Source organism: Poecilia reticulata, chromosome 22, assembly GCF_904066995.2.
Source record: "Poecilia reticulata chromosome 22, P_reticulata-male-v2, whole genome shotgun sequence".
NCBI lineage: Eukaryota > Metazoa > Chordata > Actinopteri > Cyprinodontiformes > Poeciliidae > Poecilia > Poecilia reticulata.
The window spans coordinates 19,593,321-19,699,484 of NC_088851.1; the positions used below are offsets into that span (position 1 = coordinate 19,593,321).

General features: G+C 38.9%; 4 protein-coding genes across 7 annotated transcripts; 1 reads left to right on the forward strand and 3 right to left on the reverse strand.

The window, feature by feature from the left end:
* Positions 1 to 1,696: 1,696 nt before the first annotated feature.
* On the reverse strand, positions 1,697 to 37,170 carry tmem63c (transmembrane protein 63C). Of its 3 annotated transcripts, none has more exons than XM_008400208.3 (23): positions 37,031 to 37,170; positions 24,576 to 24,801; positions 20,120 to 20,199; positions 19,271 to 19,358; positions 17,591 to 17,628; positions 16,317 to 16,459; positions 15,082 to 15,133; positions 14,873 to 14,981; positions 11,201 to 11,274; positions 11,011 to 11,091; positions 10,819 to 10,939; positions 10,548 to 10,681; positions 10,313 to 10,435; positions 8,466 to 8,619; positions 8,279 to 8,385; positions 7,610 to 7,696; positions 7,420 to 7,485; positions 6,583 to 6,745; positions 6,383 to 6,488; positions 5,326 to 5,493; positions 5,127 to 5,239; positions 4,965 to 5,039; positions 1,697 to 4,501 (listed from the first exon to the last, which is right to left on the reverse strand). In XM_008400208.3, the coding sequence occupies exons 2-23, from the start codon at positions 24,783 to 24,785 to the stop codon at positions 4,271 to 4,273; spliced, it is 2,523 nt and encodes an 840-aa protein (XP_008398430.1). In that variant the 5' UTR covers positions 24,786 to 24,801; positions 37,031 to 37,170; the 3' UTR covers positions 1,697 to 4,270. The 3 variants fall into 3 exon arrangements, with proteins under 3 accessions (XP_008398430.1, XP_008398432.1, XP_008398429.1); XM_008400210.3 differs by lacking the exon at positions 37,031 to 37,170 and adding an exon at positions 36,873 to 36,896; XM_008400207.3 differs by lacking the exon at positions 37,031 to 37,170 and adding an exon at positions 36,466 to 36,838.
* A 2,627-nt stretch (positions 37,171 to 39,797) lies between these two features.
* zdhhc22 (zDHHC palmitoyltransferase 22) lies at positions 39,798 to 43,712 on the forward strand. Its single transcript, XM_008400204.3, has 3 exons — positions 39,798 to 39,905; positions 41,134 to 41,691; positions 41,773 to 43,712. Exons 2-3 carry the CDS (start codon positions 41,136 to 41,138, stop codon positions 42,048 to 42,050), a joined length of 834 nt encoding a protein of 277 aa, XP_008398426.1. The 5' UTR covers positions 39,798 to 39,905; positions 41,134 to 41,135; the 3' UTR covers positions 42,051 to 43,712.
* Positions 43,713 to 43,717: 5 nt separating this feature from the next.
* On the reverse strand, positions 43,718 to 52,680 carry cipca (CLOCK-interacting pacemaker a). The gene is made up of 4 exons (XM_081603088.1): positions 52,289 to 52,680; positions 50,278 to 50,394; positions 49,314 to 49,483; positions 43,718 to 48,388 (listed from the first exon to the last, which is right to left on the reverse strand). Exons 2-4 carry the CDS (start codon positions 50,381 to 50,383, stop codon positions 47,588 to 47,590), a joined length of 1,077 nt encoding a protein of 358 aa, XP_081459214.1. The 5' UTR covers positions 50,384 to 50,394; positions 52,289 to 52,680; the 3' UTR covers positions 43,718 to 47,587.
* A 1,142-nt stretch (positions 52,681 to 53,822) lies between these two features.
* Positions 53,823 to 75,043, reverse strand: pgfb (placental growth factor b). Of its 2 annotated transcripts, none has more exons than XM_081603090.1 (7): positions 74,205 to 75,043; positions 58,805 to 58,841; positions 57,401 to 57,597; positions 56,741 to 56,820; positions 55,309 to 55,363; positions 55,150 to 55,212; positions 53,823 to 55,049 (listed from the first exon to the last, which is right to left on the reverse strand). In XM_081603090.1, exons 1-6 carry the CDS (start codon positions 74,259 to 74,261, stop codon positions 55,153 to 55,155), a joined length of 486 nt encoding a protein of 161 aa, XP_081459216.1. In that variant the 5' UTR covers positions 74,262 to 75,043; the 3' UTR covers positions 53,823 to 55,049; positions 55,150 to 55,152. The 2 variants fall into 2 exon arrangements, with proteins under 2 accessions (XP_081459216.1, XP_081459215.1); XM_081603089.1 differs by having other exon boundaries at positions 55,309 to 55,338; positions 74,205 to 75,003.
* Between the last annotated feature and the right edge of the window lie 31,121 nt (positions 75,044 to 106,164).

Sequence of the window (106,164 nt, forward strand, 5' to 3'; positions counted from 1 at the left end):
CTGTTATTTTTAAACATGTTTCAGAACCAATTAAGACAACCAAATGAGGTTAGATTGTAAAATACAATCTGATGATTTAAACCTATTTCTTGCAGACATGGTCAGGTTTTTCCAGCTCTTCGATGTTAAAGTTATTTAATGCTTAGCTGCTGGTCATTTAAGTCTCTGCAGTGAGTTGAGATTTTCTCCAAATGTCAGATGAGTCTTTTAAACACTTTTTAAAAGAGTATTGCGCCGCAAAATAACCATTTACCCTATACACTTTTATTTACCACATGGCTGCCTCGCCCTTTACCCACAAACCACACTAAAGGTCAGTAGCAGGAATCCATGGAACCATATCATAAATTAATTGAAGTAAATCATTTTTTATTTTAGATACAGCACTATCAATCCATCAACCTGGCAGAGATCTTTTAATGCTGGCTTACACAAATTTTAGATAATGTACTCTTGACATATGTAATGCTAAAACAGAGCAGGATTGTCTGGAAAACTAATAAACCTTGAAGAGTATAGCTCACATAAGCTGGCATTTAAGAATGAAGCTAGTTAAGCATTAAAATAGTCAGCACAAGAGCTAAGAATATCCTGATTTATATGATTTAGTTTTTGCCGATGGAGAGGAAGTTTAATGATCGGTGAAACTGGCTTTTACATGAAAACCCACAAAACTTTGGAGACAAAAATTTTAAAGATGTGCCTTTTGATGTTTTCTCCAGACAGCTTCAGCTTCATCACTCTCAGCACTGATTCCATAAGTAGCCATAAGTAGACTACTCATAAACTAGAATAGATTTTATTTTATGGTAATAATACGTTATCGTTTTACTGTAGTTTTCATCCAAAATTGTCTTATGTTGTCATGCAAACTGAGCAGATGGCAAAATGAATTTTGAACTAAATTACTCGGCAACAAGAGCTAAATTGATAAACAATAGTTCTGCTAAATCAATCAAATATGTAGGAAGTTTCCAACATTTTGCTAGACCTTTTGGTTTTTACATTACATCACTTTATAGTCAAATTTTTTGACAAAGTGGGATTTTATGTGATAGATCAGCACAAAAATCTTGACATTTTTCACAAACAAAATGTAAAATGAAAGTAAAGTAAAATATACAGCAACGGCTAGAAAGGAGTAGTTTACATCCCATGGCAAGACTTGGAAAGTGGATGTCCACAGACGCTCTCCATCCCATCTGACTGGGTTGGTAGAGAAATCCCAAGACTTGCTGCTGCGCCAAAAAGTTATTTGACATAATATTAGGCACTGATACAAAAGCTTGACAGAGTTTTAAAGTTTTTAACTCCCATAAAGGTTTGAAAACCAGAGCTATGCACAACCTTGAGTTGCTCTATCCAAGTCTCACTGAAAGATGTTGACTTTTATGGGTGTAATGTGACAAAACATGAAAACCGTACTTAAGTATAAATACTTTGAGGGTACTTCATCTGAAAAAGACTTTGACTTAAGATGTTAGGATCTCTAAGATAAAAATAAACAAGTATTTATCTGTAAAGATAAATAAAATCAAGAAGACACCATGAAAACATTTCAATAAGTAGTCACTTATTGAAATGGGATTAAGACTGTGCCATCTATCCCAATCTGCATTTTACTGCAGGAATCTGCAATAAAATGTAGATGTTTGCCAGAAAGCCTGTGCAAATGAAACCATAGGACATGGATGGGTTGAAATTTTACTGCTTGTATTTGGAGCATGACACAAAGTAAGTTGTACCACAGGAGTATTGAAGAAACAGGTGTACACAAACAAACTGATCTGAGAGCTTCAGAGGTGGTGAAATCCATTTCTTCTGAAAACCTTTGCATCTGGCATGTGTAAACACAATTTGTAGAAATGGGTAGAATTCAGACATTTCACATGAATAAATTCTCATGGAAATTATTGAGTTTAGCAGTTTTTGCATGAGCATATTCATACAGCATAAAGCAGTTAGGAGCAGAACAGATTGATTTTGTTTTTAAATGTTTCTGTGAAATTCAGCACCATCCACATTTACTGTCGCCCCAGGTTAAAAAGGTGGAAAACAACCTCAAACAAAATAAAGCATGCAGTAGTATGATCTCAGAAGTTTTAGAAAAAATGTAATTTATTTATAATTGGTATTGGTAATATTTCACCACCTGCACTCAAAGCTCCACAAATTTATGCTTGTGATGGTAGACAGAATTGATTATTTTTCCTGGAATGCCTTGCAAACATGTTTTGGACATAATTCTTGATGTGTATGTTGGTAGAATAAAAAATCCTCTGAATAAAATGTTTCAGTTTCATTTAATTTGGATGGATTCTTAGGGGAGATAAGTCTGGGTACTACTGATTTTATTTACAAACAAATGAAGAAAAAAACCTTAAGGTATATATTTTTTCACCAGAATAAGTTTTTTTTGTAATTTCTCAGCGTTTGACTTCAGTAAAAGGCTTTACCTGGGGTGACAATGAATGCAGAAGTTACTGTACGTTTGCTCATTTTGCCTCCAGGAAATAGTCTTGTGCAGAACAACGGCTCTTTTGTGGATAAGAGTTGGTCTAGTTTTCTTGATTGTCAATCGTACAAGGCTGCGTAAAATATGCCAAACCACCTTACTCACTCATAATGAATTAAAGCAATGCAAGGGGCAACAAAAACAAGCAAAAATATATTAACATTTGGATTAAGCTCACCCAAATGCAATTTGTATTTATCCCTTTAAATGCCAGGTGCATCCCTTTAAATTAGAACATTGAAAATTTTAGCTTTAAGTTATTGGTACCAAAAAGTGAAACTCATTCGTTCTATACGCACAAATTCACATAGGGTGAAAAACAAAATGATATCAGTGGAAAGTGTTGTGGTAGGATAAACTGTCGCAAGCAGAAACCTGGACATTGATTGAAATCTGCAGCTCATAAAGTTTGTACTTTATGAGTCACTACACAAAGATGTCTTAAATATTAAATTTTATTCATCAAATTAGATCTAAACCCTTGAAACGTAAAAAGTTTTGGATAATGTATCGATATACTAGTGTTACTGAAATATTAATAACACTTTACTGGAAAAGGTGTGCATAAGACCGACAAGACTGTCAAACATGATACAACACCCGTCAACATGAACGACTCTTCATAAATGTTTATGACTGTTGTCATGAAGCGTCATTCAGTAAATAATGACACTTTTAATGCAAAGCTGACACTTTTAAATGACTTTTAATGCAAATTTTAATGGAGCTTTGCATTAAAAGTGTCATTGTTTATTTATGTAAACATTTACGAAGAGTCATTTTTGTTCATGACAGGTGCTTTGTCATGTTTATGACAGTCTGATGTCAGTTTTATGGTAAGCAAAGTTTTACCAAATAATTTTTTTCATGATATTCAAATTTATTGGGAGGTCACAAAATAAGCAAAAATATATAAATAAACAAACTCTCCCCAAACTCTCTGCGAGAACGTGAAAGCATAAAAAACTACTAGAGTAAGTACACAGTTTAAGCAGAAGAAGTTTTTTTTTTAATTAAGAAGGGAAAGCCAGGTACCCACCACCTTTCAGGATGAAGCTTTTACATGAACAGCACCAAAAATACAGTAGCAAAAATAGCAACCTCATGTTGAGATAAATTACAATAAGCCTTAGGCTGTTTCTGCCTCTACGGCGAGACTGTACATATACTACAGTCCATCTGAGAGCGCCACTCTGCCCTCCGTCTGTCTGCGCTCTCACGGCAGATGGCTTCACAACTCGCTGCCCTCACACTCAGCCTCACAGAGGAAGCACATATCACCCATGGCCGGACCGCTCTGTCAGTCTGCCGGGGCAAGCCTGCTCACACCACCCACTGCGGTGGGAACTTTCAACTCCACTCGTGTTCCAGTTGCACAGCATGGAGCGTGTCTGTCTGATATCATCTCCAAGCCTGCTTCTTTCAACCTTCTTAACATGCAAATGAAACCGTAAGAGACGGAATCATTTATTTATTAATTTTTTTTTAAAGTTATTTGTACATTAGCTTGATCTTAACGTGTGTACAAAGCAGGTTCGGACAAAGTTTTGGCTAGCTGCTTTCTTTTTGAATGCTCCGTTTTAAATAGTTCTGCTTTTGTTTTAGATTCTTTATACCCTCACATAATATCTATCTCGTCTCAGTGTCTGACGCGGTTAAATTAGAGTCCGAGGTCAGTGGTGAAGATGCAGCGTTGAGTAATCTGCGCTCCACCACTACAGGACACATGGGAATTAGTTTAAGTGGGAGCTGCAGTCACTGGTAGCCTGTGGGGCTCTCCATGAGTGGGCTGGAGCAGTAGAGCTCTGCAGGGTCTCTGAGCTCAGTCTCATGACTTTGGGCGTGTTCCTCTTCGGCCTCTGCTCCCGCCACCGGTCCGTGACCTGAACTCTGGGAGCTGGCCATGGCGCCGTAGCCGTGGTGAGCCGGAGAAGGCATCGGAGTTAAAGCCAGCTCCGGTTCCAGCAACACGGATGCAACAAACAGCTGAGGGAGAAAAAAAGATTATGAATATGTGCACAAATTAATTGGTGATTCAAAGGTTGATCTTGGCCTTCATTTCATTTGCAGTGCATCTACATTTTCAGCACACAAAATTAACACATGGCTAAAGTTGAAAATGTCTCATATAGTCAATTTTGCAAAGCGGAATGGCAGATGTAGTTGTAGTAAAAGGTGGTTTTACAAATTTTAAGCACCAAGGGTCAAATATACACACTTAGACTTTCAGCTGTTAAAAAAAAAAGTTTAAACTTTACAACTGTGCCATATTAGTGCCACTAGTGCCATAAAACACACTGATGCTTGTTGTAGTAAATTGTGAAAATGTTTATGGACCATGACTAATTTTTGCAGGGTGTTGACATCTAATGTCTAACATCTGTTGCTGTAATAATTATTTTAAAACATCACATGTCATGTAACATTAAAAACAAATGAAGTGCTCTACACTGGAGGTGGTGGTTGACGTCACTGTGCTTCGGTCTGCATCAGGGAACGTCTCAGCAGCTGGCTGATCAGACATCTGAAAAAAAAAATATAGATATATAAATAAAGGGCTCAAAATACTTCTTATGCAGAAGTTCATAGCTGTCACTAAATCAAGGCAGACCTGGTAGCTTGTTGACTTGTCTGGAGTTTTCCGAAGCCATATACGGAAAAGACAGCAGGCAATACAGCAGATGAGGGATGCTAATGTGAACAAGGTGATGGGATGTATTGGACCTGTCACAGTCCAGAACAAAAACAGGAATTACTTCAATGTACATTAATTATTTGACAGAGAAGTTTAAACTTAAAAAAGAAAGCACCTAATCTGAGAACGGAGAAGAAGAGCAGCCAGAACATGCCGAGGATTGGAGCCACGATGACCTGGCTGGTCGCCGCTCTGTGGATCTTCTGGTTGAGCTTGGTGGGAACGTAAGCGTAGTAGATGTTGTATCGATCGACCATGTGCTTCAAAATGACGTAGAGCAGACCTGGAGGGACAAGTGAAGTGGAATTACACCAGGTTATCTCGTTTTGCAAAAAAACAAAGTGGATGTGGTGCTTCCGTCTTGTTGAAAAAGGAGAATTACGAAATGAACAACTAGCTAAAATTTTACAAGATTCACATTAATTCATATGAGCAAATTTTGACAAAATAAAAAAGAGGCCTGCATGAAGAAAGAAGCATGCACATTGAACTTGAATGTTGCTTAAATAAGGACGTAAATTAGTTTGAACAATTTGTTACATTATATGTTCAACATCCCAACAAAATACAGTAAAATCAGTACATTTTTAGATGAAAAAAAAAAACCCAACAAGGGCTATAAACACTTCAACAAAGTACCATACACTGCAACTTAAATGTTTCTGTGAAGAAAACTTATTCAGTTAGTTTGGGAACCTTTCTAACTCTAGATTTGTCCACATTTCTGTGTCAAATGGCTCATCAAACAATTGAATTTTCCAGATGAGTTTAGAAAGACATCTAGAAAGCCAAGACCAGCGCAAAAGGTAGCCAAAAATGTCTGGTTCCTGGAAAACCAATATTTCTGCACAACCGCTCGGTCTGTGCATTTAACAGTTTTTTAAAAACGGCATGTAAACTTCTGTAACAGCAAAGTTTAGTCTAAAAAAGTAGCTGGAGCGGACAGCAGAAGTAAATAGAGGCTTGGTGAGTTCTGGGCTGACGCAGGAGTGTAGTGGGTGTCTGGCTTGCAGCTCACTGTGTCTGAGTGTCTGGGACTACAGCAGCATATTCACACAGTGTGTGTTGGGGGAGGCCTGCATATACACACTAAGAGGGAGGACGGAGGAACTGAAACTGCTGAGAAAAGAAGGTTAGATGATGATACAAGAGGGTAATTGCATGTCACTCACCAAAGGGCGTAATGATGGGACACGTGATGCTGTAGGTCATGCTGACAGCAAAGATACACATGGTCCAGGCATACTCCAGGCCAAACTGGAACTCGTACGCTTGACTCTGCAGATATAAAAAAGTTGAACTCTGTAGGTTTTATTTGATATCTTTACAATTAAAAGTTCACACTAAAACTTAAAGGAATACTTCTGCTAACCCTCTTCAGGTGTATCCGCTCGGCCTGGGATTTGGCAAAGCAGAGGCGCAGTGCGTACACTGTCAGCGCCGGGATTCGAAGCAACTCCATCGACGTTCCGATAAGACTCGATGTGATGACGTAATTTACAAAGAATGCACCGTTGTCAGGAAGAAACACACACCTATTAAAAAAAAAGATAAATGCTGTTTTAAGACAAAGCCTCACATCACACTGGTTTTACTGGGTTTTTATGTGATAAACCAACAAGGGAGTGTGTAATAATAAAATAGGTAGGAGTCTAAATATTTCCAGGGTCTCTTCACCTTCTAGCATGCTGTCAACCTTAACCATACAACCAGAACTGCACTGGGATGATTCAGATATGAATATGCTCATTCATGTTTTAAAACGGTCAAGTCAAAGTTCAGAGCTAAATTAAATTAAGCATTTATGGCTGGGATTAAAAATTGATGTTCAGAGATGCTGTCCATTCAATCGCACTGATAGCTCAAACTGATTTGGGACTTTTTTTTTTTTAAAGAACCGTCAACTTTAAATGTGTAAAGCTGACATAGTCATACCCCAAAACACTTAAAGGTAACGATGACTCTACAAAGTATCAACTCAGGGAACTGATTATGAATGTAGTTCATAACATTGAAAACCGAGAATCTTTACCCACCATTTCACAATTATTCACTGCCTTGTGCCAGTCAGTCAGACAAAATCCCATGAATGTACTCTCAGGTTTATGGATACAATGTGACAAAATGTAAAAAAATTCAGTGACTGTTGATGCTTTTTGAAGGCACTTCAGTTTATTCTTTAAATTTGAATTTAAAAAAGGAACCTTACTGGAATTTGATCTCCTTCTCATCCATAAAGTTGATGTCAAACAGCCAAGTGAAGAAGAGGTCAAGACTGCAACAAATGCATAAAATCAGGATATCTAGCAGACATGGAAACATCTGATAATAGTGAAAAGATTACTTTCAAGAATATTAATAACTATAAGATAAATTTGTGCCTTTTGTTCCAATTTTACCTGGACAGACCAAGTGAGGGGAGAATGATCACCATGAAGACCAGCAGCAAAAAACACTTGTGCATCGTCACTTGGTTCTCAACCGACCTGAGACATCACACCAGAGTACAGTGAGTCAAAAAAAAAAAATGTATATATATATTTAGAAACGTACATTCAGCTCAATCTATATGTTATAATTCTGTTAGATTCATTCTGCATTTTTTTCCCTCCAGTAAAGAGTTGATTTGCATTCGCTCCTTCACATGTCACGCCTGCACACAAACGTTTGTGTGGGCGGTTATGTAAAGAAATGGTGCTCATAGGTGCAGCATGAAGGTTTTCTCCAGACACGCGGTTGTTCTGCTCTTCTTTCAGCGAGTCCCCGTGCACGGAAAAATAAATGAAAAAAAAAATAAAAAAATGGCGCATGGCGACTACAGTGAATCTCATTGCTCCCTCATGAAGATCTCTATGACAACCTGCCCAGAATAACAGTGCAGGCAAAGTGACAGTGAAAAGGAGGGACAGAGATGGAAAAAAACCAAGAGGGTAAAAGAAAGATAAATAATAAATGAAGGGAGTTGAAAGGACAAGTAGATACAGATGAAGGGCCTATTGGAAGAAGACAAGGAGCAGAATGTCCAATTTAGAAAAGGAGAAAAAGAAAGTTGAGAGCAAGGCAAGTACCTGGTCCAGTGGGACTCGAAGAAGGCAGAGTAATAGACGATGAACGGCAGGAGTACAGAGAACACCCAGAGCAGGAAGGTCGGAAAGAACTGGGTGATGATCGGGCTCTGTGAAGGAGACAAGTGTGGTTATTCAACATGATCCAAGAAGTCTGAAATAAAGCTCTTAAGTACTTTAAAACACGGACCCTCAAACTTTCCACGGGCCGCGTGACGTTGAACTTGTCCATGGTGTTCACAATGATGGCAGGAGTGGTGAAGAAGAAGAGCAGCAGGAAGAGGAGGATGTTGAGGAGGACGCATCGCAGCCACCAGCGAGAGCCGCAGACAGCCAGGTTTTCCCTGGAGATGTAAAGATGTAGAGCGTTTTTTTGAGAGAAAGAGCAGAAATGGTGACTCCGTTCCTAAATAACCAGCATAACTTCAAAGATGTTTTGGAAACACAGCTCAGCACTGGTCCCGTCACATTCACAGACATTATATTTACCACCTCCTTAGATCATCTTCACAACTGTGCATCAAAAAAGACATTTTTCCAAATCCAAAGACTGGCAGTGGAGATGATCGCATTTCAGATGATTCACTTTCCTTTCCCAGAGTCCCAAATATGCCAAAAATGTCAGGCCTGATTATGGGGTAATGTCTCCAAATTGCGTGAGAGAGACACTGAAAATTAGGTGTTAGACTTAAGAACTGTGTTGTTGTGGTTTTCCTTTGAGTGCTCCACTTTCTTCCCACAGTGAGAAGACATGCAGGTTGGATTACTACATCTGCTGTGCTGCGACTGAGTTTATGTCGTGAAGGGTTTATATGGTTTATACTGGGTCAGTCAGAGGATGTTGAGGAGGACGCATCGCATAGGAGATTAAGAAAGATAGGTAGCATAGTTTGATATTAAAAGCAGATTATGCATAAGAATTTACAGAAAAACTCCTAAAATTACATTTTTTTTGTTTGTAATCAAAATCATTTTCTTTTTGGCTTTGTAAGAGCAACAGTGACAAAGCCACACAAAGTGACCTCTGTCATAAAATGGCACGAATTTGTGCAAAATAGAAAAATGGAAGTAATATGATATACATTTTTCAAATTAAAAAAAGTGGGAATGTATCAACTATGTAAAGACTGCAGTTTTTGGAAAATACGACTCAGTTGGATTGAATTTCAACGTTTCAAGTTGTCTTTGTGGAAAGTGAGCCTCCAACCTCCACTCTCAAGTCTCTTGCAGCCTCCAACAGGTTTTCTTACAGGATTGCCCTACATTTAGCTCCATCTATCTACTGAATCATCCTGACCAAGTGGCCTAGGTTTGCTGAAGAAATCTATTAAACCACATTATCATGGTGCCACCAACATCTTTTATGATGGTAATAGTAAAAGATGTTGGTTGAGGTACTGACTTAGTTTTTTGCATGGAGTCTACAGAGTGTAAGTGGGATTTCTTATAGCTTTCTTTCTACTGTGGCTTTTAAATTCAAAGTCAGTTTTATAGAGTTGTCAGGAGATTATCCCACCCGAGTTGTGGATCACTGAAGCATTCTTGGTTACTTCATCTAAAATGGCTAAATTGAGCAGTAAATGGAGGATATCCATGTGGTAAGGTTGCAACTTTCAGATAATGGGTTGAACAGCGTTCTCTAACAGATGTTTAAAGCTTCAGATTTAGCTTTATAACCCAACTCTGCTTTAATTTTCTACACAGCTTTCTCTGTGATTTGTCTGTGGTGTTCCTTTATTCTCGTGAGCCGCGTCTTCACTAAAACACATCTGAGCTCTTTTCTAAAGAGCTGTATTTATAATAACATTGATTTACACACACAGGTGGACTATACCAACCAGTGGAAGGTTGTTTTTTTTATATACAAAAACTCTTCAAGGTTTTTATAAAAAAAACTTCCTCTGATTGAAGTTTTTAAATAAAAACTTCAAGGAAAAGTTTTGTTGGGCCGTCACATAAAATCTCCATAGAATACAAGGAGTTTGTGGTTGCAGCTTGAGGCTTTGTGAAAAACTGTTTTGCATTTCTGATACAGACCAGATGATGTCACTTGGAGCAGGTGCGTAGCTGACGCCCCATCTCTGCGACTGCACCACAGTGGTGATGCTTGACTGCTGGGGTCTGCTGCGGCAACGCACGCGACTGTAGTCCTTCACAATGCTGGAAAACAATTCAAGACTTCATGCTTTACAGCAACGGTAAGGAGAGCCTGAACATCGCAATCTCTCCCCGGTGATGAGAGGAGCTCTGGGTCGTACTGCTGATTACTCACACAGCCGTCATCCTCTCATCTCTGAGAGTCACAAAGGCGATGCCCAGCCTCTTCATGGTGATCCGCTGCTTCTCCGCATTAAACTCATCTGTGCACTTCTCCTCCAATTCGCTGTAGTACTGTTCTGCATCCACCTGCAGAAAATAATACTGCAAACTTCAGAAAGCTTTTTACCACGTTTAGCAGTGCTACTTTTGCATTGCAGTGCCATCCAGTGGTAAAACTCTTCATACGCAATAGTGACTGTACAGTTAATGTTCACCCAACCTACCTTTTCAAAACCACATATGTCGCAACATAATATCTGAGCACAAGGATGTGTCGTGATCATGACCTTCCCATCTTTTTGGGCCTTTGTTGCAAAATACAGCCTGCCTTTCATTGCTTTGCGCCTGCAGGACACACAGAATGTGTTACTCCACTTTCAAGTGATGCCATCTGAGTCGAGGACAGTTGACCGTACCTTTCTAAGTCCAGCTTCATCAGTTTGTGAACATCAAAGCAGAAGCGGATGTCGGTGACTGTGCAGCTGGGGTAGGCCTCGCTGGTGGGTGAAGGTTTAAAATTGATTATTCCTCCTGGAGAGCTAACTGATAAACATAATAAAGGATTTAAGTTGACCTAACAAGAAACTAGAGAAGAAAAATGAGTACTGGAAGTGCTTGGTGATGAGTCCTGGGTCTGAGATCTCTCTGGGAATGGAGGTGATCATCAGCGTCCTGGAACCCTGCAACATAAAACACAAAAACACCCAGTTTAGGTGTTTTGGCGTAAATGTACCATAAATATTATGTTTGGTACAGAGAATTAAAATCCTCCTGCCATACATAAAATCTTCTAAGAGTGTACATTTTTAGATTTAAAGAAAACTATACAAATAGAGCTGTACTGCCAAATAGCATTCATAAACTTATATATTCTTTTCTAATTGAAATTCAAACATTTTTATGACCTTGCTTCATCAACTGTTTAGTTTATGACATGTAATATTAAGGTCTTTGAAAATAATTGTTTCTGAGGAAAAGTTGCCCCTCTCAGCTACCAACTCAAGACTGTTTAAGTTGTGGGTGGATTTTGGGTCATTGTCATTGTGCATGGTCCTGTTCTGCTTCATGCTGGTTTTATTGTTTAGAGATGATCTTGAGTTTTCCTCAAGCACTCTCTGATACCGTGTAGAGATCAAGGCGGAGTATGTGATGGTGAGCTGGTCAGATTCCGCTTCATGCTTCACAGCAGGATCTTAGCTGGTTGCATTTATATGCATCACAGTCAGCTGCGAGATCATCAGGTTTTAGACAGAAAAAACATTTATTCTCAGACTTTGTCAAAGGGAAAACAGAAAAAAACAGAGCCATTAGAAATCATCACTTCTAGCTTTATCTGGATGAAATCACAGCTACTCTTGATGATTTAATGAGTCAAGGAAAACCCATCTGCAAAAATCACCGCTTCTTTTAAAGTGGTTACTTTTTGCTCGTTTAGATAAAACCACTATTTGATCAGTCTATCTGAACATCAACTGCTGGAGAGAATCAACATCTTTCACTTGACATTTCAACCATCGGTGGAAAAACTGGTGAAAACGCTTCCTGAAAGCCTCTGGCACCAACTCATACGCTCTCAAAATGGCAACTTTCATTTTGCTGTATGACAAACTATCCTTAGCAAATAATACAGCACAAGTTTATTGAGCCTGTTAGTTTAGATCATGTGTCAAACTCAAGGCCCGCGGGCCAAATCCGGTCACATACATAGAACTTCAAGACAGCATGTATGTGCTTAAATATTAAATGTTATTTTGCATAAAATCAAATAAGTTTTTATTTGCATACTAATCACATGAATGTGAAAATATTGAAATTATTTAAGTTTAAGATGCACTCATTGAATACCAGAGAAAGCCAAAAATATTTTAACAGTTTGCCAAGTAGTTTTATCCACACAACTGGCAGAAAGCATTTAAGGACATTCATGATCCAGATGTGGAAATGAAAATGAATGCGACACCCCCTGTTTAGATTGAAGTACAGCCTTCACATCCTGTGGCTAGTTTAATGCCATTCCAATTCATTCAAAAACTCCAAAATAACTTTCAACTTCTATCTCACGGAACACTGGAACTAACGAGACGTGTTTACCGACGTCAAACATTCCCTCTAAGGTTGCCAAACCTTCATTTAAGGAAGAGGAACTGAAGATTTTATTACTTCTGGTTCACAAAGTTTTATAGTTGTTTTAGCTTCAAGCTGCTTGAACTCCAACTTTCTTCAGAACTGGAATTCCCGTTCTTTTTCTTCTGTCTCCAAGTGAAATCGGTCTAATCTTAGCTTTAACCGAGAACCCAATGATGACTCCACAGAGAACGGATCGTAACGTGACAGAGTGACCGGTTAACCCTCCTCTTTCACACTCCAGGCTGGAGTTTTACTCTCAACCACAGGTTCATCTGCCCTCCCCGAGGCAGGCACAGAGGGATCTCCATCCTCTGCATGAATCCAAGATCTTTCCTCAATATCAGGGTAAATAAAGACCACCTTGTGACAACAAATGTTCAGCAACAATAGTTCATGCTCAAATCCGTTTTCCTGCATTCATCCAGCTTGCCACAAACTCATTTAGGTCAAAGGATGCTTTGTTTACTTGAACCAGAAAACAATGGTTTTACAGAGCCACAATAACCAACGTGCATTGTGATGAGTCAGCCAAAATTAAAAAAAAGAAAGGAGACCACACGGACCAATCTGAACATAGGACTGTTGGATCCAGTGAGCCCCCTGTATCCTACCACACCAACAACCACCTTACCTCAGAAAACAAAAAAGGACACAAAGCAAACTGGATTACTCATCCCACCACAACACTTTTCATTCAAAAGATCCCGGACGAGCCCCCACTTGTAACTTCTTCAGATGCTGTCCAGCAGATGAGGGAATGTAACAATAAGCAATGTTTTGGGATGAATAAAAAGGCAGAAGGAATGTAGCAAGGAATGTAGTTTAGTAATAAAAATAAATGACTTGAGCTTCTTGAAATGAGAAACAGGTCAACACCCTTACTCCTCAAACTAGAGTAAAATCAGTTTCAACAATATTCATAGAACATAAGTGAAACCACTAAACCAAACAAAGGCTGCCTCTGAACAAAAAAGGAGCAATCATCTCAGCACGAACAGAAATGCAACTTTCCTATCAAAAGGAGAAGATAGAAACATCTTCTTAAAAAGAGTAGACAAGCACAATACACACTCCTTCCTGGTCACCAACAAGATCTCCCCACCATGGAGCAACATAAAAAAACAAAAAAAAAAACAAACAGGAGGTGCTTGGTAAAATCAAACCCTGAAAGGGTTTAGAAATCTATGAAGCAGGCTCATGTTGGAGCTGGATCTGACCCCCTCTGCAGTTTTCTCGCAGCTTAAAGGTGACCCATCCTGCTTTATTGAACAGGTTTGGACAAAATCATTCCTCGATAATGAGATTTTAGTCGGAACAGTTCCGCTGATTTTGATCTCATTTCACAATGGGCTGTTTTGGGCCCTCTTGTCACTTTATATCCAAATCAGATGCTGGTCATGACCGCCAAGTCAATGTCTACACTCGCACATGAAAATGGCTGCAAACAGATGCACAATAACACATGTACAACTAGATGTCTCTACCTGCAACATGCAAACTTCAGACAGAAAATTTCACCCTGTAAGAAGCAGTGACCGCCTTTTTGTGATGACACCAACAGCTGTTTGCATGCCATCATTCGATAAAGGGCAAGATGGACCACTTATTAGTGCAGTGGTGCCCAAAGTCAGTCCTGGAGGGCCGGCATCCTGCATGTTTTAGTTCCCTCCCTGGTTTATCGCAGCTGGATCAAATGATGGCTCATTAGAAGAACATTGACAAGCTGAAAAGGTTGTTACTACCACCAGGGAGAGAACTAAAACATGCAGGGTGCCGGCCCTCGAGGATCGACTTTGGGCACCACTGAATTAGTGAATGAAGGGGAGAGTGAGAAAAGAAAATTTGAAGTAAAAAAAATAACTAATTCTTGATTTTGTTTTTTCTTGACATCGATTGTTCCTGTAATCTCTATTTTGAGTGTAAATTTTATTCCAAATATATCCTGAGAAATATACATAATAACTACGTTAGGCTAATTTTAAAACAATATAAAACTAAATGTTTTATGAAGGTACATAACATAAGTTAACATCTCAGATTACATTGAAAACAATCTAAGGCTATGTTTTCCATTTAATTAGGTGCAAAATACAAATGAATGCACAGAAGGAAAGTGTTTTTCTTGTAGGGATTGATGTGATGCTGACAGACCTTTTCATCCTCTCCGTGTTCCAGCCTGGCAGAGTGGTGAGCCATGGACAGCAGAGTGATGATAAAGTACACCAGAGCAAAGACGCTGTGCAGCCAAAGAAAGCTGTCCCTTTGAAGCACACAAATAACACAACAGTTACAGACACACTTTTCAATACCTCTGGTTTGTTTCATGAGTTGTGATGTCATCCATGTTGTCTCGCACTTACTTTGCGCTAACATTAGCAAGTGTTGTTCTTCCAAAATCTTCGGGACCGTCTCCTGTAGACATAATGCCACATGACATACATTTCAATTTTGTCATAGCTTAAAAGGAAAATCCCACCACTCTTGTCTGGAGGGCGAGGCGCAATTAAAGCAAACTCATGTTCAGTTATATGAATTTTACACAATGTCCTCACATGTCAGCCATGTCTGGTTTAATTTGGGCCAGCCTTTGTTTGCCATTGCTATGGCAGCCTGCATTAGGTTTATTTAACAGAGGGTGACGCATCAGTCCATAAGATGACAGCTAGGAGAAACCAGCTCAGTTCCCCACAGAACCCATAAAAAGGTCCCTGCCTTCATCCTGTTGTGCATCCTACAAAATAAACACACAGCTGCCAGAAAGGATTTCTGTTGCCATTTAGCAGCTGGTTATACGCTTCAGCCTGCTCCTAACACCTGCCTGTGTGGACCAGTAGGAAATTAAGCCGTTTCTATTCTGGCCTTGGTTGCCTTCTCACCAGTATGTCAACAACCTTCTATTATATATAGAGGAGGATCTTTATTTTAAGTTTTAATCCTCACTTTAACTTTTACACATTTTGTCCTGTTACAACCACAAGCTTACATGTATTTTACTGGGATTTTATGTGATAAGACACAAAATAGCCTCCCAATTCTGAAGAGGAAAGAAGTAGATACATGGTTATCAAATTTTTACAAATACAAATCTGAGAAGTGTGACCTGCATTTTCATTCAATCTTCTGAGTCAGCCATGTCACTGCAATTATGTCTTAGGGGTAAGTTACATGTAGAAACTGAAATTTATGCTAATAAAATGATAACATTAGTCAAGTTTGATTGAGAGAAGCTTTCAGCAACAATTTTGCCAAAGAAAGTTGAATTTAGGTTTGAACTTCGACTAGGTCATTCTAATACATGAATATACTCATGTATTAGAATCAATCAGAATCTGCCCATTGCTGCTCTAGCTATACGTTTAGAGTACTTTTGCAGTTAAAAAGTAACCTCTCCACCCTTTGTTTCAAGTCTTTTTTTCCATCCTCTTTCAGGTTTTTCTCTAGGGTTACCCTGCATTTAACTTGATCCACCTTCCCATTAATTCTGACCAGCTGTTGAAGAATTTCCCACTGCTGCTAGGTCAATGTTTTATGGTGGGAATGGTGCGTTTAGGGTGATGTACAGCGTTCCTTGCATAATTGCCTAAAAGCATTGTACCCTGGAGGTTCCCGGAGAAGTTGACCGGCAGGATTACAGCCAAGGAGAGCAGGGAAACCACCGTCATGAGCAGTATTATGTGGCGCTGGAAGGACAGGTATGTGACTGCGTCGATGCCGCATTTGCTGCGGATCTCCTCATCCCTGCACACACAAAATATATGGATGAAACTCCTATCCAAAATATACACTCTTCAGAACTGAAAGTAAGTTCTTGAAACCGTTTCTGAGTTAACAAATATGAAGTTCTCACATGGCCAAATTCATGACTTAAGGATAAAAACAAACAAACAAAAAAAAACATAATTCGTTTGCAGTCCAGGTTTGACAAGTGAGATTTGCTTTTCAGCTCAATCTAAGGTTTTGGTCTGATAGGCAAACATGACCTGTAAGCACAGGTGAAGAATATTTGTTTTATTTCTTTAAGATTGACACATTTCACAGACAAATAAAATACAAACGTTTCTTAGTCATCGTCCAGATATTTGCATTTGTCGTAATTCGGTATTATTATAAGACCACAAACATCCAACAACTCAGAAAACAATCAACCTGCATTAAAAACAAAAAAATAAAAATAATCAAGAAACAACCTGTTTTATGGTTTGCATTTAAAAATATCCAGCTATTTTGTTTGCTTCAATAAAATCTTGGATGTTGTAGTCTTATTATTTGAGCAGATACAATAAATGTCACACAATGTTTTACATTTAACAAGAAAAAAGGGCCTGCAAGTGCTTTTTATTTGACTATCTCTGACCTCCGGACAAAAACAACAACAGTTGAATCTAAATTTAGTGCTCGACAAACATGAAATCTGCAGCTTCAAAGTCAATATGAGTGAAACATTGGTTGTAATGTTAAAGCTAAAAGATGGAGATTCCTGGGCAGGAAGTTCAGGAAGATGAGGTAAGCAGTGTGTTCTGGTTTGAATGCAGCCCACACATTGTGAACTTTCAGGGTGGGTTTGCTTTTCCCTGGAGATCCCTGGGTGAGCCGCTGACATGCGAGCTAAAAACAGCAGCACCCAAACGCCACCACAATACTATGGAAACCATGGATACCATTAAAAGAACCATTTTACAGGCTAAAACAGCCATGTGCAGTCAGCCTTGAGTTAATGCAAACATCCAGCAGAAAGCCACATAAACCCAGCCAGGGTTACTGAGCTGCTAAAAGAGCTGCAACCTAGACTTTACGTTGGATGGTGACACCAGCTGAGATTAGAGGGGGATGAAAAAATATTTCACAGCAAACTTCAGTGCGTTGACTTACTTCATATGGTAAAGAGATGAAAGCCATGAGCAGAAGCCCTGGAATGAGAAGAGAATAACAAAACAGATGATAAAAAAAACACGCTACATGTGGCAACATGCGGGGACTGCATGAGGTCTGCAGGGTGACACGGAGATTTAATGGGTCTAGGCTGGCGCTGTAATCAGTTTACTGCCGCCTCGGCTCTGTGTGGGCACAGGCCTCTGACTCCTGTCTGATTCTTCGACTTACAGTGTTATAAACAGGCAGGGAGTGACTTCAGTCTGTCACACAGGTGTCACGGGGAGTCATAGACAGTTCGGCTGAGTCACGATCCAAACAGTTGGGGCCGCGCCATCTTGGGCAAACCGGGCCTCATTATGAAAAACTCAGCATGCAGCAGTTTTCAGGCTTGAAAATAGATTCAGCAAATTAACAGTGACACATTGGTTTACTGTAAATAAACCTGTGTGAGACTGGTTGTCTGTGCAGTATCTTTAGTATTGGTAATGATAGTATTTCTTAAAAATATTGTGCAGGGTGATGATGGCTGGACTCCACCAGTCTCCCCCTCATTCTATCACTTTTGTTTACCCTAATTATAGTTTTACTGACTCAAAGATAATGGTGCAGTAGGAAAACAGGCCTTTACTACCTTATAAGCATCAACTTGCTGCTATACTTTTGCCCTCGTGATGGTCTGATAGGGTTCAATTTGTCATTGGATGGTGTCCATGACCTTCTGCCAACTAACACAAGTTCATGGAAAAGTGAGAACATATATTTTTTTTAACCTGCATTTTGTACAATTCAAAATTTAAAACACTAAATAGATGATCAAATGTGCAATGATTCAAAGATGGAAACTGTCCAGAATTGTGGTTTCATGTTTTCAAACACTATGCATGCTGGGTAAAACGCAATTAGAAGATTATTTGAGCAACTTGAAATCTCTAGAACTTATATTTAATAAAAAAAAATAAATAAATAACAGTTTTTTTTCTTGACTTCCCAGTTCGTTGTAGCAGGTGGCTGCTCACACTGAGCCAGGTTCTGGTTCTGCTGGAGATTCTTCCTGTTAAATGCTTTTTAAATCCAGATTAAACCAGTTCTTTTTATTCATTAGTGAACAAAAAGAATCATAAAGATCAAGGAACAGACAGAACAGGAAGAAAGTTGTGGAGAAGTTTAAAGCCGGGTTAGGTTAAAAATGTCACCCGCATCTCTACACTGGAATGTGTGATCATGGAGTTTTTCTGATTTTAACAAGCAACACACTTTGGAAAACATTAATGTTCTTATTGCTTCAAAATGATGCACTTCTTATTGTTGGCGTCTCTCATAAAATCTACATAAAAACATTTAAGTTTAGGGTTTTTGCCATAAAAAAAATTTAAATAGCAACACTTTCGACATGCACACGCACACTTTTTGTTGTGCTGCTGAACTAAATCTGTTTATATTGTTTTATATTGTTCCCGTTATTAATGAAACGAAGAAAAGTGTAAAACAAACAAAATAAAGCCTTCATTTAGCCATCCAGCAATAACAATTTAGATGGCAATTATGGCCTCTCGTGTTAGCTTTCCAATAATCTTTAATAAATTAAGTAACTTCTGAAGTTATGTTTTCTCAAATAAAATGGGTCATTTGGTTTTAGCTTCATCATGGTTCATCATGGTCAATGGCTCCAAAACTCACCATGTCCTTTGTCTCAGAGTCGGAGGGGCTGGACTCTGAGGGAGATTTTTCTTTTTCACTCGGTTCGCCATAAAACAGGGATGTAAGACTAAGGAGGACAAGAAGGAACAAAATAACATTTTTAACTGTCACTTATGGTCCATCATTGCCCCAAATAAACAAATATTAGGTGCCAGGGGCTTTGGAGTCAGGAGGACCTCAAAAACAAGCATGTGACAAAGTAAGTGGATATCAATCCTTAGGCTTCACCACTGTCTATTCAGCTGAATGTCAAATTAGGCAGCATAATTCAATTACATAAAGGGAGGGCCGTTTGGGAAAATGCACAGATGCTGCCTGGCTGCTCGAGCTGTGAAGCGTCCACCGGACAGGCAGGATTAATCAAGCCCACAATGTAGGGTGCTGAGTGAGCAAGAAAACCCACAGAACAGACTCATTTAACAACTTTAAATCATCCTCCAAATACTGACTGAACAGTGGGAAACCTGTGCATATGTCGATCTGCTCATTCTAGTAAAAATAATCCTGGGCATGTTTAATATTACCAATTAAAAAAGGAGAAATAAAACATAATAATGAATTTAATTTCCATTTACAGTGAATAAACACAAAAGATGAATATACAGTTAAAAGATATTACTTCAGTACACCCATAATTGGAAAACTCCAAAGCAACTTATTCTAAAATTAGGTTATTCAGTAGTAAAGGACTGCATGTGCCATCTTTGTCCACCAGCAGAGGGAGCTGTTCCACTGAGCATAATTTCTCCCATCTTGAACATTTGGATGAGCCTCGGAGGCTGCAGAGTATAAGATTTTTCTGATTAGGGTGGCGAATGAGGGATTTACCTGTCATTCTCCATAACCAGAGCCAAACGACCGTAGTCCCAGGCAGCCTTCCTCAGACAAGAAAAGATGAGCAATAACAACTGCAACACAAAAAACGGAAATGATTTCAGAGCTTCTGGGAAATAAGATATCCTCAGTCAAACACTTTGTTCTTATAAGCTCCGGCTCAAGTGTCTCCTTAATGTTTGATCAAGGAGCTGCCTCCAAAATCTCCGTCTTGCATTCAGGAAATTCAAACATTTTGTTGCAGCAACAAGGAGCCATCCTCCTTTTTTCCCCTGTACTTTCTCGTGTGTGGTTGTCTTGGAAACTATCAGAACCGGGTCAGCGTGAACGCATGAACACATGCCATGCAGCTATGTCAGATCAGAGTGGTCAGCTGCAAAAAATAAACCTGAATAACCTCAAATGGATGTCAAGCAGTTTGTCTCAAGCAGGTTTAAAAAACAACAACAAAAAAAAACCTATTCACTCAGTACAGTTGGAAAGTGGAGTTAAGTGGTGTCCACGGACATAACTGAAAGGTCATGGATGAACGATGATGAATGCAAATTGAGTAAAAGTGCTGATGAGCTTTTGATTTTAATGGCAGCATTAAATCATCTCCTGTTCTGAGCCAATTTAGACAGCTGTGTTAATGGAGGAAAGCGCCCATAAATGTTGAATGATTCAATCTTTAAGCAATGAAAACACAGCAGAGGCCCCTGGATGAATGATGGGCTACCGTTTATCCTAGTATTTTCTCCTCCCTCGTCATTAAACACTTCCCTGTTTCGAAGTGTGGCTCTCCTCTATAACTCCCGCACATTTTATTCAGTGTGATGATGGGATTAATGCGGAGGCGTCCTCCTGTCACCTGGAGGGAAACACGCTTTGACTCATGCCCATCATTAGGAGACAGCGTTCGAACCCTCTCTGTTGGCTTGACAACCCAGCAGTCATAAGATGAGCCAATTAAAAGATGGAGGCTGCTGATCAAGAGCGGAGATCAAGACTGATGAGGCCTGACGTTGGAAATGAGCCGGCTGACAGCTGCAAGTTGAAGTCTATTATTATCTGGAAGGCTGCAACAGAAACAGCACACCCGTGTTTGTAAATAATGCACAAACTGGATTCTCAAAAGTATATTTAACTTGACATGTGTGACAAGAATGTGATGTATTTGCATTTCTGTTTATGGACATGATTATGGGGACCAAAATCTCAGATCAAATTGAGTGCAGCTGGGTTAAAATTAGAAACTCTTTTGTTGTAAACGTAAACTTTCTCACATGGTGTCACATTAAAGTGTATTTTGGGGGATTTTATGCAAAATTCCAACAAAAAAGTAGGGCATATTTGTAAGGTGGAAGGCTAGCGGGTGCATGGTTACAGAATTCTTTAACACATTTCTAAAGTGTGAGGCATGCACTTACATTCAGTTCCTCTGAATAAATACTTTGTAGAAAAACCTTTTTTCATAGAATTACAATTAATCTTTTGCAGTTTTGGATATCTAGAGAGTCAAATAAAAATATGAAGCCCATTTGCCTTTGCAAAATAGTTGAGTCTGGACATGAATATTAGTTTTGCCACAATCCTCAACTGGACTTTGACTGGGCCATTCTAGTACAAGACCCTTTTACACTTTTTTTTTAACAGAACATTTGTTCTTGTTCCATTTTGGTCAGATTTGTGGAGTGTAAATCTTACAGCTCCCCTGTCAACAGATTCTTCCACCTAAGCTGTGAATCTCTGCAGCTCCTCCCAAGCTTTACCTTCGACTTGTGTTCCTTGACGCTGTTTTTTTCCACCATGTTATCTAAACAGTCTAAATATACGTTACACATAGACAAATTCCATTTATTAATTAGTTGGAAATGGCCCTGATTTGATTTAGGGGTACCAGAGTGAAAGGGGCTGAATACAAACACATGCCACACTTTTCAGAGTCATTTGTAAGAAATGTTGAAAACCTCATCACTCTTTGCTTCCACTTTACTTTTTTGCAGTCACATAAAATATATATTGACGTTTTAATTGTAACATGACCAAATGTTGAAGTTCTGGGGGTGTGAATACTTTTCAAAGCACCATTACCCTGGGGCATAAATCTTATTTATGCATTTGAAACTAGAGACAAATTATACTGACAATATGCACAATATTAAAACTGCAAGGGACCGTTAGAAAACAACAAATATTGCATTTCCTATTACATTACAAAAGTGTTGGGTGGAGCCTCACTGCAGCCGATGCAGACATGCTTTCGTCCAAGTTGCTAAAGGTCACAGAGAGTGGTGGCAGCAGCATCGTAATGACAGAGGAGAGAAACAGAAGGGAGGAAGACGAGGATTTACGGCGACACTGAAGCTCTCAGAGGAATGACACATGATCTCTCTTAGAAAGTCTAAATCATTTTCTCAAAAACAAAACTATGCTCATCCATCACACTCTACTTGTCAGCTTGCATCGATCTGCTCGTGATACCTAAACAAGGTGATGGCAGCTTCAGACTTATTTAGAAACACTGCTATCAGTCAAACCTGTCTAAGGTGCAGCGGTAGACAAAGGCAAAATTACTGGAAGACTTTTAAAGAGATTGATCCCATTTCAAAACGTGTTTTTAAAAATTTAAAATTGATTTCTGTTAACTTTGAGTCAATCGACATGTCCTCGAAAAGGCAAGAAACTCAAATCTGTCTCCCAAGTCTGCCAGCAAGCTGAATTGGTCACTGCTGTGATGGAACCTCATGTTGTTCAACTCAGTTTAACGCCAACTCCACCATAACCAGCTCTGTAGCTTCTGATCTCCAACTAATTTGCTAGGAATACAGGTGCCTCTATGATCAGAACCTGATGGCAATTTTTACTTACCCATATAAATATTTCAACATTATTAAGTAACGTGAGTAGGTCAATTTTATTTATCCAGCACCTTTCAGACAAAAATCCCAAAGTCCATCAAATAGAAACCTACAGGCAGGAAACATAAGAATACATGACCTATATCAGATCGAGATAGAGCTTCACAATTATACATACAGGCTAAAACACTTTGGATGAAGTAAACAACAAAGAGACTGCACACTGTTTGTTGGTAGTCCATAAATTTTGAGCAGAGTTAAGATAGGCCCAACAAGTAAAATTTATATCTGCACAGAATATCAAGAACAATGTTTTATGGAAAGAATAGACAAAGATTGGGTTATTTTGTCAAATTGACATAAAAAAATGTTTGAAGGGGTTAAGATGCATCAACTATTGAGTAAGGCAGTGACAGTAAGATGATGACCAAGTTCCATGTACAGTAATATAATTAAGACCAAAAAATACTTCCAAATTCAGTAACTACCCCAAGACAACAGCTGGAAGGTTAAAACTTAGCCACTTCTGAAAATGCCCAAACTTTGATCCTACTAAAAGTCTATGGATTTTGCTTAAAAGTGTGAGCCGTACCAGGAGACCATCCAATTTGAAAATGCTCCACCATTTCTGATAGAGTAACTGGTCAAATATCCAACCAGCTTCATGCAAGAAGCATTTTGATTTCTTCAAAAGGCAAGGTGTCTCTCTGTAACCTGATTGGTTATAGTAGTAGGAGTGTACTAATATGTGACCCTAAAAGTATAATTTTGACACTAGGTAGAAAATAAATGATGCATTCAAACCATATACATGTGAAGTTGTTGGTCGCATTATCAGCCTGTCCATTTTTATCACCACTGCATATATCAAAGGAGATCTGTTATGAAAATGTAGATTTTTTTGCACTTGCATTTGGGTCTCATGGGCTTCTAAAAACAACACAAATACCTAAAAATCCCCTTGTGTTTCTTGACAATAAGTTAATATTTTTTTGATGTCTGGAAAAGGAGTAATTTCAAAAACCTCTCAACTGTTACGTCACATTCGACAGACACTGCTCCGTTACCTAGCAACCCAAGCAGAGCTCCAACACATTTGGTCAGCTAGTTTAGCCGCTGTACACGCTGTACAATGGCTGCTGGAAAAGACAAGTGTTTTTTTGTTGACTAACTATTCAGATACCACTTGATGCATTCTCGTTGGTTGTGCAGGAGGCTCTACTTCTGCTTTTCGGAAATAAGCAGTTGTATAATTGTGCAGCCATTTTCACGTGAGATGAAGTGGGTGTGTGGTCAGCAGCAGTTGATTTAGATGAAAAGTGACAAGAGGCCCTAAAACAGCTCATTCTGAAAGACGCTCAAAACAGGCAGAACTGAGCAGACCAAAATCTCATTATCCAACAATGATTTGGTTTAAAAAATGTAATGAGCATATTTCAAATGCTCATTTGAAATATGCTCATTATTACGGAAGCATAATAGGTAATCTGTAGAATTAAATTACTGTTTTCCACTAGTTATAAAGCACAAGTTTTCAGAAAACCAGGACAAGCTGCTATTGGACAGATGAGTGAACAGACTTCTTGGTGAGAGTGTGTGAGAGTCTGTACCATCCAAAGCACCGCATTTATGAAGAGGACCGTGGGCACCCCACCAAATGGCAGGCCCTGGAGGACGCTGTTGCGAGAGTGAGAGCGGAAGCATTGCTCTGCCGTGCTGTTTTCTTCCCCCGATGGCTGCAGGAATCCCAAGACATCCAGCTCGACGTGCCGCAGCGCCACAGGGGGCGCTCTGGTCTCCAACAGCTCTGATGACTCCATCAGGACTGGATCATATCTGACAGAGGAGACAGACAAAAGGTACACATAAATGCATATTCTTCTTTTTGTGTTAACATAGGTGAGGAAATGACAAGAGGACATTTATGAATATGCATTTATATTTCAGGAGAATCTTTCATAACAAAATAAAGCATAGATTCTTTACTAAAAATGTTTTTAAAAGCCATCATTCACAAAACATATATTCACAAAACTGTACAATAGACATTTTTATGCAATAGATTAGTCACAGCGAAAGGGGATGTTTAGTAACAAGTGGCGAAAGTGTGAATGATTTTTTTAATTAGCAAGTGGCACTTTACGTAAGTGGAGTTAGTACCAGAGCATTAAGCGTCATGGTCCGTTAGCAGCAACTGAGCTGTGCTGGGCATTTTATTTAACAAATTGAACAAGAGCTGCTTCAAGTACATAAAATACTGACTTATACAGCGATGGCTATTGTAAAACTTAGATGCTCCAATAAGCACCACTTACTAAAAATACAGCATTTACAATGTTACAGACAGAAGGTGTTATTTAAAAGTAGAAGACAGAATATTATTAACCCTGAGCAGGTGTTAGAATCCGTTTTTCCACATTTTGTAACATTAAAACAAGGGACCTCAGTCTAGTTTCATCTGAATATATGCGATACATCAGACAGGTTAGAGATGAAGGTATTTAGATGTTCAAAGCAGGGTAGGGGACAAGCAAAAATGAGGAAGCAGGAGGTCTGAACTTATAATGTACATTGACTTCAACAAACAGCCAGAGCTACAATGGAATGGTTTACTTCCAAGATCCAAAAATGGCCAAGTCAAAGTCCAGACATAAATAAAGTCCAAGTTCACAGTGCTTCTCCACCCAGTCTGATTGAGCTTCTAGTGTACAAAAAAAAAAGAAAAAGATGTGTGACACACCCTAATAAACTTCCAGCTGTAATTCTAATGACTCCTTCACAATTTTGCAGATTCCCATTTGTCAAAAACTTATCAAAAAATGTGCTGGTCTATCAAAAGAGATCGCAGTAAAAGTCCCAAATCTAAGATCAGTGATTCCTTAAAAGTGAATCAGCCATTGTGAAAAATCTAGAAACACCATGTCCTCATTTGTTCTTTATGTCGGGTATGAAAGCCTGAAAACATATTCAGTGTATTAACAGATTGTTGTCAGAGCCTGCAGAGCATCCATTGGTCAGTGCTGTGACCACAGAGCTGAGGTCTGAACCATCTGTCCTCCAGCAGCACATGCTAATCTCACTTTCGATCAATACATTACCGACCCTCAGCTGCCCGGCTTGTGTACCTTCCTCAGTGAATAAACAGAGGCAATGGAGAAGCAGCACAGTTCAGACAAAGCTCTGCATCAATACAGCAAATTCAGTTGACTGTTATGACATCAGCTAGATCAGATCAGGTTTCACGATGAAAATATAGATTGCTCTTCATAGTAAATTCGCAGCTCACCCTGGAGCAGTAAATGTCAGCTAAAACTATCTCAATCCTGCAAGTTAGCACATTGTGACTCAAGGTCTTCAAGCCTGCCTCCTATTATCGAACAAACTGTTGGCGTGATTCATCACTAAAATGACGCCGCTTCCTAAGGGCGTTTGCCATACTTTTGAGAGTTATAACTTGGCATTTGTTGGGCAACTGAAGCCCCAGCAGAAGCAACAATGTAGGAGGAGAGAAGAGCAAAAATACAACACAGTAGAGAATAAGAGGCTCCTTCTGCACCACTGTGAGCTCCTTCGCATCTCCTATTGAGAAACGTGATCGCCAACAGTCAATATTCAGATACTGAACCTCCCTGTTGAGACGACAGGAAGGAGATTCCCAGTGGGTACATCTGAAGGAAAATTTATAACATGCTAGTCTATAGAGCTGTTTCCATAGAAACACTTTAAATTAACCTAAATATGAAATTTCAAGTGTTTATACACATATAGCAATAAATTGAACTTGATCACTGAGGCCTGTGCAAAGGCCTGTTGGTAAAGTGTTTTTCACCTTTTATGCAAAACAAAATATCTTTTAGAAATCCTACGTTTTACTTGCAACCAATCAAATCTCCAAATTCTTACGGTATTGGAGAGTAAAAGTTACAAAACTTTTCACTCTTTTAGAAACCATCTGATACTGGCCAGGCATTAAAACCTGATTTCTCACTAGAAAACACAAAATTACAGCAACATTTACATAAAAAACAACAACAAAGGTTTCCAACAGAATCCACTCCTCAACACAGCAGCTACATTATATTACCTTGTCCTTCCCCACTGACCACAGGATGTTATGAATTTTACTACACTACTGAATATCTTGACACTTTTAAACATTAGCTTCAAACTGCATCTTGCAGGTAAGAAGATGCAGGTACAAAGTACAAAAAGGAAGCTATCCAATTTGGATCCAACTTACCCTTTTGTGAATTTAAACAAACTTCCAGTGATTTCTATTTAGCAGCTTAAAATTAACCTGTCGTTTTGTGTCTTTGATGGTTAAACATGCGGGCGTGGTCATGAGCAAAAATGTAAGTTCTCACCATAAAATGTGCAATTTACCATGTATGCAATCTGATCATCACAAATTGCCATCAAAACACAGCTACCATTTAATTTTGTAACACTTTAGGTCCACCCACAAACAGAAAATCACATACTTTATATCACATTTACACTGATGTCATGTACTTAAAACATATCAGGAAGTCAATTATTCTAGATTGTAATCCTCACCATTCCTTGGCTTAAAAAAACCCCATTTTATTCATTATTTTCTGACACTTTCACTGAATGTTAATTTTTAGGCTTGTAAACAGCACCACCTATTGACTACCTAATGTTATGGTGAGCTTAGCCAGGAACACATTGAGGTGGTGGTGATCAAAAACATTGATTACAAAACACTGAAGGGTTAAATAGTAAGTAAAGTAAATCTCACTATGAAGCATCTTATGTATGACCGTATTGAATCTGAAAGTTATTCTCAATGCAGCAAAACACTGTGCATTAAAAAGGATTGAGGCTAATTAAATATATCTTGCAACTGAGGCCGATATATAGGAAATTATAAAACAAGCCTTGTATTTACAGTGCTAAACCTAATTTTATTGAGTCTTATATTTGTAAATATTAGCTTCAGACAGAATTATTCTCATATTATCAATGTTCCTGTTAACCAGAAGGGCGCAGAGCAGCTGTGTGAACAGTAACGTGAAGTGACAGCAGCTAAATCAAACAGAAATCACGCCTTATTGAGGAGGATAAACATAATTATGTAGCTGCAACCTGGAAACATGCTGAGCCTCAACAGAGTCATCCAGAACGTTTTCTGCTCCTGCTGATACTTACTTTGCTTTCTGCTGTCTGTGATGAGAACAGAGAACTCCTTCATCCCCCCTCCTTTAGAGATAGACAGGCTGCTGAGCGATACAGGCCAGCTCAATACACGCTTCGCACAGCATCTGTGTAAACGCCACAGCATGACTCAGCACTTCCATGCAAAGAGACTGCTCCCATCTCATCCCCTCGTGTACAGTATGAACACTCCAACAAGCTCATGCTGATCCATTTCTCTTCCAGCTTACCCAACTCTGCAAATGTGGTTGTCTTTCTAATCCTTCCTCTCTGCTTGTCGCCCTCCTCCTCTGAATCGGGCTCCGAAAGCCAGCGCAGCAGATTTACAAACTGATGTTTGGCTGGTGAAGCAGGATTGTGGCCAGCTCTTGCAGGAGGAGTGAAATCCCTCAAGCACACCCAGTTCAGACAATTAATAATCGCAGATGCTGAAGTCAGTAGGGGAGCTGACAGCTGGTTAGAAAAGACACCCGAGTTTGGTTTAGGAAAAAAAAAGGCTAGCGGTAAGAAAAGCAAACTCATGTCAGCTAATCTGTTTACTGCAGCAGAAGAAACAGCTGAGACTTGTCTGTGTACGTGTGTGTGTGTGTGCGTGGGTTGGCACTACTCACACTGTGAAGATCTAAACATGTTTATTTAGTCACTTAATGAGGACATGTCCTCTTTATCCAGTCTCCATTAAATGAAGGATGATAATTTATGGAGAAGTCAGGCTTTTGTCTTTGAGTTGGAGTGAAGATATGCCACAGGCGATTTCAGGCAAAAATAATTATTAGACTGCCAGCCAGAGGATCAATAAGTTGCAATAAACTAATTGAAACCAGATATATCAGTCTCCCCAACAACACTTTAGTTACACTCGCCATAGACAGTTTCAAATAAGCTTACTTTTCATTATTTTACCAGCTGCATATTTTAGTTCATGGAAGAAATAATTAAATACAAATAGACAACTTAATTTTAGTAGTGAAACAAGCTCATAGTGACAAATTGAACCATTATCTAGCTGTAAATCTGCAGCTTGTGCAAAAGAGGGACTAAACCTGTCACAATAAGCAATTAATCTCATGATCAAATAAAATGAGCTCGATAACTTCCATTCTGATGATTAGTATTTTTTGAAGGACAATTTTTCTTAAAGAGAACAATCCATTTATGGTTCCGAGTTTGTGTGGTTTTTATTCGCTTTTTATTAATTGTTCTTGGATGCGTTTTATTTTGGATATTTAAATTGTCTTCCAATGTGGAGTGGCCTTTATAAAATTAAAGTTTATTAATCTCTGAGAGGGTGAACTTACATTAGTATGCCACCATCGATATATTACTTGAAAATGGGCTCAAAAATAACATTAGCATTTATCACAATCATTTCTAGGACGATTTAATAACTTTGTAAAGGTTAAGGTAATGTCTTGAGTTAAAGACTGAAACTTAAGACATTTACTAGCTACCTGAAACTGTCATTTAAGTCTCATAATATTTGTTTTTGCCATGCTATAATTGGAAACCGATTAGTAATCCAATTTTTCATTTACCATTTTAAAATCGGATTGAGTTGAAGCTCCCAGCTGTATGACACTCCCATAACCATCGCACAGCAATGGCTGACAGCACCTATAAAGCTTTCATGAATTGTCAAATTTTCAATTGGATAAAAAAACATTGCCTGCCTGAAAGGAATGAGGGAGCGACGGCTCCGCAGTCTCAGAGGAATGGGCCATAAATAAAACGTTTGCCTCTGTTGACATATGAACCGCTGCAACTAATCAACTGGTCGTCTCTGTGAGAGAAAAAGGCCAACATCAAGGATGCTTCACCGCCTCGGTGAAAATGAGAATCATGGTTGCAGGGATGCACTTTCCCTCTTAACTGCAGCCTTCATAAAGGCTGTTTTCTCTTGTGATGCTTTTTGCTTTTGGAAGTAGAAAACGACTCATTCAGCATGACTCTGCTATATGGTTAAAGTTTCACTTGATTTTTGCCTCAATTCCTGTAAAATGTGTGTTATTTTTTTCCAACAAGTGTTCTGCCTCTGAATTACTGTTATTTTTAAATGTGCCATGCATAGAATATGTTAACACAGTAGTTTTTTTTTTACTTCACATAAGGACATCAGGGAATACAGGAGAGCTTCATGTTGGTTGTTTTTACATATTTGTTAAAATTCTCACTATGTCCTGACAATATAACATAAGACGGATAATCTATGAGAAAAAAAATAAATCAAGCTCCTATGCCTCCTAAGCAGATTTATGGTGTGAATGGATGTTTTTTCTGAACTTCACAGAAGTTGCTGGTGTGTGTTTTGATGATGTTACAGTTGAGCTGGGGGTGTTGGATGAGTGGATGGCCAAGCCTCATCAGATTCAGTCTGAAGGGGGAAAATGGGCGGAGGCGTGAACACAATCTGCTCACCACCTGCTCAGCAGAGGAGAAGGGAAGGGGCTTTGCCTCTCTCACGGCTCACTCTCAAACACAGACCGGTGAGTTGTGTTTGCTTCACTGCTCAGTCTGGCGTTCCCTTTATGCAGTATGTTTCAGGGGGCTGAACGATCCATATCATGGCTGGAACGATGGCTGCAAAAGGGGGCCATGTTCATCCAACTTAACACCTGCTTCCTGTCTGGATTCACATAAGCCTCCCCCTTGAGGGCTGTCCGGCTGCTGCTACATAGACTGAACCGCTCCTCATTAGGTCCCATCTGGGCTCTGTGGAGCTACATGCAGCAGGATGAATGTGAAATTGACCAGTTCAACAATCACATTTTGCATGTCTAGATATTGTGGATTATTCCACTCCTATCTTCTCAATTCACAAATGCACACATCACTTAAAAGAGCAAACAACCTAACAAAAGACTGTTTACTTAGGACTGCAAATGCTCTTAGTATCCATCTAACTACCAGAGTTAGAGACTTTCAATAGTATTTTGTCAGATCACAACAAGACCCTTCAGCATAATTGATTGTATGTAATACACCAAACAAAACAATCAAAGTTAAATAGATTACATTTTGTTTATTGATAAAAATCTGAATCAGTCCCCTTAACTCTGATATCCCTAAATTCAATTCTTGTGCAACCAAATGCTTCCTAAAAGCATCGTTAGGCTAAATGTGTACAAGCCACACTGTTCAGATTTATGACGGTGAACTATTTACCACTTTGTCTTTATCATATAAATCACACTGAAACTTTTCTATGAGTTTGAAATGTGACACTAATACTTTAGCAGTGCTGAAAATATTCATTGCATAAAAAGTGCCTCATCATGTCTTCCTGCTCAGCTGTGTCTTGCCTTTCTGATTTAACTTGCAAATAACTTCAAGAATGCATTTAATTCAAAGTGCCGTAAACACATTAATTTCTTACACTAATCCTGAAAAGTTCAATCTCACTTTCTGCCAGGTGGTTGCATATTTAGGAAGAAAAAAACAAACAGTTTATTAAAAAAAAGGAGCCAGTGAGAAATGACAAATGAGAATAGATGATGATGTCTGCACAAACCCATGAATATTTGATGCCATGTATAGATGATAGATTACCAAGAGCTCTTTGTTAGTCTGTATAAATCAGTGATGATGCTGCGTGCATCGGCATCAATCCGATGGACCCCTGTGGAACAGGAAAACTCACAGCTTGAATCTTAAATAGCAGGGAGCCCACACTCCGCCACAAGACGTAAAAAGAACAAAGCGGAGCCTGAAGAGAAGCGCGGCTGCGCTTAAATGACAGATGGAATACAAATGGAGGTTTCACAGCTATCCGTGGCATCATCAAGCCTCTGTTTGTGTTTGATTTTCTGTCAAAAGGGGGTTTTACCAGAGTGCTATCCGACTGTCTCATTTATACCCAACAGCCTGAGACATGCGGCCGGGGAGATGACTCACATGAATACAACTCACACATGATGCAATCATCCTGGTACACTCATATTAATTATGTTGGGGACAAATTGTCCTTATATTCACACAGAGAGGACCTGAATACGTGCAGCACTACACATCTCACTCCCAATAATAGCCAGCACTGCAATCATCACCTCCACAGGGAACACGTGGGGAAGTCTATAAGATAACCGTTTGGTGGTGTGAATGGAGTCTCTGCTACAGTGTGAATCCTTTCTATTCCTCTTCATCTCTCATTTGCTTCATTTTTAATTATTGCAAACACACTGGTCTCCTTATTCCTCTCTCGCCAAAGAAGTCCCTCTCAATATGCATGGCATGCATCTGACTTATAAAAAGGGATCTTTCTGCATCAGCTTCACTATTTGTAAGGTTTGATCACTTTGCCTGAGCCCCTTTCCTGTTCAACATGATGCAACAAGCCAACAGAACTAAGTAAAAATATTTAATTATTCTTACAAAGGCTTAAAGAGCAAATATGGACCAAAACACCAGAAAAACTGAAAATATGAAAGAAGAATTTCATTATGTGTAAAGGGCATGTTTCATCTGGATCAGTAAAACAGGAATATGATACCACATGTGGACAATAGCATTGCATGTCTAACAGGACAGTATTGAAGCATGTCGATCTCTACGGCTTTTCAAAAGAAATACGTTCAGTAGATGTAAAGCTGGTTAATGGCAAAGTGCAAAAAGGATAGATTAAAACAATTCTGCTACAAAATTGTTTGTCCAGGAAAAGTGAGGAGCTATGCTGAAATTAATAAGAATAGGCAATAAAAACTGTTTTGGTTTTGGAAACATTTTTGCCCCAGAATAATCAATCAATCAAATTTTATTTGTATAGCACATTTCAGCTGCAAGGCATTTCAAAGTAATGAAACTTGATTACTAGGGAGTTAACAGCCAGACCACAATCAAGCCTCAAGCTATGGAGCATGAAGTTTATCATGTAAAAGAATGCCTTCAACACTTATGTATTCCCAAACAAAACAAATGTTCTACTAATGTTCACAGCGCAGATGAAATTCACTCTCTACCAGATAAATACAGTCATCTGTGACTCGTTTTCTCTGTATGTGAGCCAAATGAATGAGTGTGATTTTATTTCAGTATTGCAACATATCTTCCATTTATCATATGTTGTGGATAAACTGCAGAAGGACAAAGTTTGAGTGGCATGACACAATAAGTTAGCATACTGTATTAAAAGCTAAATTACCATATTACAGTTCAACTCTTGGCAATAAAACAATGACTGAAAGTAGAGAAAACTGATACAACCACTGCAGTGTTTGCCAACATAAAGCTGGCTATTCAGGTGACACAGATGTTGATGCATTCATGAAGATATCACACCATATCTGAAACCTGTAAAAATGTTTAAAAATATAATTTTTGTCAAAAGAAGACATTTGCAAAATAGCGCTTTTAAATTATTCCAGACTGCCAGTTTGTTACGTCTTCAAATTCCTGCTTTCTAGGCCAGATTTCAAAAACTTTCCCCACCTTACAAACTCAAATTTGAACTGCAAAATTACTTAAACTTCCGGCTGTGTTCTTGGATGTCGTTTCCTTGCCTTTTTTTTGTTTTGACCAATTACATTTTTTTACAATTTTGATCAATAAAATTAATTTAACTGGTGTGAGCTAGAAGCTAGAACAGAACTGAGAAGGAAAAGTTATTAAAAAAATACTGATTATATCAGCTTTAACTTTAACCAAACATATTTCATTTCGATTCTGAAGGAAGTGTGTCTTTCTGTGTTTGCCAGATTCTTTTATCAATCTCCGCTTAAAACCTCCTGAATTATTAATGTCTGCGTGATACTTGAAGACGACCGGCATTCATTTGTTCTCCCTTAGGGGCCTCAGAGTGCACTTTTCCATCCCCTGTATGGGATCAAATTTTGAAAGCAACAGTACGCTGCAAAATTATCGCATTATTAAAATCTGAGAGGAAAAATGAATTCAAGCACAAGCTTGACTATAAGAACACCAATGATTTCTACAGTGCATGTGCTTGTGTCAGTTCTTTGTAAAGATATTCACACACATTGACCTTGGATACAATTTTGTATTATTGTGGTCACAAACATGGGTTTGTTTAATTGAGTATTTATCCGATAGATTTCTTCAAAGTAGAGATCCAGTTTGAAGTAGGTGTAAAATTGTTGTGTGACAAAAACTACAAATGTACATCAGCCCTATCAGCCCCTTTTTAATTAAATTAATTTATCTCAAAGGGAAGAGAGTGCTTGTGGATGTTGATGCTGTGAGCACAAAGGATCTCCAGTAGCAGTCAGTCTTACAATAAATCTGACAAGGCCTCTGACTGAGATCCTGTCATGACAGGTCAACAGCTTAATTTCTGGACAGCAGAGAAGATACTCCGCAGTAACAAGTCCTGATAAACACCATCAGCAGTTGGCAGAAACTGCTAATCTACCTCATTTGCTTTTGCCTCTCCTTTGAGTCCTAAGTGTCAAATCTCCACCTAGAAATGTTAACTTATTTTAATTGTACAAAGTTCTTTAAATGTCCTGTGAGAAAATGTGCGTTGCCCATTTATTCATAACAACCAGTACCTTCAATATCTAGAGGTTATTTTTGCAACTTACTGTCTATTAAAAGATGTCAGATTAATTTCGCTCCTTGCTACGGCGGGAGTGAAATTTATCGTAATAACCCGTTATTGACTGGAAAGCGAAACGTCTCCCCTTTCAGAAACTGTTGGAAATTTTCAGGTAGCGCAAAGTGTGGATGAATTACAGTACTGCAGATTTGGCTGTGTCCAACACATTCACACTAGAAGGGTTAAATCTCTGTCTGGCATAATGGTTGGAAAAACATTGAGAAGTATTGCGCCACCATGAGCGGTCATTTTCCAGCTGTTCTGTGAGGATCCCAAACTTTTAGGATTTCTTTCACTTCAGAATAATCCACCACTTTATGTAAAGTTTGCAACACAACAAAATGAGAAGTTTAAGTGGTGTGAATATGTTTACAATGGTCTGCACTTGTCTGGCCTTCATTCCAACTCGGTGCATTAAAGAACACGCAGCCAGGAATAATCGAGCCTTTACAGCATGTTCGTTTGGAGGAAATGTTACGCTTTTCCCCCTTCATTGAGGGCATCTCCGGTGATACTGGATTAATGGCTTTTCAGAGGCAGCGAGGTTCGTCAAGCTCCAAGGAAACAGTCTATTTTTATAAATCTAAGGTTCTGAATAACATGAGGAAATATTTCTATTTTAGAATGATGCACATATGGGTGCCTGGAAACAAGATCCACTTCCTCTCCTCTAATGAACAACGCTAATTACCATCATCACGGTCATTTACCCGACGTTATCAGATGTGGTGAGCTTTCTAACACACATCTGGCAACATTAAAAGATGGGTTTTGAAAGCTCCCAATTATGGTGCGACATATTTTTCTGACCTGCTAAAATGTCAAACGTGAATGTGAATCTGGCATTTCTTAAGGTCATCTCCCTTCTCCACTGGGTAAAAATGACATCAGCATTTCTTTCTTTCAGAACATAGCAGACAGTCAGCAACATGTTTTATTGGAAATTCATGAGATAGACCAACATGAAGTAATACATAATGGCTTATTGGAAGAAAAAGTGAGGTATGTGTTTGTATTCAGCTCCCATCCCAGGTGAATAAATCAAGTACAAACATGGGTGTCCACTTAAGCTTACAGGCTTTGAATAGAGAACAATAATCAGAATAATCCAAAAGGTCCATTGCAACTTTGGAGGAACTACGAAGACAAATCGGGTCTAAGGAGACAGTGTTGAAGTAAAAAGCCTAAGTTGCAGCTTCAGTCTACTCATGTAGGGAGCACAGCAAACATCTAAAACAAGCTTCTCTGGTCAGATGACAATACTCAGATTAGGCAGTTTTAAAGGTGATGGGGGTGTACCTAAACACAGAGTGATCTGAGGAGAAATAATATTTAAGGCAGCACAGACTTGAGACTTGAAGAAGTTAACATGAAACCATATATAGAGCTTCAATGAAATAGTTTGAGGAAAATTAGAATTCAGACCCAAATCTGACTGAATCTGCAGCAAGGACTGAAAGGTGATGTTCACAGATGTTATCCATCCAGTCTGACAACCGCAAAGCTACAGATACAATCCAGCTTTGTTCTAATTGCAGCAAAAGGTGGCTCTAATGAGGCCGAATGCAAATGCCAACCACACTTTTCAGATTTCCATTTGCAAAAAGTTGTAAAACCCATAAATCATTTCCTTCTGTTGGTCTATAACCCCCACTAAATTACATTTAAGTTTGCAGTTGTAATGTGGCAAAATGAGAAGTTGAAAGGATACGAACAATTTTGCAAAACGCAACCAGCTTAATAAAATAAATCAACAGGTCAACATGTCTGCTCACCTGACCAAGAAAGGCTTTGTGTCTGTGATTCCAGCAGAGTCCAGACTGACAGGCAGCAGGGGGAATGCAGCCTGATCGCAGCATGAATGAACAGCCTCACAAATCAAACTATAATTTCCCAAAATCATAAACGTAAAACAACAACGAACGCTGAGTTTACCACCCCGCTGACTCTACAGGAGGAACAATAGGTGTTCGAGTGGGAAGAAGAACCGATGCACCTGCTTTGGGTGTAACACTATCTGACACGTTGCCAGGAACATCATCATCATCCTCCTCAGCAGAGGCAACATCAACCCGCGCAATGAACTTTTCCATGTTCACCTCATTGTCACGCCTTCTTTACATTTAGGAAACATCGAGGTTTTCTTTACCAAGCAAACAGCAAACATTTTTCGGCGACTCACTGTTCCTCCTGCTTGCTGCGGCACACCAATCTGCCAGCGCACCCACCTCTCCCTGTTGTGCGAGTTAATAAAGACGATTGCGCCAAAAACAGCACAATAAACCCCTTCAGTGCGCATTTAGGTCGCTGAACGGATAGTTTAAATTTCACATTGCTCACCTCTCGGAGCTTCCTGGTCGCTGGCGTTTGGCGCTGGTGATGAGGATGCTGCTTTTTTTTTTTTTTTTTTTCCAAGAAAGAAGATAAACTCCCACCTACTCAGGAACCGTCTGACAATTATCCCTACCGCGAAGGGAGCGTATGTAAATAATCACTACCCGTTTAATTCCGTTTTGCCATGACATAAAGATTAATCTTAAGAAATTAGGAATATATTTTCAACAGTTGTATCAGCGTGTGTGTCAGTTCACAAAATGAATCAAGAAGTAAGCAAAGGATAATTCAACCCAAATGCTCAGAAACATAAAACATTTAAACATAAAAAAACATGCTGTGCTGTGTATTGGCTAATTTAAAGGCATCATAGATGTTGGTTGTTGAAATTTACAGTGAAAAGAAGCTGGTTATCATAAAAACCTTTCTTGAAAATTTCTAGAACTTTATTGAGCTTGAGCCACTTTTCAAAGGAGAAAGGAGAAAAATATAAGTTTCTTGATGGTTTAAACATCCATGTGTTTGTGTTGGGACATCATTTTAAATCCCATATACATATACATTTTAGTTTGTGGTTGTAAAACGGGTGAAAAAAGTCCAAAGAATATGAACACTTTGCAATAAGTGCTCTCCAAGTTTTACAAGTGGACTGGAACAAATCATGACAGTCCCTGAACCCATCATCATTTTAACACCTGGCTCTTTGGTGTGGTTATACCTTTCTCAGCCAGTAAACTGAGAGGCAACTGTGAATTAATATATTGTTGATCTAAGAAATCTTCTTAATCCTGTGATTAAGCATTTTTATCCATATTGATCCAGATAGTGAACTGGGTGCATCCCATCAGCATGGGGTGAAACTTCAGTGCTCAAAACGAGCACTGAGCAGAAGACTTTGTTTCATGTGAAGCAGCTTTCTTCACCACTACAGCTAACTTCATGAGGGTAGCTCTCTTTTGGAAAAAAAATAGCTCTCATCCCCAGAGCACAGAGTAAAAATATTGTAGGATCAGTGCAAACAATCCCTTATGAGTCAGTTTATGTTTAATTCTGTTTAATTGTATTTGTCACTGCTTTGCAGGTGCTGTCCTACTGGATGGACATGATCTGCAAGAAAATGAGCTCACTCAACAATAAAGCGGTGAGAATAAAGATTACCTTGCAACGTGCAATATGTTAAGTGCATTATGGATTTTATTGGGTTGCATCCCAAAATACCTTTAATACACAAACCATCCTTGGTGTAGAATCATTGTTAACATTTTATATCCCACTAGTCACCATTTCTGCCATAAGCCTTTTCTGAATGCAGAGGATGGTGGAGTAATATATGCACAGTTGGACAACAGTGATGAAGCATGGCAGGTGGGTCACAGCAGAGCTGTTACCACAGGTTAGAAATCATACACTGAGTAAAGGTCTTATTTAGAATATAGTTTGTAAAAAGCAGGAAGAAGAGGCGCTTTGTGTTTTCATCAGTTATTTGTGAAGCTCTAATGTGTGTTGAAATATTTCTCCAGACTCACAGAAAGCCGTTGTATGAACTTGTTTCTTGTGTGTCAGAATAGAGAGCAGTCTTGTATCCAAGGTGATATCATCTTGTTTTGATGGTGATGCTATATTCCATTTGTAGGGCCCCTTACTGACAGCTCCTGTGAAGAGGCTACATAACTGAGGCTGTATTGCCACCTACTGGGGTGTTCTTGTATACAGACTTTTCAGATGTAATCCAAACATCCACCATGTCACACTGTTATCACTGTATCAGTTAAATCAGAGCTTTCCCTTTGTAGATATTTTAAAACCCTTCAAACGTCTTCATAACCTTTGATGAGCTACACAAACATTCAGTAGCTTAGTTGTGAAGTGGAAACATGATTTTCAAAACCTTCTACAAATAAAATCTGTAAAGTGTGGTGTGCATTAATATTTAGCCCCTCCATCTTTATGCTCCTACTCTTAAATAAAATGCTTCATTGGAATGCTTAAATTTTGGATTACAAGGCCATTACTCTACTCACTGATCCCCCAGCCACTCCACAGTGAAAAGAAGAGCAAATAATTACTTCCAGATGTCACCTATTTATAATAATATATAATAACTAGAGTTGAGTACATGCAAGTTGAATGTGAACCAAATGAAAAAATAAAATAAAATAATTATATAATGCTATAATCAACCTTCTTATTAATAATAATCATCATAATATTGATTATCATTATTATTTGTATTTTGGTAATTATAATTATCATTCTTAGCAGTATTATTAGTAGTAGTGGCAACGACTTAATACATATTTTTAAAAAAATAATCTAAATTATTATTCTTCATTTATTTCATCTTTTAACTTTGGGATCCAGATTCCTCTGTGGGTCTGAAAACACCAAATTACAGGTTTAAATGATTTACAAAGAATTTTTAAAAACGCTGCTAAGAACATATTTCTCAGAATTTTTTTGGTGTTTTTACTATTTTTTTTAATAAGGAGATAAAGATAGCATGAAGGTTGTTCAGATTGTTTGTATTATCAAACCATTATTAAAAAGTCTTAAATATCCCTCGTGCACTTCATGCAGAAGCTAGATTAAAAATTTTAGTCAAAATTTGGTTTGTCAGAAACAGGAAATGTTGGTAATCTTTCATTTAGATCCTCTTAAAAGTACAAAAGCAAGTCAAGTTCATAAAGAAAATATTAGGATAACAGACGTACCCAGACCAGCAGGGGGCGGTAGACAAACAAGCAAACACCTCAGCGATGACGGTCCTTAACGTGGCTGAATAGAGACATCTTCTTATCTGCGCTTGAAAGAGGCAGCAGGGCACCGAGCCGAGGCTCCGTGGTGCTGAAAGGACAGCTCCCCCGCTTTCTGACAGCTGCAGGTAGGCTCATCTGTCGCCATGGAGATAAATTAGACAAAATAAAGTGATCGTCGTCATCACCGGCAACACTACACATCATTCTGCAGGGAATTAGAAAGCATAGATGAGGCGTAAATGTGCGTTTGACACGACATCCTATCACGCTGTTTAGGTATGAAATAGATAGATTTAGGTTTAAAGTGTTAATTTTAGTCTGAAGGTTTTTATATCCAAAGTTCGCTCCTGCTGTAGGTCAGTAGACCTCTGAAACAAGGATGAGATATTCTTAGTATTCTCAGTGGCACCTGAGAGTCCCTAGATCCTCATTTGCTCAGAAATTAGTTCCTGTCGTCCGCGGAGTTGTGTTTTCTTCACTCAATCTTTGTAGGAAAAAACCCCCAAACTGTGTCATTTAAACGTAAACTCTGTAGTTTAAACTCAAATAGAACTATTGTCTGGAAAATGAATACACTCAATAATGTTAAAGAACTTGTTTCTATACTAAACTATGCATTTTTGCACTGAGAACATATTCAGCCCTATGAACGAGTGATTTTTTTTATAACCACCTTTCAGTGCACATCTAGCTGCGAGTCTTTAGGAGTTTGCTGTACCTGCTGTGCACGTCTGTGGACGTAAATATGTTCTCCAGTTCTTCTTTTCCAAATGGGTTTAGTCCGGTTGGATGGAAGTGGCTTTGAGCACCAATTCTCACGTCTTGACACAGATTCTTAATTGAATAGAGGTGTGGACTTTGACTGGACCATTTTCCTCACTGGTTTCAAGTCCTGCAGTTGCTAACAGGTTTTCTTTCAGGCTTGCTCTGTATTTAGCTCCATCAGTCTACCAGGTTTCATGGTAGAGGCTGTGTTTCATGGCATTTTTGCTTTAAAGCTAATAAGTAAAATTTTGGTTTCATCTCTGCAGAGCATCTTTTCTTTCTCTACTTTAGACAAACTTCTTATGACTTTGCTTCTTATATGTGAGATGACAAAGCTTTATATATCGTTTGATAAACTAACCCTAAATTTCTCAATAACTCCACTCTTGACCTGTTTGGCAATTGGCAGCTCTTGATTATATTTAGAGGTTTAAGGAGCAACTAAGAACAATTTACATCACAATTTTCTCAGTTTTTTTAAAGGTATTTATTTTTCTTCCAGTTGAGTTACTCACTAAGTTGTTCTGTTATTAACTAGATATATTATTCCAATTTCTTTTGTTTATTGTCTCCTTTGCTCTCACACAGATATGTTCACCCGGATGTTAAAGCTGAGACTGCTTAATGCCGTAGCGCCTGCGTACTTCTTTGCAGCTACAACAGCCACATTTATTTTACACTTTTGCCTCTTCATCCCGACAATCTTCCCCAACCCGGACACGTCGCTGAGGAGCTCCACAGCCCTTCACGCAACTGTTTTCCTTTTCCTGATGTTTAACGCTTTGGGGAATTACATAATGACAATCAAATATCCGGCCGAGAGTGACAACGAGATTGCGATTCCCGTGTGTTCGCCAAGTTGCTCGGACAAAGTGGATTCCCACTACCTCCTTAATGGCCGTCATTTCTGCAAACTGTGCAGGAAGGTCATTTTCAGGAGGGATCACCACTGTTTTTTCACTGGAAACTGCATCGGCAACAAGAACATGCGGTACTTCATAATGTTCTGCATCTACACATCATGCGTATGCATGTACTCTTTGGTTCTTGGCGTGGCTTTCCTGACAGTAGAGTACTCCATCTCCTTTGAGAACCCGCTGACCTTCCTGACCCTCCTACCTCTCTCCACCGCCTACTTCTTCATGGGTGAGTTTTCTACTTTAATCCGATGAGGAACCACTTTTACTGTTTTTTGCTTCTGAATTCATGTAATCCTTTCTCTCGTAGGCACAATCCCCGGCCTGCAGCTGTTCCTAGTGCTGATGCTCTACGTATGGTTGGGCATTGGCTTGGTGTGTGCAGGTTTCTGCTGCCAGCAGGTGCTGCTGGTGGCCCGGGGACAGACCTGGTGTCAGATGCAGAGAGGGGAGCTGGTGGATAACCGCAGCCCCTGGAGAGCAAACCTCAAGGATGTTTTTGGCGCCCGCTGGATCCTTGGTCTTATTCTGCCTGTGCAAACAGTGGAGATGTACTCTGAAGACACAGATGGACTCAAGCAAGACTGACAGTTGTCCATTTGTCTCAGTAAGAGCCACTCTTAGGTCAACCCGTTGTTCATTTTGCAGAAAATAGTTTTTCGACATTTACTGTAGGTGGAAATTAATTTTTAATCTGTATGGATGCTTTACGATGTTTGAAATTTACAATAAGATAGTTGGTAGTTTCATCCTCTTACAGGTAGGAACCATATAAGCAATGTGAAATAAGTGCTTAGTATAAATGTTTATTCTTAAAAAGGCATTTCTAAAGGCAATACTAGGAAACATTTGTTATGTTGTACCTTCCTCCAGAGTCTGGAAAACCGATCATCATCGGTTTTCATCCAATCAGTAGTCTGACTATACAGCATCCTCCCAACATATCTGTAACCTTAGTAAAGATGTGTAAAAAGGCCTTAAAATAAATACAGCTTTTATTGCAATAGCATAATCCTATACTGAATATTTAAGATAAATGCAACCCGTCCTCTCAGCCATGCCATAAGATTGATTTTGTATCCGGTTAGTGATTATGCAGCTTTTCCTTTGAAGCCTTTCACTTTAACAGGGTTGCCAGGGTCTTTGGAAGCGATACAGGCCTGTAGCACCATAGACACTTAATCAGAGGAACAGACGCTTGTCCACATATATTTTGTTTCAAACTCATGCTTGTTACAAAAGACTCCGTCTTAAGGACATGGATCCTTTAAACTCTCTGTAATCTTTAATAAAGCTGAGGTACTGATATTTGTAAATGTAAAGACAGAAAAAGTAAATTCCTAGATTACATCCCAAATTTCCGTGTTAAACTTTTGAAGTGTTTGTGTCGTTTAGGTTTCAAGTAGCCACTTTCTGACTGAAGCTCAGCACATGTCTGCCTTACACGAATGGCATATTTTTTGTGTCTTTCCTATTCTAAATAGATGAGAGAAGTGATAGCATGTAAATATTTTTCCCCCAAAAAAGTAAAAAGTGCCACACCTGTAATTTTATTAATTCTAGATGCATGATCTCCCTTCAAATAATCATTTTACTAAATGTTTAAAGTGCTGTGACTCAAGGCCTCACTTTTACACATCTCTGTTTGGCATTAAAATAAGCGAGGTGGGTGCTGTGTTTTACAACAAGCAGGTTTCCAAGCAATATTATGCGTTTGCATTAGGACACCCAGGTGACTTTGCTTGCTTTTAAAGCTTTGTGCTGTGTAACTGCCAGTACCATGCAGTGTTCTGAGATTATCTTTCCTAACCCTAATTTGATTCTACAGTTTGACATTCAGGAAACCAGGGACAGTTTTCACTGTTAAATTAAGGGCTAACAGATGAAGAAAGAGTTCATCGGCAGCATAAACAGCCAGACTCCGCAAGACTGCTTGAGTCGAGCCTGGAGACATTTTCTACTCACACTAATGTTTTTCTGAATTAAAATTGTTGAAGGAAATGGAGATTATAATATCCAGGGTATTATTCACAATGTGCCATGCTTATAGGCGAAGATTTGGTATCTTCTTCCTCTGCTAATGACAGGATAAGCAGCATTAGAACAGGATTTTTTTTTCCCAGTTTCTGATGCGTCTACAGCTGCTTAGACAAAGGTTGAGGGCGTTTTGGTATTCAAGCATAATTTTGGAGACAATGTTGCATATTTGTGTATTGCAATAAAGGTTTAACTGATTTAAAACCACAACAAGCGGCTACTTTTTTCACTTTTACTAATGACACATCATTAGCTAGAAAAATAACAAGAGGAAATTATCTCAAACAGTTTAACACTTGACAAAGACAAAACAGAATGCACAAGTCACAAAACCAAGCAACAGCAGAGTAAAAAAAGAAAACCCCATCCTCTTAACTTTAAATATGATCAATATCTTGCCAAAAACCAATGATTAATTAAAGATTTAAACAGAATTACAACAGAGGTTTTAAAAGACTATAAATTTTAAATATGAAGGTTTTCACAATATAAAGCAACTCAGAAAGTAACATCTCAGTAGATCATCCAAAAAAAAAAAATCTGGAGTTCTTTGAGTACATTCAACTTCCCTCCACGTGATAAAAAGATTTACAAAACTAAGCTGAAAATCTAAGCACAGAAATATGAAGCACAAACATGAATAGACTTAAAAAGGCACAGGCATTAAGATAAATATTTAGATTCACATTATTTCTTCGATACACAATGCTCAAATGAATAAATCTGGGACCAAAGTGCAAGTCTAAAGTTGTCATGTTTTTTGCCAGAAAGCCTTTTATCGAGATTTAAAAAGCAAACATTTACAGAAAGAATAGTGATGGCAACAAAAGATCTCAAATCTAAACAATCATATGGCTACAGCACTTTCATTGCTACATTTCTGTTCAGTATCAACAGAGTTCTTTTAAAAAAAAGAAAAAAAAGAAGATGGAGTAAATTTCACCATGAAACTGGCAAACATCTCCATGTCACTTCTTAAGATTATTCATACCTCTTCCTTAAATTTTTGGTCACAGTTATGAGGAATAAATAATACCAACAGTAAATATGTCTAAAACGTGAGGAACAAAAAAAAAATATATATATATATATTTTACTACCATCCACTGATGTTTTCTTGGTAAATAAACCATAATGGGAAAAGAACCAAAACAGTGGCAGAAATAATCCGATGAAATTATCAAATGCATAATAAAGATGAAACTCGATGAACCATTTTAGTGTCAGAAAAATAAATTCAGTCACTAATTAAAATTATTAGTGACTGAATAGTTTTTGTAACAAAGGTGATCAGCATCACCATTTTAAAACTTACAAAGGTTTCCAAGAAGAAACTTTAATTTTGGTTTTCAATGAGCTGCTGAGGGAAACTGTCTTGGTAACCAATCATCATCAGAATCCCTCACTAAACTCAACCTCCAATATTTAAAGATAAAAGATAAAACTATTGTTATGCCTTTAAAGTAAATGAAAAGAAACAAGCAATTTTAAATATTTAAAGTTGGTGCTGCTCATGGATTCCAGAAGTAGCTTGGAAAATCACAAAAAAAACCCCAGATTTCATACAAGTAGATTTACACATATCAAAGCTATTCCAGTCACATACTCTGCGTATTAAAGGGTAAAACGACCACATCCCCTACATGCATTTTGCATTCCTCCATCACATGCACAGATGATTTCTACAACCTGGACGGCTGACGTATGTCACTGAAGATTTTGATGCGGCCCAGGTAGAGGACAGATTGCGACTAAATGCAACCTGAAAAATCTGAGCAAGGAGATTTTTACTGTCCATGCTTTCAATTACTAAAAGGAAACCATGCTCGATAACAATATTTATTACTTTTGGAGTATGGTGTCATTTCACCTTGTTTAAAGGCAGGGGTATGCTTTTAAAAATCTGTTTGATGTTTAACAAAATAATTGTTCCATGAAAGCAATTAAAACCTGATGAGACATATTGCTTGAAAATGTAAAGCTTTGCAACTGCAAAATTTATTGGATCTGTTATCCGTTAATGGTAAAACCAAATGTTTATGCTAGTATTTGGATATGATGTGACAGAAAACTGTCAAGTTTTTAAATTAGGTTATCGCTTAAACTCACATGAAGTTTCTGAGAATTTTCCACCGCTTTATAACCTTAATTGTCAGATCTTAAGTCTGCCACTCAAATGTGGTTTTTATGTACCTTTTTTTATTTTTAATCACAGTCTATTTAAAGTGCACAGCTTGAAAAACAATATATAAAAGTTATTCAAATTTTAGTCATCGCATGACTAATTGGAGTCATATCGACTCCATTTGAGGCTTTCCTACTTAAGCTATATTTTGGACAACGTATCTGTTGTCAAGTAAAACAGATACAGCTGTGTACCTCAAGTTATTTCTGAGCAAGTTGAGCAGGACACAATCAATATTAACATAGCCCATGTAATACTGATTACATGTTACATGTCATTTTCCTGCAATTAAAGTTACTGAGGCATTTTACCGACTTGCTGTTATATCAGGGACAAAAAAAAAAAAAAAAAAAAAAAAGAAAACATCCCTGACGCAGAAACCTTGACGAAAAACATTAGTGACCTCTGTCTGTTACTGCATCCACCGATGCAATACAATACTCTGCAGATTGTTTCAGACAGGGTGAAGAGGTGAAAAGCTGCAATCTGATTTAGATAAGTCACAATCTGTTTGCCTGTCCTCGTTCTGAAGTGAAGCCACGCACTTTGTTTAGAAAATGCACACATTTATCAAAAACCAATCAGTTAGCTGGTTTCAGCACTTGATATGCTGTCTTTTTAGCTTGTAGTGACCCAGTTCACCCAGCTCTTTTCTCCCAGTGTAATTCAACTGCTATGACTATTCACACTTTAATACATAAGGCATTTGCTCATGCATTTAACAAGAATTTGAAGTTTATAGTAAAAATAAAAAAGCATGTTGACCTGTTAGAGATGTATGACAGACATCAGACATCCGTCTGGCTAATCTGCTATAAGGCATGCGTTTTTTAGGCATTTGACACTGACAGCCAGAAAGCCCCGCTGCAAGTACCACTTTCATCCATTTCGCATCAGAGGCAGATATTTTGTTAAAGGCAAGGGTTTGAAACGTAAGCATGCTTCCAAACTCCCGTTGATTACAGAGGCTGTGCTTCAGATTCATGTCAAACCAGCAGTGCTAAATGTTTCAGGATTCCTGGTTTCTACACTGTGCTCTGCAGAAGTAATAATTTCCCCTCAACTTTCTAACATTTTGTCGTATGTGGCAAATAACTGTGGATGGCAACAACAGACAATTCTGAGATTTGTGTGGTGTGCATATGAATTCAAACCTTTTAGTTTTACATTAACACGTAAGTTTTCTTTTGCTCCCATTCCAGCTCATTAAAAAGGTCTAGGGGCACAAATATTAACTGACCTTTTGAAAAAAATAAAATAAAATACAAACCCCGACATATTATATTTTTTGATAAATATTTACAACAGGAAATTTGTTGTAATTTTTAAAGAGCAACTATTTTATTCCTAATCTATTTTTAGGTTTTGATATAAAGAAAAACACGAATCTTTTTCAAAAAGGTGATGGCTACATTTTTGTATACTAGATATTGTGATATTTGCACAACATAAGAAAAATACATCAAAATAAAAATGACTGGTACTTTTAGTATCATCCTGTTGTGGAAATTAAATTAAATCATTGAATGAAAACAGCTAAAAACTTTATTGTTGTTATATCCATTTTTAAATCAGCCGTTTCTTAATCATTTTTAGTCAAAGTGTTTAGAACCAATGTAGAAGAACCAGTCGAGGCTCCGGAGCCACAGGCTGCAGACTCCTGGTCTAGAAGATAAAATTCCAATAACAAGTTGCTGTTTGTTGTTATAAAGTGACAAAATGTATTAAAGTTTCAAGGGGTGTGTGAACTTCTGCAAGGCACTGTCCACCTACAGCCACCTGATAAAATGGTGAAAGCTGAGCTGTGTTTGTCATAACAATGTGACACATTCAGCATCTGATGACCTCTTTATTAATCCTCCTGAAATCAGATTTAGAACTGCTGGTTACGTCCACAAACAAGTTACGCTACGACACTCTGAGCTTTAACCCCGAACTGCTCCTTTTCTGTGTCCTGCAAAGACGCCTGGAGTTTAGTCAAGAGCTGCTGATCCCCGCTGCTCAGTGCTTCGAGCAGCAGAGCCGTTTGCTCCTGCAGCAGGTGCAGCTGGCCCTGCGTGCGCTTGTTTTCTTTGATCAGTTGCTTTGTGCGCAGCGTAATCCCTAGCAGGCCAGACTTGTTGAGGATGTTGTAGGTATTGCTGAAACGCTTCAGTTTGTTGCTGTGCATTGAGATGGGATCCTGAAATTTCTCTGCAGGCATGCTGCCATCATCAGATACGCTCCTCAGCTCCTCATATGTGAAGTTGGCTAATGAGCTGGTTTCTGTTGCTGCGGTCAGAAATTTGTCAGAATCTTGCTCCTGACTCTCAGCAGCGTGAGATTTGTTGCTTGATGCTTCAAAGTTGCAGGCAGCTTGAGCTTGCATCTGCAGATCTGACAGTGGGCTGTGGGAGTTGTCAGGCCTCTGGGGGTCATGGCGTCTCCTCTGTCGCTGCTCATATGCCACCGTTCCGTTTGCAGTCAGCCTAGATGTTTCCACTCTCTTAGAGGGTGAATCCACTGGGTAAGGGGCAATTCTGGGGTATGACTTGAGGATAGGACTGTAGCTTTTTGATTGTCGCATGCCGTCAGAGCGAGCTTTCGGAGAGCAGTTTGTGCCATTCGATACCAATGGCTGAAGAAGAACCATCTGAGATTGGGGCATCACTTCCATTGATGAAGGAAAGCCCCACTGTTTCTCTGGTGGAGCCATTGGTGATGGCTGGAGACAGAAAAAAATCATATTAAATTTACTTTGTAACACCAGTTTAGTGGGTGATAAACATAAAAAAACTGTTTAACCATTGAGAAATGGTCAATAATACAAAAAGAGTTCTGTGACTTAACATCCTTGGTTGTCACAATGATACAACAAAAATCACATTTTACTATTCTGATGATTGCAATCAGATGATTTTTTTTTTGCTCATCACCAATCAGTAAACACGGTATCCCTAAATGCTAACAAGCTGCTAACAACAACACTCTTGCTGCTACTGCGCAATTTAAATGGCTGCTTCTCAAGGTTCCCTGATGATATTATACGATGGAGGAGGGAAGTGGAGGAAAGATTGAACTAACAAGTTGAAAAACCTAAGACACACAAAACGCTGGCAATTTGAACTACCAACACAAATCCCTGTCTGATCAATTGGCTGATTAGTATAGTGTGTAACACTATCCTTGTGGGAGATCCTGAATTTGATCCCCAGCAGAGGATCATTTTATTAATAGTAGCTGCCAAATAAGCTGATTTAATAAGCCTGATCTTAGAGTTTACAGTTAGGAAACAACAGGAGCAACAGACTCCAGGACAACTGTGCGTGTTTGCATGTAGCTGCAGCATGCGGGCAGGTCTGAACATCCACCATCTGAGCAGTACAAGACCAAGCGGTATTTTACACAATTTGTTGTGTGTGTCAGAAATAAATGGCACTTAAAAGAGGATTTGAATTCACTTTCTTTTCTCTTCAATGACCTTCAGCCAGATAGATTATGCTGAAGTCAAATGAAATTTATTTACCAGTCAGACAATGGTACATGAGTTGGATGGAACAAAATCAGAGGTGAATCAGAACAGGGCTAAAATTGATTAACAGAATCTCTTTACAAGAAGTGTTTAGATGGTGCATGTTGTTCTATTTTACCTGTTTTAGGACAAAGTTGTTCATAATGATCATTGGAGACAGTCCAGGATATGAACCTCCTACCAAGGCCACCTGCTGACCAGCTGGTTCCTGCCCGATTATCGACCCATTCCTTCCAGTATCTTCCGAGTCTGTGACCTCCACTGCACTGAGGTACTCCGAGCTGGCATCTGACAACGAGACATATGGGTCTGATCATGCTTTAAAGTCAACAGGTTTGTACTTTATGCTGTGTTCAGAGAGGCAGATCATTAGAACTATGAACAACTCAGACACAGATACGTGAGTCTTCACCATGAAGAACAGGACAGAACGAACCTAATGATGGAGGCTGAATCAAATTCAGGTCAGCCTTGATCATATAAATGAAGGTCATCGCCTGCAGAGCTCAGTGCACATTCTGAGTGTGAACTAGATCTCCACATTTGATTTGGGTTGACTACTTTTCTCTCAAACAAATGTAGTTTCTAATAATAGAACTGGTCATTTGAACACACAAGTCAATAAAATGAAATACTGGCTTTAGCAACATAAGCAGGTATTCTGATGTTCAATGCTTAAACTATCCAATTCTTCAATATTTCTTACGTTTCACAAGATAATTTTTGCTCTTGTGTAAACTAAAATAATAATAATATATATTAAATGAAAACACAGTCTCAAAAACTGGAAGTTTATTACAAATATTTAAACACCCTCTGTTACTGAGACTGATCTAGTTTTTGAAAACTCAGCAACAGGTTATTTGATAATATTTTATCATGATTATTTAATGCTAAATATGTTGAGTATTTACAATGCAGGAATCTAAGAGATACAGTAGCAAACTAAGTGCATACCTAAGAAGCAATGTAGCTCTAAACCATTTTAAATCCAAGTGATATTTCACAGGTGTTGCAAATTTCTTTTGGATACTTCAATGTGCACAGAGGCAATAACATCAGATCATGTAATGCAGACAAACCTGAGAAGCCCGAATCTCTTTCCAGGTCTTGTTTGGACATTCTCATCTGTGCTGTCGTTGTAAATGGTGGCAGTCTTTGTGTGTTCAGTTTGTTAAAACTGCTCATTTTGGAATCCACTGGAAAAAAAACACAATGGGAAGTTAAATAGTACCAATATTTTTTTCTCTCGATCAGGAAAGGTGTTGCAAGTTATCTCTTGAATTTAGGGTTTGACAAATCAAAGACAAAACTGGAGGGCTTTAATTTGACTCACAAAACATAAGGAAAGTTTATTCCTAACCTACTACAAGTAGTTAAGTGTCTTGGGCTAGACAAGGCATGCCTTAAAAATGGTGTCTTTGTACTGCTCACATATGAATGTGAGCAGTACAAAGATAGCAAAAACACTAAATAAGTCATAGAGGGTATAAAGTATCAAAATCACAAATATTATTCTTTGCTAAATTATTCATAAGTATCACTAAATTAACTGTAAAAATGAATGAATGAATTACATATTTCAAATGACAAATTTAGTAAATAATTAAATTAAGACATGGAGCTCATTTTAACATAATTCATTATTTTGATGCTTCTTTGTAACAGTACCCTTAAATATATTTAAATGCACAATGTAGCTCATCAGACAGGCATTAAGGTATTCAAGACAATACTGAATTATTGTCTTGAATAATTCAGTAATAGGTCCATCCCCAAACTTTATCAAAAGGCAGACAGATATAATAAAATCTGGATGTACTTCAAAAATACATCCTTAAAACAATAAAATACAATGGAAAAGATATGAATGCTATTTCAACAACAAATATTAGAGCCACATTTATTAATATATATATATATATATATATATATATATATATTTAGTATATTATTTTGCATTGGTTTGTCATTTTTAGCACAGCACTCAACCATTTAAGCAATCGCTTAATGATGCATTTCCATAGAATAGTGACATTTCATACACAAATAGTGGTATCTAATAAAAATTAAAAACAGATTTCAACTGACATAAAATTCATATGAAACACGGCTGTTTAAACTTTGACTATTAATTAAGAAACTCTAATTTCACTGAGACAGCCCAGTCAGCTTATTCAAGTCATAGAAAACATTTCCAGAATTGAGTCACTTTCCTGACTTTTTTTCACGTACATTGTCATCACGTCAATAAGTCTGGTCGATTTCTGATTTTACTTTACTTCAAACGCTTCAGACATAAGTGCATTGACCTCAGAGGAAGTGCATCTTTCTTATGATTTACAGAATTTGTTATCTTCTTTTTTAGTTTTTGAAGCGCAAGTTTCTGAGCCTGTTTTTCACTTATTTGATATTCTTACCTTATTTCTCTAACCACCTACCCATGTAGCACTACACATATGCTTATAAAATAAAATTCTAGTGCATTAGGTGTCAATGCATCTTATCGTGCCTAACGCTTTTTATTAATCTTTTACATTTTTTATCCACTAATTTGACATCATGGTATGCTTTGAACATATATTTTTGAGGTAAATCCTTTTTACTATCCAGGACTTGATTAGGTGAAACGTTACAAATTTGGCCCTGTTACTGAATTCAGCGTTCGGTTCAATGGCCTGCAATGCTCCCGCAGCCTGTACTGTTGAAATACTATTTAGTAGAATGAGTTATAGTTTTACTCTTTCACAATTAAGTATGAAGCAAATTAAATAAATAATTTTTAGTGTGCATAAAACGCGTAGTGTCAAGTACCGTTGTTTAGACGAGTAACATGCATTTTTTTTTCTATATCAACTGCTACTAGCTTTACAATGGTTAACTTTATCTTAATGCAAAAAGGGTTCAACAGAAGCAAAAACAAAAACATTAGCTGCTGTTTGTGTCCGTTTCTCCCTGTTTACAGTGTGCTTTCCTTTGCTGTTAGCACAAATAGCTAGGTAATGCTAACCAGGTTTAATTTAAGCTAACTACGACGTCTTTACAAAAAAAGCAACTAGCTACTCTACCAATAGCATTTTAAGAAAAACTTACCAATAATTCGTTTTCTTTAAAACCGATATTTGATGATAGTGACATCCAAGTTGCTACTTCAGTTGCTGCTCGACACTGCCGAAGCTAACGTTCGTTATGCCTCGCTACCCGTTCTGGTTTTGACCGTCATTATGTCTTACAGGCAAACACATTCAAACGTTTACTTTCACTTTAACGTTTGTTAAGTGATGCAGGTGAGTAAGACTTTTATCTTGAAAGGTAAACTTATAATTGTACACTAAGGCGGGCTTAAGTAAGAATTGTACGACGGTTTCCCCCCGCAAGACATGACGGAGGGCTCAAACAGCTCATGGTAACATGACAGGTTTCTGCAGTTGTCAAGGAAACTACTCAACAGTTTTTTCTTTTTGTTATTCTAGAAGACAGGTGTCAAACTCCAGTCCTCAAGAGTCACTGCCCTGCAACTTAGATGTGCCTCTGCTGCACCACACCTGAATAGAATAATTAGGTTATTAGCAAGGCTTTGGAGAACTTATCTACACAAGAAGGAGGTAATTAAGCCATTTCATTCCAGTGTTTTGTACCTGTGGCACATCTAAAAACTGCAGGACAGCGGCCCTTGAGGACTGGAGTTTGACACCCTTATAGGAGAGCGATATCCGGGAACAATCGCTAATAATAAAAAATGGGACTTATATAATATAACTTTTATGGCTCACAGAAAGTGACACCCAAAATTCAGTCTCATAAAATAATTAACTATTACATAGCTCAAAGTTTAAAGAATGTGGAAGAATAATGACTTAATAATTGTGCAGAAGACAGTCATTTACATCCTCCACAAGGAGAATATAAGCAACTAAAGACCATTGCCATTTAAAAGTTCTTTATCCAAAGATATTCATAAAAGGTTGAGTGGAAGGAAACCAGGCACCAGCAACAGGGATAAGCACAAGCTTGAGAGAACGCTCAAGAAAACTCAATTCAAGAGTTTAGGAGAGCTTCACAAGGAGTAGACTGCGGTTAGTCAGTACATCAAGAGCAACTTCACCCAGATGAATCCTACACATGGTCTACAAATGTTGCATATCTCATGCCAAGCCATTTCTGAGTAGAGACAACATCAGAAACGTCTTAACTGAGCTAAAGAGAAAAATAACATCTTTTCAGACTAACATAAAGTTTGCATTTCATTTTGAAATTCATTTCAAAAGTCTGGAGTAAAATTATCAAAATCAAACCCAACGTTGCAGATCACCTGAAGGCGGGAATCAAACAAATTGGTCTGGTGATCACCTCCATACCACGTTGCATCAATGAATAGTTTTTAAAATTCATTCAAAAAAGGGCCCATTTTGTGCATTTTTATAATCTGTAAGCCATAATCATCAAAATTGCAAGAGATAAAGCCTTAAAATATTTCAGTATGATTCTATAGATGTTTCACTTTCTGAAAGTCACAAAACATCTTGAACTTTATCAGCCTATTCAAATTTGTACACTCTGCCTTGAAAATACATATTGTTGGAAATTGCATAAGTAATCAGCAAATAAACACAACTCACACAAGACATTGTCTGACAGTCATAAGAATTTTATTACAAAATAAATATTTAAATGAAATAAAAATAATAGAACGGGGAACTATTTCTGCATTCTCATAGATTTTCTTTGATATAAGAAAAAGAAAAAGGTCTTACATAACTATCTTGACTGATCATTCCAATAACACTCTGAGAACAGACTCAGGAAGTCACCTGTGTTGCTTTACCAGACGGGAAAAATGCAGGAAGGAGACACTTTTCAAACCTTGTGATTTTGATAAAGATGCATCAGTACCACATGACAATGAATGTGACACAGAACAAAACTATAAAAAAGAATACATTTTTCTGGTTGACCAGTTCTTCCAGGCCTCATCCAGAGTTTGGGTCCCATATTTAATTATATCACATGTGGTGGATTTGCTTTTCCAGTGTCTTTTTTAGTTTGCCTCTTAAAAACAATAATGATAAATGGAGGGTGCTGAAACAGTCCTGTAGAAAATTGAACGTAAAGAATCGGATCATGACATGTCACAATGGAGTTAATACATCCTACAAATCTTTAGCAATAGATTAAGAAACTGTAACGATAGGGTAGATCTTTAACTAACCACACAGTTTCATGTCTAACATTAACAACAACATTGTCAAATGAAATATTTTAATATTGAGCTTTATTACATCCTATTTTTAAACACTAGAGGGAGACCTATCATTGTTGCATGTACAAAGCAGCTGTAAATTCAGTCAAAATAAAACCACCAATACAAGTCAAAGTGTTTATAATAATGTTTCGACAAAGGATAACACACTTTTAAAGGTTGCTGGTCCAACTATTTCAGCAATAAATATAGAGATTTAACACGTATTACCAAATTTAAATACAGAAAAAAAACCTGACAACTTAAAATAACTGACACAATAATATCAAGTGGAAGTTTAAAAGTTGAGTCTGTTCTTTTCTACATTGCACTGGCTCCCATGGATGTCCATTGTGTCAGGTGTGTAACAGAGAGTGTTTCCACCAATCAATATGCACGTCCTGTTGAATCTCGTTATTGCAGACACCCTGTCCGTCATCAGGACAGCGTGTCAGCAAACCAACCCAGCTGTTGGAGTCTCTGGCAGCGGACACACAGGTTTTGATAGATGAGTGGAGGAGACTCTTCATGCTGTCACCAGGCTGGAGATAAATAGTCAGCCACGCTGCAACAGTAGTTGGGTTGCCGCTAAGTTACCTGCGAGGAATCTGGCACCTGCAGGTTAACGAGAGTAAAATATTGCACCTTTATTAACATGATTTAGACAACTAGCTGGTACTTTACATTCTTCCTGAGTAAACAAATGCATTGTTACCTGTCACAGTCTTTTGCTTTTTGTCTCTCCTTTCTCCTCCTTCCTCTTCCTCGTTGCCTTTTCCTACACAATAAAAAATAAATTATCCAAGTTTTCCAGATTCTTCGAAAACTTTTACTATTATTTGTAAAAATTTAGAACAAAGAATAAAATTCTTACCTTCCAGCCTTCATCAAAGGTTTCCGCACTCTGAAGAGAAAGTTTCAATAAATTACTGGAGAACAAATCAAAGTGCAATTTTAGTTAAATATGTATGTAGTGAATGTAATCACCAAACTGGTCTCTTAAAATGTATATTTGCAGTATACTTCAGCATTGTGCACCATGTGAACATTCTTTTTGTAGCTTTTGGTATAACGCTGACAATAAAATTTAACCAATTTTCTTGGCTGAAGTGTAAAAATTCAGTTGAGTTGATAGATTTTCTGCTGCGGAGCTGGTTGTTAAGCACAGTCCACAAATATTTAGCAATAATGAGGACAGAAGCCATACCAGTAGGTTTCTTTAATTTCCTCCTGCTTCGTCTACTCCCAAACCAATTTTGATATATGCCTTTTGGATCAGTGTACTGTTGGAACACCCAGTTTAACTCACATACAGCTCAAGGTTTTCTTAGGATATTCAAGGACAACCGAGGATCCATCAAGACTCAAGTTTATCATAAACTGGAAACTGCTGTAACGTGAGCATCACTGTACAAAGTCGAGCAAGTTTAACATTGCCAAGTGCTGAGAAGATACTGACTGCAGAACAATCTCCTAACCCAAAACATTACAAATGATAGGTAGAAAAATAAGTAACAATTTCTAAATTCTTTCACTTCACCTCAACTCAGCAGCAATATTGAGGAAACATAATCAGGTGCTCCAACAGGACAACAAATCTTAAACACACATCTAAACTGGGTTTTCAATGTATATGCAAGGTAATACCGAGTTTTTGGAATGGCTTGGAAACTAAACATTAGTAAAAATTGTTGAACTACACCTAAAAATTCCAAACATACCAAAAAATCATTCAAGTTTCCCACTCTAATTACAGAGGAATTGAGTGTTAAAAGCTTCTATAGGTAGAAGCAGTTAGCCTGGTCAACAACTACAGTAGTTTTGTAAGTTGCAATTAGAACATGACTACATTGTGTACAACGTGGCAATGTAGATTTGTTCCCTGTAATCTGTGGTTAAGTTACAATAAGAGCCTCTTCTTGGGTTTGTTCTTGCTCTGTTTCTTTGTTTAACTGCTCACAGTGTGGCACCATTTCATTATGTGAATCTGTAAAACTAGACTTTGAGAGGGTTTTTTTTAGCAGTGATATACAGAATAATCACTTAGGAACCTTTAAGTACTTCACTACATTGAATTCTTTACTATTATTATGCCTTAGATCCCAATATTGTTAATTCAAATGTGAAAGACAACAGGGCTCGATTCTTTGGTTGAGCTCTGTATGGAAACATCATTGATAACTGCCGTTTCAACGTAATAAAATGCTTTTAACTAAATACAAGTAAATAATAGGATAAAGTTATTTTTTTTATACATCTGTGTTTTATGTCATAAATTAGAAAACATATTTTTTTTGTTCTCTTACCTACATTCACATGTCTTATGCTCCACAAAGGTCATCTCAACATATTCTTCACCTGGTTCAGATGGCCGGATTTTCAGCAGCTGTTTAGCACAGTCAGAAGACAGGATTATAATGGGACAGTACCTTTCAAAAGTAGTAAGGCTTTAGTAAGACTGCAGTCGGGCAATGCTCTTTACATTTTCTGTTCATGGATTTCAAAAGTAGTAAGACTTTAGTAAGACTGCAGTCGGGCAATGCTCTTTACATTTTCTGTTCATGGATTCAACTATGTGAGCTCTTTGAACCTTGGGATATTATTTACATATCTCCATAGCTATGTACTTAGTGTGTGTTTTTATGTCTTCGTGATGCTGGATATTCAGCAATGTTCAAACCTCTGAGGCCTTCGCTGAATTTATACTATGATTAAATTACACTCAGGTGGACTCTGTTTAATAATTATGCGATTTCTGGTCGAACAGGATTTGATCATTACAATTATATTTTTATTGGCAAAAAAAAGAGTTGAAAACCATGCATCATTTCATTACCATGCAAAAGTAATGCTAAACTTTGTGTTGATCTACAACCTAAATCCCGTAAAATACAATGAACATATGCAGTTGTGTAAAATTGTGTAAAAAAATCCAGGAGTATAAACATTTTTGCTGTTTTTTTTACCTGCATTGTGACATTGGAAGTTTCAGTGGGATGACACTCTAAGTTCTCGTCTCCACAGCAGCCGGCACATCTCACCAGTGGCACGCAGGAGGGGCTGTAGATGTGCTCCACCTCCGTTGGGTATTCCTGGACAACCTCTACCAGCTTCTCCATGGTCCGACAGAAGCTGCGACCCCACACCTCTTGAAACATCAGCACTGTTGGGAAGAACAGGAGGATGAGCCACGTTGGAATAACTTTTGGTTCTCATAAAGATGCGGAGTCTGACCACTCAGAGCAAATTCCCAAGCTCTCAAATGAGGGGGAAAATCACTACATGGATTGTAAATAAACTAAACTATTAGGTTCTATTTATTTGTTCACAAATAGTAAGAGTAATTAGTTAAACAGGATAATAATGACATGCTCATATGATGTATACAAAGATGTAAAGCCAGATGTGATATACAGTGTATCCTGTTTTCTTATAACAGAAAGAAACATTTGTACAATGTGCAGTACACTTTCCTGTGGGAGTACATGTGTGAAAGTGTCCTACTTGCTGCGGGGGGAAGAGAAGAACAGGGACGACTATAGCCAAACACAGAAGGAAGAGAAAACAAACACTGGGAACATGGCCATGAACAGAACCCTGCTGGAACTGGAGCTGAGTTGCCCCGCAGGCACCTCTGGGACTGCACTGACCCCCAGAGGTCACCAACTGGAGCCTGACACCACAACAGCTGTTTATAAACGCAGACGGGCTGGGAGGAGATGGTTGGGGAAGCATCCATGGTCAGGAGATGAGGCCGTGAACTGTAATGTTGTAATACAATGTTAAGGGACATTTTGCTGGCCACTTACTACGGCTAAACTCAACTGTATGTCTTCCACTTCTCTAAACTTTCCTCTGTATTCCAGATCCCGGCCTGGGAGCTGTGCAAGCCTTTAAGTTGCAGTTTATTTCTCCTTTGGCAGCATTAATTTATAGTGATGTGAGGGAGGGAAAGGATGTGAGGAGAGAAGGTTAGAAGTTGGGTAATCCCTTTTGGCTCAGACAAGCCCTGTTATTGTGTGGATTCAATTCAAGCTTGCTGACTGGTAGCCAACATTCCTGAGTTTTGTCATTAATTTCACATCCCAATAATGTATGGAAAATACAACTGAGTTTGAAATTAGTTTCATTCTCTGAGGTCTAACCTCTGCTGTGAATAAACAAAATATGGATAAAATAATCCATTGTGAATATATTTGTGTGTGGAAGTGTGCAATTTATTCAATAAGTTAGAGAATATTTATTTTGTCCATGCACTGTTTTCGACTACACTGATAAGTTTCGATTTTTTAATTAAAGATCATGCAATTAACATGATTAATTTCCAGTACTCTGATATATTTTGAAATAAAACAACAACAAATACTTACCTTCCACGGTGCTATTTGTGTCTGCCATGGGTAAATTCTGAAAAGAGAAAAAAACATCTAAAAAAATGTAATACTAACAACCTCTCAGAAAATATGCATTTACCATATCATAAAAAAACAAGATTGGACAAAAAAACCTTTACAATCGAGAAAACAACAAATAAAACCAGTGTCACTGAGAATAGATAAAAAAATTTATATTCAACCAAACGTGAGGATATGAAGTTTGTTTTAAAAACAGTAATGAAACAGTTTTAGAGATGTTGCAAAAACAACAACAAAAAAAAAAAAAAAAAAACACACCTCTGCATTTGCATCGTGTCTATGGAGCATTTTAAAAGCATCTGGTCTACTGACCTGAGGAAGGGAGGCAGTATATAGACGGGGCAGCAGTTCAGACTGCTAAAATGAAACATAGCTATTAAGAGACTGCACTGCTGACAAATGAAGCAGCTGCAGCAGATAGAAATGGAAAATTATAATAAGCAAAATAAAGTGTGATGCAGTGGTCAAATCAACTGGAAAAGGCAAATATTTAACAGTGTTATACGTCAGATTTTATATGACATTTATGTCTTCTAACTATGTGTTCAAAAAGACTTCTCCACAGAGGTTGTAGTTAATGCTCCACAAAAGGCTATTGATATTAGTTATGCTTTCTTTATCTTGTTACAATCTTGTAACAATGCTGCTGGCTCCCGTTTCTCAACATCTTTATCAATCTGGCATCCACTATCATGTTTGACTACTTGTTACGTTCTTCTCCCCATGCGTGTCACTTTGGGGTCATAAGCTGTTCACACAGATGCCTGACTGCGGTCGCATTTAATTAGTAGTACACTAAAAAGATAAAAAAAAAAAAAAAAATTTGATTTCATTCAAAATCGAACTTTAGTATCAAGATCTGCTGTGGATGTAGCCAAGGATAGGCTGGAGAAAGCAGTCAGCAGCGCTTTAAAGTGGACAATAAAAAAAAACAGACCAGCTGTCTGTATAAAATGAAAAAAACAAAACAAAACAAAACAGAAGGCAGAAGATGAAGAAAAATGAAAAGATCATCCACTCCGCAGGGGAGGCCACCAGCCGCGGCGATAAAATCCTTAACTTTTAAAACGTCTATTTGAAAGGTGAGCCAAAAATGACTACAGTAGTACAAATTCACCTAAGATTATCTAATTTTTCTTTCAATTTTAATTAACACAGCATCATTATGTAGCGAAATATTGAAAAGGAAAACATTTTTTGTCCTCCAGTGGTGACAGCTGGTACTACACGGGCCTATAAAATGGATTGACAGTGGATCTTCTCTTTTCCTACCCTGCATTGGTTGAATCTTTTTTGACAAGCAGCACATCCTCTCTGACATGTTCCACAGTGTGCCCAACTGTTTAGGTTCAAAAACCTGCTTCCTGTGGTGTAAGATTCAGTTCTTTATTTATTTTCCCATTGATGGCTTCCCCCTCCGTCTTGATTTTTTCCCATCATCCCCTGATAAACAGAGTGAATTTCTCATTCGCCTGGGAAAACACAAAACCTCTGCTTGACTCCATCTCAGGAAGGGAAATCTAGGTTTGATAAAACACCCTCCGGCAGAAGTGCAGGACAGGCGGCAGACAACCTGCTTCCGCAATCCTTCGTAGTAAAATTGAATTTCATTTTCTTTTCCCTCCAACACAAACCTGATGAAACGCAACAGTCAGTGCAGACTCTGATACATGGAAAAGTGTTATGCAATATCAGACAGTTGTTTTCACACCATCTGTTCACAGCATAAAATGCATCCTCTTCCTGTTTTGAACCAAAATTAGCTTGTGGATGAGGATGGTATCTGTCAGCACACAGCCACAGTCAGCAACGTGATTTAGGAGGAATGTCCTGATTTGATGATGATGAATTCCACTTCGCACAAATATACAAGTGATACATTTTAAACTTTTAGTGAGATAAGTAGGAGATGTACCTCCTGCAGGAGGCTTCCCCACAGTCACTCAGGGTTTCTCCTCTCTGCATTTTCGGAATAGACGAAGCTTCTAGCTCTTTTTCTCAGAGCAGCTCATCATCTGGCCGACATGTACAGCTGTTCCTCTGACAGCAGAGTTGTTCCATAGAGCGGCGCCCAACGAACTGTGTCTGCTGCTGCACAAAAACACAGCAGGACACAAGCTCTGCTCTGTGAATATATTTTAATGCTCAGCATGGGAACGCCACAGTGCAGTTTAAGCTATTGTTCAATGTCACTTTCACTCAGTCAAGCAATGATTATTTTCCATTCTCTATAGCAACATCAGAATAAAACAAAACTCTCTCTACCATTAGCCGTCCTAAGATCTTTTCTCTTTCTGTCTATTTTCCGTTTTTTGAGCTTGCTACACATTAAAAAAGCTTCTTGGCTTTGACTCACTTGCTCTTCAAGAAGTCAAGGGTTAAACCTTGTCAAAACAAGAAAATATCTGTGGTGCCTGTTGGGTTTGAGAATAGAGGAGTATGAGAGAAGCTGCTGCTATGATGTAAAAAAAAGTTGCCTGACACGTCTCAGATAGCTACTTCCTTCTCATGCACTTAGCAGTATTAACTTTGCGATCAATGGTGACTACAGGTAGTTTAGCTCTTGTGGAAAAAGCAGGGTTTTATATCAGTAAATTATGAATGATCTTGACAAACAAATCCCACAAGCTAGGTCAATTTCTGACTTCACCTTAGTATCTTGTTCACCTCATTCCCCTAATTAGGCTTTTTTTCAACGAGATTCACTTCTAATTAATTGGGTTTAACGTGGTCTTGTTTCATATTCAGGAATTGTTTATTAATGAAGTAAAGGCTACACAAATGAACAAATATTGAACCTGTCAGATTATGTTGTCCAGGTTTGTCTTGCTATTTATGAGCATGTGTGTAACTTTGGCTAATTTCTGAACCATTGCAACAGAATCTGCAATATAACAAATGACCGGAAAACACAATCATGCTGAAGACACTACATGCTTTATACAACATAAATTTCTTGAATGTTTTCTACAAAAAATACCATAAAATCCAAGAAATGGTTTCCTGTTCAGATGCAGATAAACAAGCAGATAAAATAAAATCAACGGAACAAAACAAATTAAAATTATGACTAGCACTGTCCCTAATCCACAGTATAATCATAAAAATGTGTAGCTGTTTATTTTTAACATTAGAAATCTTCTATTCACATTCCACAATATGTTCACTTACAATATCTTACGTCCATTGAAACTTTCCATATATTATTAAACTACAACCACAAATTTCAATTATTACGAAAGAACAAAACACAGTAACACATTGTTCAGCAAAGGGAAGAGGAGACATGGGCTTCATAATCGCAACTGCAAAATTGTTCCTGCAAAGTTTTGACTTGGAGGGCCTAGATGTATTTGTACAACAAGTATGCACTACTTTTTGTTTATCTAACTTATAAAAAAATTCCAAGTTTATGCTTCTCACAAGAAAAGAAATAGGAAAAGTTCAACAACAGGAGAAATTACAACAGAAAATTTAATAAATTACACTTTAAGTAGTGGCTGTTAAACTGTACAGCAGCTAAAGGAGTTCCCCAAACTCTTAAGAGTTTCTGCTGTACTCATGTGTTACTAGAGGACTCGCTTAGTCCCTGAGCTCCTGCTGTCAGGCCACAGAGGCCCAGAACATCATCACTCTCTAGTCCCACACAGCTGAACTGCGTCATCTTTAACCTCCTTGCTTACTCCATCTGTCAGGGAGAGGGCAGCGTGCGTAGGGAGCACAGCTTAACACGACAGAGATTCTGCTTAATGCTTCAAGGATATATCAGTTTAGAGGGTCAAGCGGAGGAAGTCAGTTCAGCATCAGGTACAATGGCAATTTGCTGAACAAGATCTGGGTCCAAACTAAAAATAATTAACATAGCATTTTTTGAGATAGCAAAGAATGAAGGACATAGTGCAATACGCCAATATTACAGGTCTTTTTGTTCTTTCCACTGGATTACAAAACAGTGACAGTAAGGATGAGGGATGTTTTGTTTAATAACAAGTTGACAACAAGTAGTGTTAGATACTTTTTACTTCACTTTTATACATAGTTCAAATGTCTAACGTATTACATCATGAAAGTAATAACTACCAACAAGCAAGAAAATCATTGAAAATACTGAGTATTGCTGGTATTCCCTCAAAAAGGTAAAAGGTATCATAAAGACACCAAATTAAGACTAAGGACAATTTCTCTAAACACACTTATTTGGTGGTTGACAAAATATGAGATGTTCACCACAGCGAAGCCAACAGCATCTTACAATTATCAACACAAATCATTCTGCAAGAACTTGGTTTTCATTGTCAGTGTGGTTGAATCCTACTGATTCATCAGTGCTGCTATAATAAGGGTTCAGTTTTTATGGATTTTACAGTGTAAATGCAACATGTTCAAGCCACAAACACTTATAAATATTCCGACTTTTAGCTACAAAACGCACCATACATGCTCTTGTAGTGTAACAACTACAGTTGCCCCAACTCCTGTCTTATTATTTGATGGCTCTGACTTTTAAATAAATTACTTCAGAGATGTCAGGTCACCAGGCTGAGTGAGCTTTGCAGTATACTTTTTATCAGAGTTTAAACCAAAACAAGGTTCACGTCAGCAGAACTGTTTACTTTAATAATGAGGAAAAGCAGACTGGCAGAGATTTGGGAAAATCCCCCTCCTCGGTTCTCAAGACTTGGGCTAATAATGACTCAAGTAAATAATAGATTCTGCATTTATATATATATATATATATATATATATATATATATATATATATATATATATATATATATATATATATATATATGCTAAAGTCCTATATACCATACATATAGGACTTTAGCATGTTAATTTTGATTATTTAATTACAGAAATTTTATTACAATTTTATCACAATTCATTTTTTTTTAAATAAAGGTTTCAGAACTTCTGGATTTGCACATTTTTTGGTACACCCATACACGGAGACATCCGCAACAAGAGCAATGGACGACAAAGCTCCTACCCTTGAGCCCTGGCTGTGTTGGCCTATCAGTGAACTATTCAAGGCTAAAATAGCTTCTCAATGCCAGACATGTTGCAGCAGCACAAGCATCCCCAACGTTAATGCCAGTTTGCAGATTTCCAAATAATCTTTTTTAACGAAGTATCATGAATGATGAGGGATTCCTGAAACATTGGAACAACAGCACGTTGCACCAATTTGATGGTTAAATTACCTAAATAACAGACTATAGACAATAAATATGTTTGTAGTTGATCTCATATGTCTGTTTATTCAATAATCTAGCAGCAGAAAGAATTTTTTAATATAAAATTTTATTTGTAATATTGATATATAGTTAGCGATTGATTAATCACAGACAATTAGATTTTAGGAATTAATTTTTGCGCTACAAAGCAGCGTCCTGAAGGCATTTTTGCAAATTGATTATTGGTTCCTTCTTGCAAATATTGCCCTGGCTAGCACATTGACAAACCATTCCTTTCAAGGACCATCACTGACTCAGATAAAGTGGCTTGTTGTTCAGATATCTCTGTCATTTTAATTAATTATTCTTAGAAAGAATAAATGTGGCACAGAGGAACATGTTCTTGGTTTTATGATAGGATGAAACTTAACCCATAAAACCACAGAGAAACTAAACCAGTGGACGCAACACCACTCTAATGCTACGCTTCCATCTGCAGGTTCATTACATCAACAACAAAATCCACAGCAGCATTTCTCAGGCCTCACATGCAGCTTGAAGAAAACATAACATATTTTCCACCCCTACTAAGAAAAAGCAGACACTGTTTTGTATACATGAGGCAGGTGAACCTAAAACATCAGGAGTGATATAACCCAGCCGGGTCTGCCAAGTGGTCAGGTCAGAGCTCATGATCAGGGGCCACTTTCAAATTACCAACAAACTTCAAACCAGAACACATGGTGAACGTTTACAACAATCACTCCAGAAATCAGGGTGAGGAGAGGATTACTGACTCTGGACTTCTTTCACACGCTATAAAAAAGGCAAATTGATGTGTTAAGAGGCAGATTCCCAAATCCTAAAGCAGTAATTTGGAGATCCACGTAATGCGTCTAGGAGGAGTGTTAGCTGCAAGTCAGTGACTTGACACATTCAGTTGGATTTTCTAAGGAAGAAAACTTCCAACCAATTTGAATGACAAATATAACTTGACTGTATTATTTTAAAATGATCAAATTGAAATGTATTTGTAACTAATTTTAAAAGGGGCATAAGGGAATATTTGTTGTGAACTGGGACAATATAAATTTAACTTAACCTTGCATTACATAAATCACCGAGTAGAGTCTCCACCCCAGTTTCAAGTCTTCACTACTTCCAACAGATCCTCTTCCAGGATTTATCTGTATTTAGCCCCATCCAATCTTCTCACTAACTCTCACAGGCTAGTCTTTTTAAAGTGGGAACAGTGTGTTCAGGGTTAGTGCAGGGTTAGTTCTTTTTTGCCACACAGGCCATAAAGTTCAATTTTGGTCTCTTCTGACCAGAACATCTTCTTCCACATGCTTCCTCTTTTTGGATAATGGCAAACCTGTAGCTGAAACTTTTCCAAAAAAATGGAGGACAGCGGCAACAGTTGTACTGTTCATAGATCCCGCTACGCTCTGGATCTCTGTAGCCCCTCAATGATTATTATGGGCCTGTCAGTTTACAAACTTATTTTCTAGTTATGTGATTTGCACCAGATTTTGTTTATGGATAACAGATAAATTTCCATGCATGCCACACTTTGTAGATTTTCATTAAAAAATTTATTTAACTTAGCATTTTGGAATTTGAGTTTGAAATATAAATTACTTTGTGTTGATCTAAAACACAAAATCACAATGACTTAGTAAAAAAGTTGCAAGGTAATCAATTTAAGACTGATTAAGAGAATTTCTTACACTCTTTAAAAATAATTTTATCTTCAGCAGGGAGTTTCTCACTATAAGGGCAGGTATGCTTTCTCTGCTTTTCTGCTTTTCAAAATAACACACACTGCAAATAGGGTCAGCAGACATGGAGGAGGTAAAGGTCCATATAGATGTTGATTTAGATAAATACAGCTTCCTTAGTGTAAGTTCATTAATGAATGCACAGATGTCTCCCCAAAGACATAGACACAAACAGACACAACCACTGTGTAAATGGTGCACTCATACGCAGACACACACACACACACACACGCACACACGCACACACTCTACACAGGTCCTAAGATAAGACTGACCGGTGGTAATTGTGGTCCCTATTACAGTAAAATGCTTTTCTGTAAACCACAGTAAATTACATCCAGATGGGAGATTAAAGCTTGCTGAGTAGACGGCTGCCCCGAGCATCACCACTCCTCTTCCTCCTCCAAAGCAGAAGGAAGGAGAAATCCATATTTCCTGATTGCAATTGCAACCCTCCCCTGGGCTGGGAAATTACAACTGGAGAGAAATACCCCAACAACGCAAATAAAAGCACCGTCAGCCAGCGAGCCACTACAGCTTTGTTAGCACACTTTGACCGAGAAAGATGGGAAAGAAGAGAAAACACAAGGAGTTCATCAATTTTAAATGTTTGACAGGCAGAAAAAAGGTTTAAGTATTTTAATCTGCTCAAAGTCGTCATAGACAAACCTGAAATTATGATTTTATAACATCCAGAGCTACAACAGACAGGCTAAACATGAACATATGTGGAAAAAATATGAATGGTAATTGTATTTGTGCAATATAAAAGATCAGTGTCCAGCATTGTTTTTCTTCTAGTGTCAAGGAAACACCTGTGTAACATCATGTACTTGCAGACACAAGAGCCACACCTTTATCAGTAATGGCTCCCTCATCCAGGGCCGAAATTAAGAGTTTGTGGATCTCTGGCCTAGAGACAATTTTGGTGCCATGCACACTGAAAGTTAGGCTAACGTCAACATCTAACTTGTCAGGCCTTGTCCACATGAGGACAGTTTTTTTTTTTTTTTTACAAAACTATATTCTTGTTTGGGTTTTCAACAAAATATTATTTCTAGAATTGGTTTTTCCACATATAAACCAGCATAGCATGTTTTATTAACTGATATAATAATTAGCTGTCTGATCCGAGGCAACTACGTCTCACCAAGAGAAAAGAAAACTTTTGGATTTCTAAAGGTTTTTCTAAAGGTTTTCAACCTGTCTAATTTGACAGAGGCATTGAAGATGGTACATTCCTGTACTTTTACAGGTTTTGTGGTCAATCAACTGATCACCACTTTTTAATAAAGTAAAGACATCTCTCTACTACAGATAAGGAAACTAGTACTGATAATAGCTTCACAAAACTTTAAAAAATCTGAACTATTCCCCTCAGAGGTTATGGCCAGTCAGTATCTTATCTGCAGCAGACCTGGTTGGCTCTAGCATCTTTGTGGAATCAAAGAAGGTGTTGTGAAGTCGTTGTGGTATGACTTGACATGCAGACATGGAACTAACTTTCCTTTCAGATGTCTCCCTACCAAGCATGTCAGCTCAGAGGCATAACAATTGAGGGTTGACTACAGTTTCTTAATGCTGTCTTAGTTCTTTCAAAAATTCCACCTAGACAACAAGAACACATTTCAGACAAGTGTTGGAGACCAAAATGTGCGTTTTTGCCTGTCTAAATCAACACCAATCTTACAATTCCTATCGAGGCTTATGCCTGGTAACCCACAATTATTGGCTTGAAACTTCTGATGTAGAACATGTATGTCAAGTAGCTATCCTGCTGGACATGTTAAATTTAAAACAGGAGTGTGTACGTACGGAGAAATAATGTATGAAACGTGTTAAAACATTTGAGAAGGGAGTTGGTCTAGCCCACTTTGTCTTGGCACCACTCTGATTAGCGATTAGCTAGAAAACTAATCTCTGTTTCAACAAAGTGAATACACCAGACGGGTATCTACTTCTGAAAAGATACTGTGTAGTCAAAACCTCTCAACTCCCACTGCAAAAGCATCTAAACCATCCTTTTAAGCTTATCCCTCCTATCTTTTGGTTAAAGATACGGAAGAGGCGTTGCGTGTGCAATGATGAATGAAATGCTCAGAAGCAATCTAATGTTATCTGGTTTGTATGGTTTCATCAGAGAAAAAAAAATAATTGCCCCATTTTTGGTCAGAGATATTTCGAAAAAGCTTTCTTTATAATAAGATTAATCTAATAGTTAGGCAAAACCAAACAGCTTTTGGTACTTGTGGTTTTGACATGTAGGAGTGGCAGAAATACATACCAGAGATGCTTACAAGCTCTATCCTCAGCTAAAATTCCTATCACACCAAAGCAGGTTATCGTCAGTGCCAAACCCAATGGACTAAAGGAAGTCAGGTTTGGAAATGCTGATGTAGCATTTTCTTAGCCCTCTTCCACACAACCATAAAATGAAGGAGGTAGTTTACACCAAACGCTATAGATTAACTACAAACTAATGAAAATCAACAGACACTGAAGATTTTAGAAAAACTCTCCCGTATTCGATCTGCAATAGAGACATGATGTGGTATGTATCTTTTATCCATACATCTGCAATTTAGCACATATGCAGGTGTTCATACAGCATGTGGTTCACACAGCCAAGAAATCGGGAATTATACAAGCAATTAGAATGCACGAATACACACTAATTCATTGGACAGCTCATGTAAAAGGGTGAGCAAGAGGTCACTATTGTTCAAATAGGAAACCCAGGTGCTTCCACCCTCAGTCTGGGGTAGTAATACCATAATAAATCAGCAAGCGTGTTCACAGAGCATAGCTCTCCATGAAAATCTAACCCAGATTTATGAGCTACATGTATTTTATTGAAGCTTAATTTTGGACTAGTGCTTTTATGTTTATTGCTGTGAACTCAATGACCAGAGCGTGCTTAGATTGACAAATTTTTAGTCACTAGTATCTGTACACCAGTGTGCCTCTTGGCCAGGTCTAACGCCAAAAATAGAGATTTTATCTCAAGGGAAATCCAATAAAATAATGATTAAATAAATTAATTTATTTTATAAACTGACCCTGATGGTACAATGACTGTCTAATATTAGATTATATCAGATTCTATGCACTGAGTATTTTTTACATGGATGGATTGTATTGGGAGGAACTGGCTTGATATGAATTGAAACAAGGCGAAAATGACTGAATATTAATTGGATCTATTGTAATTTCAATCCATATAAATGAATTTGAGCTGGATTGAACATAAATAAATTGAACTGAAAAAAAAAAAAACTTCACATAAGGGAGGGTTTGGTAAACCCTTTCTGGCAAAAGCTTTCCTAGAGGATCCAAAAACAATTCTGTGTATTATATGCATATAAGCTCAGTACAGTATTTTATTTACCTGGAAACTCATTAAAGTATGAAACACTCAATGGAAAGGAGATAAGGAGGCATCACAATCAGATGACTACACCACAACTACCCTCCTCCTCTTTGGTTATTTTCATAAAATAACCAAACTCCATAAAACATCAAAAACATACAAAATAAAAACAAAAAAATCAACTAAAATAAATGCAAAAGATAACTAAGAAAGCCAGAATTACAATCAGAGTAACCTGAAGGAAATGTTTAGTGCCTGCACTGTCATGAATGGTGAGTGAGGGGTGTGAGTAGAGACGCAGAGACCCAGGTAGTGATGAAGATGATGATGAATTTAATGATGAATGTGGCTCAAAACAGTCCAGATCAGGCAGCACGGCAGAGACGATAGCACACAATACCAGCAGCAACGGACAAAAGACTGGTCACGGAGCAAGGTAGCCTCAGGACTATCCAGTTCAACTGAGAACTACAGACAACTGACAAGGATCTGACAAAGGACAGAGACAACAGGTGGGTTTAAATACACAGGGAGTAATTAGGGGAACTAGACACACCTGGGAAACAATTAGGGAGCATACATGACAACACAGAGACTCACGGGGAACAGGATCACAATAAACACAGAAAAAAAACAAAAATAAATACACAGAAAACACAGATCACAACATGCACAACAAAACTGCACAAAAAAAAGTAAAAACCACATCCCTTCCAGGTCGTAATCCCTGGTAATCTGATTGTGTAGAAACTAGAAAGGATAAAAAAAATTAATTTGATGGTAATAAAAACTCTGATCTCTAAAAAGTCTCCATAAAGTAAAACTGAGTCCAAGGTGCAGAATAGAAAAGCAAGAACACACATTCAGAAACGCTGAAATATGTAAGCGATGAATCTGTTGCACTAAAGAATTATGAAACAGCAAAAACCCCACCCTCTTTTGGCCACTCTGTGTTTCAGAGCGGACACAAGTGATCTCTTCATTCGCAAGGCTGCTGATAGATACTCCAGCTGTGAATGTCATGAAAAAAAAAGGATCTTATTTATTAGTGGCACATTTTTAAGCGTGGGAAATTCATGAAAGATGTTGAATTTCTAACTTTTGGGGGGGGTTATAGAAGGTGTTTGCAGCAAAGAAAGAGAGGCGAGGAAATGCTCTTTCACTAATGAGCAGTAAAACATGTCTGTAGGGTTAAAGGAGTATCCAGTTTTAGGACTGGCTCTGTGTGATCTGACAGATTGGATGTTGAATCTCAGAGATTGTACTGTTTACACTTGCCATCAGTCTTGTAGGCAGCAGGGGGCATTTAACCTGCTTCAAACTGGGGCCCCTGTGCTTTGTCATTCATGTTTTGACTAAGCAAGCCATGAGCTGATTATACGGATTAGAGGAAATGCGGGGATACCACATGTTTTCTACCAAGTTTCAACTTAACAACAGCTGCAAAGTGTCCAGCCTGTAAAACTGTTAGGACATGAATCTTTCACAGACCTTTAAAGTCTCTCTGAGTCAGTACTTCAGTATGCAGACTGCAGAGTGGTAAAGTCTGCTGATTCAACAGGCTTCAGCGGTGTGTGAAGTGTGACAGTGGGAGTAAATGGATGAGAAAAGGACCTGGATTTGCATTAAACATGAGACGCATCAGAGACAACTGCCACGCTGGATGGAAATCAGAGACTGAAAAGGTTCAAGAGCTGGAGCTCTATGTGGCACAAGTCCCACCGTCCAATGACATGTCGTCTCTCAAGTATCTGTGACACAACGCAGGCTTGTTAAAGAGTGCCCACTCTAGTGTCGGATTCACTCTGCTCAAGCAGATTTTCATTAAGAGACCACCAGGCGATGCCAGGAAACAGAAGACAGATAAGCTTTGTGCTGCCTGACAGAAATACCTGAAACACTTCTCATCTAGATGTTGTACTTAATACTACCTTTTACTATTAAAATGTACAGAAACATGAACATGTGCAGTGGAGGGGGGTGCCTCACACTTTGAGACAGCTCAGCAGGATCTTGTATTATCCAGCTACAATAGAACATGCCATTAAAATGCATTCCAAAAGAAATAGAAACCAATATGTCTCCAAGGTGAAATAAATCACACAGAAAGAGAACAATCCATGTCAGTGAAACTAGTGTTTGAAGAAAGCGTCTGTAATTATGAGCTTAGAGCTTTCCCAAATGTACACGTAACAGTGAGTCACTTTGCATCATGTGCTGCTGCAGATGAATGATTGCGTGGTTTGTCAAGGTTTCACCTTGTGAATGAATGAGCTGAATGGTGCTCATTTAAAAGTTATTCAAACCACAAGTTGCTGTACCTTGTCATCAGGAATGACTAAACGTTGATTTATCAGATCAGATTTTTTTTTCTTCTATTCATTGAAAGCTTAAAAAAAACCTTGTAAACGCATCAATTATTAGCATGTTTGATGGACTTGTTTTAAGCTTTGCTGCATAAATGGGGATCATCTTCATATTCCTTCGTTGCTGTTTGATTCAGGACTGCCATTTCTACTAAAGAACTTGGGAGCAATTTCCTGTTTTATCTGTTATGATCCTCAGATAATTTCTCTTAGAAAACTGGAAATTAGTATAGACTAGGAAACAATCTGATTGGTTCATTTGTAAGAAAAACCTTCCTAAAGTTAAAAGTCATGTTAACAGACACAATTTCAAGTAGTTAATGAATGAAAGCTGCTTCTATCTGAGCTAGGAAATTTCACAAAAATCAACAACCCAACATCAAACCTCCCTGTCTTCTTCCAAAGGGGCGACTCCAAAATGTTTTTAAAGGGAGGGCAGCCAGATGGAGGTCATTGATACTCCTGGGGTGGCACACCAAAACCACAAGACCAAAAAGAGTGGTGGTGGGTGAGGGGCAGCAAATTTATAGGGGAGGTATTCATCGCCCATCCTCCCCAACTCACCAAAATCAGATCAAGACAGAATGCAATAAAGCAAACAACAAAGTTATTAAACAGGCACAAAAGGATAACATATAGACAGCATAAAAGTAGGTATGTTTGCAAACAAGTTGCAAACACCCATTTAATATGAAAAGTACCTTGATTATATGTATGGTGTCAGCTATAAGGTCAGTAAAGTAACCTGTAATAATACTTTTATGTAGCCTGAAGATCCTATTTAACATGGGCTAACGTATCATATCAGGTAAGCTGTTGGAAAATAGATACAGAACATAACATTTGCCTAACTTAAAACAATCTTCTCATCTTCAGGTACAATTTCACCAGATGGTATTCACACTTCTTCATTTTTTCTTATTTTATGTTACAGACAATATTCTAAACTAGATTTAGGATTTAGTATAGAATATTTCAAGATTAAGTAATCACACTATTGGGCTAATACTTTATTGTAGCATCTTTGGCAGCAATGACAGCTAAAAGTCTGCCATTAAAGTGATAGAAGAGTCATTCTTCTCTACAAATCCTCTCAAGTTGAGTCAGGTTTGATGTGGAGCAAAAAGTTTTTTTTTAGGCCTTTCCAGATATGTTCAATTGGATTTGAGTTTTAATTCTGGCAGCATTCTCTAAAGGCAACTCTTTGTTGTCATGTGTGTGTGCTTTGAGTCTTTGTCGTGTTGGAAGATGAGTGGTCACCTTTGTCTGAGGTGACCACTACACCCTAGGATCTTTTCTTTAAGAATATCTCTATACCTGGTTGCCAACCCCCACAGCATGTTGCTGCTACTACCATGCTTCACAATGAGGGTGGCGTTTGCCAGGGGATAAGCAATGCCCATGTTTCGTAAAACATGGTTTGAGCTGCAGTAAAAAGAAAAACTTTGATTTCAGCAAAGCCAGACAATTAAATTTCTCCTGATCTGGCAATCTCTAAGGTGGCTAACATAAAGGCCTGATTGGTCGAAGGGATAGCAATTGTTGACCTTCTAAGCAGTTCTTCTATCTCCACAAGGGAACTTTGGAGCTCCACCTTATTAACCAATACATTATTGGTCATCCTTTTGACCAAAGCCCCTTTTCCCTGTTTGCTCAATTTGGTTGGGAAGTCAGCCCTCAGGAGGCTCTTGGTGGTGTTAAGCTTTTTCTATTTCCAAATAACAGAAACCAAAGTGCTTCTAAGGATGTTCAACACTGTCAAAAATTTTATGTCTCCTCTTCCAGATTTGTATTTTGACAGAGACCTACAGACAATTGAATCGACTTTACTGGTTGGTATCAACTGTGAGACTCTATAGAGTTTGATCCCAAAACAATAGTCAGTGAATTTAACTCACCACAAGCAAGTTAAAATCTAGTTGCAGAATCCAGGATGCTACGCTAAGTGTCATATTGGCAGTTTTGTGATACAAGTAATATAATATAATATAATATAATATAATATAATATAATATAATATGGAAATAATTAAGGGTTATGAATGCTTTCTGGTGCCACTGTAAATTAAACATGGTATTCTCAGACCAAAACTTCAACAATAAGCCCCAGGCTATTTTGGTATCAGGAATGAAAAAAAATGGCTCTCCTTGGTATGTTTACTTTATCTTATCGCACATTTTCAAAACTGTATCCAGTGATAGCAAAGAAAGAAAAAAAGAAAACAACGTGAGAGGGGATGGCTCAGCCCTGACTGGAATTACCAATTAGGTGATATGATCAAAAACTTAAAAATCAAGCTCAACAGTAGCACATCTAATAAAAAAGAAGGTCAATGATGTGCTGGTATGCTTAATTTCAAGTGGGCACCAAAATGTAGTTCTACTAAGGGCCTCATAAAACCTTGGACCGGCTCTGGTCATCACTAACTTACTCATATCATATTCACATTTTAAGCAAAACAAGACTAAAATATCCAACAATGACTATAATATTTTACAAAATATTAAAAAATGAATAAGTTATTTTTTTGTTCATATAAATGTGAAAGGAGAGTCAATTCACAAATTAAGAGCAAAAGAAAACATATGTTTCACAAATTTTACACTTAAAAGGTAAAAAATAAAAAATAAATGTCTGTGTGTGAAGTGTGAAACAGCATACCTGTACAGGTGAGAGGAGCAGGTAAAGCGCCACCACACACACGAGAACCGGTGTCATTTCGCGGTGTTTGCGCACAGAGAGAGAGATTGACGTGCCCAGGCGCTCACTTTCACTCAGGTTTAGAAATTAATAATAATAAACTGAAGGGAATAATATTAATAAAAAGGCGTGGTCAGTCAGGTTAGAAAAATTATGCTGAACGGGATTTCCCGAGTCATCTGCTCCCAGTTCGAGCGGTGAGAGTGAGAAAAGTCACGTAGCTCCGCTTCTGCCGGCGTGTAACCTGATGAAGTTTTCGCTCACTAATGAAAAAAGGCCCAAGGGATCCGGAGAAAGTGCTAGAGTTAAAAGCGATTCAATCCCTTAGGATCTGCACTTAAAGCCAGAGCTTAAAGAAATAAAACATATCTATAAAGTGGTTCAAGCTGCGAGTCAAAATGTGAAAGGACGATAAAACAGGCAAAAAAAAAAAAAAAAAAAAATCCCCGAGAAAAGTGAAAAAAATGATATGATTCAGTCCAAAGTTTTTTTTTAAAAGAAGAGCTGCTCCGGAAGCAAATAGTAAGTTTTGACTGAAAGTTTCAGTTTCTGGTCTCGCTCTGAGCTCCAGCCGGCTAAAAGAAACACTTGAGTCTAATTTCCCCGCACCACCTTTTTACTGGACATTTAAATCTCCTCCCCTTCCCTGTCCTCCCTCTGTGTCCTCCTCAGAATCAACTGAGACTTTGCAGCATCTTTCAGCCACAGCCCGCTCATTTATACCATCACTGCAGCATTTTTTAAGTGTAGTGATGCGCATTGGATTTACTGTACAGACTGCTCACCAATAACTGCGTAGTCTGGGTTATTTTGCTAACCCGTTCTGACTCAAATATCTTGATGAGTTAGTTGGGTTGATTGAACACAATGGGGCTGAATTATGAATTTGATCCAACATATTTGATTAGGTTTTCAACAACAAAAAATGGGCTAAAGTGACCAAAGCTTTCAAAAAAGTGTCGAAACAAACATATCATTACCTTGATTGTGAAAAAGGTAACTTAAAAATTTACATTTTGATACATTTTTATACCCACTCCACCCATTCAGGGAGCCATATCCTTTAGAGTGTCATGTCGGTTTTAAGGTTGCGAACCCACATGCAAGAACACAGTCAGACAGAGCGAGTCAGAAACAATAATGTTTATTGAAGGATCAGGGAGCTGGTGGCGAAGCCGAATCGGCGGACCGGTTCTTCTACTGCCAACGGGAAAAAGCAGGGTTAGCGAGAACTCAGCGGAGTTTCTCCAGGAAATGACTGAGGTGAGCTTACTTGGCGTGGAGGTATTAGGGGCGAAGCGGAGCGCGAGCCGAGTGTCCGTTGACGAGCGATGCTTAGCTCTGATGTCGGGCACGGCCTGGAGCCTGATCCGTCCAGGCGGTCCTCCGGGAAGTTCGGGCGTGGGCCTCCTGGCCCGTAGCGTCCCGAAGGGGAAATCCCGGGGAGGGATCGACGAGGGGAGATCACGCACACACACACAGGGAGTGGCGTCTGACCGGGAACACCGGCAGCGTCGGGAAATCACACAGGAGGGAGGTGATCCACAGCGGGGAGACAGACTTACACGAATGCGGGGGGCAGCTGGTTTCCGGGAAACAACTAGAAGACGGCGGGAGAATCTGGCGAGGGAGACAACAAGGGTTAGACGAGAGTAATCACAGAAGGCCTCTTTCTGGAACGCTGGTTACCGTGGTAGGCAAACACTCAGGCGGTGAGACGGAGTGTAGCTGCTGCTTATATCGCAGGTCCACGCCCTCTAAACCAGCTGCAGGTGTGTGTCCGGGTTGAACCAGGACACTTCTCAGGGGTGGAGCATGGGTGACATCTGCTGGATGTCTTGAGAAGTGGTGGTTCCAGGGACAGGTGGAAATAAAACTAACTAAAGGAAAACAAAGAAACTAGGAAAAGGGGAGGACAAACAGACCCTGACAGTACCCCCCCCTCAACGGACGCCACCTGGCGGCCGAACAGAGGACGGGGTCTGGGAGTCCCTAAAGTCTCTAATAAGGGAGGGGTCTAAAATGAAAGATCCCGGAACCCAGGAACGTTCCTCAGGACCATAACCCTCCCAGTCGACAAGGAACTGGTGACCCCGACCTCGTCGCCGAGTGGCGACAATCCGGCGGACGGAGAAGGCCGGATGGCCATCGATGACCCGGGCGGGTGGAGGGGGTTCGGCCGGAGGGCAAAGTTCACTGGAGAGTACTGGCTTAATTTGGGAAACGTGGAAGGTTGGGTGGACACGCAGAGACGGGGGAAGGCGGAGGCGTACAGCTGAGGGGCTAATGACTGCCAGCACTTCAAAGGGGCCAATGAACCTTGGAGACAACTTTCTAGACATAGACTTGAGGGGAATGTTGTGTGTGGACAACCATACCTTTTGTCCCACTATATAAGCAGGTGCAGGGGTTCTACGACGGTCAGCCAGGCGTTTATTGGTAGCGGAGGTGTTGTTGAGGGCAGTGATGGTGTCCTTCCAAATCTTATGGCTTCGTCGGATGTGGTGTTGTACCGACGTGATCGAGAGGTTCTCCTCGTCAGAGGGGAGGAGTGGTGGTTGGTAACCCAGGACCACTTCAAACGGAGAGAGACCTGTGGCTGCAGAAATGTGGCTGTTATGTGCATACTCGACCCATGGGAGGTATTGGGCCCAATCGTTGGGGTTCGTGGAGGTCAGGCATCGCAGAGTCGTCTCTAGCTCTTGGTTCATACGTTCTGTCTGGCCATTGGTTTGTGGATGGTAGCCAGAAGTGAGGGATGCCTTAGCCCCCAGAGCCGAGCAGAACTGACGCCAGACCTGTGATATGAACTGGGGGCCGCGATCCGAGAGGATTTCCTGCGGGATGCCATGTAGTTTAAAGACATGTTTAATTAATAACAGGGCAGTCTGGGCAGCCGTGGGCAGCTTACGTAGGGGAACAAGGTGACATGCCTTGGAGAAACGGTCGACGATGGTGAGGATGGTGGTCATACCTTTACTGGTTGGGAGTCCGGTAACGAAATCTATGGCCACGTGGGACCAAGGGCGCTTAGGTATGGGTAGTGGTTGTAGGAGTCCTGCGGGGGGTTGATTGGATGACTTGTTCCGGGCACAGATTGGGCAGGCTGAAACAAACTCCTTGACATCCTTGTGTACGGAGGCCCACCAAAACCGTCTGTTTATTAGCCCAATCGTGCGGCTAACGCCGGGGTGACCTGAGAACTTAGAATTGTGTATCCACTGGAGAAAACGGGATCGGACAGAGGACGGAACATACACCTTACCCGGTGGGCAGGACTCTGGGGCTGGTTCTGTTTGCTGAGCTTGATGGACGATGTCTTCGATCTCCCAGGTGACCATTCCCACGGTGCAACTGGGAGGCAGGATGGGAGCTGGGACCACCTCAGCGTCATCTGGGGAATAGACTCGAGATAGAGCATCGGGTTTAACATTCCTTGAACCTGGGCGAAATGTGATAGATAGGTTAAATCGAGAAAAGAACAGAGACCAACGAGACTGGCGGGGATTGGATTTCTTGGCTGCTTGCAAGTATGTCAGGTTCTTGTGATCGGTCCAGACCAGTACGGGGTGTTCGGCGCCCTCCAGCCAGTGGCGCCACTCCTCCAAGGCGAGTTTAATCGCGAGAAGCTCTCTGTCGCCCACGTCATAATTCCTCTCAGCTGGTGAGAGTCTACGGGAAAAGAAGGCGCATGGATGGAGCTTATGGTCGTGGGTAGACATCTGGGAAAGAACCGCGCCGACCCCGGTGTCGGAGGCGTCAACTTCCAGAATGAATTGCTTCTTGGGGTCAGGCTGGACCAGAATGGGAGCGTGTGCAAACCGGGACTTGAGCTCCTCGAAGGCGGCCTCCGCTTGAGGGGTCCAGACGTATTCTCTCTTGCTGGAAGTGAGAGCGGTGAGGGGTGAAGCAGTCTGACTGTAATTGCGTATGAACCTCCTGTAGAAGTTTGCAAACCCCAAAAAGCGCTGTAGTTGTTTGCGGTTTTCGGGTTTAGGCCAGTCGAGTACTGCCTTGATCTTGTCCTCGGATGCTCTAACCTGTCCCCTTTCGAGGATGTACCCTAGGAAGGTTACTGAAGGGCGGTGAAACTCACACTTTTCCGCTTTTACATACAGCTTATTCTCCAGAAGGCGTTGGAGAACCAGACGGACATGTTGTTTGTGCTCCGCGAGGGATTTGGAATATATCAGGATATCATCCAGGTAGACGAACACAAAGACATTGATGAGATCCCTCAGGACGTCGTTCACCAGGGCCTGGAAGAAAGCAGGTGCGTTAGACAACCCAAACGGCATGACCAAATATTCATAGTGGCCCATGGGGGTTTTAAACGCCGTCTTCCACTCATCACCCTCCCTTATGCGAAGGAGGTGGTAAGCGTTCCTGAGATCTAGTTTTGTGAATATGGTTGCTTCTTGGACGGGCTCAAAGGCTGAGGATAATAATGGCAACGGGTACTTATTCTTGATGGTGATCTGGTTGAGTCCACGGTAGTCAATACAGGGCCGAAGAGAGCCATCCTTTTTCCCCACGAAGAAGAACCCTGCTCCGAGGGGAGAGGATGAGGTGCGGATAATCCCTGCAGCTAGAGACTTGTTTATGTACTCCTCCATGGTTTGCCTTTCTGCTCTAGAAATGTTATATAGCTTGCTGTTGGGTAATGGGGCGCCAGGCAGTAGATCGATGGCACAGTCATACGGTCTGTGGGGTGGCAGAGACAGGGCTTTGTCCTTACTGAAAACAGGAGCTAGATCATGGTACTCACGGGGAATGGAGGAGACGTCAGATGGGTCGATCTCAGCTGGCTCTGTAGGCGTAGTGACGACTGGAAAGGCGGAATGAAGGCAGGTACTGTGACACTTTGTGGACCACGACTCAATCTTGGTCTCGGCCCAGTCTATGTGCGGGTTGTGCTTGTATAACCAGTCGAAACCAAGGATGATGGAGGCACTGGCGGCAGGAAACACGAGGAAAGTAATCTCTTCTGTGTGATTACCTGAAGTGAGTAGACGCACTGGCTTGGTTTGATGGGTGATCTGTGGCAGGTTCCCTCCGTCGAGGGCTGATACCCGGAGAGGAACTGGAAGCGGCTCGATTTCAATAGACAGTTGCTCGACGATGTCTGAATTAATGAGGTTCTGTTCACACCCTGAGTCAATGAGGGCTGATAAAGAATATGGTTCGTTAATGATTATGGAGACAGGGATGATGAAGCGAGATCTTACTGCTGTAGTCTCCGGCAGTCTCCCCGTCCTTACTGCCGGAGCTGCGGGTTTAAACGTATTGGACAGTTAGCTATTACATGATTGGGTTCACCGCAGTAAAGGCAAAGCCGGGAGCGCATCCTCCTCTGCCGCTCCTCTGGGGTTAGCTTAGCGTGTCCCAGTTGCATGGGTTCTGGTCCTGTAGATGAGGGAAAGGTGGGTGGAGGTTGGACAGTCGACTGGTTACTGACCTGTGCGGAGCGCGGAAGGGCGGTGCGGCGGGATCGCTCACTCATCCTTGACCGAATCCGGTTGTCTAATCTTATGGCCAAGTTAATAAATTCATCCAGAGACTCTGGTTCATCTAGAGTAGCCAGTTGGTCCTTTATCTGCTCATTTAACCCATGAAAGAATGCGCTTTTAAGCGCAGCAGGGTTCCAGCCTGAAGCAGCGGCCAAGATTCTAAAATCGATGGCAAAGTCTGACACAGTCTTCTGGCCTTGCTTCAATCCATGTAGTTCACGGGAGGCTGAAGTCTTCTCAGCCTCTTGACAAAACACCTGCTGTAACTCCTTCAAAAACTCGGGGAAGGTACACCCATAGTTAGAGGCTGAAGAAAACCGGGCTTCGGCCCACTCTAGGGCTCGGCCCGTCAACAGGGATAACACGTAGGAAATCTTAGCACTGTCATGCAAAAAACTCTGCGGTGAATGATTAAAGATGATATTGCATTGGAGAATAAACCCCTTGACCTTCCGGACGTCACCTGAAAATTTCTCTGGCGCTGAGGGTCGGACGTCCGAAAACATGGAGCGGGCTGGTGGATCCGGAGCCACTGTCGGGGAGGGTTGAGAGCTGGGAGCCTGCTGAACTGAATTCCGTAGGAAAGTGGTTAATTCTGTTAGTTTATCGTTAGTCTCGGCTTGACGACTAGCTAACTCCCGTAATGCGGAGTCATGTGACTGGACTAGCGCGTGTTGTTCGGACAGCGCCCGTCTGATAGCGTCTGCTGAGGTTCCGAACTGGCCTGAGTGTTCTGTCATGTCGGTTTTAAGGTTGCGAACCCACATGCAAGAACACAGTCAGACAGAGCGAGTCAGAAACAATAATGTTTATTGAAGGATCAGGGAGCTGGTGGCGAAGCCGAATCGGCGGACCGGTTCTTCTACTGCCAACGGGAAAAAGCAGGGTTAGCGAGAACTCAGCGGAGTTTCTCCAGGAAATGACTGAGGTGAGCTTACTTGGCGTGGAGGTATTAGGGGCGAAGCGGAGCGCGAGCCGAGTGTCCGTTGACGAGCGATGCTTAGCTCTGATGTCGGGCACGGCCTGGAGCCTGATCCGTCCAGGCGGTCCTCCGGGAAGTTCGGGCGTGGGCCTCCTGGCCCGTAGCGTCCCGAAGGGGAAATCCCGGGAGGGATCGACGAGGGGAGATCACGCACACACACACAGGGAGTGGCGTCTGACCGGGAACACCGGCAGCGTCGGGAAATCACACAGGAGGGAGGTGATCCACAGCGGGGAGACAGACTTACACGAATGCGGGGGCAGCTGGTTTCCGGGAAACAACTAGAAGACGGCGGGAGAATCTGGCGAGGGAGACAACAAGGGTTAGACGAGAGTAATCACAGAAGGCCTCTTTCTGGAACGCTGGTTACCGTGGTAGGCAAACACTCAGGCGGTGAGACGGAGTGTAGCTGCTGCTTATATCGCAGGTCCACGCCCTCTAAACCAGCTGCAGGTGTGTGTCCGGGTTGAACCAGGACACTTCTCAGGGGTGGAGCATGGGTGACATCTGCTGGATGTCTTGAGAAGTGGTGGTTCCAGGGACAGGTGGAAATAAAACTAACTAAAGGAAAACAAACTAAGAAACTAGGAAAAGGGGAGGACAAACAGACCCTGACATAGAGTAGTCAACTATAACATAAAAGTTTGGTTTTTGGAGTATGGAAGAAGCAGGAATACCCAGAGAAATTCAATTAATCACCTTCTTGCTTACAACTGCACACCCATCTGATCAAATCCTTGTGCAGTTTTCAGGTTTCATAATCAAACAGGGAGTGGCCGTATTGGAACCAAGAACCATTTCAGTCAACTTGTAATCTGTGTGCTGAAATCGGGCTACGTCAAATTCATGCAGGATAGTGGGCTCTTGAATCTTGCACCTCTGTATGTGAGCTACTCATGTAATCAAAGCTCTTATCCAAAGGCAAAAACAGACTTTCTTGCTGTGCAATTCTAATTTATCTATTCATTTGAAAATTGTCACTGTTCCAAATCTTTAACAAGATATTTTCAAATCTTCTGGGGTGTAACAGAGTTTGTGTGGAAAAAATTTCATATGCCCATGAGAAGATCTGGATCCTAATTAGAATCAGCAGTCTTTTTAGACAGATATTATTTTTTCATAACACTCCTCTCTTTTTTTTTTACAAACTGTCTTTGTATTTTGGAAGGTCTCTGGCTTACATTTTTTTTTTTTTTTTACCAAAAATATCTTAAAACGTTTCTCCAAAATATCAGCAGTTCACTAAAAATCACTTTAATAAATTTAGTGGTGCATTAATGCTGGTCTGTGAACAATGATGGCATTCCTTATAGTCTCTTCTCGGTCACAATGTTTGGCTAAAAATGCTCAATTCATGGTGCAACAGCATAAACCCACAAGTTGGTAAAAGACATAACTCTGCAGTTATTTAGTGCACACTCAGTTTGTTTGAGGGCCAACCTTTGAGTCCTTTAGATGTTCTGTAAGCGCTATTAAGGGAGGGTAAACATTTAGAGATCTTTTTCCACTGCTAACAAGTGTGGTATACTCATTGCAAGCTCCAGGGTGAAAGGAGACTTCCCTCTGTGGCTTCAGTGTTTAGTCAGGTTAGCTAAGAAAGAGGGGTAGATTTCATACTGTTCACACATCCCGTTGCTCTTCTATTTGAGACGTTCTGTGTTTGCAGAAACCCTGCAAGCAGAGGATTCCTTGTGGGCTTCCACACATTCCTTCAGCAGCTCTGAATAGCTGCACGGCCCTTTGCTATTGAACAGACCACAGTCAGGAGCGTGGCGTTTCTAAACATCTCAGACACTGGAACACCCCCACTCCTTTCTCAGTTTTGCCAGAGCTTTAATCATTACTGGGAGTTGGAGATCATCTAAGACATTTCAGGTATTCTGTGATTTCACAGTTCAATCTGTTTAAATTGTAGCTCTACTGGGCACACAATTCAAGGAGCAGCAAAAAGCTGATTATTGAAGAAAGTGTGATTGTCTCTTTTAAGATTTTCCCTGCCATGCATTCCTCAATGTGTGTCATTAAAGAAAGTTTCCAAACTGTATCAGTCTTTTGTCTTTGTGTAATTGCTACAACAGTTCTGCAGGTGCAACCAACAGACTCTAGACTATCTATGTAATGCTGCTATAGGCTTAGGCTACTGGAAGGCAAAGTGACCACTTTTCCTCACTTTCTTCTTCTACTACTCTGCAACTTTCATTGTTTGCTGTTCTTTCCACTGTTAACTTTATGTTCTGGCGTTCTGTGTAGTGGTGGTGCCTCCCTGGAGGAGGGCATCGGCTGAGATACTGCTGCCCACAATGAAGTGTGTCCTCCTCCTGCTTTTAACTTTTTACTTTCACTTTACATTTTAACTGTATCGGCTCTTCTGTTTCTTTTTTGTGTTTCTGCTCCGTTTTCCCAGAGCTCCAGCTGGTCATGACAGATGGCCGCTCACACTGATCCAGTTTCTGCTGGATGTTTCTTCTTGTTAAAAGAGAGTTTCTCCACTTTGTCAAACGGCACTATATAAATAAACAGGATATTGAATTGAATTGTGACTTTTACAGAAAATAAGGGTGGTCACATTTCTTTCCCTTTAGAAATGATTATGTTTGTATCATTCTTATTTGCGTAAATGCAGTGTGCCATGGAGATGATTGACCTGTGGCTCTGCTGAGATGCTAAAGAAGCTCAGATTGCTTTTATTGGAACATTCAGGTCACCTGCATTGTTGGGTTTGGAGTTTCTCCTCTTTTGGCAATACTCTCCATTAGGTTAGATGAGTTTGTTGACCAAAGAAAAACACATCAATACCATGGCTATTAATGAAGATATTGGTCCTTTTGGCAGGATGACCAGGTGCCAAGTCCTGTCAGAAAGTGAAATTAGTGTCTCCATAAAGCTTATCAGCAGATGGAAGCATAAAGTGCTCTAATAATTCCTAGAAGACCGCTGCCCTGACTTTGAACTTGATAAATCACAGTGAACCAAAGGCAGAAGATAACATGGCCCCCCAAACATTCTCTGATTTCACACTGGACCTTATGCAACTTTGATTCTGTGTCTTTCTCCACTTACCCCAGACTCTGTTACCTTGACTTTTTAATTAATACAACATATAAGTTTATCTGATTAGAGAACTTTGGTTCACTAATCATTAAAATGAACTTTAGCCCAGGTAAGACGCTCCTGATGTTTCGGGCACCTTTCTGGTTCAGAAGTGGCTTACCACAGGGAGTGAGACAGTTGAAACTCGTGTTTTGGATGTGCTTGTATGTGGAGGCTCTGGCTTCAGCTGCAGTCCAAGATACTGTAAATATGCCCAGATTCTTGAAAGATTGCTGTTATTGCTGTTACTTGTGCAACTTTTATCTATCAAACCTTTTCTTTTCGCTCAACTTTCCATTAACATGGAGGGATAGAGCTGCCTGAATAATCAACTTAATCAAAATTTCTTTCTCGATTTTGTATAATACAAGACTTTTGATTCACATCAGCTGTGAGCTAATCATTGAAATATATATGTATGTGTCATCTTTTCCATTAAATTACTGGAATAATTTAGATGTTTTTGTAATGATTTCAGTTATTTTAAAGATATTTGAAATAATACAGCAAAAAGCTGTGAATTCTCCCTCCTGCAGGAAACACACATGCTGTTTGCCCATCTGCTCTGCGATCTATCTGTGTTTTTAAAGCTGCTCCAGCTGATAGGGTCTAATAAGATCACCCAAATTGTTTGCTCTATAAATACATGCAGATAAGACAAACAAACATGGGCCTAGCAATAATGTGGGCTCATCCTACATTGGTGGGGGAGGGGAATAAATGGATCTCCATGTTGTCAGATTTAGAGGAACTTCATTAGACCAGTGACGTTTCTATAATCAGGAAGCTTGACGGTATTGGTCACATGACTCATTGTTTGGTGTCAGAGGGGAAGAAAAACTGAAATTCCTTATGAAATTTATTATGCACCCATTTAAAGATTTAAAGAACAACACCAAAAAGTTTTAAGGAAAGACCAGCAGGATGAACAAATAAGGCCGACCAGAGTGTGCAAAGTGTAGGGTGGCTCTCAGAAATTGGAGTCCAATTGTAAGCAACATTTCCCTTTTGCTGTTGACCCCTAATTTTCCAGGCCTGCAGTGTAAAGGTAAACAGATGAACAACATTAATGATGTTCATTCATCATTGCCTGGACAACTTTGGTTTCTTCCCAGTGAGGTCTTTAAGGGGAGCGCAGAGACTTTGAAGGACGTCATTAACAGCTCAAGTGTTCAGTCACGATGTCACAAACAAATTGTATGAATCAGCTCATGTTGATTCTAATGGCTGAGGCCAGGAAGACTCAGGGAAATTATATAATATGATTCGAATCAGGATGGACCACCTGGACAGCCCAAACAGGATAAGGCAGTATTTGACACCCAAACGCTGCCTTCCTGTCATTAATTAGCGCTGACGTCCCACGAGAGCCTCAAACGTCTAGAGCTAATACAGAAGATCTGACAAATAGGAACTACTTGTGCTTTAAGCAGAAGGCTGCTGACCTTATAAGGTGATTGGTATTATATTGCAACATTGTGTTGCATTACAGACAGGTGGAATCTTGTTTACACCTCCACAGCGTATTTTTGTCTCAGACACGCTTTTGTTCCAAGGCTGTCAGGTGTCATCCTGTTTTCTTTCATGTTGGCATTGTTTCATGCTTCTAAGGAAGTCAGTCAATATGTTGACAGGCAAATGGAAGTTATTTCATCCTGAATGTGTCATAAATCAGTCATTTCCAGACACTGTTTTTATGCAGCTGTGTAATGGACAATGTTAACCACAGACTGAGAAAAAGAAAGAAAAGAAAATATGACTATTTGAGGGACAATTATAGCACAGAATGAGGTATTCAGAGAACCATGAGCAACAGCTTCCAGTGGGAAAACCTCCAATATAATAGGAGCTACTAATGTAGCATTTAATTACATTCAGAGATTTGGGTTAATGCTTTGAGAAGACTCCTCATGAAGCAGAAGGGGGAAAGAAGTTTGTCTAAAGTTTAGCATTGTGGTGTTAAATGCCTTAAAGATTTTTATTTTAAAAGTCTTAATGATATTTATTGTGCTTTGCAAAAGTATTCAAATTAATAGCACGGTTTTGTCTTGAATGTATTTTGTTCAGACTTAATGTTGTACACCAACACATAGTGCATAATTGCTGTATGGAAGAAGAACGTTTTTAAATTATTTCATGGAAATAAATATTTAGCAAATTAATTCAGAAACCCCTCCTGACTGAAAACACGAGACTACAGACATAAAAGATTTTCAAATGTTACAGAAATAAAAACTGAAAAGTATGTGTCATTTTTTTCAGTATCTCTGGCTTGGATTACTATGGAAGAGGATTAGGGCCACTGGAAAAATAAATAAAGCAGTTCTTATTTTAATCTCAGAATTCTGAGAAAAAAAGTCAGAATTCTGAGATTAAAGTCAGAATTCTGACTTTTGTTTCTCAGAATTCTGACTTAAATCTCAGAATTCTGAGATTAAAGTCAGAATTCTGACTTTTGTTTCCCAGAATTCTGACTTAAATCTCAGAATTCTGAGATTAAAGTCAGAACTGTTTTATTAATTTTTTCCAGTGGCCCTAATCCTCTTCCGTAGATTACTGAGGACATCCTGCCTTTAGAAAACACAGAATTAGTAACAGCTGGTTAAATTTATGTACCGTACCTACCTACCTAAAAATAATATGAGATCCTTAAAGAAACCTATTAAAGTTAACAAAATACTTGTTACTCGGGTGAAGGTTAACTTGCATCACACCCACAATAAACATACAGACAGAACTACAAGGGAATGGTTTCGATCAAAGCATATCCATTTTTTATTATGTTAATTAAAGATTATATCTAAATCTATTTCAGAAACCGCAGCAACACTTGAAATTTTATGTTCTCTCTCCCATCTGACTAATATATTCTGAATAAGAATGGGCAAAAATGACAGTTTCCAGATGTGCAAAGCTTGTTGAGACATACTTAGAAAGGGTGCAGCTGTAATAGCAATGAAAGGTGGTTCTACAAAGTAATGACTCAGGGTGGCTCAACAGAAAAGCATAACACACTTTTCAGATTTTAATTAACCGAAAGCTTTGAAGGTCATGTTTTCGTTTTGTTTTTTTGAGGTTTTTGTTTTTCAGTTCACAATTATGCACAAGTTTGTGTTGGTGTGTCATGGAAAATGTCTATAAACTGAAGCTTGTGGATGTAATGTGAACAAATGTGAAAATGCTCAAGTTGTTTGAACCCTTTTAAAACAAGTTTATTTTCTCTGCTCAGAAAAGAGAACCTAGCTTATATTATCTGTGCTAAGTGGACAAAAAGCAGCAACAGCAGCAGCAGCAGCAGCAGCAGCAGCAGCCGGCGGTCAGTTCTGAAAGGAAACAGGGTGTTTGTCTAAGATAAAATTTCATCACCTTCAAAAGTAGCAGGAGAGAAGAAAAAAAAGCCTGTGGCAATATAGAAAAGAGGGGAAAAACAACACAGAGTGAGTTATCATGGTTTCTGTCTGTGCTGGTGGTAAAAGCTGTTGGGTTTATAAATGAAGAGCAAGCTGTGCAAACGGCGCACAAGCAGTCTTGCAGTCAGAAAGCAGGTTATAACTCAGGCCTGCAGTGATACCCTAAACTCCATTAAGAGGTCCCACATGTGGAGCACGTTGCTGAGTTCATGGGTGGAGCTCTGGGCTCTTAATGAGATGTTTTAAACATCTTTCCCCTGCTAAACTTCGCTCTCTACATAATGAATCCAAACTTTAGGTTGAATGTAAACAGTGTTCAAAGTTTCAAACTCAAACAGGTGCACTCCTGCAAGCTTCAACATGATTTCCTGTGAACTTACACAATATTTTAGCAATCTAACATGTTATTAAAAGAGATAAAGAAAGCAGAGGCTAATGGAATATACATTTTGATAGCCAGCCAAGATTGATTAGCAGGAAGATTGCATTCATTCGCAGAAGACGGAGACTCTTGTGTAAACATAAATTCAATCGGTCGGGGAGATTTACAGAACTAAAATCACACTTGAGTGCAGCGGTTTATTTTGTTAGAGAACATGATGTTTTTACGAAACCTCAAATTAGTTTATCCCCCTTGGGGTTGAGGCAGAAGATTTAAAAGGCTCCCTCAGAAAACAAACACATCTGTTACATTTAAAAAGTAACCCGCAGACAGTAGCTGTGGATTATTTGGAGATCCCCCATAAACACAGCGCCTTGTAAAAAGTATTCCCACCATTTCCACATTTTGCCATGTTATAACCAATGTTTTATTGGAAACTAATGTGACAAGCAACACAAAGTAGTGATTAAATTAAAGTGGCCTACATTTGCATCCAGCCACTTTTACTCTTTTAAGCTACATAAAATGCATCACAACTGCATCAACTATAAGAAAATGGAGTCAACTGTGTTGATCTCTGAGTAAATACAGATGTTCTGAGAAACCTCAGAGATTTTCTTTTTACGTTAGTGAGCAAGCACGGTTCTTTGATCAAATAAGACTAACGTTGAACTTTGTGTACTGTGATGTGTGGTAAAAAGATAGCGCCACATTGCCTGTCACCGTGAATAAAAGCAAAATGCAGACCTGAAATACAACTAAGAATCTGTGACGAGATTTGAAAATTGATGTTCATAAATGCTCTCATCCAGTCTGACTGAGTTTGAACTATTTTTAAAGAAGAATTAATAAAAATGTAAGTCCTTTCGAGGTGCAAAGCAGGTAGAAACACCCCCCTAAAACTTTAAATGGAGTTAAAGTACAAATGTATGCCACACTTTTCAAACTTTTATTTCAAATAATTGAAAATTGTTTTCCTTTTCCCAACCCTTATACATGACTTTGTATTGTTGCATCACATAATAATCATCTTATTAAAAGAGACTAATGAGACAAAAGGTGAAAAAGTTCAAATGTTATCTTCAGTACAGCTGTACATATAGGAAAAAAAAGTTTGCTGATATCTCCAAAATCTATAACAAGCTAAACATTTTCACCTCTGTATTTAAGCTTCACATGATAATAAAGTAAAAATATTTACCTTAAATGCAGAGCTTATAAAACTTTCATAAATCAGAATCCACCACTAATCTCATCTAGACTTTCTAAACTAAGCTTTATGTTTGAAAACTCTCCAGTTTCTTCTTGTGTACATGGTCTTCATCACTTTGCTGCTGTGACATTTGCAACGGTTGCCTCCTATTTTAATTAAAGGAGTAGCACTCAAAGTTTCCAGACAGCATGCAGTTTATGGTTATTAAAATAAAAAATAAATTCAGAACGGCTAAGAGAGTTAGATGATTTGTAGATCAGAAACTTTCACCACTTAGACTTTCTTTTTTGCCTCTCTGGATATTTTTTATACATCAACATTTTGGCTAAATAGACTTAAATGACTTGTTATAATAAGATAAGACAATAAATGAAGACTTTGTGTATATAAATAGCAGCATGAAGTTGCCAAATATATTTAATAATCATGAAGCATTTAAGAAGAAGACAAGGGTTTCTTCATCTGTCCAAAGGTGCAAAAGAAGAACAGGCAAATGATCTTAAAAGGATGGGCATACTTCTTGAATGGTTGTGGATTATTAAATATCATTAAAATGAGTATAAAAATAGAAAGTAAAAATGACTAAAAGAGACAACTTAACCTAGGATAAAACATATGTAGTTGCATATAGATTGCAATAAAAAAAGGAAGCACACAGAAGTGGAGAACAAGTGCTAGGTGAAGGTGAAGTTCATGTGTGTGTAAGTGTTCATGCAAACTCAAAATTGTCCAAAGAGATTTATTTAATACATTTATTAAAATAGTTTCAGCTTGTAGAACAAGAAACAAGGAAATGAGATCCGAGCAGTGAGAGGGTGGGTGGAGGTCAAAGAGCAAGGGAAAGTTAATAACTTGAAACAATAAATAAAACATCCGACGGATGGGAATTTGGCCGCAGTTTAGCTTTTTCATCACCGAAAGATCCACTTTGAATCAGAAAATGTGTTGTTCACCTTGGTGTTGATGTTGCTCCAGAAAACTTTCTGACAACAGAGGCTTGAATTACTCAAGATGAGGTGTATATCTGTGCTTCCTCTTGAAGTGCTGCTGTCAGGAAGATGGCAGAGACAACCAATCTCAGATGGTGCCATGCCCTCAGGGGACAGATAAATGAGGACCACCGTGGTGTGAAAAAACACCCCGACTTTAGCACGGAGTCTAAAGGCAGAACATGTTCTTTATATTAGCGTAAGTCAAAGCTGGATATAGAGAGAAAGGTCTGGAGGAAAGATTTTCAGCAGCTGAAGAGTATTTTCCATTACGCCTCAAAAGAAAATAAGCAAACAAATAAACTAATTCCAGGATGGTGAAAAAGGGCTGTGAGAAAGAAAGTTTCAAGTAATTTTCTCACTCTTAAATCAATGAAAAAGCCAGAAGCAAATGTGCAGAAGTTCACAAAACATTTCGTGATCGTTACACATCCATGGAAAAATCTTTACTCTCATGCATTTTGTAGTGAGGAATTCAGATATTTAAAAATAAATTTAGTGGTGTTATATGTGCCAGTGTCTGATGTTGTCTCAGTATTCATTTCCAGACTGAAGGATCTGCCCTTTCTTCCTTTCAAAATAGGTCATGCTCTGTCTGATTGTAATGAAAATCTGTGAACATTGATTTTCAAGTCTTACCACAAAATCTCAATTGGATTTTGATCAGGACTTTGAATAGGACATTCCATTTTCTTTTTGCCACTTTTCCATAAATACCAGGTTTGTGAAGTTTTAAGACTTATGGTTGTGATGTTGACTGATTTTTAAACCTGCTCATTTACCAGCTCACTAGCTAGCCATGAGTTGGTTGCGCAAGGTTTTTACTAATTAGATTAATTCTTTCTAATCGATATTTTATGTCAGGCTGAGTAAAAAGGGCCTGAATAAATTTGAAATAAACATGTTTCATTGGTTACAATAAAGTTCATTTTTTACAGCTATGATAAATGATCAGGATCAAAATCTAGGGATAGCGGTGGACTTAGAGATGAACCTTCAAAGACACATAAAGAAAATTATAAAGTCGACCTTCTGTCACCTGAAGAATGTCTCCACTATTAAAGGGCTAATGTCCCAACAAGATTACTGCAACAGCGTCTTCACAGGTCTGTCTAAAAATCAGACAGCTTCAGCTGATACATGTTGCTGCTTGTGTCATTAAAACCAGGAAGATAAAGAACATTGCCCCATAAAGTCCTTTCACTGGCTCCCTCTAATATACTTTAGTTTATAAATCTCTGAGTTGCTAGTTAGCACTAAAGTACATTAAATGTTGTCATAGCAACCTTCCAGACCTCTCAGGTCTTCTGGTTCAAGTCTGATCTGCTTCCCCAGAATTATAAACAAAAAAAAAATGCTGAAACACTGAGCTCTTTTAAATTAAGCCTAAAACCCATTTGCCTTCTGTTAATATTAAATGTCACATACATGCTAGACTAGAGTAGACTTTATTACTTCTCCTTAGTTTGCTACTGTAATACAATGTTTTGTTTTTTGTTTGTATATCATGTGAAGCACTTTGAACACCTGCTACTGAAATGTGCCATGCAAATAAATATCACTTGACTTGACTTACACATTTTCGGCTATAACACGTTGGAAGATGACAAATGTGAAAAAATAAATTAATAGCATAACTCCTATTTTGCACTAATATTGAAAGCTTAAAGCCTTCAAATTTCTATATGCATTTTCTTTAGGATTTCAGTACCCCATTGAACACTTAAAGTGTTCTCCTCTGTTTACTGAGAAGTGTTTAGTGTGATGAAGAACAGAAATTTCTTCCAGCCCCCAAGAACTTTCCAGTAAACTTTCATTTGATTACTTTCAGCCTTGAAGAAAAATTTTCAGCTGACAGAAAAGGCTTTGATCTCCCCAACTCACCTCTTTGAAAAAAGATTTAGAAAATGAGCCGAGAAATTAGCAGTAAAATCAACACAGTTCTGGTCTTTCCTTTGAGTGCCAGAACTGATTGGAAAGAGTTGTTGGGAGTCAGAAGGTGTTGTGATAAAGATGTGAGTGGTTGAAACAAGCGGCGTTGAATGAGCAGAAGCATAATGGTCTCTCCATACTTGAACGAGTAAAATTTTGAAGTCTTAATTAGGTGAAAAGAACCAGAGCTGTGCCCCCGGGCATCGCAGCCCAAAGAAGAATGAGTCCAAGATGGTGAGCCACAGACGTCATCAGACGCAATCATCCAGCATAGGTTCCAAATTTGTTTCCCTGAGCTTTACTGTGTTCACTGCATCCTCACTGAAAAAAGGAAATGCTATAAACCCAACAGGACAAATTATCACCTAGATTAGATTTAACAATGGAGGGAGAGGCACACTTGCTAATATGAACTACTATGCATGAAACCAACAAGGCCTACGGGAGGCTGCTTACAAACAGAAGGCCGCAGAGGACGCAGTGGGCGCTGTCTGGGGGAATCCATCCCAATCTCCAAGAAATTTCCCATAGAGATGAGAAGCAGATGTCTTTCTTTTTTCCATCACACAGACTCTGCTTCTGAGTCTCTTGATCGTACAGTCAAACCTGGCCCTCCTTCCCCCCAGGGATGGGGGAGGAACATGAGCACCATGGGAAGGCTAGCTGTCCTTGAGCCTTGAACACATGACGAAGGAGCCCTTTTTTGTGGGAGGCACTGCCTTTAGGTACTGAGCTGTGAGCTCCCAACTTTCTCATGGAAAAAAGCAAACAAGCAGATTTGATAAAAACGTCATGCACTGACGGTTCCTGCTGGCAAGCTGGCTTTCTTTGGGCGGACTGCAGTTGCTTTGAATTTACTATTTTGTTCCCAGTGTTGATCCAGGGGATGACCCTTGACTTCTTCCAGGAAGAGGAATCACGGACATCAGATGGGAGAGACCGGTCCTCTCCCTCTCTTCTCATCGCTGATACATTCGCATTAAATTCTCTCCGGGCCAAAATGCACCTGCAGTTCTGGCGGGTCCTAAATGCAGCTTCCCCAGAGCCCTACTCTTTGGCTCCTGAGGCCCAGCTCTGACGTGAATACTGTGGCTCACAGAGTAAACAGACAGAGACGGTCTGAAGGGCTGGTCACTGCGTGTTTGGTCGTGGTCTGTAAACAGTTTAGGAAAAAAGAGGAGCAGGAGGAATGATGATCCTAAAAGGGGCAAGAGGACAAGATACAAGGCTTATGGCTGTCTGTTAAGTGTTCGCAATGCCATGCTGTGACATGCAAGATAAGGTTTAATGAGTCTGGGTTGCCTGTTAGTCAAATACCCTCTTTGAACTGACATACTAAAATTTAAGCCACCAGATTGTAAACGCAACATTGGCCTGGTCGTTTTTCACAGAGAGGAGTCCTTCTAAGCATCTGTTTGTGTGGCATATCTTAAACTAAATTATGTTAACTGAAGTGCAGTCATTTAATGATGAAAAATTACCATCAGAATAAACCATGACTATTAACAAATTAGAGTGCTTGAATTTAGATGTGAAAATCCAAACATGGTGTAACCCATGTGACCTTGTTACTGCTGCACTCTACTTTTTATAAGCTCCCGGGGCGGCCCATGTGACTTCCTCCTGGCTAGCTCGCCAATTGTAGTGCAGTAGAGCTGGAGTGGTACTGAGTGCTGCTTTAGCAGTAACAGAGCTACTTTACAGCGACCAGATGTACAATCGACAGAGCCACGAAGTGTGTGAATGACTGACACAAAATTAAATTTACACAACTTGTATTACATATTTAGGAGGGAAGCTAGATAGTACACTTCTGAAGTTTTGAACATTTTATCAAAGTACAACTTCAAACTGCAAATAATGTATTAGGCATTCATGTAATACGCCAACAGAAGAACATCTTCTCCAGTTTTAGAATTTGGATTCTCTACTAGGTTTTCTTCCAGGATAGACTGGACATTGGTGCAGTTGAAAAGACTGTCACCTTGCAGCACGGTCCAGAGTTGGTGTCATTTGACCAGATCACCTTCTTCCACATGTATTGCTGTGTCCCCTTCAAGGCTTGTGGCAAACTATAAACAACCTCTGAAGGCATCTGATTTCTGAGAAAGTCACAGTACAAGATCTTAAAACTGGCACTGCGAATATTTTTCATTTGTGAGTAGTTAACATCAAAAGAAAGAGTAATGCGGCTTTTAGGCTGTAAATCAGATCTTGCAACAGCCACAACAGAAAATAGCCAGATGTTATCTACTATAGTTCAAAGCACTTCACTAAATTTTTCCCACCTTATTTTGATTTCTGTGCAGGCTTACAGAAATGGTGCACAGTACTCCATAGACATTTCACATTTCAACAGATAGAAACCACTGAGAAACAGCTGGTGTTCTTTGCACAGCCTTTCGGCATCAAGCTCCTCCTATAGTATTATCTCAGAGGACGTACAGGGGCCCCTCCTGGAGGGACTTTAGTGTCTCTGAGGAAGATTTAAGTAGGTTAATAAAATATATTTAACATGCAAAATGTACAAAATGTGACAAAGTTTGTATTTCGTTAACACTAATCAAATTTTTTTTTTAGATCATTGTTGTATTAAAACTATCCAGTTTTTGATTTGAGAAATTACATCAGCGTTTAGAGGCAGTCCTTCTTTCTTCTGTCCACTTTATCTAAACAAACCCTCAGCATAATGACAACATCACTGTGATTGACAGCAACACTGGCCTTGTTGGTCCTGGGTTGTTTATGAACTTTCTATCCGATTTTCTTTCATCTTAGAGTAACAATTTGTTTCAGATAGGTGGAATTTGGACCCAATCATCCAAAACAGACATCAAACTGTTTATGGAAAGATAAAGCAGGATAAAGCTGAGCTGAGCTCCCCAGAGATCTGTACCAAATCCTCTTAGAAATGTGTGGATCTTGCTTGAAAGTTGCATTTTTAGGACGCTAATCAATCTAAATAAACTCTACTAATTATGCCAAAAAGAGCGATCAAATATCCAGCCAGAATTATGCCAGAAGCTTGCTGATCGATGCACATCGCTCCATCGCCTTTTTCTGCTTCTTGCAATATTGTTAAACAAAACATTGCCGGGGTTGTAATCCCATTTTTGAGCCAGTATGTGTTTGATCCTGTATTGATTCATGGAAAACCACATTTCAACCTATAATTCTGGCTTTTAAAACTCACTGCGGTGCTTGCTCTGTGCAGGGCTTGGTTCCATTCCTTCAAACAGTTGCGTATAATAAATACACTTCAAATATGTGCTCAACACTGCGTCAAGACCGTTTTTGAAAATCCCGTTTTAAAAGCACTTGATGACAGCATGAATCTGGGACATGTGAAAAAGAAATTTGTGGATGGAAATTACGCCTTAGAATGCCATAATGAGCAAAGCTCATCTGAGGATAAAATATCTGGCTGTTGTTGAAGGTTATTGAGGAGGATTACAGAGTGTGGCGTGGCTAATAAGGCTGTGTTTATATTCTGTACTTCGCTGTTTAAGTAGACCTGAATGACCCTGGATTAAAAAGGAGGTTTGATGGCAGACACACTGATAAATACACACATACACAAATGTCAAACTGCAGCCAGCAGTGTTTGGACCGTGCTGGTCAAGATGTGCAGAGAACATCCATATCAGCAGGACTTCTACAGTGGTATTCATGTCTGCAGCAAGTCATTAATTATACAATTTTTTGAGTAAATCCAAAAACAAAAACAAAAAACAAAACAAAAACGTTAAAATTCTGCAAAAATATATTCTGCAAAATGTTATGCACAAAAAAGTTCTATTTATCGCTATCTGTCATGTTAGCATTCAGAAAATAGCACATTGCCCTTAAAACATTTTTACTTTTTGTCATGTTACCACCCCAAACTTTAATTTATTTTAATGACGTTTTATATCATTGAACCAAGAAGTGAATGATTGTGAAGTGGAAGAAAAATGATTCATGATGAAACCTGTGGTATGTATTAGCAGTCAGGTCATCCAAATCAAGACTTTTTTAGAACCAATATTTTGACAATATTGCGACAAATAATTGATTTCAGTTTAGTTTATTTAGATCAAGTCTCCTCTTTTGGTCTCAAATCACTAAGGCAAGCATGTGGCAACAGTGGAAAGGAATAATGCATTGATCTAAACCAGAAGTGTCGAGTCTTCTAGAGCTACTACCTTTCAGCTCTTGGATGCATTCCTTCCTAAACAGATCAGAATCTTTTAATTATTGGTTTGTCTACTCTACGCCAGTGTGCTTCTTAGCCAGGTCTCCATTGAAAACGAGATTTTATTTCACGGGACTTCCTGGTAAGACAACAGTTAAAAAAAACTTCCATTTCTTGAAAGATGCTTTCATCTTTCAAGAAATGTTATCCAGTTGTTTGAGTTTTCATCACATAAAACTCAAACAACTGGATAATTAGTAAAACATTTATGTTTCATTAGGTGATCAAAGAACTGTTGAATTATGACTGCTACAAGCAGGCAGACATTTATTGGGTTCCAAGAATAATCACAGTCTCTTGTTAACACTTTATCCACTCATCCATCACATTGACATATTTTGGGGCAGGACAATTGACACTGTGCTATAATACTTCACAGTAACCTGGGGGATCTCTTCTCTCTTCCTCTCCACTCCACCTGACTGTAAAGAAACACCAGCCCACAGGCACCTGCACATCCACCACAGAGCAGAGGGAGGGATTGTTTAGACGGCTGATGAAAGCTGGTGATTTATGTGACATTGTGGTCATAACATGGAGACGTGAACGTGCGGGTTAGCGTGAAGAAATGCTGCTGAATTGGTCGCTTGTTTGGTTTTCAGTGCTAGGATCCAAATCAAAAGGGGATTCCTCCTTTTCTTAAAGTGGAGGGGGTGGCGAGAAATCCCACATCTGTCGTTTTCAGTGGTGCAGTTCCAAGCGGTCTCCCACCCCCTTCTTCCTCCTGACGTCCTCCCTGCAGCTTTCCTCCTCCTCCTCTTATTACTCCTGCTTCTTCCTGAGGGGACATATTCCCACAGTGTGACCAGGGAGAATCTTGATCTTGTCTGTCGTGACATTGTCCACTTTCACCGCAGAGATACCCAGCAGTTTTATGGCTCTGCTGAGAGCTGAGGGGGTGGGAGGTGAAACTTAAGGGACAGAGGACTTGTCGTCTCAAGGGAAAGCCCCCCCCACCACTGTCCCCGATCTATGCTGTCCTCTGTATCGAAGATAAGATCTGACATGGGTTCATGGAAGTGGGTTTACACACTCACGAGACACCAGACATTATACATGTGCCCCCCCTACCCCCGTCCCTCCTGGGGGGCTTCTTATCTATGTGAAGAAGTCACTAAAGGAAATGCCAGCTTAACTGGAGGATCCTGCACAACGACGCTCATGTCGTGTCTTTGACGACAAGGGATCTATCCCTTCAGTGCAGAGAATATGAGGCAGCGTGTCTTGTAGCCATTAGGGAGGATGCCTTGTGGCATTGTGGATGGTGTGCTACAAGACGTGACCTTTGCACTCCCCCTGTGTTCAGGATCAGGTTACAGACCTCACAGACATGGCCTGGAAGCGACAGGAACAGGCTGAGCCGTGCAAGGCTGGAAAACATGCTTATGCATCCATGGACGTTCCTTTACTCTGGGCAGGAAGCACAAACTTGTAGATGTAGAACAGCTGCAAGACATCAAGACCTACAACGTGGGGAATAAGTGATTATGAAATATAGTACTCAGTTTAAACTGCAGAGTTTTACATCTAATGGTTTGTGAGACTGAGGTCTGCTGTATAAATCAGACTGAAATAAAACAAACAGTTTCTGAATGCAGAGCCACTGCGAAGAAAGTTTTATCTTTGTAGTGAAATACTCTAACCTGAAACATGAAGACACAATGCTAGAAGAAACTTTTCTTCTTCAAGTGTTTTCTAGCTGCTGAAGAAACAACAACAAAGAAAACATTGCACTATGCAACATGGAGACCATTACAAAAGTAAATCTTTTTCACATTTTGTTATGTTGCTGCCGCAGACTTTTATACATTTTATTTTATAAAATTCTTAGAAGGGGACTTACGTTTAATCCAGAAATGATTCGCACCCCGGAATAATTTGGCTGTGTCCTAATTTTTAGGACACAGCCCCAAAAACAAAGCCAGAGAGGAAATTAAATGTTTTAGACCAAAGTATATATTTGTGTTCAAATTTATCAGGACAGAGGCCAACTGTGGCATAAACATTCAAATTCACAGATACTTTTTATCTAATCTGATTTGTACAACTCTGGATGTTCAAAACTGGTTCAGATGTATCCATTGTGTTTGTAACAAAAAATTTAATTAAAGCAGTGAGTTTATGATTGTAGGGTGAAGAACTATGAAAAAGCACACTCCAAAACAAACAACACAGTTAATTCTTTATCCAAACAGATGGGTTTGGCATTAAAATATGGAGATAAAGCGAGCCAAGACTGAACCCTTTGAAAATGATAAAATAACCGAAAAATCTGAAATGATCAAAACACAAAACGGTCGTTCAAAACAACTAAGTGATTGAAGCAAGGATATTAGGCAATTAGATGATTGCTTTGATCTGCTTCTAAACAAGCAATCAAACTTCTGAACATATTTCTTGTTGAGGAATGAAGTAAAAGCAAAACGCTCCCCAGAAACATTGCATAATACACAAGGAAGTACATTTACTGTCATAATAGTAAAAAAATAAATAAATACAGAAGTTGTGAGCAAAAACACGACAGCTTCAGCAGTTCAAAAATCAGGAAAGAACAAAAAAGTGTGCAATTTTTCACTTTTATTTTTAAAGAAATGCTTCCAGCTTCACAGATATTTCAGGAGATATTTCAGAATCCTATATCAACATAAAAGCCTCGTAAATTCAGCAGCTGTGAAGTCAAGTAGCAGTAAAATTTTTATCGGACTTGCAAACTGTTTTGAGGCCATTAAATTATACATCTGCTGTTATTAAAATAAAAATAAAACTGTCATTTTCAATGCTTCTCAGAGCTGTCTATTTATTAAAATGCATCTAAAAGCAACATAAAAACCAGTAAATGTTGTATACAGTTTAGCTTTTCCGGTTTGAAGTTACATTCGAGAGGAGGACAATTATTATGTCTAAAACAAACTTGGACAGAGCCACAAGGAGACTATAAGTGATGAAATCTTAGAATTGTGCCAAAACAGATAAGATCCTCAATCTGCTTTCAAATTTAGTTGTTAAAGTCTCAAACTACACAAACAGAGAACGATTTTACTGCAAACCAGTTGATACTACTGCAGTCCTTAGTGATCGTGACACTCTAATCCTTCTGCTCCGTGTGACTTGCTTTACAGGGAGATTTTATCTTCATATAAATTGGAGTTTGAACAGACTTCAACTCTGGGAGAGTTGGCAATCTCCACTACATCTGAAATTGCAGCTAATCTCGATTCCCAGAAAGCAGTTGGGAAATCCTGGAGCAACCTGAATCATTCAGCAAGTAAATAACAGACGTCATGAAGTGCCAATGCGATAGCTTGGCATACTTTGCTGATTCTGGTCAGTCTGCTGTGACCTGGCCGAGAAGTTAAAAGCAAAAATGAAACCATGAGTCTCTTGGATTATAAAATGTTAGTAAATTAGGGGAATAATAGATAGTTCACAGTAATGTTTACCAGGTGAAACTGTGTGTCGTTTTCTTATATTAAAAAGGACTTTTCTAGTGCAAAATTTGATAGGCTGTGATTCATCAAGTGACAAATTCACTGGATCATTTGATTGAACTATGATTTACCTCAATGTCAACACAAGGTGGGGACATTATGCTACCAGAAAAAAGGAGAGTGAGGGAAAGGTGGGTTAAAACCAATATTATTACAGAAATCCATCTCTCTTCCCATGTTTCCTAATAAAATGTGCCTTTTAACACTTGAGTCTCTTTGTCCTGCTTTTGAAGATCAAAAAATTCTTATAAAGATTCTAAATACAGCTTAAGGTAAACAATAACATTCATAACTGTTGATCAGATTAATATTGACTCTATCTCCTATATTCATTAATAGACATTTGAAAAAAAATTACATGGAAAAACCCAAATAAACAACTTACAAAAAATACAATATTCTGTAGCTCGTTTCCGGAGTTGATGCCTTTACATTTTAAATTAATCGTAGTGACTAAGAACTTTAAATTAACGTAATTTCCACACTATAAGGCGCACAGGGTAATAAGGCGCACATTCAATGAATGGCCTATTTTAAAACTTTTTTCATATATAAGGCTACAGTAGAGGCTGGAGTTATGTTATGCATCCACTAGATGGAGCTGCACTAAAGAGAATGTCAACAAAACAGTCCAACTGAAAATGAAGTCGGCGGCTGCTTACCGTAGTTGCTAGACCTGTTGTGGCTCAATATTGGTCGATATATAAGGTGCACCGGATTATAAGGCGCACTGTCGGCTTTTGAGGAAATTGAAGGTTTTTAGGTGCGCCTTATAGTGCGGAAAATACGGTAGTCATTTATGATTTCTTTTTCTATTTTCCGGCCAGTGAAGCCAAGCCAAGAGGATCAGCCACTCCCATAGCAAAGAGAATAGCAACAGCGGTAAAACGAAGTTTCCTTAGGTAAATTTTACAGCGCAGCAGCAGACAATGCCATTATATGTCACCAACTCTGAATAATAACAGTTAGAGGCTATCTATATGCCGCTGATTGTTTGGAGAGAAAAGTAGATTTCTACACAACCATTACAAATGTAAACATATGATTTAACCCATTTGGTTGGATGAGGGTGAGATAAAGATTTTCACACTATCCAGGTGAGCTTGAGATGAAATAATAAACAACTTTCCAGAGAAGCACACTATGGTGAATGATCTGTGATGCAGAAAAAGTTTAGCTTCATTTAAAATCAGAGTGAATAAAATTTAGTGTCAGCTGAACATCAACTCTATTCATGTGCCAGAGAAAATGAAAGTTGCTGAGCAATATTTGAAAATTTCTGCATCTGCGTAAACAAATCACAATAAGACATAACCATGACCCAAAACCTGTGTGCAACTATGCTCCTTTTTTTCTTTGAGATGTTGGTGCCTCAGGGAGAAGAGCTGGCTCTGAAATTAGCAGGTTGACCACACGGGGGCGCTCTAGTAGTTGTAGTAAGGTTAGGTTTGTATCTACATTATGGATGTGAAATGGGTAAACCAATAATTTGGTAAACCTCAAGATTAAGTGACGCTGTAAAATAAAAAAAAATATTCAAAGTTCAAAAGTTGCTGTTTTTAAGCAGCATTAATCAGTTAACTCAAACTCACAGGAAATTTTTTAATTTATACATCTGCAAACTAAGTTGAGCAAAAGGCTTGCAGCTTGCAGCTGCAATTGCTTGAAAACTCAGGAGGGATGAATTCTATCGTAGGTCATAATTTTCAGATTTTTATTTGTAAATATGTCTAAATCACGCATGATTTTTCCTATTATGCACCACTTCAACATTAGTCTACCACCTACGTAAAATCCCTTTAAAATATATAGAAACTTGTGACTTTTTGCAAAATGCCATACTGTGAATGGTATTTTGCAAAAAACTGTAAACAATAAGGCAAACAAAGTCCTATGAAAATTTGAATTAAAAAAATAAATTGAAAGACCTTCAAGGGCAAGAATGGATTTAAAAGATTAGGAGAAGTTGTGGCTCCTTGGAAGTAAAGGAGGGTTTGCAGTGGTGATTTTTTAAGCCCTCCCTACTGAATCATAATCTTTATATTTAAAGTTTCACAAGCCTGGTGCTTGTTTGGAAATTGAATCAAACCAAGACCACCACTGAACAAATGTATAAAAACGATTTATACACAAGAGGAACAACCTGGAGAGAAAACATTTTTTTCTCATTTGAGACACTCAAAGGCTGTGGTATAGTTCCAAACCCATAAAGCATTGATAAGTTATTTACTTGAATTTATATACAACTTTGTCAAGAGGACACTTCTTTTCTGAGGTAGAGGAGAACATTTGGATTATGGATCATGCTTCTGTTGCAGCTAGCAGCTAGAAACGTCTGCAATCTTTTGAGCCTGTAGATTATTACAAGAAAACATCTGGAAATTACATCACTTCAAAGCAGGTGAGAGTGAAGAAATCTTGGAATAAAACACCTGTGAACATTAGTCACTATCCAGAGTCCTCTCTGCATGCAGACCATGTTCTTCAGGCCTCTTGCTGTCAACCACTAATTCATCATCCTGACTACAGAGAGAACAATGCATACAGATGAGGGAATTAAACATGCACCTTCGGTGACTATTAATTTCCTCCAAAGATCATTCAGCAAAATCCAAAATGTATGCAACCCAACATGATATAATCTATTGCTATTATTTGAAATAATTTGTACAGTTAATGTAAAAAATAAAGAGAGGTCATCCTAGAACCTTTTTATAGAAACACAGACATCTGCACTCCTTTGGATTGATGTATAGATTGTGTTCAAGTACAAGGTTAAAAGTTAAGCGTATTCTCCTCCTCAAGCCATATGTTAAAGACATACCGTGTTGTGACAATTTCCTGTCTGGAAATGTCTCCAGTGTCTGCTTCACTATGCCTGGCTGGATATGGAGCAATAACCTTCAGCGTGGTGGACAGAGGTTTGCTAATGAAAATTTCATGTGCAAACATGCCTTGGGTTGAACATCACCCGCATGCAGCACCGAAGGAAAATTGCCTGCTGGAAACTATGTAATAGTGGGGACAGAAGTCACTAATTTGTAGTCTGTAAATGTAGCACTTCAGTGGATTAGCTTTTCTATTTTTAAAATAGAGTAGTAGAATACAGTCTAATCATTGGATAATGTATTCATAAGTTGACAGCTTTCCAATAGCATGAGACTTGTTCACTTTCTTCAGGCAAAATAAACGATCAAAAGAGAAGGAAGAGGATTCAGTGTTTTGTAAGACATCATAAGCAAGGTACTGTGTTTTTATATAACAATAACATAAAAGAAAGGTCATGTGAAGCTTCATGGGTCATTGCATTATTTTAGGAACAACAACAGACCTGACACTTCAGATTTGACATTTCATCTGCTTTTACTGCTTTTCTCCAGGTCACTTCAGTATGACTTTGCCAATCTTTTAGGTCTACCCAAAATTATTCCATCTTCCTCAAAGCTGACCTACTGGAATATTGAAGATATGAAGGTTTTTGTAAAATTGACGGTAATTAATAAGCTTCAATAACATTTTATCTGATTGCCTCTCAATATACAGTTGAGACCAGATATTTACATACATTGCATAAAAAAGGAATGTATTTCCTCTCAGTCTGACATTAAATAAAAACAAGATTTAGTTCAATTAATAAATATCAATTTGCTGAATGATTATTAATGTATTTTAAGTTAATACAGTCTATATACATTTCACTAGTATTTGGCTGAAGCTAGACCTGCATTTTGAACCGTATTACGTGTTCAAATGTTTTGGGTATTTTTCCAAAAACTTGTCACAATAGTTGAATTATGCTCAATTCTGCCTGACAGAACTGGTAAAACTGGGTTTGTAGACTACCTTGCTCAAACGTTTTCATATTTAAAACTAATTTGTGAAAGGGAGCTCATAGTGGTGTTTCTTTCTTGTCTGTAGACGGGGGAGGAGCCAGGGGGGTGAATAGTGGTGGCCATGGTCACCCCTGCAAAATTAATTATTCTCATTGGGAGGTAACTCACTAGAGCACGCCACAGGAATAAGCAGTTCCCCTCCAAAACAGCTGGTGGCAGCAATGACACATTTTTAGCATAGATTTTTAAACATAGGTTAATTTTCTTCAAGAAAACATTTTCTGTCCTTAGTGAATTATTTGGTCTTAAACTGCTATGAGGGAACAGCAGATTAAATAATCAGTGAGTATAGCAATGTATTCTTGTTTATGATTACCAAATCCTAACTGTGTTTATTTCTTATAGTATAGTTGTAAATTTAAGTGTTTATTCTCAATAAATCTTAATTCAAAAAAAAAATAAAGAAATGCTTTTGCTTTTTTTATTGTGGTTTGGATCTCCATATAAAAAAAACTAACACCCTTTAGGAATTTTGGAAAGGTTGTTATAGCAATATACGTAGCTTAATTGTGTAAAAAGAGAAAACTATTCAAACTAACTGCAGATTGATGAGAAAAATCCAATTTTATTGACTTTATCTCACATCCGCTGCCCAAGAAGTGATTATTTGAGTTACATTATGTTCTAATATGATTATTTAATCAAATTGTGTTCTTGTTAATTTTTTTTAAATATATCATCACAAAGACCTGGCTATCCAAGTCATTAAACATTTACTAAGTTTTCAGACATGATCTTTTCCTACTGAAGCGCAAAGCAAACCACAACTTTTTACCTTCTAAACACTTGGCATCCCCATGCCAAACAGCCTTCCTTCTCTCTAAACTGCACAGGTCAGGTTATCTTTAGTGCACATTGGATATTTATACAGTCTGTGGCTGGAGAGTCAGTCACTGTTCTCTCAGGTGACTTAATGAGCCACAGAGGGGGGCACTTGGATTGGGGCTCGGTCTGCAGATTTCCCACAGGACGCATTGCCCCCTCGGCATGTCCTTCTATTCCATTTAGACAAAAGATAATGTTGTAGGTAATAAAGTATATAACAAGTGAGGAGGAGGAGGAGAGTCAGAGGGATGTTGCTGTAATACTACTGCTGTTACATAAATGTCCAAAAATATTCTCAGCATACATTCCTCAGCATCAAAAATTAGATCGGGTGTCTAAAAATAGAAACCAGATTCTACGCACACTTCATGCTGCAAGGAATAATCTCTGCTGTAGAGCAAGAGGAAAATACCTGGTTGCACCGCAGATAGAACAAATGTAAGAACGGGTTGAGGAATTGAGGGAATTGCATGGATTAAGATTTTGATGTAAATTGCACACACACACAAAAAAATAACATGTAGTGTAATTATGTGTCCCAAGGTATACAAAAACTTCACTGATGGGATAATAAGAAAATATTATGGAAAACTCAGAAAAAGATAAATTTCCTTACCTAATAGAGGTTAAAGCATCAAGCATTAACACAACTGAGCAATTTGTGTTGCAGAGCAATGCTTTGCACAAGTATTTACAGCCCCAAAATGTTTCACATCTTATGTTAAAACCAAATAAATCAAATGTATTTTAATAGGATTTTTTGTAACAGACCAACATCAAGTAGTACATAATTGTGAAGTGGAAGGAAAAGAAGGTTTTCCAAACATTTTACAACTAGAAATCTGAGTGTTTTGTGCATTTTTATAAACTGTCCTCTGGGTCAATACTTTGTGGAACTACCTTTAACTTCAATTACAGCTGCGGGTTTTTGGTGTATTTCTGTAACAGCTGTACACCTTAAGACTGATACTTCTTCTTAGCTTGAATGTTGGATTTTATTTAGGGGTATTAAAGTAAAGGGGGATACAATATTTTTGAAATGTTTGGAAAGTGTGTTTTCACAATTATGAGAAAGAATCAGTTGATCTAAATCATATAGTAACCCTATTAAAATACGTAAAAAGTTACTTTGTAATGTGACAAAATGTTAACGCTTTAGGATGTTTTAAATGTAAAAAAAAGCCAAAACATGTTTTCTAACACCTTATCCATGAAAGTGTGAGAACGTGGGCCTGTATTGAGAGCCATTTACTTTCTGAGCTAAACTCTTTATCTTGCCTTGGAAGCTCAAAGAAAATTTTGAGCTCAAACCAAACTTTTCAGGACTTCCATTGTATGAACTGCCCAAAAACTGTGACAAAGTTAGACAAATGAACAAAACTTATTTTTTATTGGACTGTAGCTGCACACACACTTCTAAAAAGAGTGTCCAATTATAAACTCACAAAAGGCATGGGGAAAAGTTTCTGGGCAATGGCACTTCATTGTCGCAGCCACAAAGCTGTGGCTGAACTGAATGTTTGAGATAAGTGCTTTGGAGCACAAAAACAAACTGAAACAAAAGAACGCGAGGTGGAGATTGGTTTAGTAAGTAAGACAGGCGGAGGAAGAGTCTCTGACGTCCAAGGGCATCATAAACCCCAGCATGCTTCTGCAACAACAAAGCCAACAGGGGCACAAATTCTCCACGCGCCACGAATCGATTTCACACAGCGAGGGGAGGACTTGGAAAGAGGCGTATCAGAGAAACACTGAAATTCTGTATCTTGTGTTATTGGATTTGGAGCAAAGCAAGCTGGGGGATCCAGTCAGGAAGAGCTTTTCCCGAGCCTGGCACAAAAACCTGTGGCCGGCTGAGGAAAAGAGATTGCTCTGGCGGTTACCTTAGAATAAAATTCATAATAGGTGCTTAAAAATGGCGAGAAATAACTTTGCATGGCACACAGAAAAGTGAACAAACTTCATAATCTCTA

Bases quoted from the DNA above. Each gene is read 5' to 3' on its own strand.
- pgfb (XM_081603090.1), bottom strand. From the start codon at position 74,261: ATGACACCGGTTCTCGTGTGTGTGGTGGCGCTTTACCTGCTCCTCTCA. The intron at 56,821-57,400 runs GTAAAAAAAACA...TGTGCTAAACAG, and splicing joins CTTCCAATGTCACAATGCAG to CTGCTGAAAATCCGGCCATC. The intron at 55,364-56,740 runs GTAAGAGAACAA...TTTGTTCTCCAG, and splicing joins CATAAGACATGTGAATGTAG to TAATTTATTGAAACTTTCTC.
- cipca (XM_081603088.1), bottom strand. From the start codon at position 50,383: ATGAGCAGTTTTAACAAACTGAACACACAAAGACTGCCACCATTTACA. The intron at 49,484-50,277 runs GTTTGTCTGCAT...TCTCGTTGTCAG, and splicing joins AAGAGATTCGGGCTTCTCAG to ATGCCAGCTCGGAGTACCTC. The intron at 48,389-49,313 runs GTAAAATAGAAC...TTCTGTCTCCAG, and splicing joins ACAACTTTGTCCTAAAACAG to CCATCACCAATGGCTCCACC.
- tmem63c (XM_008400207.3), bottom strand. From the start codon at position 36,593: ATGATTTTGGGAAATTATAGTTTGATTTGTGAGGCTGTTCATTCATGC. The intron at 15,134-16,316 runs GTACAATGCTTT...TTATGTCTACAG, and splicing joins CTTCTCCGGGAACCTCCAGG to GAGACGGTCCCGAAGATTTT. The intron at 8,386-8,465 runs GTCCGTGTTTTA...TCTCCTTCACAG, and splicing joins GGCCCGTGGAAAGTTTGAGG to AGCCCGATCATCACCCAGTT.
- zdhhc22 (XM_008400204.3), top strand. From the start codon at position 41,136: ATGTTCACCCGGATGTTAAAGCTGAGACTGCTTAATGCCGTAGCGCCT. The intron at 41,692-41,772 runs GTGAGTTTTCTA...TTTCTCTCGTAG, and splicing joins CACCGCCTACTTCTTCATGG to GCACAATCCCCGGCCTGCAG.